Source organism: Natator depressus, chromosome 5, assembly GCF_965152275.1.
Source record: "Natator depressus isolate rNatDep1 chromosome 5, rNatDep2.hap1, whole genome shotgun sequence".
NCBI lineage: Eukaryota > Metazoa > Chordata > Testudines > Cheloniidae > Natator > Natator depressus.
In genome coordinates, this window is record NC_134238.1 from 60,379,351 (window position 1) to 60,517,467 (window position 138,117).

General features: G+C 42.4%; 3 protein-coding genes across 4 annotated transcripts; 1 reads left to right on the plus strand and 2 right to left on the minus strand.

Moving 5' to 3' along the window:
- Nucleotides 1-303: 303 nt before the first annotated feature.
- On the minus strand, nucleotides 304-11,962 carry LOC141987497 (carnitine O-palmitoyltransferase 2, mitochondrial-like). Its single transcript, XM_074952873.1, has 5 exons — nucleotides 11,778-11,962; nucleotides 7,581-7,661; nucleotides 5,836-5,942; nucleotides 2,828-4,129; nucleotides 304-632 (listed from the first exon to the last, which is right to left on the minus strand). The coding sequence occupies exons 1-5, from the start codon at nucleotides 11,960-11,962 to the stop codon at nucleotides 304-306; spliced, it is 2,004 nt and encodes a 667-aa protein (XP_074808974.1).
- A 204-nt stretch (nucleotides 11,963-12,166) lies between these two features.
- On the plus strand, nucleotides 12,167-85,846 carry RHOBTB3 (Rho related BTB domain containing 3). Of its 2 annotated transcripts, XM_074952869.1 has the most exons (14): nucleotides 12,167-12,304; nucleotides 12,983-13,135; nucleotides 19,634-19,859; nucleotides 27,807-27,999; nucleotides 35,058-35,209; nucleotides 54,240-54,351; nucleotides 55,897-56,262; nucleotides 63,292-63,404; nucleotides 66,323-66,443; nucleotides 73,947-74,120; nucleotides 75,635-75,801; nucleotides 76,626-76,722; nucleotides 78,046-79,248; nucleotides 79,998-85,846. In XM_074952869.1, the coding sequence occupies exons 2-13, from the start codon at nucleotides 13,107-13,109 to the stop codon at nucleotides 78,159-78,161; spliced, it is 1,866 nt and encodes a 621-aa protein (XP_074808970.1). In that variant the 5' UTR covers nucleotides 12,167-12,304; nucleotides 12,983-13,106; the 3' UTR covers nucleotides 78,162-79,248; nucleotides 79,998-85,846. The 2 variants fall into 2 exon arrangements, with proteins under 2 accessions (XP_074808970.1, XP_074808971.1); XM_074952870.1 differs by lacking the exon at nucleotides 55,897-56,262.
- Nucleotides 85,847-105,123: 19,277 nt separating this feature from the next.
- On the minus strand, nucleotides 105,124-111,858 carry GLRX (glutaredoxin). The gene is made up of 3 exons (XM_074954007.1): nucleotides 111,384-111,858; nucleotides 108,418-108,538; nucleotides 105,124-105,338 (listed from the first exon to the last, which is right to left on the minus strand). Exons 1-2 carry the CDS (start codon nucleotides 111,588-111,590, stop codon nucleotides 108,428-108,430), a joined length of 318 nt encoding a protein of 105 aa, XP_074810108.1. The 5' UTR covers nucleotides 111,591-111,858; the 3' UTR covers nucleotides 105,124-105,338; nucleotides 108,418-108,427.
- Between the last annotated feature and the right edge of the window lie 26,259 nt (nucleotides 111,859-138,117).

Below are 138,117 nucleotides of genomic sequence, written 5' to 3' on the forward strand. Positions count from 1 at the left end.
GTATAAAATTAATGGATTCACTAAAATAGGAAGAGTTTGGAAAATATATGGAAAAAAAATTCTTGAAGGCCTTAATGGATGTTGAAAACTAGTAATTAAAAAAAAAAAGGCCAGAAATAGAATAACATTTTAACATTATCTTGTCAGTGCACTAATAAAGGTTTCAGAGTTTCCCTTTCTTTTGTAGTTATTTCCCAATAGCTTATTCTCATTATTAGATTTTTGCTGTTGATTTTGCACCATTATTTTTATGGGTCAGAAATTAGTTTTAAAATAATTCCTAATATTGCTGATCACTTATGATTACACAAGAGGTCTTCCTTCTAAAACATCGAAAATATCATTTAAACTATACTCAAGGCATCTAAGAAATTCTTGTAGTTCTCTATTTAAATAGCCAGTTGTGTTACATCCTACCCATGTATCAAATACATTATATCCAATTCCAAAACCATCTGGCACCACTGGCCCAAATCCACCAAGATGAACTGCAGGACTGTGTAACGTACTAGTTGAAAGGATAATATGGTTTAGTTTTTGGTAGGCTGAGTCAAGAAAAAGTTCAGGCATAGGATCACCTCTGGACACTGAAAGATGTTTTAATGCAAATAAATGGCGATCAAATCCTCTACCTAAATAAAACAAAAAGGTGCAAAGTATGTTAAGAATACGGAAAATATGTAGGTTATTTATTAAAGTGCAACATTATAAAACTTTCCTGTAGCTAAGAATAAATGTTGGTAAGCTCCAACATTTTAATCGATTAAATATTTACTGTTCATCCTGTAGCTATAATAATCAAGAGGCATTATCTTACATTAAAGATTGACAATCTTATATTTTCTGCTTGTATGTAAGCCAATTATTTAGGCATCTAAGTAGGAAATTAAGAGCCTAACTTTAGCCACCCATTTTTGAAAATGTTGGCACTTCATAGGACTCATAATGTAAGCATAAATTTCTCTTAATAATTAATCAATTCCCTTATTACCTCACCTTCCCTTCTACCCCCCAAAATGAAATTGCTTCGTTAATCTGACTCTTTCCCAAAACCAACAGATTAAAACAAACTGTGAAATTTCCAGGCCAGCCTTTTATGCATTTAATTTGGTATTCTTCTGGCACTCACAGTGGGAGTCAGGAGAGGGTACAGGGAGAATAAGGGTATACCGGAATAGCTCCCTGTGTGCACACTATTTCAGAAAAAAAGTTACGTTGTACTGGATCAATTACTCAATTTTGGAAGCACACTAAGGTAATTATTCTGGAATAAAATAATTTTAAATAATTTTATTATGCAACAGCTATTCCAGTCAATTTCCCAGCACAGACAAGTCCTAAGAAAAGGGGAGGAAGAACAGAATAGAGAGGTGAGGCTCCTACTGAGAGTGATCAAGGAAAGGACATCAGGTAAACTTATTCCACTTAAAATCCTAAAATCAAAATAAAGAATTCTAAGGATTAAGCGCTCTTCCAGTTGCCTATTTTGTCACATCACCACTAGTATTCAATTAATTACTATTTAAAGATTTAAGATACACTGGAGTGTGAAAGGCATTAGATATAAAACACGTAATTCTATTCTTTTACTTGAAACCTAAGTAAATATTCAGAAGTTTCCCATATTGCCTTCTCTTGGTTACTGGAACATCTTACATGCTCAAAGGCTGTATTTACTTCATACTTAAAGCGAACAAAATGATGGGCAACATACATCCAGCTGTATTACTCATTATACAGAGCTATGATGCTTTACAAACACATACATGTGAAAAGTTGATGTCCCAATGAGCTTGCAACTTAAAAAAGAATGAACATGTAATGATTTACTTAATATACTTTTCATATCCAAATAGAGATGAATCAGCTCAATGCACCTCAGCTTTTATTACACCCAACATTTTGTTTCCCCTTATCTTTTTTATGTTGACCATTCCTTTTTCCAGCTTTGTTCCTCCTTCCCTTCTATTATGTACTTCCCCTAGCCCTCCCCTTCTCTTATTTTTGCCTTTCCCGTGTTACTGCACTTCATTGTGTTATATGTGAGCAGAATAGAACTGACTTTAATTCTGATCTTTGCCTGGATGGAACACAAGACAGGAATTCTTAAAGGTGATCTGCAAGGCAGCTATGGGGAAAAAATTGGGGTGGTACCAGTTCTTGACTTCATTATGAAGTATACAGAAGGCCTGAAAAGATGCCGGGAGGAGTGCGGGGGGTGAGATCCAAAAAAAGCATGAGCAGGGGTTGTGTGTGCGTTTGGGGTGTCAGACTGGTTTGTTTGTTTTTTTACTTTACAAATTCAGGTATTAGGTATTATCTACCCTGGAATATTTGATGGCAACTAAATTGTCATAAGAGAAAAGGGACTGAACTATGGGTAACTGAAAAGACATTTAGTCAATCTTTAAAACTTTTTGGTTTTGTTAACACTTATTTAAATTCAATGCCTAATAAGTAGTTTTGACAAAAGAAAGTGCTTTTGTTAATGATTCAACAACCCAACAACAATTAAGATGCAAGATCTAAAAATATATGTCATCCAGGACCCTCCAACAAATCAGAGTTGACACTGATATTTCTAAGCTAAAAAAACAAGCAAAACCCATGTATAAACAATGCCATGGTTTCAGACAACCTTTATAAATCATAAGGAAGTAAAAAGGGCAGAAGGTCAATTTTAAAAAAACCCTTTGCAGGTTTAAAATGAGTATATAACAACAGGATTTGGGATCTTAACATACCTCTCTAAAGAGGACTTCAGGTGTCACAACACCTAGAAAAAATATTACTAACATTTGAAAGATCACAATGACATGGAACTAACCTAATGCAGCTTCCAGTTGCAACCGTCTGTGATATTTTGAACATTCATCAATCATATTTCTCAGTTCTGCTACACTGTGTTTGCTTCGTTCTTCAACAAATGCATGTGAACATTGTTTTGTTAGTATAGATGTGGGTCGAATAGTTTCCGTGCGCCCATGTTTAAAAGCAGCAGTGCTACATGCTTCGTAAGAAGAAATAATTTTTCCAAACTGTCGATAAGCAGTAATCTGACATGCAAGTTGAAAAACAGCATCTGGACTCAGCTTTTGTTTCACTAAAAATTCTTTTCCAAACTTTCTGAATTCAAACATTCTCACAGATAGTTTCTCATTTGTTTCTTTAAATTTCATACGTGCAGCATTTATAGCAGATTGGATTGAATCATTCAATTTAAACTCCAGTCTCTCACACCTGGTAGCACTTAATGCAGGAGGACTAGAATGTGGTACAATAGCTGGATGTCTAGTACTATTTCTATATACTTCATTAACAAAACGAAGGACTGCAACTCCATCTCCCCAAGAATGCTCAAAATTTACCCCTGCAGTGCCATCACTAGTGATAATCAGACTAAAGGATTTGTCAAACCAACGATTAAAACCATGTCCATGAAGCATACAATGTGACAGCTCAGTATCATTCTTTGGGGAAATATTGTCTAAGCATAGGCAAAAGACTGCACTATCAATTTTTTGTAAGTTGTCTTCATTGCCGGCTTCGAGAAGCTGTTGTCTTACTGCTGCCCAAGTATTCCTGTCTTCAGTGGTGAGGTAACAAAGGGGAAACTCAGGCAAGCGATCTGCATCTTGTAAAATATAAATTAACTGAGCCTGGATTTCAGACGGATGCAGAATATTACCAATAGGATCCAAAACATCAAAAACATAAAAATGTCCATTTCTCATCACCAACAAATGTCTTCCCCATTCATCAGTAAACAGTTCATCTTTGTTTAATTTAGGAATTCTGGAACTGTTGAAGAGACGCTTATATTGTGACATATCTAAGGGATAGGCGTTTACCATATAAGCTCCATACCAAGACACAGAGGTTGGAAGAAGGCGGATAAAGTTTTTGAAGAGCCTACTTTGGCTCCATTTTGGATTGACATAATAGATATCTGGCCGTAAAAACTCATTCTTTAGAGAGTTAAGAAATTTTATTGATGATACTACCAGATTTGTTGCCCTCAGTACCTGACTGTTGTATGCTTCTTTTGGATCAGGATTTAAAGAAATAAAAGGGTTGAAGTTTAAAACAACAGGGTCTCTGGCACAGAGATACATATCAAACCAGGGATCTACAAAAAAAATAAAATCGAAAATTAAGTTAATAAAATCAATTTTATTATTTTGATGTACAAACGTATTTTTATAGACACATAATTTGTATACAGCATCTCATTATTTTACTAAATTATTTGTTTCAAATGAGTACACAGACATTTATGAACGTAATCTAAAAAGAGTATAAAGCACTCAAACTATAGATACGTACTGAGTTTTTGAAAAGATAACCAATTTATCTTTTCTATTTTCAATTTCCACTTCAGATCTGAAAAGGACACGCTTTCATTGCAGTGCATAGGGATTAAGGGGTAAATTCATCCACTGGATAGCTCCACTGAAGTAAACAGCATTAAACCCAGAATTAATTTGGCCTGAGGCATAAAACTCCCAATCAGTTGGTTCTTCAATACCAAAGTAACTGGTGTCCAAGAAATATCTATGATAGGTAAACACAAGCTGTACATCTCATTTCCCACACAAACTATACTGAATAGCAGTTTTGAATGTAGACTAGGAGTAAGGACCCAAATATTCTGTTCCCTTCCCAGCAATACCACTGATTTGTTTTTTTGACATAGGGCATGTTAGTAAATTTGTTAGTGCTTCTGGTTTACCTATCAGTAAAATGAACATAACAGTTATCTATTTCATAAGAGTGTTTTGAAGCGTAATGTATTAATATTTATAAAATACTTGTAGAGCCTTATGTGAAAGCAACTATATAAGCACAAAACATTGTAAAAAAAAAAGAAATATAAACATTTGGTTTTGCTTTTCACTGCTTCTTTATAATGCATGAAAATTGTTTCAATTCCCTCCCTGTCCACTCCTCAAAATAACCATTTCATTCTGCTTCCTTTTTATATTTAAAATTTCATATCCTTACTTCCCACTCTTTGTTGGAAGTTCCTGGCTACAACTTCAGAGGACCCGAATAGTGATGTCACACAAGACTTTAACCCAAATTGCATTTCTCCCTACCACCGTTTGAGAAGTCAAGATGGATGATAAAGTTTAGGACTCTCTGACAAAGAGAAGGGAGTGAAGACATAATATCCCTGACATTTCAAAAGTAAACAACAAGCAAAAATACCCCAAACAAACCTATTATTTGGGAAAAAGTCTGAAGCAGTCTTTACACATTATAAAGAGACAGTAAAGAATAAAAACAAAATAGTATATTTATGCTTTACAGTTTACCTCTATGTAATATTCAATATTTTACTCCTAAATGTTCATATGTCAGAGCATCGTAATGACTTGGAGCCTTATCTAGGTCTCCCTTTGCGTTCCGTGTGAGTAACTAATTTAGGGAAAAGGGTTAGAAACCAGTTGTCTGATTAAAAGGACTGAGAGAGTGATTCTGGGAGGACTTATTGTTGTTCCTTTTCCCAGGACCTGGGAGAGCAAATGCCTACTATCAGGAGATGAAGGCAAGAGCTAGGAAATACCAAATTCAAACTAAAATGTTTTAAATTAACAAGACAAGTTGAGGTTTTGCTTCTAAAGCCAAATCAAAACCAAATCAGAAGGAATAGTCTGTAAGACTCACACTTGATGTTAGTTGATTTCAATGGAAATGCACAGCAATTGCCATGCAGATCCATCAGAAAAAGTAACCCAAGTACTTTAATAGTAAGTTTCAAAAGAGGTTAATGATTCCAATAGACAACTGAATGTCAGAACTTTAAAAATAATAATAAAATAGAAAACAAACCTGATATATAACTTGTATGCTTATTCTTTTTATCGAATTCAACAAGATCTCGGTGTAACTTCCTGCCCACTCCTTTTCCAAACTCCCTAGCAATTCTTTCAGTATTTCTATAGTATTGAAAACAGTTTATTATTATAATATAGGTTCTTTAAGAGTAACTTTTAATTATAGTATTTCATAAAAATACTGTTCCTTTTTGTATAATAAAAAAATTTAGTCAAACTTTATTGTGTAGCTCATTATGTAATGAGACTGTAAAGGCTTTAGGACAGGAACTGTCTTTTTGTATGGGTTTGTACTGTACCTAGCAATGTGGCCCAGATTCTTGTTTGGGGCCCTGAGGTGCTGCCACAATACAAGTAATTATTGCTCTATTTCAATGCCAACACAGAAATTACACTGGGGACTAACACTGTCCCTTTTTAAAGTACAGATTAGGGCACCTAATTCCACCGGTCCATGAACCACATCTTCAATTGGTTGATTCAATTAAGTAACTATACTCCCAATTCTGCAACTAATTCCATATAAGCAGACCACTGTGTTCCCACAGAACTCTACTCAAGTCATCGAGCTGCATGTGTGTGTTTCTTTTCACAAAGAAAAATGAGAACTGTTCCTCTGTCCACTATGACTTGACAAAGTACCTAGTACTTGTTGGAGAAATTCTGAGTATTTTGACTTTTGATTAAGTTGTATTTTGGAAAGGAGCTTCTGTTAACATACTTTATAGTTGAATTAGGATATAAAAATTAAAAGTTGCTGCCTAAAAACATAAGTAAACTCTTGCTTCTTCCTGAACTAAATCAAGTGATAGGAAGAGTTACCTAATTTTCTATTCAGGATTCTGGCATATTTTGTGTTCTCAGCTTTGTTTGTAGAATTAATTGATTCAAGAATGTCATCAGAAAACGCTAATCCTGCAAACTGTTCTTGACTTCAACCTCTACCTGCACTGCACAACTTGCAGGATTGGGGCCTACCTTTGTTCAAAAGCAGAAGAGTAGATAGGATATACAGTAGGATGGGTCTAATTATCCCAAGAGCACAAATTTCATGAGGTATAAAGAGATATCCCTACCTACTTGATTCACAAGTCACAGCACAAGAGATGTGGTCCTTGCACCTACTTGTAGAATAATTTCTATAAAGCAAGGGGACATGGGAAAACCCTTGCTGAGCTTGACCCTCCTGTAGAAGGTTAAAAATAGATTAAGAACTCTTTCTTCAAGATATGTAGGGTTCCAAACTAAGGCTCTAATCCTACAGACATTTAAGAACACAAGTTCCAATTGTCAAGCCAAACTTTATCCTCAGTTGCACTTGTGACACTTCAAAGGACTGATGGCAAAATACATAGATGGAACCTTATTAATGGTCATGACCCAGAAAAAAACAAAACAGCTCGCTTTAAGATTTAGTAAGAATCTGTAGGGCTGGCATTTAAAAATAGCTTTTTATTTGAAAAGTGAGCAAATCTAATCTGGAGTCATTGAGAGCCAATAAATATGGAACCACAAAATGCCCCCCCATCCCCCCCCCCCACACTTTTTTTTTAAACAAAGTGACTTTTGAATATAGAAGCAAACTTCAAAGAAAAATATTTTAATGAAATATTGTGAAAATAACAGTAATGCTGTGCTTGGAATTTGTATGCCAAGTTTTAAAATGAGTGTGAATTCTAATAGCCTATTTACAATCCAGGCTTCATTTAAATGCCTCCTACTCCGTGTCATTTTTCATACCTGTACTGATCATCATCCAGTAGAGGTTTCTGAGCAGCCAAATATCTCTTCATACTATCCTCCAATTTTGGAAGAGGTAATCTAGAAGTGCAGAATTTTAACACAAAACTATTAAATAAGTTCAAAATATATTTATTACTAATATGGGGAGAGCAACAAGAACATTAAAATCCATGAAAAAAATGTGTTGCGGTGCATCCATGAATTACGTTATGTGACTAATCAAAGTCTCTTGAATGGGAGGTGAATGCTGTACTGACAGCAAACCTGGGGGAATCGGGGAAGTAGTGGGAATCTGGAAAAGAGAAGTAAAAGAACGGAGACAGAAACTGAAAGGAGAGTGGAGACATAAGTTAAGGCATAGATTCCCCCATCCAAGAGATGGATTTATGTATTGTATACATAATTTTTTTAAATGATGAGGCTGTAATCCCAAATAATTCTGTGGCTACAAAACGTATTTGAGATTTGTGCTGAAATCACCAATTATTCAGTTAGTATGTTTTTCTTCTGTTTATACTGCATGACTTGGGCTCCTAGATTCTACAATAATACACACAATAATAAAATTATAACTGTAGCCCTGAACAAATGCATTTTTATAAAAAAGCAAGAATTACATTTTAAACCAAAAGCCTTTATACTTGTTCCTGGAGAGAACATCCCATTTTGTGAACTGTTAACCAATACTAATTTCATTTTGTTAACCACTACATAGTTTACTTATCTGGGTACAATCTCCAATATCTATACTATATTTTTACTTCATTGCATGACTGGTATTTGTGTATAGATAATTACATTTTGTAATAATGAGACCTTGCCACCGTGCTGGGGCTGGGTCAAGGGGAGCCCCATGCAGGGGGATAGAGTCCTGGATTATTTTAATCTGGTCTTGCAGGCAATAGGAGCATCCTTGACCTGTTATGATTCTCTGGTTACGTTTTTGGGCCCACTGACCTAACATACAACATCTGCAGAGTGAAATGCCACAGAGCTCCATTGCATATGGTATTTGCAGAAACCCTCTCTTTGGCCTCCTCACAAACCACAAGGGGACTTGCTCAATAGTGTACAAAGTTTCAAGGTCTCATTATTGCAAAATGTAATTACCTATTCACAAGCACCGGTCATGAAATGAAGTAAAAATATAGTATAGGTGGCCCTTGCCACTCCCCTTTACCCCCCACAATGAGGTAGGGGGGAGTGGAAGGGACCACCTATACATGAGACTGGTGGGTGGACTGGTGGGTGGCCCACCATTCCAATTGGGCAGGCTGGGACTCCCACTTCCCTGGAGCACAACATTATCCCTTCTGGGAGGCTGGGGTTTGTCCTGGAGCACTCTGACTGTGCCTATACCCAGTTCTCTGTCCAAAGTCCCCTTCTGACGGCATCGTAGCAGAGTCACAATGAGGTGGTATCAGTAAAGGCCTCCACACACTGATTCTTTTGTTGGGATAGTGTTAGCAGGACCTCCCTGCCCAAAGTAGCATGTTTCACAGTTAGCTCCCTATTTAGGTGAATGGGGCAGTTCTTCAATCTCACAGTTAGGCTCTCTTAAAAGCAAGAGAGAATGCATCAAATAGGCATCTCTCAAGTAGTTACACAGTTTGTGTTTTCAAGATTTTCTTTACGAGGGCTGAAAACAATTTTTTGTTTTATTAAAGCTGATATTCTGATACCATCACATAAATCAAAGAGCCAAATCTCTAGGCATGGGTGTACCGTGCATATGCCTTAAACTTAAGCTGGTCCTACTTGCTTGCAGGCTACAGGAGTGGCCAGTATGGTTGTAGTAGTGTTCCTGGTTTATTTACTCTTTTTGGTTACTAATCATTAAAACATGGTGAACACAACTACCTACAAAGCGGGCACGGGGCTTGTCCTACTTAAGGAACTGTTCCTTCGCCAACTTTGATAACATTTAAAAATTGAAAAAAATCACTCTTAAACATGCACAGTAGGCATCTAAGCTTTCAGCAATGCCTAATAAAACTCTGCCCCCTGTGTAGCATCACAGAACAAGGAGACCTACACATTCTGACCTGACTACGGCATTATTGGGGGGGGGCGGGGATAAAGGGGAACAAGTAAGTACTGGTCCCATAATGTTAGTCTCTTGGTAATTTTGGTTACATTCCACACTAGTCAGCAAATTCTTTTTTTAAGAAAAGGTTATATTTTTCAGTTGAAAGAGAATCAGGTCAGTGAAAAGGAAATACTATTTTACACAATATATCCCAGGGTATATCTATACTGCAATTAAACATCCATGACTGGCCCATGTCAGCCGACTCAGGCTTGTGGGGCTTGGGCTAAGGGGCTGTTTAATTGCAGTATAGATGCTTGGGCGTGGGCTCCAGTATGAGCGTCTACACCGCAATTAAACAGCCCCTTAGCCCGGGTCAGCTGACACATGTCAGCTGTGGGTTTTTTAACTGTAGTGTAGACATACCCATAGAGGCCAACACCTCAGTAAAGACTGAAAAACTACTGCATTTATATGGATGAGTAAAACAAATAAATAGGTGTTTTGTTTTTTAAAAATAATGGATGTAAACTCTCAAGCACCAAGGCATTGACAACCACTAAATCGAACTGGGAAGGGGGCTATTCCTAATGGGAAGATTATTTCTTAACTATCTATGGAGGGAAGTCATTTTTTGAAATATTTTGTACTAGCCACAGTCAAACAGAATATTAGACTAGATAGCCAATCCATTGGTCTGATCCAGCATGGAAGTTTCTATGTTTTCCAATGGGGAAGATATGCATGTGCTAAGGCCTTTAGCTCTGCTCTTACTCAACTCTTCTGAGACAGGTTGTGGGACGGAGGGAGACGTAATCTCCTTTTACACAGCCATCCCACTCAGTTTTCTGTCTCTGCTCTGGGACTCTCATCACCTTTGTAGGGAGCAAATGCATTCAGTGGGGAAAAAAAAAAGGAGTACTAGTGGCACCTTAGAGACTAACCAATTTACTTGAGCATAAGCTTTCGTGAGCTACAGCTCACTTAATCAGATGCATTCAGTGGAAAATACAGTGAGGACACAGTTGGCAACAGGCTTTGTTGCAAGGATAGGTTCCTGGGTTAGTGGCTCTGTTGTGTGGTGTGTGGTTGCTGGTGAGTGTTTGCTTCAGGTTGGGGGGCTGTCTGTAGGCAAGGACTGGCCTGTAGGTTTCTCCCCCCCCGCTGGTAATAGCTCATCTTAAGTGATCACTCTCCTTACAGCGTGTGTGATAACACCCATTTTTTCATGTTCTGTGTGTATATAAATCTCCTCACTGTATTTTCCACTGAATGCATCCGATGAAGTGAGCTGTAGCTCACGAAAGCTTATGTTCAAATAAATTGGTTAGTCTCTAAGGTGCCACAAGTACTCCTTTTCTTTTTGCGAATACAGAGTAACACGGCTGCTACTCTGAAACCTGTCATTATTCAGTGGGGAGTTGCTCTAAACAAAGGCTGACAGTAAAGTAGGCAAACAACAGCCCTTCCAGGGAAGAAGCAAATTCTGAATGACCAGGGAGGCAGTGAGTAGGGAAGGGCTCCATGTCTAGGGTGCAACGTGAACACTTCTGCAGCTCCAGGGCAAGTACAAGCTTGCACTCCAGGGCAGTCTCAGAGCATAGGTGCTCTTGCCAAGTGTTTGCAAGTGGACCTTAGGATGGCCTGTGCTGACGCCAGCTCCAGCCCATGCACTGGCTCTCTAGAGCAGGGGTTCCCTACCTTTTTCTTTCTGAAGCGCCACCAACATGCTATAAAAACTTCACAGCCCACCTGTGCCACAATAATGGATTTTCTGCATATAAAAGCCAGCCCGAGTGTGATGGGGTAGCAGCCAGGGCAATTGCCTGCGGCCCCGTGCCACAGGGTCCCCTTGACGTTACAGTGTTCAGGCTATGGCTTCAGCACCAGACTGCAGGACTCAGATCCCTGGGCCCCAGACAGTGTAATGCTAGCCCTGCTTGGTGGATCTCCCCTGCTCACGGCCCCCTAGGGGGCCCTGGACCCCTGGCTGAGAACTCTGCTGTAGAGTGGGGTGGGGGGGCGGGTGAAGAAGTGCGGGGAGCCTCAGGGGCAGCATCAGAGCGGGGGGGGCGGTCCAGAGTCTGCCCGAGAGTTCGCTGCTGCCTCTTCCCCCATTTCGGGCGTCCAGGGTCCGGGCTCCCCGCCGTGCCCCGGGGCAGCACCTGGGCAGGCTGTCCTGGAAGTGCATGGTGGGGATCGTGCTCCTGTGCACGAAGTGATGGTCCGTGTCCAGCTCCGAGATGATGCTCTCGGTCAGCCCCACGGTCCGCCAGTACCCGCGGCGCCCAACAGGCCCCGGCCGCCTCAGCAGGACGCCGCCGCCGCACGCGGGCCGGGCACGGAGCATGTTTCGCTACAAACCCGGGGCCCGGCTCAACACCCCAGCGGCAGGAACCGAGCAGCCGTTAACATCAACACCTCCGCGACGGCAGCGCGAGGGAGAGCGGCGGTTGAAGGAATAAGCGGTGCGGCTGCGCGAAGTAGGCCACCTGTGCGCCTGCGCGCAGGCGCCCAGTAACCTGAACTGCCAGAACAAAGAGAGGGAAAGAGCGCGACGAGGGGCAGAGAATGCTCTAGAACGGACCGCGATTCCTTGCCCGGAGCGCGCGGCGGTTTCGGGTTCTGCGGCCGAGCGGCTTTTCGCTGCCCCGAGGACCCTGCCACGCAGCAGCGTGTTGGGAGCACGCAGGTAAAATAGGGGACGCGGGAGAGCCGGGGCGAAGTGCTTGGGCTCAGCTCGCTGAGTCGCCGGTGCTCGGGCGCCTCTCGCAGAAGGGGACGGGGACTGAAGGATTTAAGGCGCAGGCGGGGAAAGTTCGGCTGCCTGGCAGCTCCGGTTTGACGCGGGCCGCGTCGCCTTGGCCCAGGCTTTGCCGAAGCCCCTGTGGCAGCCTCGCCGCGCCGCTTGCCCCTGAGGCTTCGGGCAGAGGCTTCAGGCTGGCCTGTCGGGTGCGCTGGATGGCTAGGGCCCTAGAGGCGCTGTGTGGGGAAGGGCTGTAGCCTAGGAGCCCACCTCCTGCTTTAACCATGCCCAGGCTGCTGGCTCAGGACCTCACCCTTCTCCTGAGCTGACAGCGCCCCTGGCCCCTATAATCTGGGCCAGCCTTGTGAAGAGTTTCTGTCTCTGGCATTGCTGTTGCTCTGGTGTGGGGTTTGGTTTTTTTTTTTTGGGGGGGGGGGGGTTGAGGTAGGGCTGTTTTGCCCAGCGTACTAAAACAGTCTCGGGTTTTTTGTGTATGTGTTTAACAAAGGTGGGAGGTGCACCAGACCCGACTCCGCTCTGCTGGGCTTTTCAGTGGTGTGATTCCATTGATGTGCATGGAGTTTCTCCTGGTTTACAGAGCTTTAACTCATGATGCTATTTCAGTTCTCCAGCTCTAGTGTTCAAAATATTGACATGCAGTTGGGGACATTTATGTCAATCCTTGTCTGAAGCGAGGAAAGGCTGCCGCTTGGTTTATGACACATCCTATAGCTGAAGAACATTCCTGATGGCAGGCTCCCTAAAACCAAGCCTGATGTAAGCTTTTATTTTGTTTCATTAAGAAAAAGAGAGCCATGTTTAATAATAATTTAATAAATGTGTAATCTGAAATGCTTTCTTACTGCTTCTCTCTTTTAAATGTTTTGGAGAATCTTTACCTGTCAGCATTCCTTGCGCACCCAAAGCTCCCATTGACATCAGTGGAAGCTCTGTGTGCATAAAGAATGCCGGATCAGATAACCAGGAGAACTATCAGCTCTTCTGAATTCCTGTCGAATCACACACTAACCGAGTGCACCAAGCTCCGTCTTCTCTGCAGTAAAGAAGGCTAAAAGTCATATCTGAAAGACACAGGTAACACCAGCACCTCTAGGAAAATGAAGTCTTCATCCATGACTCAGCTGTACTTTCCTTTTCATCATCAAAACCCAGTATTTTCTCCTCATCAGCAACCAAGAACATCTGTCCCTGTTCATCTTTTTGTCTGACAGATTTCCAGTGGATACATCAGCAGAAATAATTTGAGACAATTTGATGATCTGTTGTTTAAATGTCACTGATATCAGATAGGTCATTGTTTTCTGACTTCTGTCAAAGACTGGCGCAGTGTTTTACAATTTCTTTCATCTGGCAGCTGTAACAAGTGTCTGGTGGTTGCAATGTTCATTGTTCGTGGCATACTCAATTCCTATAGCTGCAAAATACCAAACAGAGTGATCCCCTTTATAATTCTTTTTTCAGCTAAATACTCTGATTTATTGTTTGCTACTGTTGCCATACTGAATAGCTTGACATGACTGTGTGGCAGAGATGCCAAGTGTGTTTTTCAGTGTAAGGTTTCAGAGTAGCAGCCGTGTTCGTCTATCTGCAAAAAGAACAGGAGTACTTGTGGCACCTTAGAGACTAACACATTTATTTGAGCGTAAGCTTTCGTGGGCTACTGCCTACAGTGTAAGGCATTGATTAGTATGAAGCAGGTATTTTCTCAGTTTGAGTTTTATATAATACACAATCTCAGTACCGCTGAAGAAATTGGGTTTTGGATTTAACAAGGTAGACAGTTTCCATCCTACTTAAATAACTTTTTCAAAACTAAACATAAAATTTTTCTTCTTATTGTCAAACCGGCATTAAAATAGAACAATGTCTAGTGCAAAGGGTCTCTGAATGCTGTGGCATAACCAATATGAAACAGATTTAAATCACACATCGAGGTAACATTTCATTACTTTTTAGTATGATGATATTGTCCCCAATAGGGTTAGAAACACCACCTGTGATTATAAACATTATTTTCAAATACATTCATAGTACATGGACTTAAATGCTTTTTGAACTTTCAGATTGCTAGTATGAAAATGTGGTTGGAGGCTTCCTTTAAAAAGGATGCAATAAATATTAGTTTTGATTTATGCATTTTTCCTTAAAACACTGTAAAAATAATCCAAACCTTCTGTATGCTGATTGCATTTATCAATATACTTTCAGAAGATTCATTTAATGTGTAATATATTGCATCCCTTCCATGAGAACTTGGAGAACAATGGTATTGTACAGAAAACCGGATTATTCTCTAAACAGTGAGAACAATCCTGCACTTTGAGGGGTATGTACTAGAGCTAGTAAGATTTTGCATCTCTAGTTTAGGATATTAATGTAGTGTACCTCATTTGCTATGATAGCTGCTAATTTACCATAGCAGAGCATGTAGTTGTGTAAAATGGATTTATCCTGTGCATAGTGCCTCAGTATTCAAGATTCCTGGTTTGAAATTTGTGTCCTCCTGGTAACTTTACATGGCATATGACATTTCTAACATTTAACTGGATCTGATAATGATAAATACATATTTAATCATAATACAGAATCTTTACAAAGGACTTCTGGACCTTTTGTGGCAGTTCAATCCGGTAATAGCAATGAGCTTGTTTAGCTCACTGCACATGAGCAATATGTATAAATCGAAATCTTTTTTTCTTGAACCTTTTCTGTGTGGACTCTTCTATGTCCTGCTAAAATCTTTGGGCCCAAGAGACACTACTGTATTATGTGGCTCCCATCACGCTGTAGGGTAGTGCAATATCTCTATGGCCTGAAATGAAAAATAAAAACACAAGAGAGAAGAGCCAGTTAAAAAGTATTTGATAATTGGTAGACAAAGTTCAGGTCTAGTATATGACCCACAAGGATTAAATTCAGCATCTGTGGTTTGCAAAGTTCAGATTTCTACTATGTATATATTTGTGTGTGGGGTTTTTTGTTTTGTTTTGCTTTAAATGGAAGCCTTGAGCAATGTTCTGCCCAGTCTTGCATGCCCATGTTAATAGGAAATGGTCAGTTACATTACAGAAAGAGGAGCTAATTTGTCATCCTATAACGGGTTGGCAACCTTTCAGAAGTGGTGTGCCGAGTCTTCATTTATTCACTCTAATTTAAGGTTTCGCATGCCAGTAATACATTTGAATGTTTTTAGGAAGTCTCTTTCTATAAGTCTGTAATATATAACTAAACTATTGTTGTATGTAAAGTAAATAAGGTTTTTAAAATGCAGAGCCCCCAGACCCGGTGGCCAGGACCCGTACAGCGTGAGTGCCACTGAAAATCCGCTCGCGTGCCGCCTTTAGCACACGTGCCATAGGTTGCCTACCCCTGTCCTATAAGGAGGAGGAAGGTTTGTGTAAGATGAGTAGGGGTCAGTCTTCAGCAGAATTTAGTGACAGGCAGTCTGAGATTTCTGACTTGGGGAACAGATGACTTGCTGTGCAGGAAAAGTACCTGTTTAGCTTAGTGGAATACTGGAGATAGACTTCTCCATAGTTAAAGTTCTTGCCACTCTTGAATAGGTGGGAGTGGAAGGAAATGTTATGGCTTTCCAGGTGAAGATCTAAAGGCCCAAACCTCTGTGTAGGGACATGGAGAGGGTGTGTATACCATTATTCCAGCCCACGGGGCAGAATCTGTTAGACCTACGCACGTGGTGGGGAAGGAGAGATTCTGTTAGAGTCAGCCCCAGCCAAGTTCCTTACACAAAGTTTAATTACCCAGGCTTTGTCCGGAAAGGAGTGAATTTTTCCCTTAAATGAGATTATTAAAATGCGTGTATGTAAATAAGTTGTGTTTATACAAAACCACTGTTTCATTGATTTCATATGTTAGATCATAAGTACGTGTTTGAGGAAACCTAAACAACCAGGATGTGTGAATATTATTTACAATATTAAAATTTTAATGAATCTTTTGTGACAGATCATTGGGTAGCCCACACCTGTAGAAAAACCCATGTAATGGGATCGCAGAGGAAAACTCAGGAAAGATTCCCTTAAACATTTTCTGCTATATTGTTTCATTGGGTGCTGGAACTTGTTCCCCCCCGCAGGGCTTACCGCAATCAATGAATCTCCAAGTGTCTGTAGGAGATTAGGGCAGTGTCCAAAGCTCTGAGTCTCTATAGCAGGGATGGGCAAACTTTTTGGCCCAAGGGCCACATCGGCATCTTGAAACTGTATGGAGGTCCAGGTAGGGAAGGCTGTGCCTCCCCAAACAGCCTGGCTACTGCCCCCCCTCAGAACCCCTGACCCATCGAACCCCCCCCCCCCCCCAGCTCCTTGTCCTCTGACCGCCCCCTTCTGGGACCCCCTCAGCCCCATCCAACCACTTCCTGTCCCCTGACTGCTCCCCAGGACCCCCTGCCCCTTACCCAGCCCCCCCCCCCCCCTTACTATGCTGCTCAGAGCAGCAGGAGCTCGCAGTGGGGCCGGAGCCAGCCATGCTGCCTGTGCTGCCCAGCAAGAGTGGCGGCCCAGAGTGCTGGTGGCACAGTGTGCTGAAGCTGTGGGGGAGAGGCTGTGAGCTAGCCTCCCCGGCCGGGAGCTCAAGGGCCGGGCAGGACCATCCCGCGGGCCATGGTTTGCCCACCTCTGCTCTATAGCAACTCTCTTTTATGACAGTTCTCCCCCAGACCCTGGCAGTGTTGTTGTCTTGAAGTTGTACTGCCAGGGAATTCCTCAGCTGTGCTTGCACAAGGAAGTCACCTTGAAGGAGGCAGCCCAATGCATAATGACCTCCATGGAAAAGATAATACAGACAAAATGTAATATATTTTGCTTGTAATCTCTACCCTTTCTGGGAGAGGGGAGTGGACAATGAGAGTTCCCTCTGGTCATCCTGCTCTAGACCATCCAGTTCCTTCTCCATCCCTTTTCAAACCCAGGACCCAGTGCTCAAAAATGACTGAGCTGCACTGTTTAAGCAGAATGGAGAAAATCTTCACAGCCCACATGCCAAACAAGACTTCAGGTCAATTAAATTCACCCTTTTGGGGGTGTACTTTATTCACACAACCTGTCACAGTCTCAAACCCAGTCATCCTCTGGGGTTCTGGTTCATTCATATTACAGTTATCTTTCCTCAGGGTTATTCTCATAGTCATCCATTTTCAGAGTTCTTGGTTATTCACAGTTCATGCTTCTAAATGTATGGTTACAGGAAACATTCCACTCAAACATCCTCCCCAAACTTGGTCCTACTGTAGTCTAGTATGTTGCAAACCCCAGCTCTTCTGTTCAGACCTTCAGTCTCCAAAGGCTACTTTTACTTACTTTTATGTAAGTGGATTAATGGACACAGTCGAAGCATTGTTTTGGCACTAACTCACTTGACTTTTTATCCAGCATCACTCACTACTAATGAATGGTGTATTAGGTGACATTGCCAACCACTTTGAGGGCCAAGTGAGAAATGTGGTGCATTTTTAAATTCTCTCCCTTGAGAAGAACTGCCAAGAAAGGGCAACGAGACTTCAAAGAGGAAACTACATCAGTGGTCTTTCAGCTTCCTAAGCCAAAGTTAATTGCAGTGGGGGAAACTGGGAAGTGGGACAAAAGAGAGGAAATTTTTGAGAAAACTACCATTTGGTCTCTTGCTGTAAAAGTCTAATATTTATAGTTTATAAAAGCTATTAAAATAGGAGGAAAGATTTTTAGAATTTATTTCATTGCTATAATAGGTACTAAATATTTTTTGGTGTTTCATATATGTTAGGGCTTGATCTTGTGCCTCTGGAAGTCATTGGCAATGCTCCCATTGACTTCAGTGCAGAGGGTCAGACACTGAAGTTTATAAAAATGGTCCAGCCAATCAGTATGGATATTCACAATTGACTGGTATGAAACATATGTAGTGATATTTATATTTAGTATCTCATATACAGTTTTCTGTTTTTTACTAATTTTGCATTAGTGTTTTTTAAATAATCCAGATTCTGCAGTGGGAGCGTTTTTGTTGATGATTCCATTGGTTATTTTATGAATGATCATGTTTGAGTGATTCCACATAATTTGATGTTTTTTCTTTGGATTTACATTAGCCAAACTGAGTGGAGAATTTCCTCCTATAACCAGTTTTATATTTACTTTATTATTTACACTCTCACACCAACTTCCCCCCCCCCCCCCCACTCCCCCATGTGTTTAGACCATAATATGTGCAGTGCTATTTGGTAGAAACCATTTCATTTTAGACTGAATCTAATTGGCAAAAATATGCCTCTTCACACAGGTAAAATATTGCATCTTTTTATTAGACCTAAAAATTGGCCCTTTGAAAATGGGGTTTAACAGCACGTTAGCACTGAAACACACTTTTAGATTTTCTATAGCTATCAGCCAACTGTTAAAAATACTTTTATACAAGTAAAAGGTTTGAATTGCTTAAGTAGAAAGATTCAGCCTTTCATACTTCATTTTTTCTTTTTGCAGCCTTTCCTTAGCGGGAGCTACCCTCATTTATCTTCTCTTACTTGGGTAGGATCTTCATAGTTCAGAAGGCTGTCTTCATACAGATTGGATGGCAGTGAGCTCATATATTTGTTTGTTCCCCCCCCTCCCCCCCCCCCACGCTGCCACAGAAGAACACCATGTAATCAGCTCCCTTCCATGCAGTCGAATGTGCTGTTGCTGAAGAGCCTTTGTCTTTGCTGACCTGGCCCCATTATGTTGGTTCTGCAGAAATGTCAAGTCTCTCCATTGTATGAATTATGCCCTTGGGTAGGGTTGGCGTAAGGAGACGGGCTGAGCCTGGGGCTGCCTACTGCTGAGGATATTTGCTGACTTCACCTACAACAGAAGCAGATTAATAGCAAGGGCTTGTCCTACTACTGTCACATGCAGTTACATTCATTGACTTGCAGGGGCTGAAGGACTGAACAGGAGGTTAGAGCATTGAAAACACACCAAAGCCGCTGAATATGTGACAGGAATCGTTGAGGTTACGTCTGTGAAGCTACATGTGGAAATGGACAAATAAAAAGCCAAACAAGCTGGTGATTTATAAAGCACTCCTTTCCACTTCTGCTATTGGATTTGAGATCATATATGTAACTCACTGTTGACTCCTGGGGTGTTTAGTCTAGTGAAAGAAGAGGCTAGAGAAGGATTAATATTCTTGTTTTGATATGAAAGTATATTCTTAGCCCCCCCCCCCCCCATTCTCCCCTCTTCACCAGTCTTCGCTAACAGTACTTCTTGTTGTTTTTAGGTCTGTTCATGTTGTAGCCTTTGGAAATGAGAGAGATGGATTTTCTGAAGACAGTCAGCAATCAAGTCTGATCTGGACCTATCTTGGGAGAAGTGCTCTCATTTCAGCGACTGAAAGCAGTTTGCTGCTGAACTCTGCAAACCATGTTGGAAATCCTGTGTTTACTGAATATCAAGCCTGTGTGTTTGGAAATGTCAGACTGGTGGTACATGACTGTCCCCTTTGGGTAAGCGACTAGTCTGAAACTATGTTCTGCAATCAACATTGTAGCCACTCCTAATTCAGTCCAAATACAGTGGGGGTATTTAAATGATTTTGATGGTCTTAGCTCTTTAGTGGTATTTTAACCAGTCAAAATATTAATTTAAAAAGATTGGAAGTTTACTTCTAATGTTAAAATACAACCACCAAAACAAATACTGACAGTCTCTTGGAGGAACAGGAGTAAAAGACCCTCATGAGCAAGGTCCCAATCTATTGCACCTATATGGAGGTAGTATTTTTCAACTCTGTTCAGTGAAAACTGCATGAAAATAATCCAAAAGAAAACACAAATGTTTTGTGAAGCTTGAAAATCACTCTTGATCAGAATGTTTTGCTACAACAGTTCTTTGAAAATTATTGATTTAAATTTTATGATTGGTCCGTTCTAAGGTACAGTATATGGACTCATTTTCATTTCTAGTGGTTCCTGTTTAATATACTGAATGAGCAAGTGTAGAAAATAAGCTCCTAAATCAGAAAGCGTTAAAAAAATTGATAGTTTTATAAATTTAGCTTTTGTTAGCAGTTTTTTTTCCATTATGTGCAATAATGGACTAATTTCTCTGTTTTTGTGAGATTGTGAGAAAATCTGCACCCTCCTCTATTTTTGTGATTATTTCAGAGCACTATTTATTTTATTTTTTTTAATTGTTTAAATGTTTGTTCCATCTGGTGAGTTCATTAGTTTCAATTTAATAATATTATATGGGGCCTGATACTGCGTTCCTTGCACACCCAAAACTTCTGTTGGAGTCTACAGGAGTTTTGAGTGTCAGAAATCCATGATGAAGCATTGGTAGCTTAAGACCTGGGTTAGTCAGCATTCTGTTCTCTAGTGGTAGCCTGTGTTTTTGATCAATCATTTTGCTTTAATCAAAAAATTCAGATGAAAGAGGATCCAAGTCTGAAAGTCTCTCACCCTTATATGTGTAGTCCTGTTGACTTCAGTGGGACCAGACCTGTGAGTAAGTGCTGCTCAACATAAATAAATGTTGCAGAATTGAACCCTTAATTAAGAGGCTGTAGGAGATTAGTAGGATAAATTGGGAGGCGGGTTGGTGGGTAGATGGAGAATGGTATAAGAAGAACATCCTATTGCCTGGCTTGCAGAGAGCGGTCACACATTCAGGAATTTGTTTTAGTTTTATAATCATGTGAATTTTTTGGATGTCTTAATACAACCAAAACTTGAATTCTGAAGACCTTAGGATCACAGTGACTGAACAGCAGTGGCAGCTTATATTGTTGTCACTCACTTCATGCTTCTGGGAATGCTACCAGTGTAACTTCTGCTCTAGTCTTTCCCAGCTGGGGCAGGTGAGAGGTTTCTTAGGGCATGTCTTCACTAGCAATGTTAAAGCGGCAGCGCTTTAATGCGGCCGTGTAGTCACGGCACCATCGCTGGGAGAGAGCTCTTCCAGCGCTCTAAAAAAATCCATCTCCACGAGGGCAGTAGCTACCAGCGCTGGGAGCACGGTCTATACTGCCACTTTACAGTGCTGAAACTTGCAGCGCTCAGAGGTGTGGTTTGTTTGTTTGTTTGTTTGTTTGTTTTTTCACACCCCGAGTGAGAAAGTTGCAGTGCTGTGAAGTGCCAGTATAGACAAGCTCTTTGTGAAGTGTGGAGAACAGTAGTATGAGCATTTTTTGCTTACGCTTGAGGCTGTCTCTGGTTATTTGTGGTTTTTTCAAGGATGGATCCCTTGGGGACTTCTTTCTTCTGCAGGCTGAAGGTTCTAGGTGTATTTGGTGACACTGCCACTTCAATGCCACATGTCTATGGTGGTTGAGAGTTTGCAGTTACTCCTGCTGGTGGCTGGAGATTTGGCAGATTTAGTGAGTGAACAGTTCTAAAGAATCTGCTCACATGCCTTTATGACTAAGACTAGACATTGAGACTAAGACTAGACTAGACATTGTCAGGCATAAGACAGATGGTTGACATTTGTGATTTGTTCAACTGGTCTTGTCTGCCACATGTCTTATCTCAGTGGCCTGGAGAGATTGTAAATGGCTGTGCTAACTATTAGCTGATGTTTAATGTATGGTTGTCACTAATAAGACTGCAGCCATCTGTAGTTTCTTTGTGGAAAATGCACCTGATCTTGTCTATATTAGTGAATATCTACTTTAATGTTACAGCAAAAAAGAAAAGGAGGACTTGTGGCACCTTAGAGACTAACACATTTATTTGAGCATAAGCTTTCATGAGCTACAGCCCACTTCATCGGGTTGCATCCAATGAAGTGAGCTGTAGCTCATGAAAGCTTATGCTCAAATAAATGTGTTAGTCTCTAAGGTGCCACAAGTCCTCCTTTTCTTTTTCCGGGTACAGACTAACACGGCTGCTACTCTGAAACCTTTAATGTTACAGCTGTGTCTGTATTAGCTCTGTGGCATCTGAATATGCAGTCCAGCATAATTTAGAGAAAAGGGGTTGGCTGTGTGTTTTGTGACTGATCTCAGGTGTGAGACACCTCGTCTCCATATTCAACTGCATTTATCCTAAATGATCCACAGCTGTGCGGGTAAATTGTTGAACAAAAATAAATGTGGGATTCTGGTGCCAACTTATAGGAAGTTTTCCTTGCACAAGATTATTGCAGAACTCTGCATGATTGCCGGTCTCTAGTTGGGATGGCCAAGAACTGGAATGTCAATAGTGTTGCTACCTAAGGTGGGCGAGAGGTGCATGTGAGGAACTATATAGGAGTTTATACAAATATATGCCAATGCTATATTTAGGTCAAGTCAGTGCTAATAGTTTCACTTACTTGAACATAGCAGTTAATTCACAAACTAATTTAACAATTTTAAAACCAAATATATATTTGAGGTTATCAAAATACATTCCAGTTAGAATTAAAGCAGTCACAACTGTATGTTGTAGAGATTTTTCTCTTTCATCTGTTCCTACCTCTTAACTTCTGTTTTCTCTTGTTGCCTTTTCTCTCCTTCCTTCCCTTTTATTACTTTTCTCTCCATTTTCAATTCTGTGATTCCCACAACCTCCCTTCACAGATCATACTGCTTCTTTTTCCTTTCCATTCCTTCTGAGCCCTCTGTTCTGCCCTTTTCTATCTTTCTTCCCTCCCTCCACCTCAGGGATGAGCAACTAGTGCAGAGGTGGGCAAGCTATGGCCCACAGGCCGGGACCGTCCTGCCCCGCCCTTGAGCTCCCTGTCCCGCAGCTTCAGCACACCGCGCCCCCAGCGCTCTGGCCCACCGCTCTTACTGAGCAGCACTGGTGGCGTGGCTGGCTCCAGCCGGGCAGCTGCAAGCTGCTGCAGCTCTGAGCAGCATGGTAAGGGGGCAGGGAGCGGGGAGGTTGGATAAGGGGCAGGGGATCCCGGGGGGCGGTTGAATGGGGCAGAGGTTTATCCAGGGGCAGTCAGGGGACGGGAAATGGGGGTTGGATAGGGGTGGGAGTCCCAGGGGGCCTGGTGGCGGTGTGGATAGGGGTCGAGGCAGTCAGGGGACAGGGAGCAGGGGGGTGGGATCCTGGGGGTAGTTAGGGGTTGGGGTCCCGGGAGGAGGTGGTCAGAGGGCAGGGAGGGTTGATGGGTCGGAGGTTCTGAGGGGAGCAGTCAGGATGTGGCGGGCCAGGCTGTTTGGGGAGGCACAGCCTTCCCTACCCGGCCCTCCATACAGTTTTGCAACGCTGATGTGGCCCTCAGGCCAAAATGTTTGCCCACCCCTGAACTAGTGGCTTGGGGAACATTCCTGGCCTGCCAGATCATTTTATTTGTCCTGCCCATAGGTGGGGTCACAGCCTGAGAAATTTTTTTTTTCTTTTTTCAATTGAGCTGGGTCGCTGAGGGGCATGTCTTTTAGTAAAGTTTCTGCTACCTCAGACCACTTTGCTTCCCCATCAGCACAGGCACTGATTCAGCCCACACCACCCAGCTCCAGTTATTGCCTCCTCGGTGGCTGGCTGAGTGGGAGGTAAGAAACACAGGTTCTGGCCAGGCCCCTCTCCCCCCACAAAGCAGTGGGTGGATGAGGGTAGGGTTCACCTCGATCAACAGAGAGAAAGTAACTAGAGCTAGGTGGCATGGGATGGAGCCATAGTCTGCGACTCTGGGAATTGGAGTGAAGCCCAGGATTGGGAGCAGGAGCCCATGCTCTGGGTTGCAATGCCTGTGTCAGGGTTCACTCTGAACTCTGGGGTACAGGTGTGGGGACCCGCATGAAAGATCCCCTAAGCTTATTTCTACCAGCTTAAGTTGAAGACTTCCCCAAGGCACAACTCCTTCCTTGTCCTTGGATGGTACTGCTGCCACCAGCAAGTGAGCTAGACAAAGATTCAGGAAAAGGACCACTTGGAGTTACTGTTTCCCCAAAATATCCCACCAAGCCCCTTCACACCCTTTCCTGGGGAGGCTTGAGAATCCTATACCAACCAAATAGGTAAACAGGGTGAGCACAGACCAGACCCTTAGGTTTTTAGGACACTAAAAACCCATAAGGTTCTTAAAAACAGAACTTTAAAGAAAAAAGGTAAAAGAAGCACCTCTATAAAATCAGGATGAAAGGTAATTTTACAGGGTAATAAGATTTAAAACAAAGAGGATTCCCCTCTAGGCAAAACTTCAAAGTTACAAAAAACAGGAATAAACCTCCCTTTTAGCATAGGGAAAATAATCTAATGCATTTCCTTGCTTTACTTACAATTTTTTGTAATGTAGATTCTTATTTCTGGTAGGGTTTTAGGAGAGGTGTGTGGGGTTTTTTTTTTTTTTTTTTTCTGCCTTGGTCCTCTCTGTCCCAGAGAGAACAACAAAAGGCACAAAAACAAAACAGATTTGAAAGGATCTTCTTCCCTTATTGGTCCTTTTGGTCAGGTGCCAACCAGGTTATTTGAGCTTCTTAACCCCTTACAGGTAAAGGAGGGATTTTATGGTACCCTTACCTGTATGTTTATGACAGCCTGTCATTGGTCCAACCATGTATCGGTCACTCACGCTGGAGCAGGGCTCTGCCCCACACCCCTTGGCTCTGGTTACTGCTTTCCCAGTGGCTCCCCTCTTGTAACTGACCTGACCATGTGTATATCTGGCTTTGATTTGCCATGCTGCTCGTGGGCCCTTCTGAACAGGTTTTGAATGGGCCAGGGTAACGTGCAGCCAGCTTTCACACCTGGGGCCAAAGAAGGGATCCCATGTGAAGCTGTGGCCAAAGACAATGTGTCTCAATGCTGACAGCCACCCTCTGATCATATTTGATGGTCGTTTGAGGGCTCTGAACTTTGCTGATGAGACTGCCACACATTTGGCTTGGCAAGCTCTTCGTCTGATAAGAACATAATTGGCTTCCAGCTCCCACAATATGATTGTGCCCAGCCCCGTTGTCCGCTTGGCTGAGGGGCAGGGAGCATTTCTGCCAGTGAGGAGACAATAACCAGAGCTGGGTGGCACAGTGGCAGATCTCCTTCCCTTTTGACATGAAAGAGAATGGCCAGGCAGTGGAGAAAAAACATTAAGAATGTTTTACTTTGTTGTTTTCATTTATTAATCCCATGCTCTTCAGCACATTGAAAAAAGGTTAGTGAAAGATTTGTGTGTAAACTGTTGGGTTTTGGGGTGTGGTTTTTGTTTTGGTTTTTTTTTGGTTTTTTTTTAATTTGAAGGTTGTGCTCTAAAGGGTTTTTATATTTTAAGAACGCTTTGGTTTTTACACTGTTAATACACAATTAATTGTATGTTTACACGTATCCTGTAGCAAACGTTTCGGATTTATAAGATATGTAGGTTCTTTTAATTTAAAAAAAAAAAAAAAAAGTATGGCCTGCCGAAGAGTTTTAGTGGATTTTGTGGCCCTCCGCTACCTTAAAGTTGCCCATCCTTGCCTTATTTTCTGCTCCTTGCTTTCCTTCCTCCTTTGCTTTGTGGCTTATTTCATCCCTGGCTTTGTTTGGTTCCAGCTTCCTGTGGTTCTCTGGTTTCCTCTCCTGCCTGATACTGTTTAGAGTGTTGGGAGATCTTCTTTGCTGCTCTCATATTGCTGGGACCACTTTTGAAGTTCTCCAGCTGAGTGATCCTTAGGCTAACTGTGAGATTAAACTGGTTGGTACATAAGATTGGAAATAGGATATGAGAACTATTCCCCTGTTCTCAGTAGATTGTCACCCTGGATACTAATCTCTGAAGAGAGGGCATGGATAGATAAAATGTCATATAGACAACTGCCCGCTTATTCACCTAGAGATGACCCTTATAGGTCACCAATGAAGAACATTGGTGCAGAAGCTCATTATGCTGCTGCCTACGCTGTTTGGTTTTTTGGGGGGTGGGGGAGGGAAGGGGGGGGAAGGGAGTGGAGATAAAACAGACTTCCCTCTTCAGACAGGCAATCTAGAATCCTTTAGCTTACTACTAAAAATGAAATAAAAGAATAGATTGCCAATCAAAAGCAACACTGCAAAACAGGTATTGGCAGTATAGGACACTACAGACAGGAGAACAGGAATCTTGAACAGCCATCTGAACAGGAATTCTGATTAGCTCCTCTGTCTTAAGAGGAAAGTGTTGCAAACGGTGTTCGAGACTACTATGGCCCAACTGCTCTCCGCTTCTCTGGTCTCAGTGCTTGTCTACATGGGGACACTCCGGAAGGTTAAAGCAAAGGGATACTTAGGGTTTGTCTACAGTTACGGCACTGTAGTGGCACAGCTGCACTGTTGCAGCTGTGCTGCTGTAGAGCTTAGTGAAGACACTACCTCTGCCGCTGAGAGCGCGTCTCCCATCAACTTAGGTAATTCACCTCCCCAACAGGTGGTAGCTATGTCGACAGGAGAAGCTCTCCTGTTGACATTGTGCTGTCTACACTAGGGGTTAGGTCAATATAACTACATTGCTTAGGGGTGTGGAAAATCTACACCTCTGAGCGATGTTATATTGACTTAAGCTTGTAGAATAGACCAGGGCTCAGGAAAAGTAAGGTGAATTAACTAAAACAGTGAAGTTAATATGCACAAGTTAAAGCACGTCTAACCCTTCAAGGTAGACGTTCTCATTCAGAAGTAAAATGGCCTTAGTTCTCTATAGCATGGTAAACAAAGGCCACTTTACCTCTGAATGAGAGCATCCACACAGGATTTAATGTTTTAATTTATGCATGTTTACTTTGCAGCTTTAGTTAATTCTCCTTAATTTTCCTGAGTGTCCCTGTGTAGATAGGCCTTCAGAGAAGAGGTTTTCTTTAGCTGTAATTAATTAGAATCATGAAACAACTTCAGTGTGTAAACCTTGTTATGATAAGTGTCAGTGATAAATCAGTAACCATAGTTACTTCTTGTAACCAGAACTAGAGATCATATGTACAGTTATTATATAGTCTATAAACAGCAAACTCTTAATAGGTAGCTTGTTAGTCAATACACCAGAATCTTTTGTGCAGGCTTTTTAATAGAAATATACAGTGTAAATTTTTAAAATTTGCCTTGAAAGTTCTATGAGTACACAGCAAAGTGTTTGTGTATCCACCCAAAAAGATCCTACAGTACTTTAACAATATCATAGAAATTACTGCATACTTTTACAATTGAAGCTGATGGCACTGCTTTATTTCCTTAGTAATACAATTTTGAAGCTAAATGATTTAAAGAGCAACGTATGTTTCTGCATGCAGTGCTTATTAAAAATACTGTGAGTTTGAACTGCTGTTCTTTCTTAGGATTTGAGGCATTCATAAGCTTACTATTAGTGCAAAAATTGTTTCCCAGACAAGAAAATTATACAGAGAAATTACAAAACACAAACCCACTCTTCTATTTGTTGCATCTCGTCGGTTCAAAAACATAATTTATCTATTTTTTTGTGTGCAAGAGTATTTGTATAGACACTCTCTTGCCTATAAATAATAATAATAATAAAAAAGACTTTTGATGCATTTTTTTTCCCCTCTGTAGGACATTTTTGACAGTGACTGGTACACCTCTCAAAATCTTATTGGAGGAGCTGATATCATTGTGATTAAATACTCTGTAAATGACAAATCTTCATTTCAAGAAGTAAAGGACAGTTATGTTCCAATGATAAAAAGAGCATTAAATCATTGTTCAATTCCAGTCATAATTTCCGCTGTTGGCTCAAGAAAAAGCGGTATGTATTAAATCTCCTATTATAAACAGCTGAAATATTACCTTGAAGTTAGATGTTGGGTAAATCACAATGAAGTCTGATTACATTTTCAGTCCAGTCATGGTAAAAAGTTTTTGTTTTCTTCAGAGTTTGTCATATTGACAAAAAGATGTGTTGTGTTAAGGTGCTGTAGATTGACACTGATTAATTTTAATATCAATATTATGCGTTTTTAAATTGTTGTTGAATAAAGACAATGAAAATTAATAATATGCTTTGATCTCTCTCAAATAACTCTTCTGCATGGCTCATCATCTGCAGGAATTGAACCAGGAGCTCTGGATCTGCTTTTGGAGCTAAAAGTCTGTTAGCTTGGAGGGACTAAGAACTACAGTGTGTTACGATGCATGACACTGGGACAGGAGGGCTAACCCCTCTGACTACAAAGTGGGGAGAGATTAAGACTGTACTCAAGATCTTGTGGAGCCTCTAGACATCAGTTTTGATTTAAACACATAACTGTAGTGTGCTCTATATTCCAGAGCAGTGGTTCTCAACCTATTTACCATTGTGGACTGCATATGCAGCTCTCTGTGTTATGTGGGCCACATCCACACTCATATATAAAAATACCTGTACATCTTCTTTTCTTTTTTTTTTTTTTTTTTAAAGTTTTTAGTATTTGTTATATGACAGCCATATAATGCAGAGACAGGATGCCCTGTCCAGGGCAGAATGCCCTCCCCTCCCCAGGGATGGCCCCCCTCGAGCATTCAGTCCTCCACTGCCCCAGATAAACCCAGCCCTTCACCTAGGGATTGCCCTCCAGACCCTCCCCCATCCAGGGACTGTGCCCCAATATCTAGCCCCACATCCAGGGACTGCCACCAGTCCCCCAACCTAGAGTCTCTCCCCCATGCACTGGCCACACACCCTGTCAAGGTTCCTCCCCCACTCTGAACTCTAGGGTACAGATGTGGGGACCTGCATGAAAAACCTCCTAAGCTTATCTTTACCAGCTTGGGTCAAAACTTCCCCAAGGTACAAAATATTCCACCCTTTTGTCCTTGGATTGGCCGCTACCACCACCAAACAAATACTGGTTACTGGGGAAGAGCTGTTTGGACACGTCTTTCCCCCCAAAATACTTCCCAAAACCTTGCACCCCACTTCCTGGACAAGGTTTGGTAAAAAGCCTCACCAATTTGCCTAGGTGACTACAGACCCAGACCCTTGGATCTTAAGAACGATGAACAATCCTCCCAACACTTGCACCCCCCCTTTCCAGGGAAATGTTGGATAAAAAGCCTTACCAATTTGCATAGGTGACCACAGACCCAAACCCTTGGATCTGAGAACAATGAAAAAGCATTCAGTTTTCTTACAAAAAGACTTTTAATAGAAATAGAAGTAAATAGAAATAAAAAAAAAAAAAAACCTGTAAAATCAGGATGGTAAATACCTTACAGGGTAATTAGATTCAAAACATAGAGAACCCCTCTAGGCAAAAACCTTAAGTTACAAAAAAGATACACAGACAGAAATAGTTATTCTATTCAGCACAATTCTTTTCTCAGCCATTTAAAGAAATCATAATCTAACACGTACCTAGCTAGATTACTTACTAAAAGTTCTAAGGATTCATTCCTGGTCTATCCCCGGCAAAGACAGAATATAGACAGACACACAGACCCTTTGTTTCTCTCCCTCCTCCCAGCTTTTGAAAGTATCTTGTCTCCTCATTGGTCATTTTGGTCAGGTGCCAGCGAGGTTACCTTTAGCTTCTTAACCCTTTACAGGTGAGAGGAGATTTCCTCTGGCCAGGAGGGATTTTAAAGGGGTTTACCCTTCCCTTTATATTTATGACACACCCCTCCCTGCATCCCTGCACCCCCTCAAGTCCCCTCCCCCCCGCATACCCACTGGTCTCCTGCCTCTTCAGGTGGCTCAGCTGTGCAGCCCATGCTGCCTGTCTGCTGCCGCGGACCTAGTACCGGGGAGCCTGCTCCAGCCAGGGTCACTGGACCTGCGAGTGTGTGGGATAAGGTGGGTGCCAAGCACCCTGGTCTCTTGCTAATGCCTCTGGGCCAAATGGTGTGCTGCCCCATTTTTGCACCCTCCTGCCTTGCCCTAGTTATGGCCCTGAGGATGTCACATGGGCCGCAGCTGTGTGCTGATTGGGCCGCAGGTTGAGAATCACTGTTTCAGAGTTCCCATGTACCAATATAAAAAGAATAAAAACTAGTATAGTGTTTAAAAAGGGAAAAAAGGCACATTGGGTACCAGAATAATTTAAGTAAAATAATTTTAAAATAATACAGAATATTTCACTGTGATTAAAAATTGCAGTCATGGTGTGTAAACTTCTCAAAATTCTCAAACTAAGCAGAATTAAATGTGGCCTGTACTGGACTGGGAGACCTCCAGTGATCACACGTTACTGCGTTTGTTATGTGTGGTACTGTGTTGGTTGTGCCTACGCTAGGAAAATTTCTTTTCTTTTGGCTTTTTAAAATTTGCTTGATGTTGATAGTTTGGTGTTTTTCATTCTTTATTCTATACTTCTTCCAAGCATTGTGGTATTGCTGATTTTTTTTTTTTTTAATACACTTTAAAAGTCAGACCAGGACTTATTAAAGAAATCTGCATCTGTTTTACTTAGGGCAGCATTTTAAATTTGACATGGTATGAATTAAAAATAAGGGATATATGAATTGGGTATTCTCGGAGGCAGATCGTATAAGCAGATTTCTATCCAATGTCAATACTGTTTAAACAATCAAACCAAAAGAACTTTATTTTATAATATAACTTCTGTGGAGATATTACCCAAGTAGGCCTTGGCAAAATTGAATGTATCTCTCTTCAGTGAACCAAAAAGAGCTGCTATTCTGTATTTGAAACCTTATGAACAGTTTTGTAGTTCATTGACATGGCAAAACATGAGAGCTTGAGTAATGTAGGTGGATGATAAATCTTCCAGTTGTTCCAGAGTAACAGCCATGTTAGTCTGTATTCACAAAAAGAAAAGGAGTACTTGTGGCACCTTAGAGACTAACCAATTTATTTGAGCATAAGCTTTCGTGAGCTACAGCTCACTTCGTCGGATGCATCCGATGAATTGAGCTGTAGCTCACGAAAGCTTATGCTCAGATAAATTGGTTAGTCTCTAAGGTGCCACAAGTACTCCTTTTCTTCTTCCAGTTGTTGTCCGATTTATGATGAAGTGAGGGTTAATTTAACTAACTATATGTTTGGCTAAGCCAATTCTTTTACTTTTTACTTTTTCCTATAAATTTGTTTCATAACATATGCATCACTTCAAATGACTCTGAACCTTTGTAGCTTTTTTTTCTTCTTGATAGTGAAAATAAGCTTTGGAAATAATTTTATTGGGAGAGTAGGCAATATTTTGCTAAGTTTAGGCTTGGATCCTGTACTGTGATCTGTTTGAGCAGACTGCTGTGCCACACAGAGCCTCTCTGATGTTAGTAGGCCCTACTTATAGAGCCCTACTAACTTCAGAGGGGCTCTGTGTAGACACAGCTGTCTGCTCAAACAGATCACAATACAGAACTGGGACTCAAATAGGTATGGAGCAAAAAAAATTGTTGGCGTAATTTGCTTCTTGCTGAGCTGGTTGGACAGTGTTTGGGTTGTGAGATGTATACATTATGAAAGAACATGTTTATAGATGGACAGAAGTTTTTTCTATTGTCTGTTAAAGCGAAGCCACCGTGACTAATGCAAAAATAATTGTTCCTTCCTCAATTAACCAGTGGTTCCAGGGAAATGCAAGGTTCTAGGCACAGATTGCATATAAAGTACAAGGTTCTGAACCAGGGGGGCAAACTTTTTGGCCTGAGGGTCGCATCGGGTTTCGGAAATTGTATGAAGGGAGTGGTTAGGGGAGGCTGTGCCTCCCCAAACAGCCAGGCATGGCCCGGCCTCTACCCCATTTCCCCCCCCCCCCCCCCCCCCCGACTCCCTGTCCCCAGCCACCCCATCCAACCCCCCCTCCTTCCTGACTGGCCCCCGGGACCCCTGCCCCCATTCAACCCCCCATTCCCTGCCCTCTGACCACCCCCAAACTCCCCTCTCTATTCAACCCCCGCTCCCTGCCCCCTTACTGTGCTGCCTGGAGCACCGGTGGCTGGCGGCGCTACAGCCGCACTGCCTGGCTGGAGCCTGCCATGCCACCGCGCAGCACAGAGCACCGGGTCAGGCTGGGCTCTGCAGTTGCGCTGCCCCAGGAGATCCTAGCCCCGCTGCCCCGGGGTGGCAGGTTTGTAGAAATTTTGATGGTGCCCAAACTCTGCCCCCACCTGCCTAAGGCTCTGGGAGGGAGTTTGGGTGGGGGGAGGAGGTCTGGGGTGCAGGCTGTGAGAAGGAGTTTGGGTGCAGAAGGGGTGAGAGGTTGGGCTCTGGGAGGGAGTTTGGGTGGGGAGAGGGGGTCTGGGGTGCAGGCTCTGAGATGGAGTTGGGGTGCTGGGTTCAGGCTCTGGGCTGGGGCAGGGGGTGGTGGTGCTGGAGGGGGTGAGCGGTGCAGGCTCTGGGATGGAGTTTGGATGTAGGCTCTGGGCTGGGGCAAGGGGTGGGAGGTGCAGGAGGGGGTGAGGGCTCTGGGAAGGAGTTTGGGGGAAGGAGAGGGTGTGTGGGAAGGGGGTGGAGGTGCAGGTTCTGGGATGGAGTTTGGGTGCGGGCTCCCGGCTGGGGCAGGGGGTGAGGGGTGCGGGCTCTGGGAGAGAGGGGGTGCAGAGGGAGGGGGTGCAGGGATAAGGGCTGTGGGGTGTGGCTGGGGATGAAGAGTGCAGGGGTGTGGGCTCAGGACTAGGGCAGAGGGTTGGGGTGTGGGAGGGGGCACAGGGCTAGGGCAGAGGGGTGGGGTGAGGGCTGTGGGGTGGGGCTGGGGATGAGGGGTTCATGATGCAGGAGGAGGCTCGGGGCAGAGGGTTAGGGCGCGGGGAGATGAGGGCTGGGGATGAGGGGTTTGGGGTGTGGGAGGGGCTCAGGGCTAGGGCAGAGACTAGGGGTAAGCGGGGGTGAGGGCTCTGGCTGGGGGTGCAGGATCTGGTGTGGGGTGGGGCTGAGGCATTTGGGGTGCAGGCAGGCTGCCCCGGGGCTGGGGCCAGAGAGGAGGACTCCCCCCAGTCCTCTCCCCACCGGCAGCAGTGAGCTCTGGGGGGAAGGCCCCTCTTCTCCGCCCCAGCAGCACACTCACCACTGTCACTGCACGTGCTCCTAGGGCCCCTCTCAGGTCCAGGAAGCCCCCTCACCTCCCCTGTGGTGGGGGGGGGGGAGGGGCTGCCATCACATGTGCGCCTCCTCCACTGCTGTTGCTCCTCACTGTAGCTTCATTGGGGGTGAGGGATGGGGCTGCCCCTTGCCCAGCATGGGGCAGGAGTGGTGTGCTGGTGGAGGGTCCCACCAGAAAAGGGAAGGGTCCGAGGCAGAAGGGCAGGGTCAGGGTCAGCCTGCCCTGCCACTAGGGCCCTGCGGCGGCAGTTGATGCCAGGAGCCTGCAGAGCAGAGTCAGCGTGGAGCTGCAGGGGAGAGGCAGGGATGGTCTGGGGGCCAGGGGACACTTGCAGGAGGTGCGGGGGTGAGAGGGTGGCAGGCAGGGCCGAGGACAGACCTGGCCCCAAAGATTGGTGGAGCCCGGGCCCTGAATATTGCTGAAGCTTGGGCACCATGGGCCCATACAACTTGCCGGCCCTGCTGTCGCCTAGAGCATTGTGCTGGCGGCGCTGTGAGCTGAGGCTGTAGGGGACGGGGAGTAGTAGAGGAGGGGCCAGGGGCTCAGGTGCCGGGCAGGAGGGTCCTGCGGACTGAATGTGGCCCACGGGCCGAAGTTTGCCCACCTCTGTTCTGAACAGACAGTCACACAGGACACAGTCCTGACTAACTATATAAACTTGCACAGGGAAGTAAAGGGACCATAAAGGTAATGCTCCCCCTTACCTCTTTGCACATGTTTCCTGCATCCCCGGTCACACTGCAGGGGACAGAACAGTCTCTATGGGGCTGCTGCTTCTCTCCCATATATAACTGAAATCATGTAATTACTTCCATAGCACATGGGGGCTAATTTAGATTTGCACAGGCATCTTTAATGCTGATGATTCCTATCTTTTCAGTGCTTGATTTCACAACCTTCACATTCTTTTAGTGTGGTGGTTTTTTGTTTTTGTTGTTGGGTTTTTTTATGTTAAATTCAGTCTGTATCAGATAGTTAATATTCTGACTTGCAAGAAAATGTTTGATTTCATAATGTACCAGTATTAGAGACACAAGGTGGGATAAAGAACATCTTTTATTGGAGCAACTTCTGTTGGTAAGAGAGAGAAGCTTTCAAAAGCTTTTCTGTCTCGCCAGCAAAGGTTGGTCTAATAAGATATTGCCCTACCCACCTTGTTTCTCTAATATCCTGGGACCGACACAGCTACAACAACACTGCATGTACCAGTATTAACTCTTTGATTTGTTGCTTACTATATACGTTCTTTAAGAAAAATGTTAATAAATTGGAGAGAGTCAAGGGGAGCAACAACAATTATAAAAAATTTAGAAAATGGGGGCTATGAGGAAAGGTTGAAAGAACTGGCTGGGCATGTTTAGTCTCAAGAAGAGAAGGTTGATGGGGAGTCATGCTAAACCGTCTTCACGTGTGTACAATTGTTATATAGAGGATGGTGATGGATTGTTTTCCATGCCCACCAAGAACAGGAGAAGCAGTAATCAGCTTAGTTTGCAGTAAGGGGGATTTAGGTTTCATGTTAGGAAAACTTTCTAACTACAAGAATAGTTAAGCACTGAAACAGGTTACATAGAGAGGTTGTGGAATCCCTGTCATTGGAGGTTTTTAAGAACAGGTTAGACAAACACCTCTCAGGTATGGTATAGGTATACTTACTCCTGCCTCAGCAAGGGGGATGGACTAGAATTGATCTCTTGAGGTCCTTTCCAGCCCTACATTCTGTGATTCTATGATATAATGTATATCTTTACTAGTATTTACAAGCCAATGTGTAGTGGACTATTTAATTAAAATGTCTTCTATAAATCTTTTGTTTTCTCAGAAGTACCTTGTACTTGTCCACTGTGCACTTCAGACAGAGGGAGCTGTGTTACTGCTTCTGAAGGGATTCAACTCGCTAAAGAGCTAGGAGCTACTTACCTTGAATTGCACAGTCTCAGTGATTTCTATATAGGAAAATATTTTGGAGGAGTGGTAAGTGAGAAACTGTACTAAGCATGAAGATTTTATCTTTGCTCTGCTATCTCTCTAAAGCCAAATTTTGGCTTTAATTTAAAACAGTGTGTACCATGTAAATGAGAATTGGATAACTGGGACAGTGACTCTGGGGGCCTTATCTACACACAACTTTTTTATCTAAAATTTTCCACTGGTGGTGCATCTTCCCCAGTTTTAGCAATATTGGGAGTACTAGAACTCCCTCTGTTGCAATCAACTTCAGGAAGTTTTTTGACAAACTCAAAGAACAGATCTTTTTCCTAGTCATATAATCTACTGTCCTGTCATTTTAATAATATGCTCCAAATTACTCAAGATGCTTAGGTGGGATGTTTGGTGTTAATTGCTCCATTGCTTACAGTTGTGTTCTACTTGTAAATGAGCATGTTATTGTGTTTGAATTTTAATATATGCCTGAAATTTTTTTGTTTTCAGTCTTTAAACAGTTTAGAGTCTCCAGCAGTCTGTCCAGTCAGTTAAAATAAAGTTAAGCTCATTTCTTTTGCCTGAAAATGCAAAACAAGGGGAAGGAGAGTGATGAAAAAATAAGCCATGAACATTTTTATTACAAGTTAAATGTACATTTGTTGAGGCAAGGACTTTGGCCAGGTCTGCACTACAAAGTTTTGTCAGCATCGCTGTGTCTGTCAGGGTTGTGAAAAAAAACACATAGGTATGTGGTCATAAACCTAAGTGTAGATGAAGCTGTGCCACAGAAGAGTGCTTCTGTGAACGTAGCTAATTAGAGAGACAAGATGGGTTAGGTAATGTCTTTTATTGGACTGCTCGTGAGAGAGAAGCTTTCAAGCTTACACAGAGCTCTTCTTCAGGTCTAGGAAATGTACAAAGTGTAACAGCTAAATACAAAGTGGAAAATATTGATTAGAATAAATAGTCAACACACATTTGAAGGGACCATTCAAGGTGAAGTGGACTGTTAAGACCTCTCCAGTCATAGGGAAAAAATGGGTGGGTGTGGGGGGAAGGTTGGTGTTAACACCTTCAAAAGACAGGCCTGGGAGCTTAAATTCATAACTTTTGTATGCATAACTTTGCATACAAAAGATCATGGACTAGATAGAGACAATGAATTTTGGCTTGTTACAACAATCTGTAACCCATTTAAACCCTCCACCCATTTTCCCCGCCTCCCCTCTCCTCCTCCTTATGACTGGAGAGTTAACTGGGCACTTCATTTTGAATGGACCCTTGAAATGTGTGTAACTACTTTTGCTAAACAATCTGTTCTACCTTGTATTTAGCTGTGACGCTCCGTACATTTCCCAGACCTCAGTGTAAGCTTGAAATGTTGTCTCTTTCTCCAACAGAAGTTGGTCCAATAAAAGATCTGACCTCACTCACCTTGTCTCTTTAATATTCAGCAGGGACCAACACGGCTGCAACAGCACTACATACAGCACTGCTAATGTTCTTCAAGAAGGTGGTGTTACTATGCTGGCAGAACTCCTCCTACTGTCATCATGCTGCATCTGTGCTAGGAGGCTGTGCTGTTATAGCTGTACTGGCAAAGCATTTGTAATGTGGAAAAATACATTCTTTGTGTTTTTATATCCGTATAGGTAAAGTGGTACAGCCTCTCTCCCTGACTGTGGATGAGTTACACTGGTATTAAAGGTGCCTTAAAACTGTTTTCACAGTTGGGGTTGTACCAGTATAACTATTTAGGTTTTAAAAAAAAAAGTTCTTCTTTGAATGATGTCCCTTTGGGTGCTCCACTGTAGGTGTGTCAGTGTCCCCTGTCTGGGATTAGAGATCTTCATTAGCAATGCTGGTTGGACCACACGTGCGCACCTCCCCATCTTGCGCCGTGAGTGGCATGTGTACATACAGCACTGTGCAGTCCAACTGCCTCCCAGTTCCTTTTAAACTGCCTTTGGTCTGGGATGGAATCCGCAGCAGAGCCCACCTATCCTTTGAATTGTTAGATAGTGCCTTACCTGTTAGTTTTTAGTGTAGTTTACTAGTTAATACTTTCCTTTATCATCCTCTACCTTTATTTAAAAAAAAAAAGTTTCCTTCCTCTTACCCTCCCTGTTAGTTTATAGATTAACATTTTGTTTTTCTGTTTCCCGTCCTTCCTGATTGGGAAAGTGTCTCCCTCGTCCTTATGCTCAGATCTCCTGAGTTTAAGTGGTGTGTTTCCTGCCAGGAGGCCTTCCTGGTAAGGGACAGTCACCCACAGTGCATCCACTGCCAGGGAGAAGGACATGTCCCGCGGAAGTGTACCCATTGCTTCATCCTGACTGCCAGGGCCAGAAAAGATCAAGACATTTTGGCTGTGACTTCTCACGGAGTACAGCATTGTCCCACTGTCCCAGATGCTTCCGCTGCACGGTTCTCACACTCTGTTAGCTCATCCACTGATCCTCATTCGCCAAGTCATTCTAAGAGCACATCTTTTCCCCGTGCTGACAGGAAGAAACAAGCCCCCTCATTGCTCACTGCCTGCCAGAACACCTTTCCTGCAAGATCAGTTTCGGATATGAGATATAGCTCCAGAGACTGTCCGAGTACCTACAGTATCACAGCTAAACATATGTCTAAAGGCGCTAAACGAGCAGACCTGCAGGCATCGGCATCATCTCTCAGCACCAGAGACCGCAATGCAAGACCTTAAAAAATAGTGCTGACTGCCCCGACCAGATCAACTTTGTGTGTCATGGCACCAACGAAACCACTGGCACTGGCAGCTCTGTCAGTACTGACATCGCTTTCGGCACCAACAAAACATGCGGCACTGGCCATGCTCGTGTCACTGGTTCAGCCTCCAGCACTGAGCAAACCCTTGGCACTGAGCAAATCCTCGTCTCCATCTGCTGGCTGCTCAAGAGAATGCACCTTTCCCTCAGCATCGATTGCATCTGCTGATGGGGCTCTCTCCTCTCCAGGAGGTCAGATACCCCAAGGACCTACTTGTATCTGACCTGCCTGAGTCACAAGTACTCAGACATGAGCTCCCTCCACCTCTGTTCTCTTCTCTGGAGTCACAGCACTGCTCCCTTTCCCCTCCGAGGATGGCACCATCCTTCCCCCGTGAGAAAGAAGAGGAAGACTACACCTTCCCCCCCTCCCCCCCTTACATTTGGGACAGGGACAAAGCACATCATCTACACATCCTCACTATCCATGATGCCTAACCACCCCAGGACAACACCATGTGCCATTCCTGAGCCTCCTACAGAAACCCAGCCAGAGGTGGTGGAATGAGACTCCAGACCAGAGTCTATGGCAGCAGTTGTAAATCCAGTTCCTGGAACCCAGCCAGAACCAGCCCAAATATCGAACTGGTGGAGCAGTCAGTACCAGAGCCCGTGCTTGCAACCCCACCGGAGTCAGGGGAGCCAGCACCAAAGGATGCCACAGAACCTACACTGCAGCAGCAGCTAGACCGGCGCAAGAGGCTCAACTGGAGACTGAAATACCACCTAGTGCAACAGCGGAGAGCGGTTCACAATCAACGGAGACAACCCCATCACTTGCATTTTTCCAATGGGACTAAGCCCAAGTCCACAACCCAGCGAGGAACTAATGTCTCCAGCATCAAGGGAACAGTTCCAGGTAGAGCAGGAAGCGGATGGGAAACTCACAGGAGTTTTGGACGATGGCACAGAGCAACCCACCACCTCTCAGCTTTTCTAACAGGTCCAGGTTTGTTATAGAAGGAGGACTCTTATACAAGGAGACTCTTTCTGGTGGGCACAAGGAGAACTGGCATCCTCAGAGACAGTTGGTAGTTCCAGCTAAGTATAAGGAAAAGCTCTTGAGCTTAGCCCACGATCACCCTAGTGACCATGCTGGGGTGAACAGGACCAAGGACCGTGGGGAAGTCATTCCACTGGGAGGGAATGGGCAAGGATGTTTCTACCTCTATCCAGTCTTGTGAGGTGTGCCAGAGGGTAGGAAAGCCCCAAGACCAGGTCAAGGCCCCTCTCCAGCTACTCCCCATCATTGAGGTTCCATTTCAGCATGTAGCTGTGGATATTCTGGGTCCTTTCCCTAAGAAGAAACCCAGAGGAAAGCTGTAGATACTGACTTTCATGGATTTTGCCACCCAATGACTAGAAGCAGTAGCTCTAAGCAACAACATGGCTAAAAGCGTCAGCCAGGAATTGGCAGACATTTTTGCCAGGGTAGGTTAGCCCTCCAACATCCTTACAGATTTGGGAACTAACTTCCTGGCAGGGACCATGAAACGTCTTTGGGAAGCTCATGGGGTGAACCACTTGGTTGCCTCCCATTACCACCACCAAGCCCAGTTAGAGTCCAACCCTACTGGATGGCTCCTCAAGCCAAAACCGCAGTTGAAAGGGAGATCAAGGACATGTTACAGATGGGTGTAATCCTCCTCTCTGAGAGTGCATGGGCCTCTCCAGTGGTTCTGGTTCCCAAACCAGATGGGGAAATCAGCTTTTGTATGGACTACTGTAAGCTAAATGCTGTAACTAGGCTAGAAAACTATCCAATGCCATGCACAGATGAGCTGTTGGAGGAACTGGGACGTGCCCAGTTCATCTCCGCCTTAGACTTAACTAAGGGGTACTGGGAAGTGCCGCTAGATGATCCTGCCAAGGAAAGGTCAGCCTTCATCACCCATGTAGGGTTGTGTGAATTTTAATGTGCTCCCTTTTGGACTGCGAAATGCACCCGTCACCTTCCAGGGATTGGTAAATAACCACCTGAATGGATTTGGGGAATTTGTAGTTGCCTACCCCGACGATGTGGCTATATTCTCAGATTCGTGGGCAGAACACCAAGCTGTCGTCCAGCGCATAAGGGAGGCAGATTAATCGTTAAGGCCAAAAAGTGTCAAATAAGCCTAAACAGGGTAACGTACCTTGGACACCAGGTGGGTCAAGGTACTATCAACCCCCTACAGGCTAAGGTAAATACTTTCCAAAATTGGCCTGTTCCTAAGTCAAAGAAGCAGGTCCAATCCTTTTTGGGCTTGGCCAGGTATTACCGACTATTTGTACCACATTACAGCCAAATTGCCACCCCACTGACAGACCTGACCAGGAAAAAACAGCCAAATGCTGTTCAGTGGACTGAGACGTGTCAGACAGCCTTTAACCAGCTTAAAGTGGCCCTTACGTCTGATCCTATATTGAGGGTCCCAAGCTTCTACCACCTGTTCGTCATAACCACAGATGCCTCCGAGTGTGGTGTAGGAGCAGTTTTAATGCAGGAAGGACTAGATCAACAATTCCATCCTGTCGTGTTTCTCAGCAAAACCTTTGAGGGGGAAAGCCATTGGTCAGTCTCAGAAAAAGAACGTTACACCTTTGTGTATGCTCTGGAGAAGCTACGCACGTGCATTTGGGGACGGCAGTTTCACCTGCAGACTGACCGTGCTGCACTGAAGTGGCTTCACACAGTCAAAGAAACAAACAAAACTTCTTTGGTGGAGTTTAGCTCTTTAAAACTTTGATTTTGAAATACAGCACATTTCAGGAGCCTCTAACAAAGTGGCTGATGCACTCTCTCAGAAAGGTTTCCCAGAATCAACCGGGTAAAAATGTCTCTGCATTTTAAGTCATTGTAGTCCTTGAAATGTAAAAATTACTGTTTAGTTTTTCATGTAATTATTAGTAAAGTTAGAGGTGCATGTATCTTATTAATTCTGTTTCCTAAACCTCCAGGAAGAAATCCCAGTCAGTGTGGACCTGACCTGAACCAGGCTGGGCAGCACCGTCTGTGATTTGGGGGGTGTGTGAGACCTGAAGGGGGAGGAGTAGCTCCCTTTTGATGGACAGCCAGCCAGTTAGCTGTAAAATCCCTCTGAGTCTGTTCTCCGCTTGCTTTACCCGTAAAGGGTTAACAAGGCCACAGGTAAAAGAGAAGAAATGGGTACCTGCCAAAAGAGCCAATTTGAAGGTAGAACTTCTTAAAATTGGGGGGAAAAAACTTTCCCTTTGTCTGTTGCTCTCTGGGCTGCAGGGGTGGAGCAGCAATGCTATGTAAATCTTGAACCACATATTAAAAATTCATCTTCCATACCTAGAAGAAATTATTTGGATACGGAATGTTTAGACACAATCAGGTTTATTTTTTATTTTGGCTTGTGAATCGCCTCTGTGCTAACCCCTGATGCTTTTGTTTGCTTGTAACCTTTAAGCTGAACCCCCAAGAAAGCTATTTTGGGTGCTTAATTTTTGTAATTTTCTCTTAAGATCTAGCAAAAAGCCTAAGTTGCAGGTGTATATTTTCCCTTCTTGTTTTTAATAAAATTTACCTTCTTTAAGAACAGAATTGGATTTTTGGTGTCCTAAGAGGTTTGTGCATGTTGTTTGATTAGCTGATAGTCACAGCTAATTTCCTTTGTTTTCTTTCTCAGCTCTTCCCGGGGGTGGGGGTGAAAGGGCTTGATGGTATCCCACAGGAAGGAATTCCCAAGTGGCTCCTTCCTGAGTTCAAAGGGGTGTTTGTTTGTTTTTTTGCATTTGGGTGGTGGCAATGTTTACCAAGCCAAGGTCAGAGAAAAGCTATAGCCTTGGGAGTTTAATACAAGCCTGGAGTGACACGTATTCACTTTTAGAACCTTGCAGGCCCCTATCTTCTGCACTCTTGAGTTACAGAGTGGGGATTCAGCCTTGACACCTCCACATTAGCCATATTGGAATCCGTGGGTCAAATACAGATGGCAGTTTGGGAAGTCTCCCATAGAACAAAGCCAGAGGCCTACAGATTCGCCATAATGGATGAAGAAGAAGAACCGGAGGAGGAGGTTACACTGCCACTCTGTATCTCCTCTTCTTTCCCCGATGAGGCTATCATACCTCTACCCCCTATGTCAGCCAACGACTTTAAACACTTCCAGGAGCTGTTTCATAGGATAGCAGACTCCCTCCAGATTCCTTTGGAGGAAGTGAAAGAACAGCATAAACTGCACAACATTCTGCACACATCCTCATCCTCCAAAATAGCCCTCCTTGTCAATGAGTCCCTTCTCGACTTGGCGAACGTGCTCTGGCAGACCCCAGCATCCATCTGCAAGTGGGCCAACAAAAAATATTACATCACCCCACTCCAAATTCCTTACTTGTCAAGGCAGTGCACGAAAAGGGATGCCAATACCAACCTAGATCCACCCCTTATGACTGGGATTGGAAGTGATTGGATCTATTTGGCTGCAAGATTTATTGATCTGCTACGCTCCAATTCCACTTCTCCAACTGTGAGGCCAAATAAAATTACGTCAATTATTACAAAATCTGGGAACTCTGTCATGACCTTCCTGATGCCATGAAGGAGCAGCTCCAGGCGCTTATATCTAAAGGATACCTTGGCCCATATAGCTTTACAATCCTCCTTGGATTCTGCAGTTACTGCTGCCTGTTCCATTGTGACTGCTGTAGTCATGAGTTGGGTCTCATAGCTGCACCTTTCTGGGTTCCCCAATGAGGTACAAACCATAGCTGAGGACCTATCCTTTTGAGGTTCCCAAATTATTTGCATAGGGATGAGTCATATATGGATATATACTCATATATGGATGAGTCCCTGCACTCCCTGAACACTCAAGTACTCTACACTCTCTCTGCATCTATATGCTAGTGCTGAAGAGACAACTGGGGAAATAGCAATACCCCTGCAATCCTGAGCACTGTTCTCTCCTCATTTATGGTACAACACTGTTAACAGAAGCCCCCTACCAAGTGCAGACATACAACTCCTCAAGGGCTATGTCTCTCGCACCTTCGGCCAAACAACAATTTTTAAAGGTGTGGTTAAGGCCCCAAGAAGCCTTCCCCCTGTTCAGGTCTCAACAGCCATCTCCAACATCCCACCATTTTGACGACCATTTAGCCCCTTTCCATCATGGCAGCTAATTACTTTGTGTAAGTGGGTTCTAGAGGAGTGGTTCTCAACCAGAGAGAGGGGTATACCGTTGGGGGTATGTAGAGGTCTTCCGGGGGGTTGATCAACTAATCTAATATAGATATATGCTTGGTTTTACAACAGGCTATATAAAAAGCATTAGCGAAGTGAGTAAAAACTAAAATTTTATACAATGACTATACACTGCCACAACCTGACTGCCAGGGACAGAAAAGATCAGGACATTCGGCTGCAACTTCCAATTGATTTAGTTTCTAATTATATAGTAAAAATGAGAAAGTCAGGAAATTTCTGGTAATAGTGTATTGTGTAAAAGTGTACTGTGACACTTTTTTGTATTTTTGTGTCTGATTTTGTAAGCAAGTAGCTTTTAAGTGAGGTGAAACTTGGCATACACAAGACAAATCAGACTCCTAAAAAGGGTACAGTAGCCTGGAAAGGTTGAGAGCCACTGTTCTAGAGATCATCAAGGAAGGGTACTCGATCCCATTCCTATCTATCCTTCCGACCCACCCACCCTCCCTCCCAGTCTCTTTAGAACACATTCTACGGGAAGAAATAAACCACCTTCCATAACTGAGAACGATAGAACCGGTCCCATCCCTTCACAGAGGGAAAGGTTTTTACTCCCATGATTTTCTGATCCAAAAGAAATCCAGCAGGTGGAGACCGATCCTAGACCTTCAACAAGTTTGTCAAACTGCACCACTTCAAGATGGTTACCCTATCCATCATTATGCCGGCACTGGAACAGAGGGACTGGTTCTCAGCCCTTGACCTCCAAGGCACGTATTTTCATATCACAATAAACCCTGCCTACAGACAGTTCCTCTGATTATCATGGGAACCAATCGCTATCAATAGAAAGTACTGCCCGTCATACTTTCTACAGTCCCCCTTGAGTGTTCTCCAAAGTCCTCACAGTAGTGGCTGCCTACCTATGCAAAGAGGGCATTATCATATTTCCATATTTAGATGACTGTCTCCTCAAGGCCCCATCTGAACACTATGTCCTTCATGCTGTACGAATGACAATGGACCTCTTCTTGAATCAAAGGCAGCACGAGAGCTGATTTTCAGTGGCACTCACACTGCCCGGGTCCTGGCCACTGGTCTGGAGGCTCTAAATTTTAATTTAATTTTAAATGATGTTTCTTAAACATTTTAAAAACCTTATTTACTTTACATACAACAATAGTTTAGTTGTATTTTATAGACTTACAGAAAGAGACCTTCTAAAAACTTTAAAATGTATTACTGACCCACAAAACCTTAGAGTGAATAAATGAAGACTCGGCACACCACTTCTGAAAGGTTGCTGACCCCTGGCCTATAGTGTAAGCTCATGAAATTCGCTCTCTTCCCTCAATGTGGAGGAAGATATGCACAGCTTTTTGCCCCCCTCCCCATGAATTACGCAAACTGGTTATAGAATAAACAAACAAGTTCATTAACTACAAAAGGTAGATTAAGTGATTATAAGGGAGAGCAAACAGAACAAAGCAGACTACTGAGCAAATAAAACAAACTCGCAAACTAAGTTCAATACACTAACGAAACTTCAGATACAGAAATGACACTTGCATACAAATTGGATAATCACATTCAGTAAATCAGAACCTTTCAAATGATACCTCACATGACCCATCTTGTATAAAACATATCTTAGTTATGCCATATTAATATCATCAGCATATCTCTATGAAGAATATGGGGTGTAGCATCACAATGCATTCCTCCTCACATGAGATGTGCCACTGTTCTATGCCTTTCCTCCCTTTCCCCTTCTGTTCAGAGTACTTCACAAGATCCAAGGGAACCGAGCCCGAGTCATCCTTATTCGCATAATGGTATTCCCTCCGAATACTCTGCAACCGACTCCATGTCTCCTTTCACGGGGTGCGGATCAAGTCCTCCATCCCAATCCACAGCTACTCCACGTGAAGCCATGGTGCCAGGATTCAGAGATGACCTGTTCAGAGGCTGTTAAACAAGTACTCTTGAATAGCAGATGTGGTACAACTAGATGCATTTACTTCCACAAATGGACTAGATTCCAATCTTGATGCACTTCCAATAATGTCAAGGCAATGAGCACTCCAATTCCACTCATCCTGGACTGTATTTTACACCTTAAAAGATGGGGGTTATCCACCAGCTCCGTTCATGTGCACTTGGCAGCCATCATGGTCTTTCACCCCTAGATAGACGGCCACTCTTACGTTCACCCACCAACCAACCGCTCATGAAAAGATTCCTGAAAGGCTTCCAAAATCTTTATCCTCACATATAGGATCCCACCCCAGCTTGGGCCCCTTACTTTGTCTTACATTATCTTACTAGACCACCATTCGAACCAGTGGCAACGTGCTCTTATGTTCACTTCTCCATGAAAACAGCATTTCTTGTTGCAATCACCTCTGCCTGTTGGGCTGGTGAAATTGGAGCACTCATGACATTCCCCCCCCTCGCCCCCCTGCTTCTCATAAAGACAAGATTACGTTACGTCCGCATCCTAAATTTTTACATAAGGTGCCATCCTCTTTCCATCTAAACCAACCTATCCACCTTCTCTGCTTCTTTCCAAAGCCACACAGCAACCAGCACTAGGTGGCATTACATACCCTGGATGTCAGGTGAGCATTAGCCTTCTACCTGGACAGAACTAAATCTTTCAGATGCTTGCCATGTTTATTCCTATCAGTGGCTGAAAGATCCAAAGGCACAGCCATTTCTAAGCAACGCCTTTCCAAGTGAATCTCACAGTTTATAAACCTGTCCTACCAGCTGCATAATCAACCACCTCCTTCTGGCACTCAAGCACATTCCACCTGCTCTCTCTCCACCTCTTTGCCTTGCTCAACAATGTCCTGATTGCTGACATTTGAAAAGCGACCACATGGACATCTGTGGACATGTTTAGCTGTCACTACGCTATTACTCATGATGCAACATTAGATGCTCTACTAAGACACGCTGTCCTATCGTCCGCATTAAATGCTGCTCCGAAACCCCAGCCTTCCAACTAGGGGCATTGCTCTGTAGTTACCTACAGAGCAACACCCATAGGACATCGCTCGAAGAAGAAGAGAAGGTTACTCATCAGGTGCAGTAACTGAGGTTTTTGAGATGCGTGTCCCTGTGGGTGCTCCACTACCTGCCTTTCTGCTTTGGAGCTGAAAGATGAGCTCTGCGGTAGAGAAGGAACTGGGTGATGTTTGGACCGCACAGCACTTATATATACATGCTGCTCATGGCGTGAGACTGGGAGGTGCGCATGTGTGGTCCAGTGGGCACTGCCAGTGAAGATCTCTGATCCCAGACACGGGGCACTGCAGCACCTACAGTGGAGCAATAGAAAAACTGTGTGTACAGCAGGCCTCCGATAGTAATCAAGATGACTCTTCCTACCACTTGACAACCTAGTTTAAGTGGATAATCATACTAGCTTTTTTCTCTCCCATTTCGAGATGTAACTTAATAAGGTGTGGTGTTTTTTTTTTTTTTTTTTTTTTAGTGCCCGCTCCTACTCCCATTAAAATCAATGACAACGTTTCCACTGATCTTGGTGGAAGTAGGATTGAGCCCTTAATGTTAGATAGTTAGGACTAAAATTTCAAAAATACGTTTTTTACAAATATGAAATGAGCAATTACATGCGTAACACAAATTAAACAGTGGAGACTTGCTTGTGAGATTGCTAAAGTGCATGTTTTTTTAAATGTATTCCATACTGGTAACTTGTAAAGAATTTAAAAAATGCCAGGTTGCGCCTTTTTTGCTTCTTTCTGGTGTATGAAGAAGATCCGAAAGTTTGTTTTTGTTTCTCCAATAAGTTTATTTTCTGCGGTTTTTTATTAGTATTTTAAGAGTATCAGAAATGTTAAATGTGATCTTCCCTGTCAGTTATAACGTCTTGGGATCTCAGATGTTTATTTTGAGTTCTAACAACTTAGTGAAAAGGATTTTTTTAGACAGTCTTTCAACCAAGTGTTTATTAGACATTGTACTTAAATAGAAGTTAAACAGAGTTTTAAATGTGTTGACAAAAAATCCCTTTCACTGTCATTTGCTAGTTTTCAGTCTTAATTAATTTTTTTCCACTCATCATATAGCCTTCCAAATAGAGTGGATTTGATTTAAATTGATTTAAATCACTAGTCAGAAAGACTCAATTTAATCATAGATTTCTACATAAAAGTGCATTCTTGTTGGTTGTTATATTCTTCACAACTCAGAAATAGATGTAGGTTTAATTTTTAGAAGGTACACAGTACACATTTTTTAAAATGATTTATTTTGAAAACTGATTTCAGATTTGTTTTATAGCTATATCAGAAAATGAATGATTGTTTGGTTATTTCACTTACCAAAGGTAACTGAAGCAGAGAGCTCACCTCCCAATGACTTCATAAATATCTCCAATTCAATAGGTTAATCATTAATATTTGGAGGATTTTCTTGCCATGCTGTATTAGGAGGAGAACATCACCAGACAGACATTTAAATTGTTTTATTTAACTAAAACAACAACGTTATGTATTCTGGATTTTTTTCTTCAACAGCAAACATATTTTAACAAAACAAGCGTATGAATTTTTGAATTTAGTTAAACATTCAAGTTTTTTAAAATCAGGTTTGTTTTTGTTAAAATTGTTTTTAACTAAAATAGTTAAATGAAGTATATTTTTTTAAAAAAAACAAAAATTAAATTGACTATGTCAGCCAGGTCAACGTGCGAAACTTAAAATATTGGCTTCTGCAGCTACCTCAGTCGTTTTCACTTTCGTTTTCCTGTTTGTTTATAATCTGGAAAAGAAAAACAAGCTTTCCTGCTTCTTCAGGTCCCAAACAATTTCTCAGTTTGGAATGAATTATCCAGCGGAAGAATATATTCTTTCTACACCAGCAGAAGAAGCTACTGCTGTTAAAAGTGAGATTATCATTTCAGCAGTCTCTGAATCCAAGTGCTTAAGTGACTTCCACCAGTTCATCATTAAAACCTCATCAGCAAATATATTTCTTGAATGGTTCACCCTTCGGTCTGAAGTTTATTATAGTTGGCATTATGGAGGGATGATTGCTGGATGTCCCTGTCATAGGCAACTCCTCTTTTTCAGCAGTTAAGGTTTGACCCTGGTACCTAGTATTGAGAATATTTGCAAGAAAATGAGCTGGAGATAGTGCTTGTCCCATTCGTTAATGCTTGTAATTTAACTCTGTCATTGCATATTTCTCTTTTTAAGATCTCACTCAGTTCCTTCCAAATTTCAACAGCTTCAGCAAAAAATCAGCTATTTCCCTGCATTTTGTTCAAGGCTACAGAAATAGGCTTCAGGGTACTCAGCATGTGTTCAACATTTCTCTTAAGCCAACGTTGAAAACTTTGGCTGTGACAGTACTATCTATTTTCTCACGATTTTGTTCACAAACTATCATCAGATTAGGCCAGTTCTTGATATAGTGCTCAAAACAGTCCACTCCTGAGTTCCATCGCATGTCTTGTGGGGGAGTTAGCTTGGTTCCTCCCACTTTTTTCAGAGCTGCTGCTGCTGTAAAGTGGTTGATACGGAAGTATTTTGCAATTTCAACAATGTTAGCCTTTATTTCTGGAACACTTTTTGGCTAGGAGATGCATCAGATGAGCACTGCAACTGTATGTTGTTAGCTTGGGACTCACTCTTCTAAATATCTTCTAATCTTGGATACATTTGCAGCTTTGTTTGTGACCAAGCTGCGTAATAGACATTTGAATTTTTTTTCACAGTTTGTTACAGCTTTTATTGCTACTTCTTGCAAATATTCTGCTGTGTGTGCATTTCCTGATGTATCAATTGTTTCTGTAAGGAAGACATTCTCTTCTTCTGTTGTCACACAAGCAAATACAACAGGATCACTGTGGACATTGCTCCACCCATCAAGTCTCAGAGTAACAATTCACCCTCTACACCTTAAGCACACTGGTCAATTTCTCTTTCATATACTTTATCCAGCAATTTGCCTTCGACATCTGCTCTGTTGGGTGGACTGTGTCCTGGTCTTAATGACTGAATCGTGTTAATGAAGTGTGGGTTCTCAATCATATGGAAAGGAGAGTTTGTTGCATAAACAGACCAGGCAATTTTTTCATCAATTACCTCTTTTTGTTATCTGCTGGTTCTTATCACAAACTTATCTATGGTTGTTTCTGGATGATGGAGATTTTTTCTTTTTGCTACAGGTAATATACTGTGGCTATGTGATCTACGTGATGCGACTGGAATACTATCCTTGGCAGATAACTCTGAAACTATAGAAAATGATGGTGATCTTGAAGGTGGATGATCTTCAGAATCCTGTATGTTGAGGATGGATTTTCCTAAACAAAATAAGTCCATGCCGTTATTTAATTTATTACCATACTGCTCATTTAGTATTACTCATCGCGTTCACTGACATTCAGTACTACTTTAAAGGTGAAATTATAAAAGGAAGATCTACCTATTTCAGCTATTTATTTTTTATCACATCTGCATCTAAAATGATAGTACCATAGAGTAACAATTATATTTTTTGCTCAAACATGAGAATTCAAGAATAGTCCCAGAAGGAAAACAGGCAGTCCTTAAGAAAGAAGTATGAAATAAAAAAGTTTACAAACCTGAAGATCCTGCGTGTTCAGACATGTTCCTTTCATCATCTTCAATGCAGCTTCCTCCTGAGAAGGAACACTTTTCATGATGTTTCATTCGGGAAACCAGGCCTTGCATTTCTTTGTTGCACTGTTTGCATTTTGCACGCGTGTCTGTCTTACCCACAGGTAGAAGAACTTCATTAAAATATTCCCAAACTGGGTCTTTCTTATGGCCTGCTGCCATTATAGATTTTTCCTTCGAGTTAGAGAATGGTATGGTAGATCTCAAATCAATGAAGGCTACACTCAGAAAGACCTCAAGACTTCTGGAATATGCTGCTCAAACAGTTCCACTTCCGTTTCTACTGCCTGTCCCTTGCTTCTCACATTTATCTCCAGACTTCTTCTCCTTGTCCAGATCTATTCTGCCCTCAATAATCTTCTATTCATTGAACTTTTTGAAACTTTTGCTGTTTTAGAGAGAGGTGAGGGATTGACTCTGTGTACACAAATTTGCAGAGGGACAATAGGGTTGAGGTCTGTTGTTTCTCACCTCTATATATTATTTATTTTAAAACATTTTTGCTGTTAACAAGCATGTTATATCTGAAGAGACAAATCTACAATTTGAAAACTGCAAAACTAAGCATCTCTGATGGTATCTTCTAGACTGAGCACTGAGTAGATAGAAAGATTAATCTATACAGAAGCCCCTGGAACCCCATAAGACTGGGTCCCTAATCCATGAACTATTGGAACTCATTCACATAACTTTTCTTAAACATTTCATGAATATATTGTCTCATACTATAGAATTAGAATTTATAATCCCTATTCCATGATGCGATATTTTTGAACTATAATGTGTCTTAATTAAAACTATCTTTAGATAGGTTTTTCCTCAAAAAGCATTTTATCAAAAGAAAACTGTTTTAAATAAAAAAAAATCTGATTTTTTTAAATTTTATTTTTAAAAAAATCATTGATTTTTATCCACCTTGATTCCAAAGTGGATAGGACCAGAATGTCGAATGTAAAAAAAGTGAAACCCTTTTTGAAAAACATCTTTTAGACTAACATAAAAAAACCAAAAAATTATACAAGTCAGTTATTTCCCCCATTGCAAGTCATCTTTCGTGTCTCCACTTTTTATAGTGAACTGAAAGTTCTTTCTCCATCTTTTAAGGTGAAAGACTCATGCATATAGGGAGCGCTGTACCTTAGTGAAAATTTGTTAAATATGTAATCTCATCAGTAACCGTATTTTGTAGAAGCAACTTTTATCATGCATGGTTGTGGTTATTTTTAAGAAGGAAATGATTTAACTTCACCTCATTTTTCTGATTAACCTATTCTCTTCTTGTGCTAGACAAAAAATAATTTTAATCTGTGTAATGTTTGAAAATGAAATTATACTGTTAACACTAAGAGTGTTAACTTTATAAGCATTTTACAAAAGTGTTTCTCCTTTAGTCAGAAACTGGCCTGTTTCACTCACTGCATGCCTGAGCATGTGATACAGATTAAATGCCCTGAAATAAAACTAAACAGGACTTTTTTCAGGATGCAGAACCTGCGAGAATATCATATTGCTCTTTTGTTTCCAAAATGCATGAAGTTTCAAAAGTATAATAACTTATGTCAATGGGAAAGGGGAAGTAAATGAAAAGCTGAAGTGTTAAAAACATACTGAAATCACAACTATGGCCATTTTTTCCCAATATAAAGGTGTTCAAATTCAAAAGCAAATTTAAGAATTCAAAACATGTATAGTGCTCTAAGGTGGAAACACCCACTCCCCCCACCCCAAGTGGATATATGATTGGTGCAATGATTAGGGAGGCAATATACAAAAACTGGAAATCTGAAACTACTTTTAAATGCAAAAGCAAAATGCTCCTGAATGTTTAAATCATGTTGAGTAGTTTCCCTCCAGATAACCATATCGCTATACTTGATAAGAGTTGTTGATTTTACCAAAAATGTAGTAATAGTATATTGCTGGGTCAGTGGTCCTAGTGCAGAACAGGTGGGAATTCTCTAAGCTGTAAATTAAAACTCAACAGGCAGTGCACATCAGTTATGACTGAAGACTTACAATACCCGTAATTTTTTTTTTCCACTGCTGATGTTGGGGAAATTCCTCTGACAGCTGTTACTATTGTAGCAGTAGCTGACTTTAGTCTTTCATATTATTTTTTACATGAATTTACCTCTCCCTCTATCACACTAACATGTAATTCTGAACATTATGAAGAGATCCAACCTCAGCATCTCATGGACCTTAAATTTACTTTTATAGCCTCATTTGAGTTTTCTTATAGACACTGGGTTTATACTGTATTTGTTGTTGTTGCTTTGTACTGTTCTGCTTTTAGAAAAGGTCAGAGGAGTAGTCCAGTAGCTTAAAACATTGCCCTGGATGTAGTCATAAGATGTCCATTACAGATGGACCTGACTATTGCTTGAGATGTCTCTGTGAGCCATAACTTGTTGGTTTAGAAATCTATGCTCAGATTCCACTCAAGCTGCTAGGTCTCAGTGAGCAACACAAGCTTCTCTTGATCTCATAAAGCTTCTGCTAAGTAGCTGAGAAGGTCTCAAAGCATAAGTCCTTAAGTACTTCAGTACTTGTAACCGAGATGAGTCTTTGTTTTGGTACCAAAATAGGCTTCAGGGCAGCTCCTCTGGCATTTTTACAAGTGGCCAGCTGCTCCCTCCAGGTTAGTCAGTGAGCACACCAAAGCTTTGGTACGCTTACAGCATTGGTTATACTCAATTCCAAATTTAAGTTTGAAGTACCACCTCCTTAGATGGAAGTCTACCTCTGGGAGAGACCTTGTATCTCCACTGATAATACCTTATCTGTCTTTAATTTATTTCTTTGCAGAGATCTCTTTCTGGTTACTTCAGTTTCAACAGCATTGGTGGTGCTGGGACAGACCTCTGGCTCTGAGCTACAGTTAAGCATGTATAGCCTGAAGAACACGTTTCATTATATAGCTTTAGCTTTGTCAGTGACATATGCACCACATTTAATTGCTGACTGAAACACTGATCTAAAGCCAGCTTTGAGCTTTCAGAGCTGTTAGTGTGCTGTGTTAATGATGCCAATACCTACGTTCCTCTTTTCAGTGCTCTTGATTTACTTTGAAATACTTCAGTATTTACGCCAATGCCATTGTTGCATTGTTTATCCAATGGTGTCAAAGTTTTTGGCGTCAGTGTCTTTCACGCTATTAGGGTTTACTTCAAAATGTAGCCAATGTTGTGTTTCCATCTATGTTCATGTTTTTCTAGTTCTTCAATTTGGAGTACTTCTTCCAAGTGCTTAAAACATCTAGAAAAAGTCTCCATTTCTTTCTGATAGTTAAGACCCAAAGAAGGATGTTTATTTTTCCTCTCTCAGTGTTTTCCTATGTATTGTATTATAGGGGTAGTTCAGAAGTGATGGAATTGCTCCCTTTCCCTTTAAGGCTGTGTGTGGTACATCTACTGATTGAGAGAACTTACACCCCAAACTTGACTCTGGCATAGTTCTGTCATTTGATTGCCAACTACATTATTCAGATTTCTAAACTGTACCACAATTAGGATGAAGTTAGTATTTCTGAGACTTAATGAGGGTCTGGTTTCACTTACTTTCTCATAATTTGCATCTCATTTGCATGACCTCTAGTCTACCTTTGTCTGTGTCATTGGTTCCAACATGGGAGGAAACTTTTTTCTTATTCCAAGCCCCTGACCAAAACTTGTCCAGTCTTGAAATGATATCTCCCTACTACCTGTGGGGCAACACACAATATAAGATTCAGTAATCGTGTATAACTGCCTTACCCTACTCATTTGTAAGTAATTACCTTTCACTACTGCCCCTTTTCCTTCTGTTCTATGATCCCTTAGTTCTATATTTACACTTTATCATCTTTACATTATCTTAAGACTTTTGCAAAATGGATAATTTTACTATATTTACCATTCCTGTTACAGTGATTACATTTTTATCTTCTGCTTTTAGAAAACTAAGCTCTTAAATATATTCTTTATATTTTGACTTTATTTGTATAATAAAGCAGCTAATAAGTTTGATGTTATAAAGTGTTGCTGGATAGGTCTTAGTAACAAAGCCCTTGTACTGTTTACCATATTTCTGGGACTTGCATCTGATTACCCATATTTACCTATCAATCCCCGCTCTTCCTCTCACCAAATCCTATAGCAGTACCTGTTACGGTTGATGTATTGAATTCTTTTCTGGTAGCACAGCTGTGGTTTCTGCTTTCATTGCCCCAGAGAACAAACGACTAACTTTTGAATTGATAGTCTTTTTAATTAAATTAATCCAAACTACAGTTCTTTATCACAATTCACTTTACTTGATTACTTATGTAAAATTTTAGTACTCAGTCAACATTGCACAGCTACTCACATTGGAATCAGTGTCAGTTCTGCATACAAACTGGGAAAAGTGAGGATGTTGATGTTTAACTTTAACTTTATTTGTAGTTTTAAAAAATGCATCTCATGTTTTAGTTGGAGTATTTTATGATCCAAAGCTTGAATCAGAAGTCCTCTGAAAAAATGAAGAAAAGAAAAAAAAGCCACAAGTGCCATGGAGTTAAACCGCCTCAGCTTGAACAGCCAGGTGATTATAGTGGTAATTTAGTTTTTTTCAGTGTAATACTGATCAGATTATTTAAAAACATGTTTAATGAATTACCCATTAATAGCAACTACTGTGATCTGTGATTTTTATCTCAGAATGGATTACTTAATCATTTAGGGAAGACTTTGTGAATCTTGAGATTTTATAAAACTATATGTATATGTAAGATATGTGATGGGTGATCACTTAAAAAACTACTCTGAAACTTAAAATTTGTAGTATGTTTTATAAAAAAATCTGGGGTTGTGCTCATAGAAGTGAACTCAGAATGTGGAACATTTAGTGAAATTATGGATGAAGCCTGAGTTTATACAAGTTGCACGTGAAGAGGAGATAAGAGAGGATAGTAGTAACACAAGAAAGTAAAGGGAGATGTTAGGAAGAAGGCGTGAAAGGCTAAAAGGTAGTTTGTCTTTTTTATTTTATGTTTCAGCAGTTTAACATCATATTAGTTTTTATAGTTCTTTTGATCAAATTTCAGTGCATAAGACTGGCCACCCTGGGTCAGACCAATGGTATAACAACTTGAAGGTGCTTCGTGTTAACTCTGTATAATATAACTTTTTCTAAAAAATGCCAAATATTGGACCTTAGCCCAGGATCTGGAGCCCAGTCCTCTCCCTAGTTCAAGTCAATGGCAACATTCCCATAGATTTAAATGAGAAGAGGACCAGACCACACCTCTTACCTTTCAAAAATGAAGTTACCTTAAGTTAAGATAATAAACATATTAGAAATTACTTTTGCAAAATATATACTCTTATAAAACTTCTCATAATTATACAGTCTCCTAAATCATTTTACACTCAGTTCTGAGATTGAAATCAGAGTAGTACTTGTAATCGATCAGAGCTCCGTCTATGAAGTCAGAGGGGTTGCGTGGGTGTAAGGGAAGGAAGGATTTGGCCTAGTATGTTTAATGGAGTTGTTCTATAAATAATTTTGCACTGAAACATTTTTTACGGACAGTTAACTCTTGCTATGAGTCTTTCAGGCTCTATCTCTAACCTCTCTGATTTCTGCAGAGTGTATGGTGTTGAGACTGCATTTATCTTGTGGGTATGCAAAAAATTGAGTTGTTAAAGTTCTGAGTTCGGAAAGATTGTTTTACTAAACCATAATATTGGTAAAGTATACACTTAGTTTTTTATGAAGTCCCTTTTTATGTGAAAACCATGTGAGATGACATGAAAGATTAGACATGTCTATAATTATAAATTTTTTAAAAATTTTTTGGAAGATTTATAAAATGGTGGAAACATTTTTACTAAACAGTTCTAATGTTAATTATTCTACTAACCTCACTCAAGGTGAATGAAAGACTGGATTTGTTCTAATGGTGAAGGTGATGTGTAGTTTTTAAGAGCAAATTTTTATTGAGGGTAATTAAGAAAATACCCTTTTATGTCCTCATTTGATCCAGTTTCTGAGAATAAAGATGCTTTTGTTTGCATAGCAACTAATAGGAGTTTAGAGTTACAAAACAGTTCATTCATTATTATTTTTAATATCTCACTTTTATAGAAAAAATGCCAATCTTAAAAGGTGAAGCCTCGCATTATAATTCCGATTTACATAACTTGCTGATCTGCTGCCAGTGTGTGGACGTGATATTTTACTCAGAAGATTTAAAGGAAGTAGTAGAAGCACACAAGATTGTTTTGTGCTCTGTAAGCCATGTCTTCATGTTACTTTTCAATGTGAAGAGTCCAGCTGATATTCAGGATTCCTCTATCATAAGGACTGCACAGACTCTGTTTGCAGTGAACAGTGAGGCTGTGTTTCCAGTTTCTAACCAAGGTTCACCATGCGGCCCACCGGTTAGAGTCATTGTTAAAGACTCTTTCTTCTGTTTTTGTTTGTCAGACATTCTGCACTTCATTTATTCAGGTATCCTGTCAGAATGGTTCCAGTGTTTACTATCTTTTTACAGAGCAAACATATTGCTATGAAGTGTGTATATTACCCTACCAAAATATATTCCTCTATTAGGATTAAATCAATTTGATTAAAAAGTCCATCTCTATAACCCATTATTTCGAAGAGCTTCTACATGGAAATGGAGCTTAACCTTAAAATTATTGCTTTTAGCACTATACAGTCAGTTCCAAAGTCACTGAATCTAGTAAACCAGAAGCTTCTAAAGTGGAAAAAAATTTCCTCCAAAATTCTAAAAATGATGATAAATTTTCCATAAGTAACTGGCATTACATTCATTTTTACCTAACATTACCCTGCTAAAAATAGCTTTTCAGTGAGATAAATTTCAGAACAAAATAAAACTGTTAAAAATGGTTAAAAACATTGTGTACACTAGTATGTTAAAGAGAATGAGAGCAACATTATCTGGTTTGTTGAAGCAGAGGACTGGGAGTCATGTGATCCGTGTTCTGTTTTCATTTCTGCCATTTTCATTTTGTAACCTTGGGCAAGTCACTTAACCTCCATTTCCCTATCTGTTAAAATGGTGCTAACTATATTTTTCTGTTCTGTAAAGCACTTTGTGAGATTCAGTTGAAAGACACAAAAAGTGTAAAGTATTAAAGAACACTGAATCATCTAGCAACTCTTTTTTGTTTGAATAGCCTATTACTTTGTACTGATACGACTTCTAGTTGTATTACATATGACATCCCCACTAATGAAAACTATAAGATATTTTTGGGAGGAAGTAGTAGTTCTCTAAATAATGCATCATTACATTCACAGTAATTAGAAATGTGTACCTATATATTGTTAGAGATGTTATATGTAAGGAAGCTGAGTTTATCTCCAGAATGATGGTTGTTGAAAGTATTTAAAGGACCATTCCCTGAGAATGGCAGTCCATAGCCTTTGGAAAGGGCCAGGAATATTTTACTTTAATTCCTCCAAGACTGATTCCAATCTTATGCCTTCAGTAAACCAGCATGGAGCATTAGCAAACTTTTTGTAAAAATAATCTGGATGTAAATTATCTGGTTGGCTGAAAGAGCCTTCAGTTTGTGTACCATATCGGGTGTAAGCTGATTTTTTGTTTTTTGGCCAAAGTCTCATGCCAACCTTTGGAGGAGTGATCTTATATGAGGCTTGCATTGGAGGAAGTAGAGAGCTGAGCCCCCCAGTAATGGCATTTAACCTCTGAGGAGCTCTGCATGCTTCCTGATTCTCATGGCTTACCTATCGCTGCCAGGGAAATCCAACCCCACTGCAGGACTTAGTGCTGCTACTTGGCAGTTCAGTACTGCCTTATATACATGTGTATATTCCCACCATTTATATGCTGGTCAATAATTTGAAACAAAATTTAAAGTGGAAATTAGGAGATGAGCATCCTATGTGATTTTCTGTACTAATTATCTCCCACTGAACACACATGAGGTCTATAAAGCAACTTCACCAACTAGATCACTATGCTACATGCAGACTTATCAAATAATATTCATATAGGAAATGTTTAACTATTAATATCCTTTTAATGACTTTCTGAAATTCTTAATTCTCATCTCTTTCTCCTTATCTTTTTCTTTTGTTTCACTCTATTTTCTTTCCGCTTCTACTGCTCCAGAACTTCAGAGGAGGATGATACTGGCATTAATCCACTGAGTAATGGTAGCAGCTTAAGTAGGGCTTCAGAAGGAAAACCTCTGCTGGTCCCATGTATTTTAGCTGAGTGGCTGGAGCAGTCCTTACTAGGAGAAGCAGCACTTGAGTGAACTGCTTCTCTGTGGATCTTTGCTCCTTCCTTTCTGTTCAACTAGTGGTGGCAGCTTCTCTGAAAATGCTCATCTCTTCAGCATCTCTGGACTGATGAGGGGGTTATTTTTTTTGAAGTAGGCAGAGGATTGAGGAAATACAGATGAAGGAAGGGGGGGTGGTTGTAAAGGTAGGGAGAAATAGGGCAAGAAGAAGGAAAGGAAAAGAGATGGAGGGTAAAGAGAAAAGTGAGTATAGGTAGGTAGTTTACAAAATCGCAAAAAGAAATGTATTTGAAATCTATGCCAAATGTTTTTAATACACTGTTTTGGAACCTTTTTCTGTTTTTTTCGTTTTTTTCGTTTTTTTTTTTAAATCAGTCTACATAGAATAAATAAGTAATTTTCCTTACTTTAAATATAATACTTATTAAAACAAATAAAATTTAATAGTATAACTATTATATTTAAATTGTTAAACTTCTTATAAACCATTTTATAAGCTTAGTAATATGCTCAAGGGTGTGTGCTTTACCCAGTATACAAACACTGAAGATGTGTGCATATTGGCTGAATGCACACCTTGTTGTGTGCTATTGCTTCCTCATTCCGTAATGTTGTTCTGCATTAGATTCAGAGGACAAAACACTATCTTGGAGAAGAAGATTCCTCACAGTTTGTTACTCAAGCCCTTGATAATGCTGTAAATTCAGCCTCTTTTAATGGTGACTGACTTGGAGATGCGGGGGGACTTTCAAAGACACAAAGGAATTGAACAGCTAACTCCCCTTTAGTACTTACCAAAGTGAAGAATTTATGATGTTGGTTTAAATACCATATGGGCATGCACTGTGTGAGCCTCTGTCAACAATACCTCATTTGTGACTAATAATAATATCCCTTTTATTCTAGCCCTAGGCTTTTCTTGATCAGTCTGCCAATCCTTTCATACTGTGGAGTTTTTCTGATGTGCACCAATAGTGACCGATTAATTTAATTTCTGTTATAAATCGGGGTTTAAATTTAGATCTTCAGAGAAGAAAGACTAGTGCAGTAATCCTTTGTGCTTTGCCTTGTAAATACAGTTTGTTGGCCTATGCTGGTGTTCTGTCTTAATTTTACCTTTATGTATATTAGCCAAAACACACACAAGCAATTTATACTTGCATAGATCAAATTCTTCCCTAAGTTATAGCTTGCGATCTCATTGAGATCGCAAATGGTGTAAGTCAGTGCAGAATATGGTGCTTATCAGACTTAGGTCTTCCCATTTAGAGGATTTTTAAGGAAAATATGGAGTCAGGAAGAATAGAAGTCTAGTTTTTGAGATACAGTGTAGATGCTTTGTGCCCCACTATCAGTGGATTCTGTTCATAAAGTTGAAATAGACTTTCCCTCTCTTCCGCCACTGCTGGTATAGTGGCACGACTGGCAGATGGGGATGAGATCAGGGTATTCCATACTGCATCAATGCCTAGCTACTGTTTCAGCCCCTTGGGTTTGACTACAGTGGGTGAATGTCAGAGCACACTGAGGTCTGCTCTAACTTATGCATGGTGACTGGCCTGCACAATGTGGGGCCTAGCATCACAAAAGGACATGAATATGAGCTGTATTCCACCTTTTCATCTCCCTTACCCCTTCAGACTATGTGCCTCTCATCTATAGTTGAGTCCCCCAACCCGAATGGTCATTGAAACAAAGCATTGATGTTTGAAGTTTATTCAGACAAAATATTAAACCATGTTTTTTACCTTGTTTCTTCAAATGATACCATATGATACCAGTTAAGTATACATTATTGCTAAATAAAGATATTTACTGTGCAGTTTGGGCTGGATCCTACCCCCATTAAGGGCAGTTGTGAATAGAATAAGGGTCTCCGAAAGAGGAGAGAGTTTTTTAAATGATGGAATATGCTACCTATTGCTGAAAGAGACTCTCTCTTTGCTAACCTTATAACCATTTGGTAAAGTTTAGATGGAAGTTCTACAGATTACTTTAAAAATGTTTGTTTTTCACATTTACTACCAAAAATTTTAGCAATTGCAGTTTAGTCTTTTGAAAATATAGATAATCCCTCAATTGGATAATTGTCTTTAAAAATCACGTACATGTAATTCAGATGCACTTTCTGGGGATACAGTGACTTAAAAATGAGCATCTGAAATTTTCAAAGGTATATAATTGTGTGTGTGTGTCCATCCTCTGACTGACTTGGTCATAGGGGTATCATGTTTCCATAGGCACTTTTTATCCTGGCAGCACCATCTCCTCGATCACTTGACAAATGGGAAACTGAGGCACAGAGACCAAGTGACTTGCCCAAGGTCACACAGGAATTACATAGTGGAGATGGAATTGAACTCAGATCTCCCATGTCCCAGGCCAGCACTTCAACCATTGAGCCATCCTTCCTTTCTTAATGATAAAAAGTACAAACAGTGAAGAACGCATGAATATTCACAGAATTTGCCACTTTAAAATTCTTCATAGTCAGAGATGCTTGTGGCTCTTTATAATCAGTATAGAAACCAAACATCAAATTATCAGGTAATGCTGTTCTGTTCATCTGTTTACCAAATACCCTAAATACAATTGCTTAGTAAATACTTTTTGTTTCGTGTACCCTTGTGTGTATTTGGGTTCAGATTTTTAGTGAAATAAATCTGGTTTCTTTGCCTGTGGCAGTAATGCCTATACACCAGAAAACCACAGCATCTAAGGCCCTTAGCAACAGCAATCCCTTTTTGGTATCCTGTCAGCCAGTATTCCACTACAGGATGGTTTATCTCTTTGGAGACAGCTAAAATTGTCAATCATAAAGCAGATAACCCAGAAAGGCTTTCTTTGCTCCTTTAGAATCTTGAAAGTTTCTTTCCTGTAGCAGGGATGAGCAACACTGGGAACACCTATCTTTTTGGAAGTTAGTGTTTTCTGTTTACACCTACTTTTCTTAGTAGCAGTAAAGGTTTCAATTAGTTTTAAGTTTATTTTCTCCTGTATATTCATTTATGCATTTTTCATTCTTCATTTTATTCATAAATAGGCTTATTTCTTCCAGACCCATGAAAGAAGCAGAACAGACAAAGTAATAATGTTCTTTCTAGCTCCGTATCTTTGAAGTCCATGATCTTTTACTTTTTTTCTCCAAAATAGAACTGCTATCTGTGGAGAGCCTAACATATCACTTTGACCCAGAATACCCACAGGAAGCAGATTTTTTTGAAGATGTTAGAAGGTGCCATTTTTACATAGTCACTTTTTGGACTATAACTACATGTTAAACTTTTTTTCTTCAGATGACAGCTGGGAGCGCATATGTTATAAAGCAACAGCTCTCACAGTCGGATGCTAATGGACTCTCCTATTCAGCAAGTTTTTCAGTATCCTTTCTGAGGGCCCAGTTGCCCTTTATGGTGATTGGGCTGGATGGAGTCATAGAGTTCTCTTCTAAAAACAGAATATCTATGGCAGGGGTCCCCAACGCTGTGCCTGCGGGCGCAGTGGCGCCCGCCGGGGCAGTTGTGTACGCCCGCAGGACACCATGCCGCCGAAATGCTGCCGCCGAGCGCGGCCACCTGAGAACCCCCCGCCGAAATGCCGCTGGCGAGGCTTCTTTCCGCTGCCCACAACAGTCTGTTGGGAATACGAATGTGCTATTCCCACAGAAAGGTTGGGGACCACTGATCTGTGGAATGCTTAATCTTGCATTTCGGCAGTTTTTGGAGAGGTGGAATTTTTCTCTCATATAAGCAAGTACTATAAATTTCTAGGAGAGCAGCTACTGAACAACTGGAACCTATGTAAGAATTATCAAGACCCGAGAAATTTGTGGATATGTGATCTTTTTTTCTCTTTCAGAATAGTTTCCAAATTTTGATCAGGTATATGTGTAGGATATTTATGGATACTTTAGCGTACAGTTCTTGACCTGTAGATACTAGGCTTTCACTAGGGAAGATTTCACTTGTTTTTTTAACTTGAATTTTTTTATACTTTATGTGTGTTTCAGTAATGGCTTTCTTCCTCTCAGTCTAGATTTTTCTACTTGATCTTGCAGGAAACTTTTGATTTAACATTTTAGATGTTGCTGTAGTTTCCTTGGCAATTAGAGATATCAAATATAAATTCAATCCAGAATCCGAAGGAGAAGAAGTTGGTTTGTAAAGGAAGATCTTGAAACACAAGTATCTTCCACAATAGATAACTTTTATTTTAGAAAGTGTTATAAAAATAAAATCTAATTTCTTCACAGTATCCTAGGATTTTAAGGAAGAGAGCGCCATATGCCAAAGAACAAACTTATTTTATACTGTTGAGAGCATACATACTAGGGAGGTGAGCATAGTATAAAACCCTAAATAGATTAGAGTTTTCAAAATTTTAGAACAGATTTTAATAGAAAAGTTGTGTCCCATTCACATTTGTGAAGCTTACCTCCTCTCAAATTTAGCAGCATTTCTGTGGAAACTACAGCAATTGCTTACATGGAAAAGTAATATTAGGAAAATACTTTAATGTAGTTTCTAGTCCTTTTAATATAATAGGAAGGAGCCAACACTATGTTATCAGCCAGCTCTTTGCAGGCCGCTAATGGCCCAAGGACAGTAGTTTGAGAACCTTGGGACTAGAAAACATAACAGGGAAAACACAGAAAACGAAAATCTAAATAAACTGATTTTGGTAGAAATGTCCTCCCCCTTCCCTGTTCTGCCTCGTGTGTAAATTGCTTTAAGTAGCTGATCCTTTAAGGCATCATTCAAAATGTCAAATAACTGATATATTAGGAGAAATTAACATAGTTAAATGCCTGATTCTGTGCTTAAACAGAATCTTTTCTGAAATTGTCCATACAAAGTTTATACAGGACCTTGAGTTAAGTTCGTCTTGATATTTTTGAAGCAGTCGAGGGAATTTAGACTTTTTTCTATGACATGCACATATCTAAATTGCCTAGACTTGTTTGAGGCTCTAAATCAAGATATGCTGGCCTTATCTTGCAAAATCCTGATAAAGTCAACATTACATCAGTGCACAGGGTTGACTATTGCAGAGTTATAATTTGTGCTGAAAAATCTAAGTAACAAAAGTGCTGTGAAATACTTTTTTCTATAAAACTGAATTGTTGGGCATGGGCATTCTTTTATCTGTCCATGAAGTCCCATGCACATTAATTTATACGTAATAATATGGACCAAAAAGCTATTCCATGCCTTAAGGATGTAACTTGGTTTTGTCATAGGTGCTTTCCAATGGGAATTGTTGGAAGAAGATATAAAAAAGAAGTTGAAAGACCCAGGAGAAGTTGAGCTCATGCTTGAGAAAGTTAAATGTATCCTGAAAACTCCAGGAAAGGTCAATTGCCATTATTTTCTTTTGTAATCACTTTTAGCATAGAATAGCTGGATTCATGAAAAATAACTTTTCATAATGATCTTTGTTGTACAAGTATTGTGGTTTGCAGAATCTTGTCTGTCAGCTGTTTTTTAAAAATAAATATAACAACTTAAATGTATTTTGTAGCCATGTTGATCCCAGGATATTAGAGAAACGAGGTGGGTGAGGTAACATCTTTTGTTGGACCAACTTCTGTTGGTGAGAGAGACGCTCAGAAGTTGGTCCAATAAAAAGATGTTACCTCTCCCCCCGTTGTATAATAACATAGGTGCACTTCCAAAGCACAGTATTACTGTAAGTTTGATCAGTGAAGTCTACATAACAGTAGGTTACTTAAAACGATTAATAATACTTTCTCCATCACAGTCTGCCCACCAGTATTAACAGTAATTCAGATGTAATAGAGGAAAGCTCTGCCATTATGTGTATCTACCAGAAGTTCTGCCTCTCTAACAGAAATCAGGAGGTGGTTTCTTTAAGTGGGTGTTGTGAAGTAAATATCTGTCTACTAATAATTTATATTTGAACCAGAGTTACTTCACAGGGAAATATAGTTCACATGAAAATAAGTGTATTAGTCAAAAATACATAGTGGTCTAATTTTAAACAGCTCTTAAATAAATTTACCTCCTCCCTGCTACTGCAAAGCTTATACAAAGGTTTTTTTTATTGACTTAAATGGGAAGTGGGTTGTACCCTAAATTGAGTGTGTTAAACCTCCCCCCGCCCCAAGACAAAATGTGAATCAACAAGTCAGTTAGCTTTTGTGAATAGAAGTTGCTGCTCTCTGAATGGCAAAATTGCCAACTCCAAGCATTCAAAGGTTATGAGCCAAACCCAAATATTCATGAAATTGGTTTAAAAATAATCCAATATGTATTTTTTGATGGGAACAAAAAAAACTCATGATTTTTATTTGCCTTTTGGTTTTTGAACCTTAAGTGTGCACTTGCTTAGCACTGTCAAGCTTTACTTCCCAGTCATGAGAGCTAGACACATACTTTTTTAAAAATGAAAGTTGAAGCTCTCACAAGCTCTTGATTTCATATTTGGGGCTTTAAGAAAAGCACTAAATATACCGAGACTCACAATAAAATTGCAAGAGTTGACAACAGTGCAACTGACAGGTGGAGGGTGCTTGAAAGGGAGTCCTTCTTTGTAAAGCTCCATGGCTAGGCATCTCTGCACGCTGACCCGTCCGCAGGTGCCATTGGCCACAGTTCCTGGCCAATGGGAGCTGCGGGGACAGCATGAAGAGTGGAGCCCCCTGGCTACCCTTATGCGTAGGAGCTGGAGCGAGGCCATGCCGCTGCTTCCGGGAGCCGCGTGGAGTGGCCCCCGACCCTGCTCCCCAGCTGGAGCACCGGAGCGGAGCTATGCTGTTGCTTCTGGGAGCATGTGGAGCGGCCCCCGACCCTGCTCCCCGGCTGGAGCGGGGCAAGCCCCAGATCCCGCTCCCCAGCGGGAGCTTGAGGGCTGGAGAAAATGGCTGGCTGGCCGCATTTTGCCTACCCCTGTCTTAAATGGACCTTTTATTTCTCTTGCTTCCCTGACTGGCAGATGGAAGGGGCATGGAAAGAGAGAGAAGACTCCTATTGAAAAGAGAATCTTTTAAATTGGTACTCCCTCTGGCCCCTCTAGCTGCTCTGGATATATAGTCGGGTTTTCTTGTAAAAATAAAAAATATTACATAAATTAGATCAGATTTTAAATATCAGTTGAGCCCTGTTTAATTAAACTTCATTCAGGAAAATTAGCAGTATGATTTTAATTACTATTATTTTTAATTTGGTTTCCCTTCTTAATTACTTATATAGAACTTAATTTATGAATTTTAGCTTTACGTAAAGTTTCTAAATTCATAAAAATTATTTGAAATCAATAATTGAAATCAAAGCGAAAGAATTAGCTTTTGAGGAGGGATTTGAAGGGAGAAAGTGAGGGCACTTTGGTTTGGTTTACACTACCAATTTAGGTCAGTATAACTATGTCACTCAGGTGTGGAAAATCCACACCCCTGAGCGATACAGTTATCTGACCTAACTCCCAGTGTAGACAGTGCTATATTGATGGGAGAGTTTCTCCCATCGACATAGCTACTGCCTCTCAGGGAGATGAAGTACCTATGCTGATGGGAGACGCTCTCCTGTCAGCGTAGGTAGTGTCTTCACTAAATGCTACAGCAGCGCTGCTGCAGTTGTGCCACTGCAATGCTGTAAGTGTAGAAAAGCCTTTGGTTTGCAGGAGAGGGGTATCGTTGCAGATGTAGGCTGTAGTGTACTGGGAAAAAAACACAAAGGTATAAGTGGGAGCAGGAGACAAAGGGAATAATGACATGAGGAATGGTCTAATCACAAGCTGACATGAGATGTAGAAATGGGAGCTTTAACAATGAGGATGAGCAATTACAGCTTTTCAAAGGAAGAGACAAGGAACCAGTGAAGGGTCTTGAGAAGGGTAAAGACATGACTGAAATGGCAAAAAGATTTTTATAGCTTTTTATGTTGAAAAGGTGAGAGATGAAATGACTGGAGTGGAAGAGTTTACAGTGGTCCAAATGAGAGAGAGAACAGTGGTATGAAACAGGTTGTGATAATGGGGGTTGTAGAGAGAGAGAGAGGCAGATTTTAGAAATGTTACAGCAGAAGCAGTAGGTTTTGTCAAGATTTTTGTATGTGGGCGGAGAACAAAAAAGGTGCTAGGGATCTTCAAGATTATAAATTTGAGAGATGGGGAGGATAGTGGAGTTGTCAACAGTGATGGAAAAAGGAATTAGGAGGAAAGATGAGAATCATTGCATTTCATGGTAGAAACAATATGCAACACCCATGTACAACTAGGAGGCAATTATACATGTCAGTATCTTTGTCTTGCAGGTGAATAGTGCCAAGAATTGCAGATCTCATCAGACAGCAAGACCCTTGCAGTTATGTGATACTTCTCTCAGGCTTTTTTTTAATACACATGTGTTAGCTGATGTCATCTTCCAAATACAAGGTACAGTGTCTCAGTTTTTCCTTGTTTTTTTCATAGATACTAAGGTCAGAAGGGACCATTATGATCATCTAGTCTGACCTCCTGCACAAAGCAGGCCACAGAATCTCACCCACCCACTCCTGAAAAACCTCACCTATGTCTGAGCTATTGAAGTCCTCAAATCGTGGTTTAAAGACTTCAAGGAGCAGAGAATCCTCCAGCAAGTGACCTGTGCCCCATGCTACAGCGGAAGGCGAAAAACCTCCAGGGCCCCTTCCAATCTGCCCTGGAGGAAAATTCCTTCCCGACCCCAAATATGGCGATCAGCTAAACCCTGAGCATATGGGCAAGATTCACCAGCCAGATACTACAGAAAATTCTTTCCTGGGTAATTCAGAATAAAAGCTTTGTAATAAAAATATTATGAGCTACCAACAGCTTATATGTCTGCCCAGAAATATGCTTAATCAGATCATGCTTCCCAGCCCATATGGGCTCCCAAGGCACATGAGGGTTAGCTCTTTTTACTGCAGGCAAAGCTATACAGTAAATGGGAAGACATAAAGTAGGAAGCTGGAAAAAGTGTAACTTGCTGCCTCATGAGCTGAAAAGTTTGTGACGAAGCTACTTAGAGAAAACAGCACGAGCAGTTGCAGTAGAAGCAGCTAAGTTAGCTGGAGATGAAAGAACACCTTTTGCTAAATTTAGAATGTGCACAAGCATCGTAAGTCTAAATTTAGAACAGAGCTGGAAGGCTTTGAGATCTGATTCCCAGTTTGGCAAAGTGCCGCTGCTGGGATGCTGCTGACAGCACCTGCACTGAGCGAGGAATGCATCAGTGCTCGCAGCCATCACGTGGAAAAGGAAAGAAGAAAAGAAACTCTGGTGATCTTCTTCCCCCTCAACTCCCTGGGATGGGGGGAAGATGCTTGTGGCAGGTTGTCAAGGTTCCTTCCCCACTCTGAACTCTAGGGTACAGATGTGGGGACCTGCATGAAAGACCCCCTAAGCTTATTCTTGCCAGCTTAGGTTAAAAATTCCCCAAGGCACAGATTTCTTTCTTGCCTTGGGAACCAGCTTAGGTTAAAAACCTGGTATACTGCCACCACCAAGTGATTTAAATAAAGAACAGGGAAAGAGACCACTTGGAGACATCGTCCCCAAAAATATCCCCCCAAGCCCTACACCCCCTTTCCTGGCAAAGGCTTGATAAAAATCCTCACCAATTTGTACAGGTGAACACAGACCCAAACCCTTGGATCTTAAGAACAATGAAAAATCAATCCGGTTCTTAAAAGAAGAGTTTTAGTTAAAGAAAAGGTAAAAGAATCACCTCTGTAAAATCAGGATGGTAAATATTTTACAGGGTAACCAGATTCAAAACATAGAGAATCCCTCTAGGCAAAACCTTAAGTTACAAAAAGACACAAAAACAGGAATACACATTCCCTCCAGCACAGCGAATTTCACAAGCCAAAAAACAAAAGAAAATCTAACGCATTACTTACTAACTTTAGAGGAGCTGGAAGGCTTGCATCCTTGATCTGTTCCCAGCAAAGGTATCACACAGACAGACAAAATCCTTTGTCCCCCCCCCCCCCCCCCAGATTTGAAAGAATCTTGTCCCCTCATTGGCCGTTTTGGGTCAGGTGCCAGCGAGGTTACCGTAGTTTCTTAACCCTTTACAGGTGAAAGGATTTTGCCTCTGGCCAGGAGGGATTTTATAGCACTGTATACAGAAAGGTGGTTACCCTTCCCTTTACATTTACGACACAGGCAGACCCTTCCATTCAGACACCATCTGCTTCCCTGACAACAGGCATAGGTCTCCCCTCTTATCTCCTATTTAGATAAGTCTTCTGAGAAATGGGCAGTCACCTTTCAAAACCTCATTTTTGTAGATTGTTTTTCTCATTCAAAAAATGCAATTTGTTCAGTTCAGGGCTCCAGGCAGGCTAATAGCCAGCCAAACAAATGTGTGTGTGTGGCTGGGGGCAGTGTATGAGTTGGGTAGGAGCATATTGCCTGTGCTCCCTCCCTCCATTTGTATCATAACACCACCAGTAAAAGTACTTAGCTTTTATCTAGCACTTTTTATCCATAGATCTCAAAGCACTTTAAAATGGAGGCCAATATCGTCATCCCATTTTACAGATGGGGAAACTGAGGTTCGGGGGTTTGAAGAAGTGACTTGCCTAAGGTCATCCAGAAAACCAGTGGCAGAGACAAGGATTGACTCTAGGTCTCCTGTGTTCAAAACCAGTGCCCCATTCACTCATCAAGACCGGTTATAAATACTGCAACTTGGATGTGATCAGAGTGGGACATCTATCCTGACATAAAATTAATCTTCAGGACACTATCCACTGTGATTTTCCTCAGGGGATTTTGACATTTCCAATGAATATCCTTCATTTTTCAAGACTTTTAAGGGGGATTATAGTTAAAATTATTTTGATCCTGTGTTATTTATCCTGCTCCCCTCACTCATACCCCAGAGAGGACAGTGAACTAGAGAAAGCAGAGCTTATTCCTGCCCTCGCCCTTGAAGGGATAAATCTTCCTTCAGTGGTAAGGCAGGTTTAGCTAGGACAACCCTAGCAAGGTCCTAGGACTCAAGTCCTGAGTGCTTGTTGATCTGAGTGAGACTGATTTGTTGAGTGGACAGAAGGAGGGGCTGGGCTCAAACGTCATCCCAGAGTCTTGTGTGCAGCATAGACATACTGTTGAAACCCTTTCCTATCCCCCTAGCGAGTCACTGCTGCGGCTCCCATTTCAGATTTCTTTGCCTGGGGAGTCCTTATTTAATCAGCCAAGTGTATTTGTCTGGCACTTCAGGAGCAGATGCTGAGTTTTGCTCTTAACAACACTAAGGTATTCAGTTTACTTAAAAACATTACAGACTTGTAGAGTTGCCTGCCTCCAAAGATCTTAAAATACTGTACAAATATATGTTAAGCTTCACAACAGCCTTGCAGAGGTTAGTTGGATTGCCTAAGGTCACCCAGAGATTCAGTGGCAGAGCCAGAGGTCCAAAGCTGTAGTGTTGACCTGCTCTAACCCTGGCAGACTGAAGAATGTCATGTCCAGAAGAATATTGAAAATGGATATTGCTCCCTAACGCCCTGGTGGTTCTCATGGGAGGGAAAAACCCCTCAAGTGGAGAATTTCCTTCCCCCCCCCCAATTGATTTCTCTGTGGCTAATTAGAAGCGTTTGTATTAAATACTAAATATTGATTTCTTTAGTATCTTTTGTTGTTTCATATTTCAGAAAACTTGTACTGACATTCTCTTGACAAGGAAAGCTCATGTTAATGACTCACCTGCACGGATAGCCCCACAACCAATTAAGAAATTCCCTGCTATCTTAATGAACCTTAAATATTTTAGAGGCCGAGTAATATCTTCTGAAGCTCTTTCCAGAAGGAGATTATGAAAGGAAAATTCCTTCTTGATTTTAGTTTGTGGTGATGGTATAGCCATGTTGGTTCCAGGATATTAGTGAGACAAAGGTGGGTGAGGTAATTATCTTTTATTGAACCAGCTCCTGTTGGTGAAATAGACAAGCTTTCAAGCTCTTCTTCAGCTCTGGGAAAGGTACTCAGGGCTTGCCTACATTTAAAACGCTACAGTGGCACAGCAATCCCATCTAGTATTTAGCTCTGACACTGAGTAAGTTTCCCAGACCTGAAGAAGAGCTCTGTGTAAGCTTGAAAGCTTGTCTCTCTCACCAACAGAAGTTAGTCCAGTAAAATATATTATCTCACCCACCTTGTCTCTCTAATATCCTGGGACCAACAGTGCTACATCACAGGTGGAAAAGATTGGTTAGCATAAACAGCACATAATAAGGGACTATAGGAGGGCCCCCCTTGGTCCTGTCTCTGCTTTGCTCCAAAAATCACTCAGAGACTTTCTGACTCAGCAGTCACTGGTGCAGTTTATTTACACAATGTAAACCCACCACCTCTCACCATATATCGCTGGGGGTTCCAGCCTGAGGGGCTTTTCTTTCTTGCAGCCAGGGGGGAATAGCTACCCCTCTCCTTCCACTCTCTGGCTTCCCACTCCCCTCCCTTCTTCCCTCTGAGCCTGTATATAGCCTCAGGCTAATCAGCCTGGCAGCTGTTCCGCCTCTGCCAGTCAGGCTCAGGTTCCTCGAATCAGCTCCAATTCACCTCCCTTAATTGGAGCTGGAGTGACAGAGGGCTGGCTCAGCAATTCCTGGTCAGCACCCTGTCACAGGGACCATTCAAGGGGAAATGGCCTATTAACAACCGTATAGTCATAGGACAAAAAAGAGGAAGTAGCATATTACAGATTGTTATAATAAAGCATAAATCCAGTGTCTTTATTAAGGCCATGGTTTTTAGAGTGTAGCCAAGTTATGAATTTAAGCTCCAAAGTTTGTCTTTTGAAGGTGTTGTGCAGGTTTCCTTTAAGGACGAGGACTGAGAGGTCATATATGGAGTGATGCTTTTGTGAGACGTGATATGGTGCGAAACAGTGTTTGTCTTTTATAATTTTTCTGTGTGAGTTAGTTTGAGAGTACAGTGATTGTCTGGTTTCACCCACATAGTTGCTTTTGGGGCATTTAGTGCACAGACAAGGTACACCATGTGTTGTGGTAGGTGTGCATAGGATCCATGATCACCATATAACTTTCCAATAAATTTCCACAGAAAAAAGAAACTTTTCTAAAAGCCAGTTATTAGCTTATAAAAAAAACAGCCCATCCAAATACTTTAAAATAAGGTAATGCCCAGTTCAGGTATCCATTTTAATGTACACCACTCCAGACACGTTACATTCGTACTTTTCATAGACTTTGCCCCGCTATGAATAATCCCATACGCCACCAAGAGGTACAGTAACACTATACATATACCACATTCCCCACAACAGCACTAGGACACAAAACTTGAACTTATCCTGGAAAATAACACCCCTCATACTTTTTAATGGAAAATAATACATCATACACTTCTTTCTTTGATTGGTGTCTAACAGTTATGTATGGTGATGTTGGGATTAAGGTTTTGCTTTATAGTGAGGAGTGTGCTGTTTGTATTATGTTGCTGTATCTATTGTAGGTGTAACTTGCTTTTTACGCACTTTTTTTCCTTTGGGATGTCATACAGATCTTGAAGATGAACAGATTTAAATGGCTAAAAATAACCTGTTAAAAGAATTTGCATAATTTTTCTAGCACTCTTAATAGTGAAGACTTAATTAAAATATTTAATGTTTAATATCTGATTGTTATTGAAGTGACTGTGAAGAGTACAGGCTAGCTCCTCTATCACCAGCTTTCTGCTTTGTGCAGCCTCTATGCCTGCTGAGAGAAACCTGGCTTGGGGGAATGCAGCCAGTTTTTTTAGTCCCTTCATGCTACTGGAGCAGCCCAGAGAGTTTGCCCATCTATGATTTAATACAATACAGGAGACCTTTTTAAGAAAATTGAATGGATAATTTGAAAGGCTATTAACTGTTAACTGAGCAGGATTGATTGTTTATGAAGATTTGTAAGTATTCTTTGGCAGAAGCCCAAAAAGGGACCAAATCACTGGATCTGTTTTCTCACTGCCTCTGAAGAATGTGTGCACCACAAAAGTAATGGCATACTCTAGATAACTTTCACAAGAACTAAATGCACTTATCCAGTAAAGGAACAGTTGCATGGAAAAAATAATGATACATCTGGGGCGTGCTGTTGCAAATCAGTATCAAACAAGATACTTATCTGAACACTAACAATTTTCCTGACTTGTCCACTCCTACCCCATATGCAAAAAAACCTCGCTCCAAAGACTAGACAATTGTTGATTTATTTTGTTTTCAACTTGAAACACCCAGGGTCAAATATGAAGATTTAATCCCTCAAAAATGGGTGCACGGAGAAAGGGGATTTTTTTCTGATGTTGTTTTCAGTATGCAATAAAAACAAAAGGACCTTTGATAATGAAAACAAAATACTAATGCAAAACTTGGCAACACAACAGTTTAGTTCTAAGTTCCGCTCTTAGGATACTCCTTGTGGGAAGCTGATGAAACAATAGCACCCACTACATATTTCCAAGAAAATATCACTGATGTATAAATTGACATTTACAAAGGAGCATGCCATCCATTACCAAAATGGCTACTTACTATTTTCACGAAGAGTAAGTTTTACTCTAATTTTCCAGTCACCGTTGTAGTAATTGATTTGATTTTTTAAGTAGGACAGTTAGAAAAGTTAAACTGTGCAATTAAGAAATTTTTATATATTGTGACAGGGCTTTGGTCATGATCCTGCAAACGTATGTGCTTAACATTAAGTATGTGAGCAGTTCCATTGAGTTTGCAGGATTTGGGCACCTAGACTATAAAAGTATTGGTACTTCAGTAAGTGTTGTTGAAACATTATACAAATACAGTGGCTCCCAGTTGAAAAAATACAGAAGGTTATTTAATTTCCTAAATACTGAATGTGTGTATGTATGCAAATATTTTTATATAATTTTATGTAGTATATCTTTTATTTAATGTGCACCTCTTACATATGTGTATGTATAGATATAAAATATATGCTATAGGTGTACCAATGTATTTAATGTGTGCTAATTAGATAATCTGAAAATATAAGCAAAGATTAATCATAACAGAACAGAAAGCAAACACCATTTACTGATGCCTATAAGAAATCAGTCAATTAGTGATGGTTAGGTTCAGAGGGAAATGAAGATTGTTAAACAGATTAGTTAAATGCTAATATATATACTTCTGTGAAAATTCTATATATTGACTATATAACTCCTCCCCACCCTTCAGACATTATCTGTCTTGTTAGGCCCTGATCCTATAACTTCTTGCATATGGGTGAATTACTGCACTTCTGTGGAGCCTATTCCCTTTAGTACAGTGCTGCACAGGTGCAGCAATCCACCTAGACTCAAAAAAATTGCAGGACTAGGGCCTTGATTATAAGCTTTTCAAAGAAAGGACTATACAGCACCTAATACAATGGGGTCCTGCCCTAATGAGACCATGTAGGTAATATAAATATTAAATAATAAAGCTGCATATGAGATAATGAGATAATATGTAGATATTATTATAAAACATCACAGATTTACTGAAATGTGAAATATTTCATTTAATTTGGGCTAAATTTGTATTTGCTGAAACTCCATTGACTTCTTGGCATTCCACCTTGGATGATTTGCCTTAGTGTGTTTGAATGTGATCTCACAAAGCTTTAGATCTCGCAAAGCTGTGATGCTCCTGAAGTCAACTTGGGAACTACTTGGGTATAGTGCAAATCCTTACACATGCCTTTTACTTGCATACAGAAGACACAATGGTCCAAATCCCTAGGTGGTGTAAATTGTCATATCTCCATTGACTTCAGTGGAGTGATGTCAGTTTATACCAGCTGAGGATCTGGCCTGAAGTGATAGGTACTTCTCTAACTTGCAAAACTGGTGTTGAGCACAGGCTGCAGTAATAAATGTCATAATTTTTTGTTTTAAATCTGACAGGTGCTACTGTACCAGCCCACAGAGCAGTCCTAGTGGCTCGCTGTGAAGTAATGGCAGCTATGTTTAATGGAAGTTATATAGAAGCAAATAGTTTTCTGGTTCCAGTTTATGGGGTTTCCAAAGATACTTTCCTCTCCTTTCTAGAGTATCTGTACACTGACTCCTGTTGTCCAGGTAAGCAAATGTAAAAATATCCTTATATCCTTTAACTCCTTGCATATTTCAGGCATATTTTTGCCCCCAGATTTTTTGGGCATAGAGGGGTAAAAGGGGGAAGTAAGGGGGAGGAGATACACCGGTGACTTTTCATTTCCCTGCCTCTGCAACATACTGAATGAAGGATTGAAGTTTTACACTTCTCTGTAAATTAATATTCATGTGTAATGCCAAAATAGAAAAATTAAGTGAAAAGTTGCTAGTCGTGTTCTTAACAGCTTCATCCTTTCACGTTTTGTGTCAAAACGACAGTGTTGTAAACAAAGTACACTGGGAAGAGTTTTGCATTACCAGGTACTTTAAATTCACTAGTAAAAGTGTATTTTCTGGTTAAGGATTTCTGTTGGCTAAAGATATTTCTTAGAAACTTTTTGTCTTAGGTGTAACTTTCTGAGGTACAACATGAAAATGAAGTTCTCTCCCCTTTAAAAAGGAAAACTTTTTATGTTTTTGTAAGTTATCAAAATATGATGCATTAGTGTATCATTACAATGAAATGTATTTATAATGGAATCAGGGTGAAGTAAAGAAAGAATTTACAAATTGTTTTATTCATCTTCTACTTAAGTAACACACTGAAAATTAAATCTTAAGTCATTTCAAGGCCATTCCAATGCCTGGAGGCCATTTTTTAGATCAAAACAATATTTAAACTGTATTTCTTTCTAGTCAGAGCTCCAGGTTAGTACAAAGTTGTTTCTCTTTGTCAAGTTTCATTTTTTTTAAAGCTTAAATCTGTCTAATCTCATAGTGTAGTTATAACAAAACCGGATGACTACACTGAGCTGGAATAAATCCCCAAAACAGATTTTGGTTAAAGTAATCTTGGTTTTATAAACTGTCATAAGGAATTTTTGAAAGTTTTACGTTGTAGTACTTAAATATTTCAAGTGACTCCACCTAGAGGACATGAATGAAAATTATTTTTAAAAAAATAATGCTCTTTATTTATTTTTTATTTTTCATCTCTCTGTCCAACACTACCTGCTTAAATGTTACCCTTGTACTTTACTGTTTGAAAAAAAGAGAAGGACCTTGCTATATTATGTCTGGTTTTTTTCATGAAACTTTGCATAATTTTACAAAAACAATTTTTTCTACACACAGCAAAATGATATAAATTGGAAGGTCAAATCCTAAATTCACTGAAGACTGCTCACTTGTGTGAGGCCAGCAATATTTGACCCACAGTTGACAACATAGGAAAGTTTAATAACAACATATTGCATTAGCTCATTCTTTTGGAAGATAAAATAGTGGTCACTCTTTTTAAAATTAAATACTTTTCTGCTAAAATAGAGTTCACCTGTCAAAAATTGTGAAATACAATACAGAAACATAAGAAGATCATCAGCACCACTTCGATTTTGTGTCTATTCCAAGCAAATTTAAGTGGTTACTGTAAAACTGATTTTGATCATCCTGCCAGTGAGATTGCGCTAACCATAAGTCGTGTTTGTTTTTTTCACCAGCCAGTATTTTGCAAGCCATGTCTCTCTTGATTTGTGCTGAGATGTACCAGGTATCCAGACTCCAGCATATCTGTGAGCTTTATATCATCACACAGCTGCAGAGTATGCCTAGTAGGGAATTAGCGTCTACAAGTCTCAGTGTTGTTAGCTTGCTCAGAAAAGCCAAGGTATGTATTGCTCATACATGGACATGTAATGTATGAGTGATGGAATTTCTTTAAAATTTTTTTTGTTGATATCAACTTTGATTTTTAACTGGACCTGAATTTTCTCAGTCCTAGTCTGCTTTGTGAGACTGTCATGGTGGCTGGCAGCTGCCTGTTTGCTGCTATTTCAAACACTTTGTGTTTTAGTTTACTCTTTTTGTAAATAGAAGTAATAATTAGAATATAATTTGTAATACACTGTAATTTTCTTTTAAAATTCTCCTGTATTACATCTGTTTTTCAGTAACCGTTCAGAGAGAGTATCCCCTCATCATTCCCACACAGATTTGGGATTCAAAAAACTATTAAAGTCAGCTTCTTCCTATGACATCTCTTACTGATTTCTCCCTTCATTTAATAGTAGATCAGCTGCAGTAGTAGCACCTGTGCTTGTTTGTAATTCTTCATCAGAGATTTATCACTGGAGGGAGGGGTCTAAGCAGCTGCTTCAACACCTACCTCAGCTAAGGAAGGTTGCCTTTAACAGCAGTTTTTAACAATTGGCACCATGCCCTGTTGTTAACGTGAAACAGTTTGCCTATCCCTATGGTAGTACATTTACTTCCACCTGACGTTCTGAGAATTTGTATGTTGTTGCCAGATTGTTGTGCTATATTTTCCCTCATTTATTTTTGCCATGGATACCATTCTTCATTTGCTATGCTGCTACTTTGACACTGGAAATCTTAAATTATGACTTCTGCTTTTTTCCTTCTGCTATCTTTTATCTGTTTTAGTCATGAACACTATTTGTATTCTGTTTCACTTCCCTTTTTTCCTTGCAGTTTCACAACTCTGACTGCCTTTCAACTTGGCTCCTTCATTTTATTGCCACTAACTACCTCATCTTCAGTCAAAAGCCTGAATTTCAAGATCTTTCAGGTAGTTAACCAATTCCAGTCTTTTAAAAACTAAAAAAAAACCCAACCTGTTCCATTGTATTTGGACTGAAGAATTAATGCTAAGTAATGCTGCTTCTGAGCCTATGAGGAGATAAATAAGACTTTGGAGAGATGTACTTAAGTGTGTTTATTTTATACATGGAAACAACTTGTAATCTTGATTCAAAGGACATGGTATTTAAACACCACATAAGAAGCATAAAAAATTTTTAAAGAAAAAATTTAGGATCTCTATAGCGCTCTGCAGTAGGTGATATAGCATATTATGAAACCAAATGATTAAATGGCACTTCATTCATGTAAGTAAATCCAAGTGACAAGGTAGTCATTCAAATTGGTTTAGGAAATAGAAGTGGAAGAGGTAAATTATATATAATTTTTTTTTTAAGCCAAACCTTGTGAGGTGTACCCACCCAGTTTGCTTTAAGAGAAATGTAGAAACCCACCTGCCTGGGGTTAATGGGAGTTGTATTAGCTCAGCACTTCTCACAATATGGCCCTATTGTACACTGCTGACATCTGTATTCTGCCTGTCCCTAGCCCAAGAAAATTGGCTGTGGACATCCTCTGATGCAATCTGATTCAGGAAATGCTGGGACACTGAGTTAGTAGGAAGGATGTATCTTGCCTAATTATGATGACCTAAAATTGTGTTTCAAAAAAAGTTATTTTTTAGGAAGATCACTAACAAAATCAAAAAACAAAAACAAAAAAGAAAAAAATTAAGCTAAACCCGCAACAAAAAGGAAATTCAGCAATAGGGCTTATTTTGTCCTATTTGTCCTTTTGTCACTATTAGAAGGCTTTTGGTGGTCTGTGTAAAATTGAGTAGTAGTTTTAAATTCAATTCTTATTAGAGATGTATCCATATCCCCTTTGTTGTCACTCTCAGTATAGGAAGTCAGGACTGGAGAATGAACTATTCCTTGTGTGTTGTGATTGCATAAGAAAGTGTCCCGCATTGTTGCTACCTATGTTGTTTCTCTTTTGTGGATAGAGGATTTGTCTCCAGGACTGTCATTTTGATATCTTTTCTGAATACTATGTTCATTTAAAATTAATTAACTTATTTATGCCTAGCACAACAACAGGGGTATTCAGGCAGTTTATTTTTACAGTTTGTGCTGCAAAAAAAACTTCGGCACAATGGACAGAGTTTCAGCCTTAACTTTATTGCTCCCTTCTGTTATGGGTTTGTGTGCCCTTAATGTTGTTTAAAGCAATTTTTGGAAGTTTTTCAGTTTGTAGTGTGTGTGTGTGTGTGTACACATGTTTAACATTAATACTATTTATTTACTTTTAGCGGAAGAACGCAATTTTGTTGAGATGCACAGATGGCCTTCCAGTATGTACCTGAAACAGCTTGCAGATTACAGGAATTATATCAACTCCCAGAAATGCCACTGCATAGTAATGTAACCAGAAGATTGATTATTCACAAAGTGTTCATAGACTGGAGAATCACAGGCTGGGAATTACATGCAGGCTATTAAAACTGTAGCAGGGATGAAAATAAACATTTGAGTCCTACTGTACTCTCTAATGCACTTGCTAATACTCTTTTCATTAATAATGAATTACTGTTATGTTTTAAAGGGATTAAGAAATATACCATAGGACAGCATAAGGAGTTAATCAGGCCTGGTCTACACTACAAAGTTAGGTCAACGTAAGCCGCATGTGCATGTGTCTATACCTAAATTTGTCTCTTACTGATGTAAGTGCCCCGTTACAGCAATGCAGTAGCACTACCTCCCTGAGCAGCATTAAGCCATGGTTGATGTACTGAGGTCGACGCAGCGCAAGTGTAAACACTGCGTTACTTATATGAATTCTAACAGCCCTCCAGCAGCAGTTCAACAGTGTCTGACATTGACCTCTTTGGTCACAATTGTGAATGCCATTGTCCAGGGGTCATGGAGACTGAAAGACCCTCCCTCTCTTTTAAAACCCTGCAAATTTTGAAATGCCTTTTCCTGTTTGTCCAGCTGGAGAGCACACCTACCAGCTCTCCCATTGTTGTACGCAACTATGCAGCTGACCATGGCGGCCACGTGATCCAGACACACTCCAGCTTGGAATAGACAGGAGATATTGGATCTCCTGGGCCTGTGGAGAGAAGAGGCTGTGTAAGCACAGCTATGGACCAGCCATGTTTATCTGTGAACAGATTGCACAGGGTATGCAGGAGAAGGAGTACGACAGGCCAGCTGCAGTGCTGTGTGAAAGAGAAGGAATGGGTCAGCCATATCAAGAGGCCAGCAGTCATTCTGGTGCTAACCCGCAGACCTGCCACTTTTACAAAGAGCTGCATGCCATAATTGTCAGAGACCCTACTGATATCCCACACATAACCATGGATTCCTTTGTGGAGCCACAGGTCCCTGGCATGAACAACTAGGAGGAGGATGGGGGATGTGCGACCAGGGAGCTCCACCTATGCGGGGCGCCAGGACCTGTTTTGAGACTCCACCACAGTCCAGTCAGTCCCAGCAGTCGAGCATGGGTGAGCTTGATGCAGGGGGTCAGGAAAGTGTGTAAATGAGTTTCCCATTACAATGACGTACTGCTGGTGCCCCCAATTTAACATGGCACAATTACTGACTTTTCATTAATTTACTTGTACTAAAAGAAGTAGGAGTACAACAAAGACAGATGTTGTTATCTGCTTTTCATTCTCTTGTAGAATTAGGCCAGTGGGGGCATGTGGAGCAGTTTATGTACACAGGGATGTCCCTTGAATTCTCATGAGAGATCTTGATGAAACTTTCATGGAGGTACTCTGCAATCCTCTCCTGAAGGTTTCTAGGGATGGCAGCCTTACTGCTTCCTTTGTGGTATGACACTTTCCCATGCCACTCAGGGATAACTTCAGCAGGCACCCTTGTAGTACACAGGGTAGCAGCAGACAGTAAACAGCAGCTGTGCTTTCTGCGCCTTTGTTATATCAGGAGTGAGAGATCCGCTAAAATCACCACTTCCTGCGGACAGTGGTGCCAGTATTTAGTACCATTGTCCTATACTCAGTTTCATGCAACTGAGCAAAATTCCCTCATTTCCTTCACCCTTGGTGGGCCATACTCACCATGGCTGACTCATGAGTGGCACTGTGCACAAGCACTTTGAAGCAAAAGTGTCAATACGCATGTCTTGTTTAAAATTTTAGGGATGCAAGAGAAGAGGGTTCTGATTTTTAACTTTCACTTCCTGTTGTAACTATATTGACAGTGGTACCTCTGTGTGTTTTATCTGCAGCTGCTGCTATTGTGGCGCTGAGAGGTTCTCCCCTCCGCACCTGAGGAACACCTGAGCTAGATAAGGAAGAGAAAGAAGAGGACTTGGGATGACGTGTTCAATGAGATCCTGCAAGCCAGTGCTGCGTGAGACTGAGGAAAGGGTCTGGAGGGTGAACATTACAGACAGCCTGGGGAAGGAAAAAGCAGAGAGGAGAAGGAGAGGGAAATGCATCAAGACACAATGGAGCTTCTCCAACAACAAACAGAGATGCTGCAGACTCTTGTGGATTTAGTTACAACAATCCCAGTTTTGCCCTCCTTTGCAGTCCATGGGAAACTCCATAACAGCACCTCCTTATGCCCTCCCACCCTACATACCATGTGGTATCAGGGGCTTTATCCCTATCCCTACCACTCTATCCCAGCAGACATTAAGAACAACGACAATCCCATAAACTGATCTGTGAAATCCATGGTTGTTGTATATGTAGATTAATGGACAGGAATGTTCTTTCCACTGGTTGTTCTGTTTCATTAATTTATTAAGTTTTAATGTATTTACTTTTAAATTGCACAGATTTTTCTTTGCACTGGTTTTGCTACTGAATAAAATTATATTATTTGGAAAATAATCTTTTAGTTCACAATACATGCTTCAGAGTGCCCAGCAATTCTGAAAGCACCTACTTAATTGTTACTCTACAGCGTGGCACAACTCATAGGATCAGTGACAAACAGCGTAATAATCATAAATGTACAACAGACACCACAAAATTAAGAGGTGCATAGACAGTGCTATATTCATAGATGTACACCACACAATTCCTAACAGGCCCCAAAACAGCAGGGCCAGGTAGAGCAGAGTACACCACACATGACTCTGGCTCACTGTTAAAATGCTCTTCAAAGCCTCTCTGAGCTGTGTGGTTCAGTGTTGAGCTCTTCTAATAGCCCTTGTGTTTGGCTGTTCTAACTCAGCAGACTGCCAGTCCACTCTGGCAGAAACTTTTCTCCCTTTGCTTCCCTGAGATTATGCAGAACACAGCAGACAGCTATAACCATTGGGATGTCTTTTTTCACTGAGATCCAGTCTTGTGAGTAAACAACACCAGCATCCCTTCAGTCTTCCAAAAGCACATTCAACTGTCTGTCTTCACCTGCTAAGCCAATAGCGAAATCTTTTTTTGGTGCTATTGGAGTGCTACATGAGTCAGGGGAGAAAGGGGTAGGCTGGGTTCCCCGGGATTGCTATTGGTATTTCAACATCATCAAGAAAAGAAAGTCCCTGCTTGTAGCTTTCTGAACAGACCTGTATTTTTAAAGGTGCAAGCATCAGACACTTCCCTTGACCAGCCAAAGTTAATGTCAGTGAGGAGACCCTAGTGGTCCTCCAGTGCTTGCATAACTGTAGAAAAGTAGCCCTTTCTGTTGATGTACTCTGTGGCAAGATGGGCTTGTGCCAAAATAGGGATATGTATACTATCTTTGCTTCACCGCAATTCAGGAATGCCATTACTGCAAATCAATCCAGTATGTCCTGCGCATTGCTGAGAGTCACAGTCCTGCATAGCAAGAGATGATTAGTGGCCTTGCACACTTGCATGATAGTGGATTTTCCAACTCCAAAATGATTTTGCACTTACCAGTAGCAATCTGACACTGCAAGTTTCCACAGTGCAATCACTACTCTCTTCTCCGCCATCAGTGCAGCTCTAATTTTGATGTCCCTGTACTGGAGGGCTGAGGCAAGCTCGGCACACAGATTCAGGAATGTGGCCTTGTGCATTCAAAAGTTCTGAAGCCACTGCTCGTCATCCCAAGCCTGCATTATGATGTGATCCCACCAGTCAGTGCTCATTTCTTGGTTCCAGAAGTGGTGCTCTACCATCTGCAGTTTGAACACCAGCAACAAACAACTTTGAATTGGTTCTTGCTATGTCCCAGAGCAGTCTGTGCTCCAAGATATTGTTGTGTTCCCTGCTTATTTGGTTCGTGTTACGGCTCTGCGAAGATCATGTGTCCTGTGCTCACAATGCTTACAGCAATAGTGCAGAACTGCAAGCGCCATGCTTCTGTCAGAAACGGACATTGAGGAGGGCTGCGTAGGTTCATGGGGGAAAAGGCATGAAAATTATGGGATATAGATGACATGGCATGCATAGGATGAAAACAATTGCAAACTGGGAAGTTGGCCCCTTACCCCCAGTCACCGCGCTTGACGTGTTGCTGCCACACTATACATTGCCAAAACATCCCAAAAGACAGTGCACTGGACAGTAGTGGGTTGCACTGAGATACCTACCATGTATTGACACAAGCACTCATGAGGATGTGCAATACTTGTGCAAGGAGCCACGTATGCATGCACTAACAGTGGTAGCTTTATGCTGATGTAACTTGCGTCAACCAAAGTTTGCAGTGTAGACATGGTCTCTGTTGTTTTGCTGCAACCTGTTTTCCCTAAGGATACTTTGCTGCAATAGTGGTGGTTTCAACTCCTAGATGAGATGTTGAAAACATTTTAACTTTTGTAAATCTTTCGTTTAACCTATGGGTGAGATTTTCAATGAAGTTGGGTACCCAGCTTTCTGAGGCACTTTTGAATATCCCACCCTACCTGCTTATTTTAGCCTAGGATTATCACACAATCCTTGTAACATATTTATGGGCTTGCTCGGTAAAGCGTATTGTCAAAACATTGGGTTAAGTTTATAACTATTCCCTGTATAAGTTGCCCTTACAATCATATGAACTGGTATTTTCTCTCTAGCTAGGTGCTTATATGGCCCCATCATTGTACTGTGTGAGCGCCTCCTTTGCATTTAAAAATATAAATAACAGTAACAATCTTTCTTCCCAACCTGTAGGAGAAAAAGCTGGTTTAATTTTAGGGCATTTTCTGTTATTGTGTGGTAATATTATATATCTGTGTGTGACGAAATTCAGGGAAAGTGAAGGCAAAGAAGAAATTTGTATTCTTGTGAAAGCTATGAAGTCAACAGTCATCCTTATCTGTTGCAGGAGAAAATTCCATAGAGTAGGCAACTTTCCTGGGAAAGTTCTGTCTCCCACAGTCAAACTTCCCCCCCTGTTGGTTGACAGTTTAAATCATTTCAGCTGAACCCAGCTGCCAAGGGGATAATAGTCACAAAGAAAGAGGTAGGCATGGCCAGTTCCATGGAGAGCTTTGACTAACAGGACAAACCTAGAACTCAACTTCCTTCAATGGGAAGCCTTTGCAGAGTGGTGCATCAGCCCAATGTGTTCATGGTGACGTGTTTCTAGGCAGTTGATATGCTCCATGTTGTACTAATTGGATTGGTTCAGGTAGTGTGGATTCATTTTTTGATATGAGCCAAAATAATCAAGCCTGGAGATCTTAAATAGGATCACCATAATTTTGTGGGATCTTCTGGTGAGGCATAGATCACAGTGAGTGGCTTTTTTCAACTATTGGTGACTAGACATTCAGTAACACTGAGTCCAAAAGGAGCCCCAGGCTCAGACCATCTTAACAATTGAAGGATAGATTTCTACAATAACAGGAATTTTATACAGGAAGCAAGTTCTTCTAAGTGGTTCCCTCTGCCTACCAGCAAAACCACAATCTTATTTAGGTTCAACTTTAGCCAGCTATTCTTGTATTGTAGGGAGTGGTGTTTGTGGTATGTCAGTGTTTGGTCCTAGAGGGACAGTGTAAAAAAGGAAGATTAATGAAAAAGTTTCTTAGTCCTGAAAGCAAGGCAGGATGAGCCATTTTAAAGGCACCTGCAGAAAAAATTGCAGCCAGGTGAAGGTGAGACCCACCATATTAACTAGTACCTATAGTGCTTTTCTGTTAAAAAAGAGGAGTTTTTTTGTATCTCTACACAGTTATTCTTTTGGGAATTACACACTAGAACCATAGGGGATTTTCTTCTGGTGCAGTTCTAGAGGTCCAGATAGCATTTCCTATTTTGGGACAAAAATAATGGTACTCTTCTGGCTCCAAATATTGAAGGTTAGCTCAGTATAGGAATGTTAATTAATATATTTATATATGGCTTCGTGTCTGAGGATCTAAGAGAGCTTTATAAATGTGAGCAGCATTGTTATCTTTGTTTCCCAGATGAGGAAGACTGAAGCAGAGAGGGGTTGAGATTTGCTCAAGATCACATTGCTAGTCAGTGATGGAACTAGGAATAGCACATTGTCTCCTGCAAGGAATAAAACAGATGAGTCTGCTACCATGGAGAAAAAGAGATGTTAAAGATGGAATAAAAATGGTCAGACATGAAAGTAGAAACAATATATACATATAATTTTTAAAAAATATAAAAAAGATTTAACTACCTCCTTATTTCCTAATTTTTATATCTGTTACCGTAGAAATTAAAAATTCTAGATGTAGATCAACTGGATGAATGACAAATTTTGAAGTTTTGAAAGCTTAAGGCCATCAGCAAAAATGACTACAGAATTGTAAGTCTAATTTGCATGAACAATTACCAGTACTTAACATGCTCTGTCACAGTATCTGCACATACAGGTGGCCAGTTTAATCATTTAACTGGTGTTTGTATGCACAAATATTAAATTCACATGTGCAGTCATGGTAACTACATATACAAATTCTGTGTGTGAATGTTTGCCCATATTGCATGTGTCCCTAGATTTTTAATATTTTGAAAATCTGATCTGCTACGTTAGTATTTTTTGCCAATAACTCAATGTAGTGGTATTTATTTTCACGAAGGAGATTTCATAAATCCTTTTTCCCGTTAATAGCTTTTAAAAAAAACAAGGTAAAATGGAAATATGGACCATTTCTGTGGATCAGAGAATATTTTAAGGTATTGTATATTTATTTTAGTCTTTTGTGTTAATCATCCACAAACACTTTATATAGTGAGGCCAAGCAATGTGAGGAGACACAGATTTATAACTTGCTAATTACTCAAACACAAAATATCTTTCCATTCTTCGCAGGTGCCCCTATTATGCTACCTATATCAGGTCGAGACACTGGGTCAAACCCAGAATGATGTGATAATTTGAGAAAATGAGTGATTTCTCCACACAAACAGAATAACAAATGGATGTTTTTCTTTAGAAATGTGCTTTTTAAATTTAAAATCTATGCGTTAGATATAGGTTTCACTAACAATATCTTGTTACTTAGGTACAATTCAGAAATCCACAGATGATATTCAGAAGTTAGTCAAAGCACCACTGAGTTTGATATATGTGACAACTTTATATGTATAATATTTTTGCATTGATTTAAATTAAAAATTAGGAAGTTCCTGAAAACTTGATTCAAACAACTAAAAGATCTGGAAATATTAAAATAGCTTAGAAAAGGAAAACCAGTAAATTTAGTTTAGGAAAGTAACTCTCTTTGGGCTTTGTATAGGCAATCAAGTCTATTTTAAGAAAGCTATTCTGCTAATAACTTGCACGTTTCTCCTGAGGTAGGATTATCACCTCTTATCAGTTTAATATATGGTATAGTAGTATTCAAGGATCTATTCTTTTATAACTGCTTTGAATACATATTGAGGAGAGACTAGACCTCTACCTTATTAGCGAATCTTGTTAACAACATTGTTACACACCTTTTTTCCATGTTTGTTTATGACACATGTACACTTATGTCAAGCCAGTATGGAGACTTATATTGAGGCTAACATAGGAAGTCTTCTGTCCTAAGAAACATTAATTTCCCCAGGACAGAAGAGTCTCTGCTCTCGTCTTTAGATCTTGGTGAACTAGGTAAGAAAAAGGTTTAGGAGAAAATAACTTATTTACTAAGGCATGTGCTGAAATTCAGCTTTTGATATTTTCATAAGTTATGGAATGGTATTTTCTCTTTGACTAAAATTTACAATTTCTAGATTTAGTATTTAACACTTTGTAACAAAACAATAAATATTTTTACTGAATCTCAATTTCATGTGATTATTTACCTATTTTTGTTTAGAAAGTTTGAACAGTGTGCTGGAAAGAATTAAACAGCAAAACTGTGTAATTCATATACTGGTAGATAAAGTGAGAGTAAACAATGTTGTTTTCATTATTCTACATTTGTAGTGTTCCAGAGCCCAAATTAGAATTAGGACCCCACTGGACTACATGTTGTACATAGGAAGACATTTTGTAATAGGATTTGTGTTGAATAGCATTGCATTCTTCACATGGTTTGTATATAAATACTGAGGATACATTTTAATGAAGCTTCCAAAATTAAGTCATAGAGATGCAATAGTCTCTTCATAGCCACACTTCCATCTTTATTTTCATCCTTTCTCGAATACTCTCAGAATTTTTTTTACTGAGTTTGAACTAGCCTGGGAGATGGGGAGGTGAGGAAAAAGAATGACGTATGAAGTGTTTCTGTTCAGTTTTTTTCTTAGTGATGCATCAGAGTGTATCCAGCTCCATCATAGCACTTCTGCCAACACGTGCTCTTCAGTGCTGATCTCTTAGATGAGCTGAAGCTCAGTAGTAGAAAAGAGAACTAGAACAGGATACTTTGGTATGAAGCTAGGACGGATTTGAGTCCTGATGCTGCATATTAAAGATCGACACGGATTTATGCGCTGAGGATTTTTCCTTTGAAGTAAATCTGGGCCATAACTTAAATGCCAGAAGGGACCATTCTGATCATCTAGATCAGTGGTGGGCAACCTGCAGCCTGTCAGGGTAATCTGCTGGCCAGCTGCCAGACAGTTTGTTTACATTTGAATGACTGCCCACAGCTCCCAGTGGCTGCGGTTCGCTGTTCGCAGCCAAGGGAGCTGCAGGAAGTGGCGTGGGATGTGCTGGCCTCCGCTTCCCACAGTTCCCATTGGCCGGGAACGGCAAACCGCAGCCACTGGGAGCTGCAGGCGGCTGTAAAAATGTAAACAAACTGTTTGGTGCCCCACCAGCAGATTACCCTGACTGGCCGCGTGCCGCAGGTTGCCCACCACTGATCTAGATGCTCCAATCACTGTACATGCTGTCACCGTTGTGGGGTAACTGCATCTTTGACCCCTTTGTGGTATCTTTGAAAACACCCCACTTATATGTCGGCTAGAGGCCTGAGCCCTAAGTGGGGTATTGTAAAGGATGGTATGAAGGGGTCAAAGGTGCAGTTACCCCAGATGTGTGACAGCATTGGAGCATCTAGATCGGGGTGGGCAAACTTTTTGGTCTGAGGGCCACATCTGGATATGGAAATTGTATGATGGGCCATGAGTGTTCACAAAATTGGTGGTCAGGGTGGGTGGGGGGTGAGGGCTGTGGGGTGCAGGACAGTGCTCCAGGCTGGGACCGAGGGGTTTGGAGGATGGGAGGGGGATCAGGGCTGGAGCAGGGGGATGGGGCATGGGAGGAGGTCAGGGGTGCAGGCGCCGGGCAGCGCTCATCTCAAGCCGCTCCCAGAAGCAGTGACAGTCGCCCCTCCAGCTCCTACCTGGAGGCATGGCCCTGGCCGGGCAGCTTTGCATACTGCCCTGTCCGCAGGCATCGCCCCTACAGCTCCCTTTGGCTGCGGTTCCTGGCCCATGGGAGCTGCAGAGCCAGCACTTTGGGCAGGGGCAGCGTGCGGAGCCCCCTGGCTGCCCCTATGTGTAAGAGCTGGAGGGGGGAACATGCCGTTGCTTCCTGGAGCCACGGCACGTGTGGAGCAAGCCCACAACCAGAGCTTGAGGGCTGGATTGCCCACCCCTGATCAAGATGCAATTGTCTTACAAGCAAGAGTCTCAAACATACTGATTGATTTATTTTTTTAATTTTTTTTACCTTGGACAGGATTAACAATGACCAGCCACCTTTTCACAAAGCACAATACATTTACTTTAGAACAAAAACATTGCAGAGAAAACATACCAAAAAATAAGAAGTCTGTATGCAGGCTAAGCTTACCAGTTGTTACCCGTCTTTCCCATGGAGACCCTAGTAGATTTCAAAGTCCTTCAAATTCTTACAGCAGAGTAACACTCTTGGTTAAAGTCTCATGTCAATTTTTGGATTGAATGAGAGTCTCCCCTCCACTACATTAGACTTTCCACTTTCTACCATTCTGCATTCTTTTTCTCCTGGGCCTCTTAAAACCAGTCAAAACCAGTTCCCCCTGCCCCGGTCCCCCAAATGGTGGTACTTCTCTAAAGTTGTTTAACTGTCCAGGGATTTGCATTAGTGTGTTTTCTTCCCCTCACTCCCAATTTTAATTCCCCGCACCAGAACACAATTCACAAATGTACATAAAGCATTTATAGACATAGTAGTCTATGAATATCCTATGTGCCAATAGTATCTGGCACATCTCATTACAATAATGTAAAGTTTCCATGCTTCCACAGCCTCACATCTGTCACACATACATGTAGTAAGATACTCTAAATAAAGACAGAGGGTGGGAAAAAGAAAATAGTTATTCCCCTGTTGTATGAAATGGGGAACGAAAGACTACATAAATTAAATGACTTGTGCAACGTAAAACAGACACTCCATGTCTCCTACCCATCCAGTGCCTTAGCCAGACCATCTTTCCTTTCCAACTGAATGTTTAACTGTTTTATCTCCTCTAATGCCTCTTAAGACTATGAGTTCCTTGGGAAGTTGTGTGGCTACAGGCACGCAGACAGCATTCCATAAACACCCGCATACCACTACCTTGCTGGCGAAATAGTGATGAAAGTAAGAGGAAATCCTCTGCTTTAACAAAATGGCTGCCCGGTTGGTTTATAAGCAACCCAGACACACATTTAAAATAGAAATTATCTATTATTATCTGGTCTGCTGCCAGCAGCAGAAATGTTGTTTTCCTTCTTATTGCAATTTGACCTTTTCAAGTAGTGTTTCAGTGACTCACATCCTATAAGCAATTTGATTTATTGCTTCCAAGTAAGTGACATTTTAAGGTCACAGATATTCCATAAGGGGAGCTATTTGTGAAAGACAAAATGCTCTATAATAAAATCCCAGAGGGAAAGGAGAGCAGTCATCTATTATCCTAGGGTTGAGGGGGACAGGGAAGGGAGGTGAAAGCTTGTGCCAACATCTTTCTTTGTAAGAGAGGATTTGTTACGGTGCAGGTGGGGAGGGCTAGCTATAGCTTGTTACTGCAGATGGGCCCATGGGTGGCAGGTGAAGCTTCCCCTTGGGGAGGCTGGCCGTCTGCCCCTCCTGGCCAAGGCCTGCCCCAGCTTGGTACTCTCAGCCCCCCCCCGGGGGGAGGGGCTAAGAGCTCAATTGGGGCCACAGAGTGTGTGTGTGAGGGAGAGTGGTGAGAGCTCAGCCCCAGCCAGGGTCAAGCTCTCAGCCTTGTCCAGGACTGCAGTGGAGCCACGGGTGCCGACTCCATGGGTGCTCCAGGGCTCAAGCACCCACTGGAAAAAAAATAAGGGGTGCTCAGCACCCGCAGGGCAGGATTCATCTTTTGTGTGCTGCAGCGCCCTGATCATGGCCCCTCCACTAGTGCTCCACCCCGAGGCCCCACCCCCCAGTCCATCTCTTTTCCCCCAAGACCCCTTCTGTGCTCCACCACGAGGCCCTGCCCCATTCGAACTCTTTCCCTGAGGCCCCACCCACTTCTCACACAAGGGGGAGGGGGCGGAGAGTAGCACCCACTGGCAAAACCAAAAGTCCGTTCCTGTGGGTGGAGTTCCCAGCCTTGGCTGGAGCTCCAAGCCTGAAGCCCCTCTCCCATTCTGCTCCTTCCACCCATGGCCCCACCTGAGTTCACCTCTTCCGGTGTGACCCCACGCATAGTCCCTTCCCCCATGGCCCCATCCCACTCCCACTCTGCCTCTTCCCCCTGAGGCCCTTCCCCCCTCTTACTCCCTCCCTGCTGTGGCCCCAAGACCAGAAAAGCTCTGTACCCCTTCCAGAACCCCTGGGCTGCATCAGGGAGCAAGATCTACTCCAGCCCCAGGGCCACAGTGGGGGCAGATTTTTCCAGGGGCTCCAAATGGGGGCATGAAGTTTGGGGAGGCTTAGCCTCTCTTAGGTGCGACCCATGGCTGTGCCTCTGTTTAAAAAAAATGCATTGAGGGGTTCTGTTGGTGCTATGCAAGGATAAGTCCATCAATGGCTATTAATGAGGATGGGCAGGGATGCAAAACCATGCTCTGAAGAGTCCTTAGCCTCTGTTTGCCAAATGCTGGGAATGGGAGACAGGGGATGGATCACTTGATGATTAGCTGTTCTGTTCATTCCTTCTGGGGCACCTGGCATTGGCCAGTGTCAAAAGACAAGATACTGGGCTACACAGACCTTTGAACTGACCCAGTATGGCCATTCTTATGGATTGTTCCAACTATTATGATTAGCATAAGGTACGACATACAAGTTGAAATGTTTTGACTTTAGTAGTAATAATATAACATAAAAGTTCAGTCAATAAGGTCAAAACAAAATGTCACCATTTCACTCTGCAGCAAATTTCAATTTTTCATTCTAATTTGGAACCAAAAAAAAAGGAAATTTCAAAATTTCCCATAGAAGGGGAATTTTGGGTTCTGACTTGCTCTAGTTGTCTCTGTCTTACAAATGAGCAATGTGTGGTACACAGAAGTTAAGTGATTTACCCCACATCACATAGGAAGTCTGATAGAGAGTTAGGAATGCAGCCTAGGTGACCTGACTTTCCAGTTCTGAGCTTTATCAACAAGACCATACTTCCTCCCTAACTGTGCACAAATTAGTTTCCATCTCATGACACACTGGATCTGCATTTCTTTATACTAGGAGAATTTCCTTGCCTGTTTTTCTCCAGAAATAAGCTCCTTCTGCTTCCTGGGAAACAAGCACGTGGTACATGGGTATGTCCCAGCTCAAATCCTTGTGTCTCAGCTAATAGACTACATTTTAACCTTCAGCCTCACCTTATCCATGTATCACACAAGCAAAGGCAACATAAAGCTCTGTCTTAATACGGTTTAAGAACAAATGCAAGGTGATTATACAAACATGTCCAGCAATACAATGTATTTCTATGAATTATCAGCTAGTTCTTGTTCAAGAGTAATTTGCATATTCTACACTGAGGCAGCCAGTTTAGATTTAAGAGCATGCAGCTCATGGTTGTCAGTGCATTTCACCCATCTATAGAGAGCTATTCAGTTTTCACTCATCCCACAACATTCCAATTCCTTAAAGACGTTGTTAGAACTTTCCCTCCAGCAGCTGGATCTACACCTCCCTGGGATCCAAATTTAGTACTAGCAGCACATATGTGGCTTACCTTTGAACCCTTTGCTAAATACAGAAAGGAGCATGCAGCTATGAAGGTGGCCTTTTTGGCAGTGACCTCTTCAATGTGGAGGGTAGATGCCCTTGGTGCCCTCTGGGCAGACCCACCTTATACCATATTTCACAGAAACAAGGTGTTCCTCCAGCTACATGCTAAGTTTGTTACTAAGGTCCAGTGCGACTTTAATGTGAATCAAATGATTAATTTACCAGTATTTTAGCTGAAGTGGCATGAACTGGAGAGCATAGGATATTATGCTCTCTGACTGGTTGAAGGGCCATGGCTTTCTACTCAGATCAGACAAAGCCCTTTCAAAAATCTCCTCCACTGTTCACTTTATTTGCTGAGAGAATGAAGGACAAAGTCCGCTCTTCTCAGAGACTCTCAAGGTGAATCAAAGCTCACCCAACTAGGGCACAGGCTGCCTCACTATTGTTACTACATAGTGTCCCCCTTTCTGAAGTCAGCAGGGCAGCTACTTGGAATTTGGTGTATGCGTTCAGCAGGCCGTATGCCCTGACTGACGCCTTGGCAGCTGGTGCATACTTTGATTCACTCCTTCTGACTATGGTGCTAGGTACCACCTCAGATCACCCGCCTCAATTAACATTGCTTGGGAATCATGCACAGTGACTACCCATAGGAACCAGCACTCAAGGGATTATTACTTATTTTATAGCAACTGGCATTCTTAGAGCTGTATGGTCCCTGAGTATTCACAACCCGCCCTCTTTCCTCTCTGCTTTGGATCATCATGTGAATCACAGTAGAGTAGGAACTGAGAGATGGTCAGGCCATATCACCATGTATACCCTCTGTTTGCAGCACGAGGCAGCGTAGCACGCAAGTGCAAACCAACAGCCACTGCTATTGAAGAATTTGCAATCCCAAGCACGTGCACACACTCAGGGAATACCCATGGGGATCACATATCTGGAAGAACTCTAGGTACAATAAGGTCAGTAACTTTCCTTTGTTGTAACTCATCCCCCAAAGAAAACTATGCTGAGAGAAAGGATTTTAAGAACATAAGAACAGCCATACTGGGTCAGGCCAATGGTCCATCTAGCCCAGTATCCTGTCTGCTGACAGTGGCCTATGATAGGTGCTTCAGAGGGCACAAATAGAAGAGGCAATCATTGAGTGAGGTATCCCCTGTTGTTCACTCCCAACTGTAGGGACGCCCCGAGCATAAGGTTGCATCCATGACCATCTTGGCTGATAGTCATTGATGGCCTATCCTCCATGAATTTATCTAATTCTTTTTTGAACCCCAGTCGAGTTTTGGCCTTCACAACATCCCCAGGCAACAAGTGCCACAGGTGAACTGTGCAAAACTTCTGTGCTGTATGACTAGAATACTGCAGATTTTTAGTTGTGAAGTCTAAACTTAACTGTTTTAATTTTTGCTTTGCAGCTTGTCATGAGGCTGGTTCTGGCAGGACCCAACTGAGAGTGCCAATTCAGGACAAATTGCTTAAAGCAGGCCAGTTACAGCCCAAGGCTGGGGTTTTTCTACCTGTAAGGCAAACCAAACCAGCCAAACAGAGAGGACTTTGGTTTTACCCCACTGGCTAACCACAAGTCACACAAGCAATTCCCTTAGACACTCCAGTTTCCCAGTATCACCACCAGTGCCACTCGTTATGGGGACAAATGGTTATGAAAACCAACACCCCAGTAAAAGAAAAACGGTTCTCCTGATCCCAAAGGACCAAGCCCCAGACCCAGGTCAATATACAAACCAGATCGTACCCACAAATCACGCTGTTGCCAATCCTTTAGAATCTAAAATCTAAAGATTTATTCATAAAAGGAAAAAGATATAGAGGAGAGCAAGAGTTGGTTAAATGGAATCAATTACATACAGTAATGGCAAAGTTCTTGGTTCAGGCTTGTAGAAGTGATAGACTTGATTTGAACCTGCAGTTTATTCGCTGGAGTACATCCACAGCTGGGATGGGTCATCAGTCCTTTGTGTAAAGATTCTGTTTGTAGCAAAGTCTCTCCAGAGGTAAGAAGCAGGATTGAAGACAAGATGGAGGAGCTGCAGCAGCTTTTTATAGTTTCTTGCCATGTGGTCTCTGCTTTCTTTGTCCCAAGGACAAGCTGTCCATCACATGGCCTGGAAAAACCTCAGAGTTCTGACCAGAGGCATGTCTCTGCATAGCTTGCTGAGTCACAAGGTGTGTCTGCCTTCTCTCAATGGGTCAACTGTACTGCTTGATGGCCCATTAAGGACCATCAGCTAGCTAGGCAGAGCTGACCCCAACTTGTCTGGGGTGTCACCCAGAAGCATAGCACAAGTTTGAAATACAGACAGTATAGAGCCAATATTCCTAACTTCAACTACAAAAATGATACACATATACAGATAGCATAATCATAACCAGAAAACCATAACCTTGTCTTAGACACCTTATTTGACCCCCTTTATACAAAATTTGGTGCCACTACAGGACTTTGGTTGCAACAATGATCTATATGGTTACAGAGTCTGTCAATAACATCACACAGCTCACCTTAGATATAACTGCATAGGCTCCCCACCTCCCTCTGAAGAATCCTGTAGTGGATGTGCTGGAGGCCAAATATTTTACTAGATCAGTGGTCTAAGTTAGTACTTTCTAGTGAATGTTCTTTATTGAGACTAGTCAATAGAATAGAATATAGTGTGGAATTTATATGCCTTTCACTGAAAGAGAGAGCGTAAGCATACTAACTTGCATCATATGCATAACACAAAAAAAACAGCTCTACCCAGAAAACGATGAGCAAGGAGCCCAGCTGCATAATGTAATAAGTCACTACAAATAAAATACTCCTGCATATACAGTAATTGTAATGCTGTATTGAACATATTCTCTCATCAGAAGTGATTGTGGCTGCAAATGGTCAGCTAAGTTTCTGCAAAAGTAGTCAGATGTTCTGCATACAGTATCATATAAGCAGGTTTCAGAGTAACAGCCGTGTTAGTCTGTATTCGCAAAAAGAAAAGGAGGACTTGTGGCACCTTAGAGACTAACCAATTTATTTGAGCATGAGCTTTCGTGAGCTACAGCTCACTTCATCGGATGCATACTGTGGAAACTGCAGAAGACATTATATACACAGAGACCATGAAACAATACCTCCTCCCATCCCACTCTCCTGCAGGTAATAGCTTATCTAAAGTGATCACTCTCCTTACAATGTGTATGATAATCAAGCTGGGCCATTTCCAGCACAAATCCAGGTTTTCTCACCCTCCACCCCCCCCGCCCCCCCAAACTCACTCTCCTGCTGGTAATAGCCCATCCAAAGTGACCACTCTCTTTACAATGTGTATGATAATCAAGGTGGGCCATTTCCAGCACAAATCCAGGTTTTCTCACCTCCCACCCCCCCCCTTTCCAAAAACCACACACACAAACTCACTCTCCTGCTGGTAATAGCTTATCCAAAGTGACCACTCTCCTTACAATGTGTATGAAAATCAAGGTGGGCCATTTCCAGCACAAATCCAGGTTCCCCCCCCCCCCAAAAAAAAAAAAACAAAAACCACACACACACACAAACTCACTCTCCTGCTGGTAATAGCTTATCCAAGGTGACCACTCTCCCTACAATGTGCATGATAATCAAGGTGGGCCATTTCCAGCACAAATCCAGGTTTTCTCACCCCACCCCCACCCCCATACATACACAAACTCACTCTCCTGCTGGTAATAGCTCATCCAAAGTGACCACTCTCCCTACAATGTGCATGATAATCAAGGTGGGCCATTTCCAGCACAAATCCAGGTTTTCTCACCCCCCACCCCCCCCTTTCCAAAAACCACACACACAAACTCACTCTCCTTCTGGTAATAGCTTATCCAAAGTGACCACTCTCCTTACAATGTGTATGATAATCAAGGTGCGCCATTTCCAGCATAAATCCAAGTTTAACCAGAACGTCTTGGGGGGGGGTAGGAAAAAGCAAGGGGAAATAGCCTATTTAAAGGTAGCCTATTTCCCCTTGCTTTTTCCTACCCCCCACCCCCCCAAGACGTTCTGGTTAAACTTGGATTTATGCTGGAAATGGCCCACCTTGATTATCACACACATTGTAAGGAGAGTGGTCACTTTGGATAAGCTATTACCAGCAGGAGAGTGAGTTTGTGTGTGTGGTTTTTGGAAAGGAGGGGGTGGGGGGTGAGAAAACCTGGATTTGTGCTGGAAATGGCCCAGCTTGATTATCATACACATTGTAAGGAGAGTGATCACTTTAGATAAACTATTACCAGCAGGAGAGTGGGATGGGAGGAGGTATTGTTTCATGGTCTCTGTGTATATAATGTCTTCTGCAGTTTCCACAGTATGCATCCGATGAAGTGAGCTGTAGCTCAGGAAAGCTTATGCTCAAATAAATTGGTTAGTCTCTAAGGTGCCACAAGTACTCCTTTTCTTTATATAAGCAGGTGGAGTTCTGAGGGAGATTGATTTTCCTACAGTTGTGAGTGGAGCAAGGGAAATTCCTGTAGCAGAGCCAAAGCATGGTACGCTGGGACTTGCTATTATTAAACTTACCCAGTCACTAGCAACTCTAGCTGCTACAATAGATAGTTGGAAATACTGTACATAATGCTAGGCATACAGTACTGAGCGTAGCTTAAACACAGTTTTAAAAAAAAAGCAGCATTTGTTACTCAAGAAATCCCTACTTGATAAATATTAAATTTAAGGAACAGAACATTTTATTTGCTTCTGATAGTCTGCTAAATTCCACCAAGAAGAAACAGAGAGTGATAGAAAAGGTTTTATGGAACAAGCTGTGCAATACCCTACAGTCTAAAGCAGGGGTCTCAAACTCAGTTTACCTTAGGGCCAGTGCCAGTCCTCAAATCCTCCCAGCGGGCCAGTAATGTCACTGAAGATGGTGTTCAGAAACGAAAATGTTTATATTGTATTTTTGATTTTGAATTTCTTAGAAATAATAAAACTGTCATACAACTTTATACAATTTTTTGCCTGCCAGAGTGTTTTTAGTGTTTGCCAGATAAACTGACAGAACTGCAGTATTGCCAGGTGTTGATGTTTGGCGTCAGTGGCTGAGCAGTTGAAACCTTCAGGATTGCAGCAAGGGGTGCATCAGATAGTTGTGTTCAGTATTTTGACTTGTTTATATTCATTGTGGAAAAAAAGTGATGCTGCCTCCCTGGCTGACTCTGCCTGGCAACTAGTGATGGTATCTCTGTCCCTCTTCCCCAGCCAACGGGAACTGTGGGGGGCAGTGCCTGCAGCCAACATTGCCGGCAGCATGTCTGCCTACGTCTCTCCTCTGCAGGATGCAGTGGGGAGGTTCTCAGGCCGCAGATGGCCTGCGGGCCGGGACTTTGAGACCCCTGGTCTAAAGCCAGCTAACTTATAGGTGTGTGACCTTTATTCCTCCAAGAGGAAGAGGGTATTAAGCTGGCCAAGACCCACATTGCTTTTTCCCTCCATGGGTTTTCCAAAATGGAAGGAAACACATGGATATGAGAATGCTGCATGACTGTCTAAACTTGGTCCTAGCCAGGAAGTTTAGATGACAGACTCACTCAGTCACGTTGGGCTGGCCTGCTGGAGACAAATTGTGCTGACTAGCTCCCAACATAGCCAAGTCCCTACCGCAGTACTTCACCCTCATCAACCAGCCTGGGTTCTTATTCCCTTACCAGTACTGTGAGTTCTCAACACAAAATTTCCTCAAGACAAAAGTTTTCAGTAGGCCCTCCCCACACCTTTTTTTTGGGGCGGGGTGCGAGGGGGGGGTGCTTTTTACCAGGGAAGGGAAGGAAGCACAGTTGTGGAAACTGTTAAGGAAAAGTTAGTATATGTGACTTCATTTTGGTTTGGGGCCCACCATTGTCTAAAAGCAAGCACATCATGCACCAGGAGGAGTGTTCCTTAGATACTGCATTCCTGTGAAAACCCTCCCCCTTGTTTCCTGTCTCGACTCCCGGTTTCTGTTCTTTGTCCGTACCTAACTCCCTGTCCTGGCCTTGTGTTGTGGGCCTCCCATCCTGATAAGAAAGGTTACTGATGCATTGCTTTAGGACCATGTTGTGTAGTTGAAGTAATAGTTTAGCACGGGGAATGTACCTAGCAGGGAGAGGTGGTAGATAAGGAAAGGGTTTATCTATTGGCTAAGGTTTCCGATGCACGAGGGCAACATGCTTTGCTAAAAGGTATATAATCTATAACCTGCATTCGGGGTCCCCTTCTGACTAGCAGGGGGGCACCATGCTTGAGCATAATAAACTTAATATCTTTGGGAACTCTGCAGTTGTGGACTTTGTTCGTGTGCTTCAGCCTAGACTTGAACTGCGCGTGACCTATCAGGTATAATTCGCAACAGTTCTTGGCGACCCAGATGGACTCTAGGCTTGCCCCGACGAGCGATACCGCACTCCTCCTCTCGCACAGTTCCAGCCGGCACAGGGTGAGTTCACCTTTGAGAACTCCGAGGAGCGGGAGTGTGGGCCGTCGCATAGGCGATAAGGTGGCACATTTGGTGTCCTTTTGGTAGCCCATTATGGGTTCTGGGCAGAGTGTAAGTAAGGGGACCCCTTTGGCTGAAATTCTCGAGAATTGGAGGAATATTTCTGGCACCCATGGGTTAGGTAAAAAGAAAGCTGTAATCTTGTGCAAGGTTGTGTGGCCAGCACTAACAACTCAAACACCTCTCGAATGGCCACCGGATGGGTCCTTTGCTGGGGAAAAATTAACAGCACTTAGGAAAAGGCTGGAGGACAAAGCTCCAGCCCAGATGGATTATTGGTATGAATGGGACAACTGGGCTTATGCGCGTGCGAAAGGACGTCCTCTTTCCTCCTCCTTTTCTTATTTATCTCAGGGGTCTCCAGCCCCGCTCTGTGCTATGCCTGCTTCTGCCCCTCCTCCGGCTTCCAATCGGCTTTCTGACTTATGCCCGTCACCTCCTTGCTTGCCACCGCCCCAACCCGTACAGGCCCACTATTGACCCGCCAGTTGCTCTGCAAGCTCCGCTCGTTCAACAACCCCTTGTTAGCCATGGTACGGACGGTGGTGAACAGACCGTCTTCCCCCATGTTCACCGCTCCTTCGGCCCAGGCGATTTAGTAATATGGCAACAGCAGATGCCCCGCCTGTGTGACGACCCAGAGAAGGTTCTGCAAACCATTTGGTCTGTATTTACTGCGTTCAGTCCTACATGGGGAGATGTTCAGGTAATCCTGGACACACTTTATCCCCCTGATGAGAAATATTCCATTCTGGATGCCAATCGGCGCTGGGCAGGGGAGAATAATACCCGGACTCCTTGGCCCCTGACTGATCCCGATTGGAATCCCAATATGACTGACCAAATGGGCTTTTTAAAGGCTGGTAAAAACAGCCTTTTGGAGGCTATACGCAAAGCTGGTAGTAAAACGGCTAATTGGTCTAAAATTTGTGAATGCCAGCAGGAGCTTAATGAGCACCCCTCTGCTTTTTGGCTTGGTTGTCCAAACAGGTTCGCGTATATGGGGGCGGTATAAACCCTGAGGCAGAGGAAAACCGTCCTATGATGGTTTCCTTTGATGTCGATTAAGCAACATCAGATATAAAAAAGTATTTCTCTAAACATGTTCCTGACTGGCTGGGAAAGCCCTTACATGAAGTAGTGCGCCTGACCACTTTTGTGTTCATTAGTAGAGATGAGGAAAAGGCAAAAGAAAAGCGTAAACAGAAGAAGGAAGAGGTTAGTATGCTGGCAGCAGCATTGCAGGTACCCTTTGGCAACCAGCCCTGGCAGGGTAGGGACGGTTCAGGAGGGAGGGGTCGTGGGCGAGGAACGGGTCGGGGAGGAGCATGGAACGGGGAAGGAATGGGAATTGCAACTACTGCAAACAACCGGGACATTGGAAAAGAGAGTGCCCCCTGCTTCCCCGAGGGGCTCCTTGGAAAAGTCAGGTAGAGACTAATTCTTCCTTTCCCCCTAACGCTCCCCAGGACCTTGTTGACCCCCAGTGACTAGAGGCGGAGATTTTGGGAACCTTGGAGAGTTGGAATGGGATTTGGGGTTACAGTCGCAAATTTATCTAAAAATTGGGGAACAGCTTGTGCCTTTTTTAGTAGATACCGGTGCCACCCTCTCCACTTTAACTTTAGTTCCGGGCTCTCTTTCCGATACCAAAGTTTGGGTGCAGGGTATAGAGGGCAATCCGTGCCCAGCTCCCCTATCCTACCCTGTCCCTTTTGAGCTTGGTTCTTTAAAGTTGTCACATAGATTTGTTGTAATGCCAGAGGGCCCCGCAAACCTTCTCAGGGGGGATGTGCTGAGCAAACTGGGGGCACACATATATTGCGTCCCCGAGGGGCTCTGCATGTCCGTCCCGGACTCGGCTGTTGCTTCTCTTATGGCATCGGTTACCCCTGTTCCTGATGTCCTCTCTGAATTGTCCAGTGTTCCACACAGTTTGTGGAGCACAACTTCTACCGATGTAGGCCTTCTTAAATCAGCCGTTCCAGTTAGTCTGGAAACAAGGGACGGACCGCCTCCCTCCGTAAAACAATACCCCTTGCCGAGGAAGGCGGAAGAGGGCATTTCAGTTCTTATTGACAGCTATTTGATTCAGGGGGTTCTAGTCCCCTGCAGTTCGCCCTGTAATTCTCCCATTCTTCCTTTAAGGAAGCCTAAACTGGGACCGGATGGGCGTCCAGTCTATCAGTTTGTTCAGGATTTATGGACTATAAATGGTTATGTTATAGCCCCCCATCCAGTTGTCCCTGATCTGAGCACCATTCTAACACTGATTCCCCAGTTGGCCACTTGTTTTACTGTCGTAGATTTGTGTGCGGCATTTTTCAGTATCCCTTTGCACGCCGATTCTCAATATTTGTTCGTGTTCACCTGGAAGGGCCAGCAGCTAACGTGGACGCATCTTCCCCAAAGGTTTTCAGGATCCCCCACTATTTTTTCCCGGATTCTCACCGAGGATTTAAAAGATATTGTCTTGCCTAGTTCGTCTGTCCTAGTTCAATATGTGGATGATTTGTTAATTGCTGCCTCTGATTATAATGCATGTTTAATTGACTCTGTTGTTTTGCTTACTGCCCTAGCCAATAAGGGTCATCATGCATCTCCATCCAAATTGCAGCTGTTTAAAGATCAGGTAATTTATTTAGGCTTTGTGATTCGGCCCGGAGAGCATTTGCTCTCTCCTGACAGGGTGCAGGCAATTTGGGATTGCCCGCGCCCGGTTACAAAAAAGCAGTTACGGGCTTTCCTGGGGGCTGCGGGGTTCTGTCAACCCTGGATAGTGGCCTTTGGGGAACTGGTCAAACCCCTAGTCCAGGCCACCACAACATCAACCCCCGATCCTGTCTCCTGGACCCTGGAAATGGAAGCCGCTTTTGAATCCACCAAGAAGGCTCTGATCTCTGTGCCCGCCTTGGGATTCCCGGATTACGGTAAACCATTTTCTCTTTTCACTCACGAACACCAGGGGGTGGCCAGCGGCGTCCTTTTGCAATACCTGGGGGATCGCCCACGCTCCACAGCCTATTACTCAGTGCAGCTGGACCCTTTCCTTCGGGGCTCTGTCTCCTGTGTACGATCCAGTGCCGCTGTCATGGTTGAACAGTCACGACCTATTGTTTTGGGGCACCCTCTGACTGTCTGGGTCCCTCACGAGGTTGAGGTTCTCTTAAAACAACATTTTACACAGGCATTGTCTCCACAGCGGGCTCCTAAATATCAACTAATCCTGTTGGCTGCTGACAACTTTACTTTACGTCGCTGCAAGTCCTCAATCCAGCCACGATGCTACCCATCCCAGAGGACAGTACCCCTCACCATGTATGTATGGATGTCATCGCGCAGGATGGTAAGCCTTGCCCGGATTTAGCTGACTCCCCTTTAACCAAGCCCGATTTACTCCTTTTCACCAATGGGTCCTCGTACTATTTAGATGGCCACCGGGTCTCGGGCTATTCAGTTACCTCTCAGGCAGACATTATTGAGGTTGCCCCCTACCACCTTCCTTCAGCGCCCAGGGTGCAGTTATATGCACTTACCAGGGCTTGTTTGTTGTATTCGGGAAGGACTGTTACTATTTACACGGACTCTAAGTACGCTTTTGGTGTTTGTCATGCTACGGGCCAGCTCTGGAAACAACGAGGATTTTTAACCTCCTCAGGCACAAAAATCACTAATGTCCCTCTAATTTCTGCCCTTTTGGATGCCATTCAGGCCCCTCGCCAGGTGGCGGTGGTTCACTGTTATGCGCATAGGCAGCCTAACACTTTTGTATCCCAGGGCAAAGCATTAGCTGACTCAGCCACGAAGGCTGCAGCTCTACAGCCCCTCCTGGTTTCGTCTTCCCTCCCCCTGGATACGCCCTTCCCGCCTGCTGACTGGACGCTGTTGTATGCTGACGTATCCTCGGAGGAGCTTCGAGACTGGAAACGCTGGGAAGGATCTGAGGGCCCTGATTAGGTTTGGCAAATCGGGAACAAACCTATTCTCCCCCGTCGTTATCTACTCCCTTATCCATGCTGCTTATTCTACCTTATTCTCCCCCTTATCCGTTATCTACACTGCTTATTATTTTCATTCCTTGGGTCACGCTGGTATCTAGGGCACAGCAGCTGCTATACTAAAATCTTGGGCGGCACCCCATGTTTATCCAGTGGTGAAGCGGGCTCTCGGCTCCTGCCCTACTTGCCTGGCCTTCTCTGCTAAGACTCTGCTCGATGCCGACTCGAAGGGGGGAGACCCTGGGCAAACTTCCCGTTTCAACGCTTGCAGATGGACTATGCAGAAATGCCTAAAAGCTCAGGGTTTCACCACCTCCTTGTCATAGTGGATCAACTTTCCGGATGGCCTGAAGCAATACCAACCAGAAAGGCAGACGCAAGATCTGTGGTAAAGTTTTTAATGAAAGACATTGTACCCAGGTTTGGTGTCCATGAAGTCGTTGATTCAGATCAGGGCTCACACTTTACTGCAAAGATTTTGGAGGAATTGTACCGGTGCTTGGGGATTATCCGACAATTACATACTCCATACCACCCCCAGTCTGCAGGTCAGGTGGAACGCATGAACTGAACAATAAAGACAATGGTAGCGAAGTTCTGTAAGGAGACTGGACTTAAGTGGCCAGATGCCTTGCCTATAGTCTTATGGCACATAAGATGAACCCCAGGTGTGCCCCTAGGCCTGTCCCTGTTTGAGGTGTTGTTTGGGAGACCAGCTTTAGTCCCGGGAACTTATGTTCCTGCACATGCTAGCCTCTTGGATGGAGATGAAACTTTGGCCAGATATGTTGCCAGACTGCAAAAGGGGCTGACTGACAACCAGTCTGAAGCGCAATTGTTTCAAACCGCACCCTTAGGGTTACAGGTTCATTCTTTTAACCCAGGGGACTGGGTAATGGTAAAAAAGATCCCCCGCACCAACTCCCTGGAACCCCAGTGGGAGGGGCTGTACCAGGTTCTGTTATGTACTTATTCTGCTTTAAAAGTTGCAGGTAAAGGTTCCTGGATCCATCATAGCTACGTTAAGTTGGTGCTGGGACCCCCACCTGACCTTGACAAGCCATCGGACGAGCCACTTCACGAATGAACGCCACTACCAACCCATGGACTGAGCTTTCCAGCTATTGGGACCTTTACAGCCCACCAGGACTTCTTGTGTTCCTGTTTATTGGACTTACATTGGTGGTGGTGTTTTTTGTATGGTACAGAGGAGGATGCCGACATTGGTATGGTTTGCCTAGGGGGTCCTCTTCCTATTCCCAAGTCCAGTACAAGGATGGGAGGGCAATAGCTTCTTGAATTTAACCCATGCTATAAAACAGGGTGTGAATTGAACGCAGTGTTGGATTTGTATTCATACCTCCACATATTTGGGTCAGGGGGTCCCATTGGTAGGGGTACCTATCCCTCTTAATCGAACACTCCAAGCTAAGCTATGGGCAACTACATTTAACTGGAACGTTACAATCCAAAGATGGTCTATTGATATGGTGGCCCAGGGGAATTATGCTTTATGTGTGTCATGACGTAAGGGCATGGAAAATAGTTTTTGTGGGGTGCAAGGACACCACCCAGATCAGCTCTGGTGTGGCAGGCCCCTCCACTTACTCCGAGGCCCCCTGGCCAGTCCCTGAGGGGTCTTGCTGGTATTGGTTATGCAATCACACAGCTTATAAGGTTCTTCCGGCAGGATGGTGTGGTACATGTACCTTAGGGGCTATAGTACCCTCCGTGACAGTACACCAGACCCTGACCCAGGGAGAGATCCACAATCTAGTATGGAGAAACCAACAAAGTATTCCTTTAAACCCTCTTTCACAACGGCCCACAGGCTTTCACTCCTTTGTGCGTTGGTTTCTGCCATGGCTAGGAGTAACTAGAAAAAGCTATAGTTAACATTTCAGCTGCTTTGGAATTAATGGCAAATGCTACTGCAGACGCCTTATCTGCCCTTCAAACTGAAGTAACTCAGTTATCCCAAACTACATTGCAAAACCGCCTAGCGCTGGACTATCTCCTCACAAACCAGGGTGGGGTTTGTGCTCTGGTTAACTCAAGCTGTTGTGTATTTGTAAATCAGCACCACAGGGTGGAAATTGACATCCACATCCTCATGCAGCAGGCAGCCCTTTTCCACCACATCAGCCTCGACAATACCAGTGCTGGATTCCAGGAGGTCTGGAACTGGCTCACCTCATGGCTACCGGATGTGGGTGCTTAGGGACGGCGTATTTTGTATTTAATTCTTTTGGCTGTTATTGCTTTTGTGTTGTTATTTTTTGTATGCCTACAATGTTGTAGTATGTGCTATTGGCAACTGCTAACCCTGCATCACAGTTACTCAGCCCCGATATAGCTTACTGATGTACAAAAGAAAAGGGGGGACTGTTAAGGAAAAGTTAGTATATGTGACTCCAATTTGGTTTGGGGCCCACCATTGTCTAAAAGCAAGCACATCATGCACCAGGAGGAGTGTTCCTTAGATACTGCATTCCTGTGAAAACCCTCCCCCTTGTTTCCTGTCTCGACTCCCGGTTTCTGTTCTTTGTCTGTTCCTAACTCCCTGCCTCCTGGCCTTGTGATGTGAGCCTCCCATCCTGATAAGAAAGGTTACTGATGCATTGCTTTAGGTCCATGTTGTGTAACTGAAGTAATAGTTTAGCATGGGGAATGTATCTAGCAGGGAGAGGTGGTAGATAAGGAAAGGGTTTGTCTATTAGCTAAGGTTTCCGATGCACGAGGGTAACATGCTTTGCTAAAAAGGTACATAATCTTTGTATAACTTGCATTCGGGGTCCCCTTCTGACTAGCAGGGGGGCACCACGCTTGAACGTAATAAACTTAATATCTTTCAAGTTATTTCCATTTAAAGACCCAACACAGTTTACAGGCAGGCTGCACCTCCCCCAGAAAATTACACTTCCCCATGTAGCATTCCTTTCCTATCCAGCTGCACCCATTCTGAACTAGCTGAGCTGCAGCTATCTGCCTGTAGCTGTATGTTGTAATAAGGGCAGCACAGCAGAGAATATTGTTTTCTCAACCCTTGTTAAGAGACTTGTCAGGGTTACCAGAGGGTCATATGCTTGGCAGATGGCTGGGGTCAGTATGCACTGACTCCAGCAGCTACTTTCAAACAGGGTTCCAGGATCCCATTTGGCCCTAAGCATCAACATCCTACACTTCCCCCTATATGGCTTCAGCTTAATACATGGTCAAAGTGGAAAACAGCTAAAGTTCTCTACACTACTAAGGAAGAGTTGAGTTGCTGGATAACTATCCTGAAGGGTGGGGGAGGGGCCGAGAGAGTAATGTGCGCGGAAGGGAGACAGCAGGAGTATAATAAGGCTTGAGCAGTACAAAGAATGTTTGTATTGGTAAACGGGTAAACACACCTCATTAGTGCAAACATTTTATTCCTTTAGGCAAAGTCCAACCATTTTCTGGGTTTGTTCCCAGGGCTAGACAGGATGAAGGGATATAACATATTGCACCACTATTACCATCACCAAAAGAACAGATGCCCAATATCCACATCTCTTGTAGATTTAGAAGGAAATCAGATGGCAACAGGAAAGTCACTGTTAAGGCTCCGGTGGCAGGGTGATGCAGTCACAAATTCCAGTCATTTTTGGCCTGAAATTAGAAATGATATAAGTAGAGATTACAGGTTCTTTTTGGAAGAGGCCAAAAGAATACATGCCTAGAAGAGCTCTTAGATTTGATTTAAGAAGTCTAGTTACATTAGTGACATAAGTACTGCAGGATACTCCATGGAAGCGTAGCCGTCTTTGACTAAGAGATCTATTGCTCAAATCGTTAAGGAAAAAAAACCAGTAGGGATTTTTCAGAATGAAGAGTTCAGGCAGATTGAGGATATGACTGGCTGACATAGTCCAGAGTGCAGCTTGTCAGGAATTTTCATGAACAGCTTGTCGGAAGAGGCTGATTTGTTGAAACCAAAACTTTTTCATGGAAATGTATCAGTTTTGACAAGACATGCCTCAGTTCCATGATGAAATTTCTGGTCAAAAGAAAAGAGACCAGAATAACCAATAGCCCATTGGTTATTAGGGAGCTTACTTGGAAAGAGGGAAAACCAGATTCAAGTCCTGCCTAATTCTGAGCAGGGACTTGAATCTGGTTCTCCCACATCCCTGGGCTATTGGCTATTCTGGGATGGTCTCTCCTCCTCCCCCCCCGCCCCCGCCTCACCTCCCCCCCTTTTTTGTTGGAGATATAAAAATCAAGTGTCAAAACTTCAACATTTTTCATTAAGTGGAATACTTGTTTTTTTGGCCAGCCCTAGTTCAGAGCAAGATAATTGCTTTCCTATCAGAGGGTAGAGAGTGTTGTAATGTGGCAAGAACATATGAAATTTCAAGAAAGCAGGAAAGATAGCTGACCACATACTGGATAGTTTCACATATGGAAAGTGCATATTTAGCAGAGGGTTATTTAGAGGCGCTGCATCTAAGTTACCAATATTTGGGCAGTAAGCAGGGTATTGCATGAACATTAAGTTTACAGTAAAGTAAGGAGTGTTATTTCTATTCATCTGCTGGCCGAGATGCCATCCACTGAGCTCCATGAAGCACCAAAGACAAAGAAAGACTGAGTTTAATGAGTAGTTTAGTTAGTGGGAACAGAAAACAGATCCAAGTTTAAATATTTGCATTACTTATATTTGCGTAGCAGCACTCCCAGTGACTCAAGTCACTGTGCCAATGCTAGTGATGCCAGTACGGTACTGGGATTTCAGTTCTAATAAGGTGGATTCCCAGCGCTCTGTCCCATCCCTTTTAAAAAGTGCTAGATAATACACAGCTCATGCTCACGCTCTCCTAGCAACAGTCACCGTGACTACGTTGTGCTGCACCGGCTAGCATAGTGCTTTCTCCAGTCTGCAACCCTTGGGGGGTGGTTCTTGTTTCAGCAGCAGCAGATCTGGTGCTTTGTAAATCTAGATATATAGGAAGTTCTGCACTAGGGTGGCTACCTCACATTTTCATAGGTTTGATATTATGCTGAGTTTCTATAAAACCCATCAATGCTTTACCCACCCTTTATCTTCCTACCCCCCAGTCAAGTGTGGCAAGTTAGGAAAGACCACTTAATACTCCCCCCACAGGATTAGACTAAAATGAAGATCAATCCCTGCCCATACATGTTAGAGCCCCAAGATAAATAGCCATCTCTTAAAGGCCTTTTCATCCATAGGTGATGAAGCACTTTATAGAGGTGGTAAGTGTTGTGTCCATTCTATAGATGGGGAAATGGAGGCACAAAGAGGTGAAGTGACTTGGCTAAGGTCATTCAGCAGATCCCTGGTCCAGCCAGGACTAGAACCCAGGTTTTCCAAGTCCCACTCTAGTACCCTGTCCACAGGATCACAAAGCTTTCCACTGACTTAATACTCCCATGTAGTTTTTCTGGTATTATGACAGACATCCTTCCAGCTAACTAAGCAATGCTGCCCGATTCATTTCCACAACCTTCTGCCTCTAGTTTCTGATATGAGACCAATATGAATCCCTTATAGATTTAATCCATCCCTGGCTATATAACATCCAAAGACCACTGGTGAGCGTGTTGCAGGTCCCCTTCTCTACTCAATCCATGGAGGATACAAGTCTGTTACAGCCCCAGCTAGACAGCCTTGACTATTTAACTTAAGTTGTATCAGCTCGTGCTTATAGCTCTGTAGGTCCCTGGTTCCAATTCCCTCCACGTATCAATCAAAATGGTGACCACCACACTTCTATTACTACACAACACTGTCTTTTGGTTCTGTTTGTACAGCCCTAGCACAATGGGATCCTGGCCCATGACTAGGGTTCCAAGGCACTGGGAATACAGACAGTATCATTTTAAAAAGTAGTGCCATCAGGTAACAAATATGGTAAATTAACAGACTGTGGGAACTTGCAATGGATCTCTTAGAGCCCACATGATGATACCATGGCCCCATCTTCTCCATGGTTGTCAGTCAGGCTACATCTCTCTCTACTCCAAAAGGAGCTTCTGCCCTGTGATGTAAAGAGTCTATTAGCTGCAGTAGTTTTCAGCAACCTATATCCTACACAGACCAGCTAGGAAAGGGTAAAACAGTCAAACACTTGGGCAAGTGCAACATTCTCTCCGGTAGGGTAGTCAATTGGTAGGCAAGCTGTTGCAAGTAGAAAGAAACCATGAGCGGACCTGGGAATCAAACGCTGGTCAACTGCGTCACAGCACTCACCATTATGATACTGAGTCAGGCATAAGCATTAAAACAAAACCCCAACCACCACAAGAGTGCTTCTGTTTTTAACCTGAGAAACACAACGCTCCACCATTCTGCAGGAATGAATCTTCTTGAAATATATTTGGATATGGGCAACGGTGGTGACATCATGTATTCACCTGGATCTGAAATAAGAGCTACCAATAACGTATCCTTGTGTGGTTCTGCATCCTCCTTATCCCTGCAAGCAGAGCGGGCTTTGTATTATCCTCCACTAATCTTTCACAAAACAACTAGCAGGACATTTGCTTTTGTGTTACAGAGTGAAACTGATGGTGTCCTGATTTTGTTTCCCTGGAAAGGTGCAGTAAGCACAATACCAGTTACAGCTGAGTCAGAAGTAGCATTGATCTACCTGATGACATTCAAATTTCTTCTCTGATACAGGAACTGGTTCCTGGTGGTTCGAGTATGTTCCCCCTCACTTACCTTCATGTTACTATAGAGCACCAATTTGCGTTAGCTTTTGAGAGAGTTTTCCTTGCTCTTCTAAAGCAACCAGATCAGAATATCCACCAATGCAGACTTCTCCAATATACACACGGGGGACCTAGACGTGCACACAAATTACATTTGTTAGTCAGTGGAGAGGAAAAACAAGCTGTACAGCAGGATCTCTGAAGACATTAGGGCCCAGATTCACAATGTTACTTACATGTTACAAAGCCTAATCCCTAGATGCTCTGCCACCCAGTGGAATTCACAACCCTGCATTAGGTGCCATCAATTTTATGGCGAGAACAGGAGTACTTGTGGCACCTTAGAGACTAACAAATTTATTAGAGCATAAGCTTTCGTGAGCTACAGCTCATTCGATGAAGTGAGCTGTAGCTCATGAAAGCTTATGCTCTAATAAATTTGTTAGTCTCTAAGGTGCCACAAATACTCCTGTTCTTTTTGTGGATACAGACTAACACGGCTGCTACTCTGAAACCTGTCATTATATATGGAGAGAGGTAGGCATCACAAGTTGAGCAGGGGCCATCTAAGTTAGCCAGGAGTGAACTTCAGAGGAAAGGGGTGGAGCTGAGGCTATTGGCTATTCTGCTCTGTTATCTTGTGAGAAAGATCTGACCTAGTTAGGCACCTCACTCCAGGAGAGGGTTCACAGCTGAAAATCCCCCCCCCCCCCCAGGAAGCATCTCCCTCTGGCTGGTCAGTCCAGGCACCTAGGCTGGCTTCTTATCAGAATCCTTTCCTTAGGCACCTAACTCTTCCCATGTATTGTATGGAATGCCTGGGACCCGAACTTGGGGCTGTAAATTCCACTGAGCTACAGGAATCCTAGGATGTAGGTGTTGCAACACCTAACTTGCCTTTGTTAATCTAGCCCGAAGCTCTTAACTGGACCTTTGCCAAACCTCAAGAGGTTTGGTTTTAGGACTACAAAAAAGAGTCAGGGTTGGGGAGAAGTGTGTCATCATTGACTCTACTTGCCCATCCCTATGAGATATCTGCAGATAGACAACTCAAAGGCAAATCTCTATGCCTGTCCAAGTGATTTTGACAACAAAATCTATTTTGTGTTCAAAACAAAACTACATTTCCTGTGTAAAGCCTGAGTCAAATTATTTTTAACTTACTAGAACAGGCTGGTCTGCTACTATGCAAGTTGTTATCTGGGAGGAAATCTGTTTACCAATCCTTGTGCAACTTTGTGAAATATAAAACTGAAGGGTCACAAGTGAGACTTGCATAACAATAAGAAAAGGAGTACTTGTGGCACCTTAGAGACTAACCAATTTATTTGAGCATAAGCTTTCGTGAGTAGCTCACGAAAGCTTATGCTCAAATAAATTGGTTAGTCTCTAAAGTGCCACAAGTCCTCCTTTTCTTTTTGCGAATACAGACTAACACGGCTGCTACTCTGAAACCTTGCATAACAATGTGTGTCCTCCGTGCTGCAAATGAGGAAGTTGCTTCATAAGTAGTTGGGAAAACCTTCCACCAGGGGAATCCAATTGCTTCACAAGTATTATGACTCACAATGAGGGCATTTTGAAGTAGATAATATTATAGCTACTTTACTGCTACATAAAGTGGGGCAATTCAGATACCGCTCTGCCTAAAGCTATATATATATATATATATATATATATATAGAAGGAGTAGCAGAGCTGAGTCTAAAGCCCAAGACTTCTAGTCCTATGCTCAAACTACTAGACCATACTGTCACTTTGCTTGTGTTGTGAAAGGTTCTCTTGTGTACAGGTTTTCCATGGTGCTTATCACCATAGTGTCTATGTACATTAAGATTCCATGCCACTCTTACAGTACAAGTGACAGGGCAAGAACAGTGTGTTCAGAGTGAGTTAATATTAGGCTTATTATGGATTGTGCCGAGCCTGCTGTGAAACTGGGGGAGCGTATCCACCATCTTCCATTTAGGATAGTTATAAGAAGCCGTTAAGCTCATTTATATTACCAGATAGCTGACACAACAGGACCACCACCCCAAACACATGCACTTAGCAAGGTTTGAGTAGGTTTCAGAGTAGAAGCTGAACTGTAAGGGTCAAAGGGTATCCCTGATGAATTGTACAGCAAATGCAGGGGCCAGAGCATTGACTGGATCGGAGCTGTGTTCATCTGGGTGTCTGACAGAAACAGCAGAAAGACTGGAAAAGCTGACAGAAGGCAGCAAGGAAAGCCAGACACAAAACACAGCCACAGAAGCACAGACAGCATGGCCCAGAGAAAAAGCCAACAGAGCTTGTTGACCCAGTACTGGCTGAAATAGACTTGGAGCTAGCAGTAGATAACCATATCTGGGAGTGTTCAGGGAAACAAAGTCTTTGTAAATAAACAGGGATTGCATTGAACAAATAGCTGATTCCATCATCCATGTGTCCTCCCAACAGAAACAATCCAAGGGATCACAACTTTTGGCTGTTTGGATCAATCAGGTTAATTGTATCTATGATGCTGTAGACATAACAATGAGCACCTTCCAAATACATAGAAAGCCAGTAGGGAAGCTGAAAGGTTTCTATAAAATGTATCACACATCTTAATTAAACTAGTTACACAATAGCTCTGGAACAGAGCAAGACCCACAGAGAGGAGCATGGTGAACCAAAGAGATCTAAAATACTACAGCACACAAGACAGAAATACTGCAGTTACTCTGAACATGGGAAGCCATTTTACAAGAGAACAAACAAAAGACACCACAAAGAACATTAAAAACCAATTAAACAGGATTGGGAGAAAAAAAGCCTTAGGCTGTATTTTATTTTCCCTTCTATTCCACCTAGCTAGACTGCAAATTCCTCAAGGGAGGGACCTGCCCTCTGTGCCTGCAGAGCACCTAGCACACTGTTGTACACTACATAAATGAGAAAACTGTGACCACGATTAAGCAACTATCAAATATGAATAATTGAAAAACTTACTGTTCTTGCCCCTGTTGTCTGCTGGAAATAATCCTGAATGCCATCCATATCATCTTGGGTGGTGATGTCAATCAATTCTAGGTGGCCTTTCTTGAAGGAATATTTGTTGAGTAGTTTAATTGCATTACGGCAGTAAGGACAGGTTGGCTTTATAAAAACAGCCACTTTATCAGGTTTGATTTTGCTCTGCACAAACTCCTGAGTCATGTTTACAGTATTGCTTTCTAACACAAGGAGGAGTCAGGCAGCTCTATCCTTCAAGCAGAACAGAAACAGTAATAGCTAAAGCAGCAAGTGATTGTAGTTTTTGTAAGCTGCAAACTGCCTTCCTTATAGGGCCCCCACCCTGTAGGAGGAGTTTTCCTTCACTCAGTCTTGGATGTTAAAGAGATAATGAACCAAGCTTCTGGGCACTATTTTAGCAATTCCATGGTTGCAAACAGATGAATGGTTTTCAAATGTGAAGCAATTTGCCCATCAGCTGTTATTTCAGCATCTCTGAGTTGTGATATGAGAAAATTTATACAAATGGGCTGCTCTGCAATGTTTCCTTATTAACTAATGCATGCAAAAAGGGTTAAACCTTAAGCCTTGCCTCTCTCTCCAGACTTGAGTTTGTGTGGTGGCTTGCCTGCTGCTGGTTTCAGCTGTACGGAAGGGTGGATATCTCTCTAATGCAGTTTTTCTCAACCTTTTTGTGCTGGTGACCCACTTTGGACTTCCCCCCCACTAAGGAAAATTGTAATTCTGTACCTTATGTTTGGGGCTTCACCCTCTTGGTGCTCAGGACTTCAGTCCTGTGCAGCTTGGGCCTTCAGCCCTGCAGGGTGCGGGGTTTGGACTTCAGCCCCACATGGGGCACAGGACATGGGGCGTCAGCTCCTCAGGGCTCAGGGCTTCAGCCCCACCAGGTTCAGGGCATCAGGCCCATGAGGCATGGGGAAACTGAGATACAGAGAGGCTAGGGGTCTTGCTCAAAGTCACACACTGAGTCAGTGACAGAAAAGAAATCCTAAATCCCAGTCCTGTGCTCTAACCTCTACTAGACCAAGGCAGTTTACTGAACATGGCCCCAGTCCTGCAAACAGTTATGCACATAATTATATATATCTGAGAAATTCCATTGAAGTAACTGGGCCTATTCCCAGGCATAATATTAAACTTGTTTAGCTGTTTGCAGGCTTGGGGCCTAATACAGAAGAACGATAAATACAATTACGTCTTTTTAAATAACAAAAAGAAAAGTCTCTCTTCCACTTGGTCCACCTGGTAATTCATGTGCAGGTTCTAAGGCCCCTCCACTGCACTGAAAACTCCCTAGGCTTATGTGTGTACCTGCACAGTTCTCAATACTGGGTCCAGACCTAGAAAGATCCATTTGTTTCTCTAGCTGTGAAGGGTTGGGATCACTCAAATGGGAGCCTATAAAGATCTTAACTAAAATTTTGACTGGTGGGTGATTATGTTATTTATTGATGGAAGGGATATGTGTGTGTGTGTGTGTGTGTTAACGGCAGTAATCTGCTTTTAATCATTCAATTTTTTACAACATGTCAGGATGAGCCTAGAATACAGACTAAGGGCCCCAATTCACGGAATGTTTATATAAATCAAAAGAAATAAATAAAAAATATAGTTTAAGGGGGTGTATTGAGAGCTCTGTGCCAGATTGTGAAAGGCTGGCTCCCACAGGTGAGCAGTTCCTCATGTGAGTAGTCTCACTAGGAACACTTGTGTAACTGCTCAGCGTCAGAATAAATGTTTCACAGCCTGACCCATCTTAGACACAAATAAAGCTTTGGAGGGGTGTGTGTGTATATATATAATTTGAGTTTTTTGAAATTTATGTAACCCCTTTGGGGTTTAGAGAGCATGGCCCCTTTAAATCTTTTTCCTAAAAGCTGGGGTGGGGAAGCAGTTAAGAGAAAGAAGGAAAACTCCAGGGTGTTGCTCTGGAGCTCCAAAAAAAAAAAAAAAAAAAAAAGAGCTGCAGTCCATATGCCCTCACAAAGTGAAGCAGCAGAAAACCTGCCTAAAGCCTGGGAAGGAGAGGGCGGCCAATCGGGAACACCCCAGGACAGGAGCCAGGAGAAGCACTGTGCCAGGGGGGAATCACCCAAGAAGCACAGGCCAGACCTGGATCCAGTATCACAGCTGCCCAGAGCTGCATGGGGCGGTGAAAACTGGGGCTTGTGACTCTGTATTGGGAATAAGGAGGGAGGCTGTTAGCTAGTTAAGTGGGGAGGTGGTCGCTCTGTGTAGCTTTGCGGAGAGCAGTAGAAGAGGGCACCAAAGAGGTTTGTTGGGAAAAGTTTCTGGGCACCAAAGACGACCAGAAGCACCCAAGACTCACCACTAAACTTTGCTTGGAACTCCTAAACTCTGTGTGCAGACACATTGCTCGGTGTCTGCCCTTTCGGACTCTGCTACCACTGGACCTATGGGGCCTTGGTTTGGAGGCAACCCTGTTTTACCGCTCCCCCTATATTTCCCCTTGTTGTTTTTCTCCCCTCATCCCTCTGTAAATAAATATTTCTCTTTCTTATATCTATTGTACTTTTTCAGGGTGTGTGTGCGTGTGTGTTCATGCTGGGGAGTTTGGAACAGGTGCCTCTGGGGTGAAAGGGACTTTTCCTGCTCCATTCCTGCACGTGCCGTCTCTTGGCCAAAGCTGCCTACAGAGCAGGCTCCATCTTGGCTATGAGGCTGCTAAAGTTACATTTAATTGAACCCTGCTCCCTTGTACAATGAAACAATCCAATTAATGAAGAATGCATCCCATCTGCGCATCTCTAGCATCCAGGAGACCCTCACACACATGGCAGGTAAGTCAAAATCCTGGTGGAGTGCAAGGAACTGTAACCAGCTGCACCAAGTCCAATCAAAGAGGCTTTCAATTAACTTTCTATTAACCCAGTCATCCCCTGAAATAGCAAAAGTCCTGGCCAAACATAATCAACAAGGAGAAGCTTTTCAAAGCCACATTCTGTCAGGAATCTAAAACATACGTTTCCTAGAAAGATATAAGGAGTAAAACTTGCACCCATAGTGCAGCAAGGAGGAGGTAGCACTGCTGTAGACAGGAGTTAGAGTTTGGTTTTGTCACTAAAAACTGCTAGTGGAGATAGCAGAACTGATGGTTCTTTTAAGTCCCATTGAAAGTCACTTTTCCAGTGACAGGCAGACCCAGCAACTTTCAGTAGGATTTACACTCCCAAGTCACTTAGGTGCTTTGGAAAATTTTACTCACAGTGATTAAAACACCTGATCCACACTTGCCGTAAACAGGGCAGATGCATTATTGGGGACAGCTGCTGATACAGGTAGGGATTTTTCTATTGCAGACAAGGCCTTAAAGGCCAGATTATCAGGTGTTTTGCACCTACAGTGGGGGCCAGATTTTTCAAAGGGCGCACTGCATTGAATGCTGAGCATTTTGGGAAACCAGGCCCTTGTTTAGGTTGCCTGATGGGAGCTGAACTTTTCAAAAAAGTTGCCCCTGTTGCAGATGCCAAGCACTTTTCAAAACCTGGGTTCCCATGATTTTGGATTGGGCTAGCTTGAGGGACTAGCTAACTTTCCATGCAGCGCTGCCTCAGCCAATGGAGTTGTCTGAGAGGGAACACCTCCCCGACCCCCAGTTTGAAAGAGGACAGTTTCTATGAGGTGCATTGTATTTTTGAATTTACTCCTTCTGTCAGTCAGAAACAACATGGATCTGTTGGCCTGTGGGGTAAGCTGCAAAGTCCATTTCCCTTACCAGATGCTTGCAAAGAGGGACAGTGCACTAATGACTGAGATTTGTAACTGGGTTGTTTTTTGTGGGTTTTTTTTTTCTTTTCTTTTCTGGTTTTGGGTTGGTACTGCATTTATTTTTGCTTGGCTATAATACATGGTTAAGGCACCTAAAGCCCTGGCTGGGTACTTTATAATATTTTGTATAAATCTAAATGAATAAAATAGTGAGTTGCCAGAGTTCAATAGGCAAAAAGTCCAGTAATTACCTACTGTACTTACCACATAAAAGAGCCTCAGGGTCTCTGCTGTCAGCTTTCAGTAAGTAAGTAAGTAACTGAGATACCAACCCTATGTTTAAATGATGTAAAGATTATGACACAAACAGACAAATGCCAGGAAATTCAGAGTTACAGTTTGGCTTTGGGGAGTCACTCCTGATAGTTGCCACCCACCCACATTACAAAGACAACAGCTTGTATTTCCAAACGAGAGGGTGACAGTTTGCATTTTATACAGTGCATCAGGAATATTTTGTTTCTAGTCATCATCCGAGTTGTTTTATTATTCATAATGTCTCACAGGGAAGCAGCAGAACATAAGCTCCTGACAACATGTGGTAGAGATTGGGTTAAAAAAAACCTTACAGCTGAACAGAAGCTCTTCAGATGGCTGCCCTTGATATAGTAACTGCCAGAGCACTCCAGACCTGGGCGTGGCTAATATTGCAGTAGGAAAAGCAAAAGGAGACTATAAGGCAAGAGGGAGGTTTTGGCTGTTATTCACTTGTTAAATTTAACTTGGTCTCCATTCATCCTGGAATAGGAAGCATGAGAGTTCTTTGTGCATGAGGTTATTGTCCCGTTATGGAATGCATGGGTGTGAAGCCACAAAGCTGGGCAGGGGTGGGTTTGGACATTTATATGAGCTGTAATGGTGGAGTAGACGCCACATCACCAAAATGACAGGTCACCTTAGGGTTAGACCTTATGATAGGAAGGCTATATTTTTGGGGCCCTGGGATAAGAGACACTGTTTAACTCACAGGATAGTATGATTATTTTGTTGTCTGGCACTGTGAAGCTGATTAGGCTGTTACCATTCTATCCTGCATTTCTATGAGTTTCACTCCCTGGCATTGTTGTGGCAGGCCCATCTCACACCAGCCAAAGGTTCACCACAAGGATATTTGACATTTAATATCCTTCTGGCTCAGGGGTCTCTGTCACACATTGCAGTCAAGTCTAAGCACTAGCAGGCACAGTGAATTAAGCCCTGGAGTTACCCCAGAGATTAGTTTGGGTGTGATATGGTTATGCATCTCTCACAAAGAGGAGTCTGCTAAGAGCAAGGGTATGCTACTCAGACTTCTGTTCTAGGTTCATCATGGACATCCTGGTTGAATTAGAAATACCGTATATACTCGATCATAAGACGGTTCATTTATAAGCTGACCCCCCCCTCCCCCCGATGGATAAGTAAAAATGGAAAATTTTTATGACCCATTCATTATCCGACCCTATAATTCTGGGGTTAGCAAACTTTGGCTCCCGGCCCACCAGGATATGCTGCTGGCGGGCCGAGACTGTTTGTTTACCTCGAGTGTCCGCAGGCACGGAGGTAAACCTAAGTAAACAAAGTGTCCCAGCCTGCCAGCTGCTTACCCTGATGGGCCAGGACACCAAACTGGTGGGGACATTTTTTTGGGGGGGGGGGGAAGAAGCTGGGGGTCAGGGGAGTAACCCCTGTGCCCCCCCATATGACCCCACCCCTAGCCCAGAACCCCCACACTCTTCCCATCCTATCCCTTCCCACCTTCGCTGTGGCGGGCTAGGGGAGGATGTCTCTGGTCTGGCCGGAGCTGCTCTGGCAGCCTGGGCAGCACAGCCGAGCATGGTCCGGTGGGCGGGGCGAGCGGCACAGCTGCAGCCTGCCAGCCCTGGAGCAGCAGCCGCTTCGGAGGCAGGGGGAGAGCAGTGTGGCCAGAAGCAGAGAGACTCTGGCCCTGCCTCTTTCTTCCCTTCTCGCTCTGCTGGCTGTGCTGCCTCTCCTTGCTCCCTCTGTTGGGGGGAGGGGCTGTGTCCCACCTCTCCCTCTCTATACCTGTGCATAAGCCGACCCCTTCTCTGATGCTTCCCTTTTTTACTAAAAAAAAGTTTGGCTTACGAACGAGTATATACGGAAAGTAGCTCTAAAAGGTACTGGTAGGTGCAAATGCTTCTATCTTTGACCTGTAAAAGTTAATTGTTTTTTTTTTTCCCTTAAGAAGAACCATGGGTGTAAGAACCAATAAAAATATACTGTGAGGTTAGTAAATGAGGGCAAGAGATAGGACAAAATGTTCAAAGTTAGGTGCATGTATTTATGTGCATACATTTGTTTGTATTAAAGTATGATTGTAAGTACCCCATATGTGTGCACTTAGGCACCAGTTCTGTACAGACCTAGACATTTAGTTAATTTATGTGGATTGGGGAAATCCTGACCCTATTGAAGTCAGTCCCAGTTTTCTCCGAGTACATCCTGTGACTTTAATGTGACTACTCCCAGGGTGAGATTTTCAGAAGGACACCCAAAGAGAAGAAGCACTCAGGGTAGGGCACAGAAGGTGGTGGCCACTGTTCCCTCTAAGCACACAGATCCTAAACCGCACGCACATAGCGAAACACCGCGCGCACAACAATTTGCACAGAAGAAATTTTTTGCGCACACGGCCTGTCAAAAATTAGAGGGAACATTGGTGGCGGCTGCTGCTGTGGTATCCAGTGTGATCTGATCAAGAAGGGAAAAGAAAAGAAAACCACTAGGAAGTTTTTAAAATTGTCTCAGTTTTTGAAATTTAACTGAAACAAACAGCAAATGAAACAATCAAGCCATGATGAATGTGAACCATTGAAACACCTCTGATGCCCAGGAAACCCTCACATGCTGCAGTTAAATCAAGGGTCCTCCTGGATTCAGGGAACTGTAGCCAACTTCAGCAATTCAAGTCAAAGAGGCTTCCAATGAACTTTCTATTACCCCAGTAATTCCCTGAAACAAAAAAAAAAAAGCCTGGCCAAACAACAATCACTAAGGAGAGGCAGTGTTTTAAAGCCACATTCTGGCAGGAACCTAAAACATATGTTTCCTAGAAAGATACAGGGACAAAACTAGCAGCCATAGTGCAGCAATGGCTAGCACTGCTGCAGACTGGGATTAGGGACTGCTCTATCCACAGTTGTTGCAGTGGTATAACAAGGCAGTCAGGGGTGTGATTATTGTTTTTGTTTGTTTTTTTTTTTTTTTCACCTAAATAGTTATACCAGTACAATCCCTCTAGTGTAGATGCAGTTATTTTGGCAAGTCTTACACCAGTATAGCTGATTCCCTTTTCTGTATGGAAATAAGCTATATGAATATCTATACCTTTATACTGGTATGATTGTATTAACACTAGGGGCCTATACTGCTTTTACTATGCCAGTATAGTTAAAACAATACCGTTTTTTGTATGTAGACAAACCCTAAGCGACTTGGGAGCACAAGTCCCATTGAATGTCCACTGAATGAAGTCTCACTGAATTTGAAACGCAAGTGGGACTTGCCCTTCTGAAAATCCCACCCTCCATGCATAACACTAAACAAGTGCTTAAGTGCTTGTATGACTGGGACCTTAGAAGGTATTTGCACCAGCCCATAAAGTGCTCAGCATAGCTGGTCTGTAAGTATGTGGTAGAGATTTGCAGGCATAAGTTAGACACATGCAAGTGTCAGAAGTGACATTAAAAAAAACTGCGAAAACCTGGCACATTATATTTGATCAGTTTGTGTGGCAAGCACGCTCAAATAGTAGCAAGACCATAACTTTGTAATTCAATTGAGTTTTTAATTAAGGCTATGGCTACACTACAGTTTATGTTGGCATAACTTAAGTCGCTCAGGGGGGTGAATAAACCACCCTCCTGAAGGACTTAAGTCACGCCAACATAAGCGCTTGTGTGCACAGCATTATGTTGGTGGGAGAGCTTCTCCCGCTGACATAGTTTCTGTCGCTTACAGAGAGTTTTGTTATGCCGACAGGAGAGCTCTCGCCCGTCAGCATAGAGCGTCTTCATCAGATGTGCTACAGCTGCACCCCCGCAGCGCTGTATGTGCGGACGTGTCCTTAGTTTTTGTTGATTATCACATCAGTATAAGGGGAGAAATCCTGACCCTACTGACATCAACGGCAAAACTGTAGGGAAATAAAATGGTGGTGAGACTGCCCAATGGGGGGACATGGGAATGCGTGTTTCTGACAGTTGCTTTGTTTTTAACATGGCAGCTGTGTGAAACAGTTCAAGTGATCAGAAATGTTAGAAGTGGCCTGGGGAGGTCAATTATTAACTAGAGGTCTGGTGAGAGGTCATTGATAACATGAAAAACACAATTTGTCACTGCATATGTGGAACATATTCACTTGTTACCTAGAAATGTGGTGGTGTTTTAACTGGAGAAATTTAGAAAATGAATAAGGTATAAAGAAGGGAGTTAAGATCTGATATCTTACTATTGTAAAGTATGTACAATATTAACAGGTAAAAACGAATGTTCTCAAATGTTTGAGAGTTAGAGGTAATGTTGTATATGAATAAACTGATAATTGAAAAATAGATTTAATTACTCTAGTGCAGATGCACATTGACTATATCATTTTAAAATAAATGTGTGTAATTTACTGGCATCAATTTAGCATATAATTGTTAAATCATCAGCATGAGATGTTAGTTCATTCTAACTCATAGGACATGATGTATAAAAGAATAAGGTATGTAACTTAAATGCCAGTTAATACCTAACAACATATTTACTGGCTGACCCACTAGTTGCTATGCAGTGTGCTGAGCTGCTGACCCCAGGATCTGACTTGGGCTCCTTGTTTCCCAGGCCAACAGGGACAAGATATTCCAAAGAAGCAACATGTTTGGCTCCTGTTGTCTCTGTGCTCTAACTCCCTTCTCGCCAATGCACAGCACAGAATTGTCAGTCACAACAGGAACCTGTGTCCCATCCTTGTCATCAGAAGCATGGTCACTTAAACACAGGCCCTTTGAGTTGGAGAAATTAGGTGGGAAGCATCCTGGATGGGTGGAGAGGAGTGGGGGGATATATTTGGTGTTTAGATAAGCTACAAACTACTGTGATTGACGGATATTGCATAGTTGGCAGATGTTTTTAGCAACCTATTAGTATTCAGTGAACATCACAAAATCCACAAGGCAATCACACTAGCAGGCTTGGGCAATGCTTTTTATTTAATATGCAGCAGTGATCTTATAGCTAAAGGAAATTAATATTTGGGGATCTTAATTTGAAACATGGCCTCTATGCAAAGCCTTTGTTGTTTCTATAGCAGTGATATACACGCAGCATGCAGAGCTCAGAGGGGATTTACTAGAAGAGCAGAAGGTGCAGTTCCTTTGTATTATGTTACATTGTCTTATTTGCCGATTAGCAGGTTCCCAGTTTGTGTGAGCATGAAATGATCCTATTGTGATTAGCGATGGATAAACTTCCAACAGTTCAGAGGTTTGCTTTGGTTAGGAGAAGCATTCCGAAATTCAAATGAACCCCATGCTGCTATAGTGTTTTCTCTGTTCCGCCTTCCTCTCACTCCACCTCCCTACTGGTAGCTACTTTTCAGGGTCTCAGCTTCCATAATTGAGGCTAGATTTTTTTTTTTAGAGGGGAAGGATTGTCCACTTGTTAGGACACTAGCTTAGGCCTCAGGTTCCCTGCTGTGTCACAGACTTCCTGTGTGCCCTTGGGCTAGTCATTTAGTACCAGGTTTTCAGAGGTATTAAGGCACCTAAAGTTGCAAGTAGGGCCTAATGGAATTTTCAAAAGTGCCTAGGAGCCAGACTCCACTAGGCATCTATCTGCGTCAGTCGTTGCTAAAACACCTTTAAAAATCTGCCCCTTAATCTCATTGAACCTCAGTCCCCATCTGTGAAATGGGGATAATAGCAGTGCCCTACCTCATGGGGAGTTGTGACGATAAATACATTAAAGATTGGGAGGTGCTCAGATACTATGTAGACAGGGCCATATAACTTAGGCTAGATAAATTTTTCAAAAAAGCTCAGATCCCATTCAGGCATCTTAATGAGGTGGCCAGATTTTCAGAAGTGCTCTGTACCAGAGCAGTTCCCACTGAGAACAGTGGGAGTTTCTGAGCACCTTTGAAAATCCAGCTCCTTCATTTAGGTATCTGAATGGGATCTGTAGTGTGGTGAATTCTTCTGAAAATCTGGCCCCATGCAACTTGGCCAGGAACATCACCTGAGATCCAGCCTAAGCCTCAATACCATCCCTTCCTCTCTCTTTGTGGGGTTGCCCTTCCCCCACTTGTATGTTCTGTGGCTTGTGGCTCTCCCTGTTAGCAGCAGGCAGTAACCACTGGTCCCTATTTTGAATTTAGCCTGGTTTGGAGCTGCCCTGGCAGAGAAGACAAGATGGGAAGCTTAAAGCAGGGAAATGTGGCTCCTCCTAGGTGCAGTGTGAATTCTGGGGGCTTCATTCCGCACTGCCATGCACCTTGTGTAATCATTTGGTGCAAAGTGAATGTAAAATGCTACCAGATCAGACTGGCGGTGTTCTACCCCCACTTGGCATATGAGTAAATGGCCACACAGTGGCAGGGTAGTGGCCAATCAAGCACTGTGAGATAAACCCTATATAGGACAGGAGAAGCCAGAGTGTTGGTGTCTTTGGGGCTGACTGGCTCTGTTATATGTAGTGCAGTGTCAAGCGTGTTGATGGAGCTTGACAAATAGTAATTTTGCGTGAGATCCCAGCCAGAGGTAGGGGAAAGGGTTAACCAGGTCACTTCCAAACCTCCAAAAGGATTTGACTTTGATCTGAGGGAAGAGCCAAAGTTTAGGCCAGTTCTTATTTTGTCAGAGCCATTTTGTCCCTCTGTAATTGTGATGTGCACACTGAAAAATAAGGACAGGTAAAGTTGATGGTGGAACCTTAACTGAAAAATTTCCTAACAATTTGCAGCTGCTTCGCTTCAGGTACTTTGATTTAGACTGGTGTATTTTCATTGACTTTTATGACATTCCTCCTCATTTATAGTGGCATGAAAGCAGAACTGGGTCCTTTGGGTTTACATTCTCTTTATAGTTTCAATTAACAACAGTTACAAGTGCTCAGCACTTCTCAGGATCAAGCCCTTTTGTGTTTGGTAGGAAACTTTTAATAAACTTCTATTGTGATCAGCTTCTTTATTGCCATACACACTCTGTCATGTCATGATGTCCATGTGCTATGCATGCTGTCCAGCAGGTAGCAGCATCACCTTAGTAAATAACATCCATTTCTTTCTGTTAAAAATATTAGCATATGTGGCTGTCCTACTGCCAATTCACTTTCAGTAAAAAACAAGTCAGCCCCTTTCAAGATCTCATTGTTTTCCACTTATTGTGTAGGTCTCATGGCCCAATCAAATGTTTCACAGCTAACGAGAGAATTAGAAAAAGGAACAACTCAGCCACCTAAAGCCGTGCTATTTCTTAAATCAACTACCCTGAACGTTACATTAAATGTAGCTGATTAAGGGCCTGATCCAGCACCCGCTGACACCAATAGAAAGGATCTCATTGACTTTAATGGGCATTGGATCAGGCCCTACCTGGTCAAATTGAACGAGAGACAGTTAGGGTTTATTTGTCCCTCTTAGATCTTTCAACAGAGGAAAGAGGTAGGAGACACTATTCCCATTTCCCCCACCCTTACCCTAAAACTAGAGACAAATGGTAGCAAAAGTTTGCGCCAGGGAAGCAGGGGATGTAGGTATCCTCTGGGAGGATTTCCCAGCTGGGAACAGTGGCATCAGGTTATACTTGGTATAAGAGGGTTCATAGATTCTGAAGACAAAAGGGACCACTGTGATAATCTTATCTGCCCTCCTCCATAACCCGGTGCTGGCTGTTTGATGAAGGCGGCTTGTCAGAGGGTTTGGCAGCCTGGGAGAAGGGCTCAGAAGGGCTGCTTGCTAACTGGAGTGTGTATATGAGGGCTCAGCAGCTGGGTCCTGTTAGAGATATTTATCACTTGGACGTTAGGGGATTCTAGTTAGGGGTGTGTGGCTGGGAGGGCATGTTCAGCAGTATAGCAGGAGAGAGTTTTCTCATAGTGTGCACACCCCTTTTTGGGGAAGGAAAAGTTAGGCTGCCTACTGTTCCCCTTCTAGCAGCAGGACTTGGCACCTACTTACACGAGATGTAATTAAATGGGAGCTGGGGTTCAGCAGAGGGTGCTGCACTTCTGCAATATCAGTGAGAGGTGACGAGTCTATTGGAGGGTGTGTGGGTGTTGGCAGCCAGCAGAGCTTTGGTGAAGGTATAGGGATAACAGAGTGGCCGTGTTGCGTCCAAACACATCCCCTTCTCTGTGGCATGTACTTGTACCCATAACTTTTAACGGGTGATCTGCAAAAGCTTGTGTCATTTATTGCTTCTTTACGTTGTATAAAGAAGGAATTATTTTTCTTAAGGTTACTTTCTATTTGGTTTTTTTCTGTCAGCGGATGAGGATCCTCATCTGCTGACTTCAAGAGTTGCAGGTAGACAACTGACACAGTGGTAAGTCCCCTAGAAGATCAGGTCTTGTCTACCCTCATTTATGCAAATACTAGAAAAATGAAATCTGATTACTTGAGATGTGATTTATATTCTGTTCAAAACTCTTGGCTTTTCATTAATCCTGATTTATCTAAAAAGCCTGAACATCTCCCAGTCCACTTCTCTGAGTCCTTTAACACAGTGTTTCTCAGCAACTGATCTGTTATTGAGGGACTGGTGCTGGTCACTGAGATCTCCCTCACACAGTTTAGGAAGGCAGCAAGCTAGTCCTGGGTATCAAAAATGTTGTTGAGAAACACTGCTTTAAAGTAGACCTCCAGCAGAAAACAGGGGTCAAAAGACTAGGTATGCTTGATATTTATAAGGTAAAAATATTTAGGAATGTTTAACCCCCCAGCCTTTCTGGTATTTCTTCTTTTTCTGTCATAAAGTATTTAAAAAGGCAAACAGCCAGCCTGTTTTCCTTCACAGGTCACCTTGAAGTGCTGAGTTAGACAGTGGGTATGTAAGGCAAAAGGCATGTCAGGTGTCCTCACCTGAAGAGCTCATGTAGAAGTGATCAATGGCTCCATGTCTAGTTGGCAGCTGATATGAAGTGCAGTGCTCCAAGGGTTGGTCCTGGGGCTGGTTTTGTTCAATATCTTCATTAATGATCTGGAGGATGGTGTGGATTGCACCCTCAGCAAGTTTGCAGATGACACTAAACTGGGAGGAGAGGTAGATACGCTGGAGGGTAGGGATAGGATACAGAGCCTAGACAAATTAGAGGATTGGGCCAAAAGAAATCTGATGAGGTTCAACAAGGACAAGTGCAGAGTCCTGCACTTAGGACGGAAGAATCCCATGCACCGCTACAGACTGGGGACCAAATGGCTAGGCAGCAGTTCTGCAGAAAAGGACCTAGGGGTTACAGTGGACGAGAAGCTGGATATGAGTCAACAGTGTGCTCTTGTTGCCAAGAAGGCCAATGGCATTTTGGGATGTATAAGTAGGTGCATTGCCATCAAATCGAGGGACGTGATCGTTCCCCTCTATTCAACATGGTGAGGCCTCATCTGGAGTACTGTGTCCAGTTTTGGGTCCCACACTATAAGAAGGATGTGGAAAAATTGGAAAATGTCCAGTGGAGGGCAACAAAAATGATTAGGGGACTGGAACACATGACTTATGAGGAGAGGCTGAGGGAACTGGGATTGTTTAGTCTGCTGAAGAGAAGAATGAGGTGGGATTTGATAGCTGCTTTCAACTACCTGAAAGGGGGTTCCAAAGAGGATTGATCTAGATTGTTTTCAGTGGTACCACATGATAAAACAAGGAGTAATGGTCTCAAGTTGCAGTGGGGGAGGTTTAGGTTGGATATGAGGAAAAACTTTTTTACTAGGAGGGTGGTGAAGCACTGGAATGCATTACCTAGGGAGGTGGTGGAATCTGGTGGTAGAAGTTTTTAAGGTCAGGCTTGACAAAGCCCTGGCTGGGATGATTTAGTTGGGGATTGGTCCTGCTTTGAGCAGGGGGTTGGACTCGATGACCTCGTGAGGTCCCTTCCAACCCTGATATTCTATGATTCTATGTTTCAAAGGCATACAAGAGCAAATGGATTTGAAGCAACATGGGATGGGTAAAAAGTCTGATTCTTCTTTTAGGAAAACTGCTTCATCCCTTCCTTCATCAGACAACCTCAGTATTTCACAGGCCTAAATTTTATTTAGCAGAACCATATTCAAGCCCTGTATCTGTAGATACCTAAATATTGTAGCTTTATGGATTTTTACAGTACTCCATTTGGACACCTCACTACACTTCTCTGAGGTAGGGAAGCATTATTATCCCTATTTCATAGAGGGAAGAACTGAGGTTGAGAGATTTAGCAAAGGTCGCACTGGAAGCCTGTGGCAGAGCCAGGAACAGAATCCCAAGATCCCTGTCTCCTAATCTGAGCCTTAAACACAAGACTGGCATCCATCCTCTCCAATGAATTTGGAACTCTGCCTGCGTGTACAGATCATCTTTGCAGTGATTTCTGGTGAGGGAGCTGTGTGTGTGTTTGCTCACCATGATAACAATCAGTATGCTCTTTTAAAAATGGTCTCAGTGCTATTTGCTTATCAGCTGAGAAGCCATTGGTCTTACTTGGTCATGCAGAAGAAGACCGGAGATCAAGTTCATCCTTGGTGTATTGACATGGACTTCAGTGGGGTGACATCAGGAATGAATTTGGTCCAGCATCTTCAATTTAATGGTGGCTTTCATTAGTAACATTTCCCCCTCTGTTCCTATTGTATGTTTGCACAGCTGAGTAGATTTCCTGTATTCTCCAGCTGTAATTTTCCCTCATTGCTAAAGTATTGCTCATTGACTCCTTCTACAGCAGAGACGCTGCTCAGTCATCTGTCGACTGTTGTGTGGACTTAATGTATTTTTTTTTTTTTGCCTTTATAATCCCACTGGAAAAATCAATGTAACTTCCTGGCACTAGTGATCCTGCTCAATTGTTCTTACAGTTGAGGTTATATTATGAATGTATTCAAGATTCTAAGTCACTACAGTGCTCCCAGATAAATAAGGCTTTCCTCTCACTTACACCGGTGTGGACTCAGTGTACACCAACCCTCGAGGTCAGTGGGGTTATTCAGGTATAAAACTGGTGTGAGAGAAAAATCAGGCCCATAGGTTTCATAATTAAAAGAGAATTAAATGAACAGAATAAGAGGAAGGGCCATCAGAAGGAAATGACTTTGAGAAAATATAAATCACACACGCGTCACAGTGATTCCTCTTTTGATTACTGCACCACCGGTTTTATATTTGGGTGTACTGCTCAGAGCATCAAGTTTGCACACACAACTGTTGTGCAATTTAGGCTTCTGAGCCTTATGGTTAAACAACTGAGTCAGGACTTTGATTCTTTGCTGCTATGACAAACTGTATCACTTATTCCAATATTAGCAGGGGTGTTGGTCTGAAGTGAAGCAGAGAAATGTAAATGAGGATTTGAATTCTGAACCACAGAATAATTATTTTCACTGATCCAGGCTCTCCTCCATAGTCTGTAATTAGAGTTGGGAGGACAAAGATTCTTGCTTGTGCTGTCCATCTAATTTAGATGATAACTTCAAGGTAGGGTAGGGAGCTAGTCTTAAGTATTTGTAAACTGCCATGATGCCTATGGCACTCTATTAATACATTTTAAAACAGAAGTGGAACAATTTAAATCCTTTCCTTTTAAATTGAGAAGAGCAGATGCAAATCAAACAGAACAAATCTATCTGATGTACGTTCGAGCAGAACTGACGTAGCTACAACTTTTAAATAACTCTCTCCTATTAACAGTAACGCCAGTTGGCCAAAATTAATCTGAAGAATAAAATTTGACTTCTCAATTCTGACAATTTTAAAACAAATTCAGGGTTTGAGTCTGCCACTCGTACACACCTGGACAAGTACTTGCTTGCATAAGCAGCCTCAATAGGTCCACTTAGAATTAGTAGGACTTATGCAAGTGATGGCTGCAGCACTACACCCACAGCTTAAGCCAAAACCTCAATATCAAACCTCATTAGGCACGGCATGCTGCATCGTCCAAAGGAGGTGACACGACTAAATGCTAAAGTAATTATTGCCATTGCGTGTGTAAGAAAGCAGCAGCCAAACAGCTGCTGATAAAGTTCTTTATTAGATGACAAATCGGGATGTTTATAGTACATAGTTGCCACTAGACACATCCTGCCTGACCAGGTAGCCAGGTAACTCAGCGAGCACAGATTCTAAAGGAGGAAGAGTAGGTGATAGCTCAGGGCTTCTGAGAGTGGCTTTCAAAATATAATAGTGTTTAAAAAATTTTGAGAGTGAAAAACTTCTCTTCTCCCTCCCCCGCCCCCCCCGGACATTTTATTTAATTAATTAATGTTAATTTTAGCTGAGAAAGGGCCCAATCCCGTGAGGTACTGAATGTCCACAATTCCAAGTGAAGCCAGCAGTTGTTGGGGCTGCTCAATAGCATCTCACAGGCCCATACAGATGATGTAGTAGCACTATGCTTGATTAGACCTCAAACAGACAATCCACTGGTTGGATTTAAAATGCCATTCCTGTCTTTCGGCTCCTTTTAGGTACTTTGAGTGAAGCATGAAAGCCTGTGCGTTGTGAATCACCCTTTGGTGCAGGGTGGCTTCAGGGAAAAATCCTTGGGATCGAAGTCCCAGATAGAACCGTGAATGAGTGCAGAGCAGCAGGTTGCCGTGCAGTGAATAACTGATTGCTACCTGCAGGCTATAGGCTGGGATATGCTTAGCTTGCCTGGGTTGCCTCACTGGGGATGAAAAACAACAATCTGGAAGAAAGGGCTAGAGCCGTTAGTTAGCCTTAAATTGTGGCTGGGGCTCTAAGTCATTTCCTCGACTTGGTCCACTGGTGTCTCCGCACCGTGTCACCCAGCTTCTCTGGTGCTGCTACAGGGTGGGATGGAGCTGAGGCAGCAGCATGAAAGGGTGGAGTGTTTGGCACTGAACCACTGGAATTTGAAGGGCTCCGGATGAAGGTGTTAGCTGCAGCATGCCAGGGACCCAAAGCCCTGGTGCTAATAGAGCTCTTCAGGGGACAGTGCCTCAGTCTGCATCCAGCGAGCTTCTCCCCACACAAGATCCTCTGCTCCAGGACTTTGCCTTCACTTGTGTTTGCCTCCCTTTGCGGGGAGCTCAACATCTTCCGCCTCCCCAATTTGCCCTACTCACTCTGCCTGCCTGCCTGCCCCTGGTTATCTTCTTCTCTCCAAAAGAGCCTAGCTTGGGCTGGTGCAGAGGACAGCTGGTGGATCAGAGAAGCAGGCTGGGAGCATCAGAAAACAGCTGTAGCGGACAAATCTGAGCCAGTCCTAGGGGAAAATGTTTATGTAGCTCAAAGCAGAACTTTTAATTTTAAAAATTTCAAAAATGGCTTATGTCTGAGATGTGATCAGAAAAAAATACATAGAGAACCTAATCGGCGTATGAGGAGGTATTCTATCACATGTGGGGACTCTGTTTAATCAGAGTGAGAAACAGAGATTTTAGTTTTAAGTGTAAATCTCAATGCAGCCTTAACTGTGGAATTGCTACCAATAGATACAAACACATGCACTCAAATGTAACCTACACACATCTTTCTGGTGCAGTTAAAATACCAAGATTAAAAAAATACAGAGGGATTTTTGGAAATGTATTGTGGAATGAAATATTCCATCAGCCAATGCTGGAGAGGCATCACTAGTCAGAGCTAAACCTTCACCATTGAGTCAACTGCTTGTTTTGATGCTACTGAGAGAATTGCTGTCTAAGAGATTTTTTTTTTTTTTAATTACTGGAAAACATTTACTAAAAGAAAACAACAAAGGCTATTGGTGGCCACCTGTTCACATGACGAGATCTCACTAATAGTATATCACTAAACCTACACCTTCAAAAATAGAAAATGGCTAGACTGTGTCCAGTACTTGGGTGGAAGATCTCCAGGGAAGTCCTAGGTGGTGCAGGAAGTGGTGCGTTTCCTTGTGAGTCAGTATGGACCAGGCATGTTCTTCGGTGACACTGTGCTGCTGGAGGTGCTGTGTAAAACCAAAGTCCTGGCCCCCCTTGAGGTAATTAAAAATGAGCTCACATTTTTGCAACAGTCCAGGTCTGTTAACTCTGGTAGCCTGGCCAATTTCTAAGTTAGGTAATGATATGCTGCTGGTCTAAGTTCCTTGTGGAGTTTTATTTGGATACAATATGTTTAGGCCGTCTCTCTCTCTCTCTTTTTTTTTTTTTAAGGTTAGACCAGAAAACCCCATATTTTACTTAAACTATGTGCAGCTGCTGGTGTGCCACTGACCAATCAGGTTTGTGTCAAATTTTCAGTGCTGGCCCTTAGCTCGCTTGCAAACAGGCCTTTGACTGACTAAAAACAGTTTAAGTGACCACCACCACCACCACCAAGAAGTTGCTGCCTGAGCTCCTGCTGCCATAATCAAGGATGTGCCTACACAGTCTCTTTCCAGCGCTGCATGTAAATATTTCTGTTACAACTGGAGTAGGAAGCAACACAGGAAGTTGCACTGACAATTGAACTGATGATGAACGTACAGTCAGCCATGTTCAAAATCTGTTTTGCATGGTTTGGAGAAACCATAACATGCCCTCTGATGCCCCACAACCCCAAAATTAACCATTCCAAAACTATGGGCCACATGGAGGCACAGCAGAATCTTACATCAGGTGGATACGGCTCCTGAGGTTTCTCCCTACCCATGGAATCTGCTCCTGGCCCACAGTGTAGAGGATAAGTCTGTAGGCATAGTATCTACTTTAAATACCTGGGACTATCCTGGCACCCAGATGGCCCCATGATCAGGTTTACCACCTCCTTTGCACTCACCACTCCTCAACCACAGACCAAAATCTGGGCCCAAAATGTTAACCTGAGAAAATTGAGATTACTATTACATTGTTTTAACTAAAAATATGAATGAAGGATCCCCAAAATACTATTTCTAAATTGGCTTCTTCACTTCCTATCAAACTCCTGAAATGTGTCAAACATGTCCTACAAGGCACTGAGTTCCCACAACATCCGTTGACATAAATGCCAGGCCAGGGCCATCAGTGTCTTGTAGGATTGGACCCTTAAACCCGCTGATAGATTTTATTTTGTGGGAGAGTACCCTAATATATGTTGTGCATACAAGCAGTGACAAAGGTTGGATAAAACATGGATTAAAAAGGCATTTTACTGTATAAGTACAAAATTATTAGTTACATTTCATTTTTCAGGCTGTGTGTTGCTTTACAGTGGTATATGACATAATTTATAGAAAGGAACTTAAGCTAACCTACATATCTAATGAGTGCTCCTTATTTTTAATCTTGTATAATCAAACACGCAGCCTTGTCTCGCACATCAGCGTTTTTTTGCTTTTCTAACTTTGTGTAATACAAGGAGTGTTTTTAAAAGTTAGCAGTTTTGTAAGAGGCGTAATAACCTTTGCATGCTAAGGCAGATGGTGCCCAAGACATTTTAATAGGACACAGCAAATTTCAAAGGAATGAGGAAGATATGACACACATCCTTAAGGCGGGTGGTGACACAGGGAATTTTATTCCCCCAAACAGTTTTGTACTCATTATTAATCTTTTTAGAGAGCAGTTTCAATTGACTTGGTGTAAGGAAAGAATTATGTGCCGTGATTAATCGGTCTAGAGGCATGTAAGATGCGCTTATTACCTTAGTATCTCAGTTTCTGCTACAAGTCAAAGCCTTGAATTCTTGTGGAGAGGGAAATCTAAGTCCCCAGGTCTGTTTAGGCACTTCAGTCCCAGTTTTGCCTCCACTACAATCTACAAAACTCCCCCTGGATGCCTGTAGGCAGCTAAACTGACTTGATGCCTACATTTTCAGGGTGAAAGTTCCCTAGGAGCTTATGTTTCTGCTTTTGAGCATGTGCACTGCCCCAGAGCAATCTACAAACCAGGGGAAGAGAGACATTCAGCTGCCAAGTCATATGCAGTGCTTGGCCTCTGAGCATGCCTACTGGACTATCTGGGAGATTGGGTCCAATTCAGAATTCTCCCACTGCTGCCAGAGGAGGAGATGGGGCCCATTTTACAACTTTTAGCCTAGTGGTTCAAGCACTCAGCTGGGATGGGGGAGACTCGTGTTCATTCCCCACCTCTCTGCCAGAGAGGGAAAAAGGATTTGAACAGTGATCTCCCACTTCTAAGCAGGGTGCACTAATCACCAACCAATGGCATATTCTGCTGTGAGACTCCCTCAGTCTCCTGTTTCACTGTGGCTAGATATTTGAATGGTCATTGGACCTGAGCGAGGAAGAATGACTCTGTAGTTCAGTGGTTAGGGCATCCACTAGGGAGGTGGAAGAACCCAGATCTAGTCCCCATGCATCAATCCCTCTTTCATACTTATCCACGGTGGGACAGCTTCAATTAGAGAGACTGAGAAAGCACCCCATCAGACTATCCCCTAGCCCCCTGGTGAGAGCACTCCCCTGAGAAGTGGGAGACCCCTGTTCAAAACCTTTCTCCTCCCCCCCAACCCTCACGCAGAGGAGAATTGAACCTGGGTTTCCCACATCCAAGCTGATTGTGTTAATCACTGGGATAAAAGTTAAAGGTGGGTCCCACCTTCTCCTCTTTTGTAGTAAGTGAAGCAAGCACCTAACTCATTCCTGAAAGAAACCGGAGTACTTAGGCTCTGAAGACGCCTGCTACAGGTGGCAGCAGGTTCCTGTTCATAGATTGCCAAGCAGAGATCGGTGCCTGAGTGTGGGCGGCAGGGAGGCACCTATCTCAGAGAGGGGTGGGGCTCTCGCACACCTCTCACTGGCATCTCCCATTGACTAGTTTAGGCAGCTCCCCCACCTAGCATGCTGGCTTTTGTGGAACACATTCCAAGGCACCTTTCTCTCTCCATTCATTGTATAGGGAGCCTGATTCAGGCTTTTTAGATAGCAGTGTTGGTGCCTGTGATTTTTCTAGGTGTCTAAAAGTTTGGCACCGTGACGTTCAGCATTGCAACATCTAAATCTTTGTGGATCCCACCCTATGACACTTTGATATCGTAGTGACAGGCACTTTAGATAGATGCTCAGGTGATGCAACTTTTGAAGAGCTGGCATCACAAGGGAAAGTGATTTTTTTCCCGTTTGTTCATATCACCTCACCACCCTATAGTCTCACATGATTGGCGGTCTCCCCTTCAACAGAGGCCAATGACAAGGATAGTGGGGCAGCCCCAAGTTTATTTTAATAGCAGATATAAGTAAATGGCCATTTAAAGCTACAAGCCAAACATACTCTGAAATCATATGAGAGCAACAATGTAGTCATAATTGCAGAAGAGTGCAGGAAGACAGGGACACAGCAAGTTTTGGCCACACGCAATAACTTGCCTGTTTGCTCATTACAAGCAGGCTTTTTGTCTTACACCCACTTGTTCAGTGAAATTTCCTGGACTTTAAGGGATGGCATATAAGGCTGGGTCGTACAAAGCTATTTGTTCAAGTATTTATAATTGACTTCCCTTATTTTTGCTGCGATTCTTTGTATTTAAAGAGCTGCATCTCTACTTTGTTGACAATCAACCAGTCACCCTCTCTCGGCAGCGGCCAAAGCTAGAGATATAAAACACTACTTGCCGTTCCTAGGTACCCCACCCCGTTTTTGGATCCACTCAGAGAGAAGCTTCAGACTTCTAGCAGGAGTCCCATTCTGTCTGTGTACTTAGTGTTCTCCCTGCCTCTAACTTGTAGCAAACAGCACATCTTGCTAATTGTGATGCCATTTCAGTGTCTGTTGGTAACACATGATTTGCTTGGTATAAATCCTCAATGGCTACACCTAATTATAAACAGACTAACATCTCTGGCTGTGGTTTTTGTAACACCGTGCAAGTAAACCTGTGGCCATGCAGTCTGTGTCTGTGATTCTGACATCTCATTAGCTCAGTCAGGGTCAGGCTTGGTGAGTACTTGGTCTTTGAAGGTGGTGCAGGAAGTGGAGTTGTTGATTCAGTAGGCGAGATTGTTCCCTCTGAGTCAGTACCAAATCTGGGATTAACATGGAGTGCTGCAAGGCTGGAAAATGAGACATTAAAAAAAATCTGGATTCTGACTACTGGTAGTCATTAAAGATCCTGCAATGTCCTTCCCAACACTTAGAAGCCTAAGTCCACGGTTCTGGCCTACTTATTTTGGAAGCAATTTTTTGCCTACCTAAAGTTGCCCATGCAATGTCAATTGGCAGACATTCTTCATTTCTCCTCCTATAAACAAGGTGATTTTGGATTTGGCTTATACACACTGCAACGTATACTCAAGTCTGAACTAACCTACTCACAAACGGTACATGTGACAGGGCACAGGCCCCTGCTCCTGTCTTCTTGTAAAGCAGTTCTGACACCTCCAGTCTGTAGCCACTGCTGTGTACTTTATTTGTGTTTTATCAGCCACCACCCTCTTACAGTCCCGTGCAGAAATTCCTATTAACAATGTTATACAATCATAAGGGAGGGAAGAGATCTCTCCAAGCAGAGATGTCCCTTTACCCTGGCCCTGCTGGCTTTTCTCCCTTCGCTCTCCTCTTCCCCTTGTGCTTCCTATCTATGCTCCTTTTCTCTCTTAATTCTTACAGTTAATAGGCTAATTGTCTCCTTAGCGCGCTCCAGCCCAGGCTGATCTAGTAAGTAGCCATTCCTTCCCTCAGTCAGGCTTTCTACAGGGTAATTAACTGGATTTACAGTGACCAGAATGCTGGTTCAGCTCCTGGTTCTCAGCACTCTGTCATACACCTCCCCACCTTGTCTGGGGGGAAGTTTCCCCTTTTATGGGATGTTCCTCTGTTGCTGGAGGTGCTGCTCTCATTGAGTCCTTCTTTGTCCCCGGGGTGGTCCTCCAGGCTCCCCTTATGGGGTCCACCCATTCTACACCCACAAAAATCACATTGAGGGGCAATCCCCGCCCACATAATTCTGTCTTGGCCATTATGTCTTCACACCAGGCGCAGCCTGCTGGAACATTCTCCCCACTCTCACACCACCTTTGTTTTGTGGTAGGGTCCACTGGCATCCTTCACTCTCTTAGTTACCGAGGATCTCAGGTTCTCTCAGGCCTCCAAACAGCTCGTGGGGTCCCTCCTCCTCCTTTGGGTGACCATCCAACCCGTCAACAAGTACAGGCTGTCCTTATCCCGCAAAGCTAATTTTGTGTTTTCTTCTTTCTCCCCCTCTTTCTCTAGGAGGCCTCTCTTTTCTTACTTTCCCTCTGGGTTGTGTTTGTTTTTCCAATCCTTTTAGGTTTAGTTTCTCCTTTTTATTCCTCTCCACAGGGCACTCCAGGCCACAGCCTGCTTCCCCAGTGGAAAGGGGCTCCAGTCCATGCCTAGTATGATGGTGTGGCACGTGTCCACTACCTCAACCTGTTTCCATCTAAACCTGTACTTCCAGGGATACCTTGGTGGAGAAACTGCTGCTTTGCATGGGCTTGCTATCGAAAAAAGTCCCATAGGCTTTTCTGTTGCAAGGACCGTCTCTGCAGGTGGTGGGACTGCTGGGAGGCCTGCTGGATCTTCTGCAGTTCTAGGAGCCATTGCAATGTTTCCTCCAATGCCTGAACCACCGAATCTTTGCACCAGCTCCACCGTCATGTTCTCCATCAGCAGGGCGATGGCAGATCCCCAACAAGCTCCTACTTGTGACAGGGTGTGGCCTTCTGCCCCTGTCTTCCCATATAAATGGCTCTGACACCATTGGTCTGTAATCACCGCTGGGTACTTTGTTTTATTAACCCCCACCCTCTTATAGTCCTGTGCAGCAATTCTCATTTACAGTGTTATACAATCATGAGAGAGATCTGTCTTTACCCTGGCCCCCGTAACCTTTCTCGTCCCGCCCTCTCTCTCTCTCCTCCTTCCCTTGCACTTTCTTTGGCTCCTTTTCTACGCTAGCAGTTAATGGGATAATTAGCTCCTTAGCTCTTTCCAGCCCAGGCTGATCTAGAAATTAGACATTCCTTCTCAATTGGGCTCCAAGGGAACAAACTGGATTTACAGTGACCAGAGTGCTGGGTCAGCTGCTGGTTTTCAGAACTCTGTCCCACATCTACACGGCAATTAAAGAACCACAGCATTGCTGTGGCTGGCTCAGGCCAGCTGACTTGAACTTGTGGGGCTTGGGCTGTGGGGATATAAAATTGCAGGATGGATGTTTGGGCTCGGGCTGGAGCCCCTGAGTCAAAACGTCTACACTGCAATTTTATATCCTTGCAACCTGAGTCAGCTGACTGGGGCTCAGACTTGGTGCCACAGCTTTTGTATCATTGTGTAGATGTACCCCAAGTCTTGCAGGAAGCAAATTTCTATCACAGAGAAAAGGCAGAAAGCAATTAACATATAACATACTAGGTAGTTTAGCAATAAGAATCATGTGTCTATAAAATTCAGTTCTGACATCATGTGGCTACCCTGCATTCAAGATTTACACCCTGGGTAACTTTAGATCCTCTTGCATAGCCAAAGATAATCAAAGTTTGTTTCATATTTGAGGCCTAATCTGTTAGCAAATTGAGTCTCAGTTTTCAATACAGTGCCTTAGTCATGCAAGGCTCATTAGAATTAAGAAATAAGACAAAGCTATTGCTCTTAAGAACTCACGCTGTAATTTATACAAAGGACCTGAGTAAAAAGATCAGACTATAAGTAGTTGGAAATAGTGGGGTGATGAATAAAGGGGAGAAGACCAAAACTTCGAGGAGAGGGTTTTTTAAATCATGTAGGGCCAGATTTGCTAAGATGTCTAGGTACCTAAACATGCAGATAGGTATGTAGGGGTTTACAAAAGCACTTAACTCCCAACGAAACTTACGCACCTACCCTGCTTAAGAACATCTATAAATCCCAGTACGTACCTAAGTACCTTTGTAAATGTGGCCCTTAGTGTTACAATAATTGGAGATATTCATAATATAGGAAGAATAACTATCTGAATTGTCCTCCTCTATTTATAGACACACTTTGACTTACAGGAAATCAAGTAGAATTCAGGTTTCCAAGTTTTAAATGAATTAACTCTTGCCTCTATGCAATTTGTCATGTGGATGCATAAGGCTGATTGATTGTTAGTCATACTGCATTGGGCATAAAAGTTCTGTCAAGTATTGGGACAGGGAGACGTACACAGACTTATTAATATAAACCTTCCATTTTCGATGTTGTTGAAATATTTTGACTAGAAAGAAGCACTTGTAGAAATAATGAAAAACCACAATTGTCAAAGGCAACCATTATAACTTTATAATGTAAATAGGTGGTGTTCTGGAACCCATACTAAGACTGAGCTTGATCTCAAACCATGTAGTACGTCTCAAGGACAATCTGACCTATTATCTTTTTATAGCATTGTGCCTCTGAAAAACTTTGGAAGTTCTTCCAGGCAAACACTGAGTCACTGCATAAAATATCATTAGTTTCAGAGGCAACTTTTCATGTTCTGTAGCTATAAGAGGACTGCAGATCCCAAAACTGTCAATCCACCACCTAAATTCATTTAAAAATAAAGAAATTATAATCTAGATGAAAAGAGAAAGGGGAGAGAGTTTATTCCTTGCATATAGGTCACCTATTTGTGTGCCTTTTATTACATCTCAGAGGTTAATATTTTCTGCTCCTTTATGGGAGAATGAATCTCATGGTCTAAGAGTGTTGAGTTACACTGACTGTAGCAAAATACTGAATCTAATCAGGTAGAAATAAAGATTCCCTGACTCTCACTGCTGAAAGCAAACAGATAAGACACAAAAGTACATACCTACGTGGAAAGAATTAGAGAACATACAGAACAAAGGGCAGGCTGTGTAACAACATCACCAGCATGTATGCATAATATTAAACCACCCAGACATGGCAACACTAATAGGGAAGAAAGGGCAAGAATTAGGGAAAGGGGAACTGGCTCGGTTAAAGAACTGACCCAATCGTTCACCCAGTATTCGACCTATGGATCTGTTTTTTGCTTAAATAGTATTTTCATGAGACTCTGCACTTCCAGGATTTGACCAGGATCAAAGGCAATTTTGCAACAGTTCTGGCTCAGCCACAACCACAATATCTGTAAATCTTGTGAAAAGGACTGGTCTTAGCCAATAAAACTTTGAACTGGTTGAACTTTGGGACGCTGAGGAGAATTGAACATTTTGATGGTCACCCATTATCATTTGTGACCCAACAATTAGTTTCCAGGTTACCAGCAGTAAAATCATTATAAATTGGTAATGAAGCAGCTCCCGTTTCCTGGATCACTCATGGAGAAACATGTAACATTGCTTATGTTTGCCTCCAGAAAATACAAGCTAAGGCTAAATTCAAGCAGGAAATATGCAAGTTTATGGTAGGGCACAGTGTTGGCCAGCTGGCATAGGCATAGCCAACCCAGCTTAATTATACTATGTCACTACCCATTTACAGAAGGAGAGCTACAAATCTAAGAAGAAAGGAGATCCAAGCTAGAGAAAGACTTTGATTGGTTGTACTTTTCTCTTGTGGTTGGGCCTCTTCTTAGTTCAGTTGCTATCATTTCCTCTTCTTCTCAGGTACTTTTTCCTCTCTGCATTCTCTTCCAGGAGGCATCCTTCAGGAAAGTTACTTATCTATACAATAACTGGAGCTCTTCCAGATGTGTTCTCTCAATGTATTCCACAACCTACCCTGCTTTCCTCACAACTACAGACTAACACCATTTAGAGTCTGTATTAGCAAAGAAACTAAGGGTTGGTTGGTCTCTGTCCCCTTTATGCCCTTAGGTAGGTGAGTTTGAAAGGCACAGGTGTGGCCCAGTGGATGCTGCTGCCCAAAAAATTCCAATCTTGAGCACAC

Coding starts and splice junctions, on each gene's coding strand:
- LOC141987497 (XM_074952873.1), bottom strand. CDS start 11,962: ATGCTCCGTGCCCGGCCCGCGTGCGGCGGCGGCGTCCTGCTGAGGCGG. Junction 5,943..7,580: donor CTGGATGATGATCAGTACAG/GTATGAAAAATG, acceptor TCAATACTATAG/AAATACTGAAAGAATTGCTA. Junction 633..2,827: donor GCAACTGGAAGCTGCATTAG/GTTAGTTCCATG, acceptor TGTTTTATTTAG/GTAGAGGATTTGATCGCCAT.
- GLRX (XM_074954007.1), bottom strand. CDS start 111,590: ATGACTCAGGAGTTTGTGCAGAGCAAAATCAAACCTGATAAAGTGGCT. Junction 108,539..111,383: donor AGACAACAGGGGCAAGAACA/GTAAGTTTTTCA, acceptor GTGCACGTCTAG/GTCCCCCGTGTGTATATTGG.
- RHOBTB3 (XM_074952869.1), top strand. CDS start 13,107: ATGGCAGGCTCCCTAAAACCAAGCCTGAT. Junction 28,000..35,057: donor TGTTGGCTCAAGAAAAAGCG/GTATGTATTAAA, acceptor TTGTTTTCTCAG/AAGTACCTTGTACTTGTCCA. Junction 66,444..73,946: donor TGTCATCTTCCAAATACAAG/GTACAGTGTCTC, acceptor TAAATCTGACAG/GTGCTACTGTACCAGCCCAC.